This window comes from Balaenoptera musculus, chromosome 1, assembly GCF_009873245.2.
Source record: "Balaenoptera musculus isolate JJ_BM4_2016_0621 chromosome 1, mBalMus1.pri.v3, whole genome shotgun sequence".
NCBI classification, from domain to species: domain Eukaryota; kingdom Metazoa; phylum Chordata; class Mammalia; order Artiodactyla; family Balaenopteridae; genus Balaenoptera; species Balaenoptera musculus.
The window spans coordinates 134666572-134789302 of record NC_045785.1 but is presented as its reverse complement, the minus strand read 5'-3'; the positions used below and the strand labels follow the sequence as shown (position 1 = coordinate 134789302).

The 122731-nt window shown below is 39.3% G+C and overlaps 2 protein-coding genes across 4 annotated transcripts; one reads left to right on the top strand and one right to left on the bottom strand.

Annotated features, from left to right (window-relative positions):
• Nucleotides 1–3483: 3483 nt before the first annotated feature.
• Nucleotides 3484–20522, top strand: NPHS2 (NPHS2 stomatin family member, podocin). The gene is made up of 8 exons (XM_036841655.1): nucleotides 3484–3795; nucleotides 7676–7779; nucleotides 11277–11349; nucleotides 12958–13040; nucleotides 15733–15936; nucleotides 16947–17002; nucleotides 18345–18423; nucleotides 19593–20522. Exons 1-8 carry the CDS (start codon nucleotides 3522–3524, stop codon nucleotides 19869–19871), a joined length of 1152 nt encoding a protein of 383 aa, XP_036697550.1. The 5' UTR covers nucleotides 3484–3521; the 3' UTR covers nucleotides 19872–20522.
• Nucleotides 20523–27138: 6616 nt separating this feature from the next.
• On the bottom strand, nucleotides 27139–110095 carry AXDND1 (axonemal dynein light chain domain containing 1). 3 transcript variants are annotated; one of them, XM_036833073.1, is made up of 26 exons: nucleotides 110021–110095; nucleotides 109467–109661; nucleotides 107836–108008; nucleotides 107308–107411; nucleotides 104570–104690; nucleotides 103455–103540; nucleotides 101297–101353; nucleotides 99766–99868; nucleotides 98407–98528; nucleotides 83750–83890; nucleotides 82951–83055; nucleotides 79464–79584; nucleotides 75840–75941; nucleotides 74515–74678; nucleotides 72905–72980; nucleotides 70102–70336; nucleotides 68893–69094; nucleotides 67999–68092; nucleotides 62727–62926; nucleotides 61762–61858; nucleotides 46260–46370; nucleotides 38727–38843; nucleotides 37133–37237; nucleotides 31303–31385; nucleotides 30217–30437; nucleotides 27139–27583 (listed from the first exon to the last, which is right to left on the bottom strand). In XM_036833073.1, exons 2-26 carry the CDS (start codon nucleotides 109543–109545, stop codon nucleotides 27513–27515), a joined length of 3090 nt encoding a protein of 1029 aa, XP_036688968.1. In that variant the 5' UTR covers nucleotides 109546–109661; nucleotides 110021–110095; the 3' UTR covers nucleotides 27139–27512. The 3 variants fall into 3 exon arrangements, with proteins under 3 accessions (XP_036688968.1, XP_036688959.1, XP_036688976.1); XM_036833064.1 differs by having other exon boundaries at nucleotides 109882–110046; XM_036833081.1 differs by lacking the exon at nucleotides 75840–75941 and having other exon boundaries at nucleotides 109882–110046.
• Between the last annotated feature and the right edge of the window lie 12636 nt (nucleotides 110096–122731).

Sequence of the window (122731 nt, the reverse complement as noted above, 5' to 3'; positions counted from 1 at the left end):
GTGATTAGAATTTCATGTAGGCGTTTGATCTGATGGAAGGCCTAGTTCTTGAAGCCCATCTGAGGATCACCTGGCTACCTCTTAATATGGCTCAAACTGGGTCTCCTCTGACTCCACCCAAGTAGAATTACTTACCCCCTCCTCTGTGTCCTCCTGGTAACATGCAGATCTGTGGTTCTCAGCCCCGAGCAGTTTTGCCCCCATGGGACACCTGGCAATGTCTGGAGACACTTTTGGTCACTGCAGCTGTTGGGGAGGTGCTACTGGCATCTAGTAGTTGGTAGAGGCCAGGGATACTGCTAAAGATCTTACAATGTACAGGAAAGCCCCCTACAACAAAGAATTATCTGGTCCCAAATGTCAACAGTGCTGAAGTGGAGAGACCCTGCTATAGATCCTTCTGTCATAACATACACTTTAACACATCTATGTGTTTACATATCTGTTTCTTCCTGTTAGACTCTAAGTTCCTCAAGGGCATGTCTTACCTTTACATCCTCAGAGGTGAGCAGTGCTAAACGTATAGTAGGTGCTCACTATGTATCTGTGGAATGAATTAATGAGAGAGGAGTCAAGTCAGTCTTATCTGCACCTAACAAGTGGACAACTGCATCTCCAGGCAAAGAAGGCCAGAACATAAAACGCTTGAGAGCAGTATAATTAGGGGAAGTGGGTCTGACAGAGATGCCTGCAGTTATGACCAACTGCTCATCCTCTAAAGGTCAAAATCTCTTAAGTCTTCTATCCCCTCACCATCCTCCCCCCCGCCTTCATAACCCCATGTGGTCACCAAATTCTGCTGATATTCTACCTCAGAAATATTTCCTGAATCTAACCCATCCCCATTGCCAAAGTCAGCTCTCATCAGCGTCACTTTCCTAGACCACTGCTGTGCCCTCCTGGTTGGTTTCTCTGCCATCTGCAAGTTGAGAAAGTCAAATTTAACTCCCTGTAGTTTCTTCCAGCTTTAAAATGATAAGATTTGCAATTTCATCTAGTGATAATGAATTCCAGTTTTTCCATTACATAAGTCATATAAATCAATATTCACTCTTCATTATGGATATAAAATTTCAAACCACTAAATGAGAATAAGTATATTAATTTAGAAAGCCTTGAAATCTTTGTTTTAGACCTTTGTTTTAGAAACAAACTCATAGCCAGCAACTTTAATTGGTCCTCCCCCTCTCCTAGTAACTCCGTTCCCACAGATGTCAGCCTCGCAACAAACCCAAACAAGGACTAAAGCGTTAAGAGTTTAAAGATGTGTACATTAATATTTTCAGCAAAGGGATGACCAACACTTTCAATTAAAAAGGAATCTAAAAGAAAACAGCAACATCATTTTAAGAGTAGATGAGGCCAGCCAGCTAGAGACTCATGCTGCTGCCTCAGCACTCCCCAACTCCTCCACCTTCGCGAGATGCTGTGTTGACTTTTTTTTTTTGAATTTTTGAATTTTATTTTATTTATTTTTGTATACAGCAGGTTCTTATTAGTCATCAATTTTATACACATCAGTGTATACATGTCAATCCCAATCGCCCAATTCAGCGCACTACCATTGTGTTGACTTTTTTAACATGGAATGTTACACATTTTCTCAGATATTGTCATTGTCATTCATAATCCCAACAGACTTGTGTTATAAGCAAGTGCTTGTGTTACTGTTATAAATGGATATAGAAAATGAAGTAGTGATGATATAACAGCAAAGGAGACTGAGAACAAGTACCCAACATGGGCTCCAACACCAAGTATGGCTTTTTCTCATCAATTTTTTTCCTACAAGAAATCCCTCTATCTTATTGGGAGACAGGGTACAGCTTTGAGAATGTCATTTGGCCAACTATTTTGCCAATTCTTGGATCAAAAATTGAGGTACAATTTTAGTTTAAGAGTCTATAGCTAGGACTCTAGATCAAATTAATTCATAACAGAATCAAAGGCTGAGAAAAAAGAAATCAATAAATGCTACAGTTTCATGCTTTTCCAAATAGAGAAATCTTTTCAGGATGATTAAAAAAACTAATTATGTTAAATATCAACTATTAATTTTGAGTGAATACTAAATAATCATTGATATTTTCCCCCTGTGGGCCAAATGCAGCTTCAGAATTTTTTTCAGTGTAGTGTTCTGGGCAGGAACTATTAATTGAGTCAGGCACTTGAGAGGAAACATTTGTTCTCCCTATGTAGCCCACACAATAATCAGGTTTAGAGAGTAAAAAACAGATCTATTTAAGTTACTTTATTACTAATCTTTTAATTACTTTATTCCCAGTGGCCTAGCATGGCATATATGGAAGAAAGTAGTGGAATGGTTTTTCCAGAGCCAATTTGAGTTACTTCAGGTCCTCATTCTTTAATAAAACTTTTTGAGAGGAGAAAAAGCTATCACTATGTGAACTCAATAAATACTGAAAAATTTAAAGTAAGTGAACAATACAATAATGTGATCTGAGCTATCTGAGTAGAGTCATAAATCTCTAGTTTGAATGGTTGTCTAGACCAACCTAGCATTCAGTGAGAAATTATTAATAGAGAATAAAAAAGAAATAGATCTATTCAATGTTTCAATTTCCTCAGATGCAGGTGGGGCAGCTACCCCAGTTTGCTGCTGGATGGAGCATGGCCAGTGAACCTTAAAAAAGCAAAACTCCTGCCTTCATCAAAGAAGCATGGGAACAGGGCCTAGCCAAGGACAAAAGGGTTCCTTTCCTAACACAGAAGTTAAATCAGATCCCTTCCCTTCCGATTCTTCAAGAAGTAACATCATCAACAGGCTTAAGCATTAGTAAAAATAAATAATAAATTAGTAAAAATAAAGAAATATACATAAGAGAGAGAGAAGAGGTCTGGAGAGAGAGAGAGAGAGAGAGAGTTCTGGGAGAATTTTCCTCTCCTTCCCCCTTTAAAATGTAAATGTTCCCAGGAGTAGTCAGTCAACACCTTTACCAGTGAAAATCTCAGCAGAAAGAGTAGGGCCAGGATATAAAATAAATTCGGAGAAAGAGGAAAGGTAACCTTGGGAAGATCTTAGGGGGAAGAGGGAGTTGCTTGGGGAGAAGTTTCTAATTTTACCTTAAAGTTACCCTAACTGGACGACCTTTTCTTTCCCGTAAGCTCTCTAGTCTTAAGCGAGGACCACATACCCCATTCTATACGATATTTACAAACCATAAAGCAAAGTGCCATCACACCTTCAGCGGTTTGCGGGCCTCCGTAGTATTTCAGCTCAAATTTTCGTGTCTAGAAACACATTTTAAAACGCCATAAACTGGCACATGAGTTTTCACAAAAACTCACTGTTGAAGGTGGCACCAAGTCTCAGGGGTGGCGCGCCCTGTCCACAGCTTCCCTGAGAAACAGCTGTCGGGTTTCACCCCGAGCACAGCCCCGCCCGCCCACCGCCCAGGTCCCGCCCCCGCCCAAGGTCATTATAGTCCCTCCGGGACGCGCCCCGCATCCCTGCCAGCGACTTTGCAAGAACCGCGCTCCTGGATTCGGTCGCTCTGAGGATGGAGAAAAGGGCTCGGAGCTCCTCCAGAGAGGCCCACGGGAGAGGCAGCGGGTCCGCCCACAAAGAGAACAAGAGGGCGAAGGCCGAGAGGGGCGGCAGAGGCCGCGGGCGCCGGGACGCCGGGCCGGAGCAGCCGGCCCTCGGGCGGGCAGGGAGCCCGGGTGAGCCCCGAGCGCCTGCAGCCACCGTGGTGGACGTGGATGAGGTCCGGGGCTCTGGCGAGGAGGGCACCGAGGTGGTGGCGCTGCTGGAGAGCGAGCGGCCCGAGGAAGGTACAGCGGTCAGGTTGAGGCCCCGGGAGGGGGTGCGGCCTTTCCAAGTGGTCCCCAAGGGATGTCAATTAAGGTGCAATGAGGCACCGCACTGAGAACTTCCGAGGCCAGAGCAGCCTGCTGGACCTGCTCAGCTTCCCAGGAAATGAAAGACGCGAGATAGGACCCACCGACCCCTCAGTGGTGGAGACCAAAATGCATCAGAAGAAATACAAATAACATCAGCTAAATACCGCTGTTCTCAGGGGTCAGCCATGGACGGGAGGTGGGAGGGAGTGTGATCCAGGTTGGGGACCAATCAACATGGTTCAGGGCAACTATGTAGCTTATTCTTCTCTCCTCATCAGACTTACCTAAAAGTATTTTACACTTTGCAGTGATCATACTTTCTAAAAAGTAGAGGCAGCAGAGCCAAGTAGAGAAAAGCTAGATCTCAGTTTGAATCTCAGCCAACTATTTGATCATAGTCAGGGACTTAACCATGTATCAAATGGGGACAGCAATAGTACCCACCTCAGAGGGTAATTGTGAGGATAAAATGAGATAAGACACTCAAAGCACTTATCTTGCGCAAAGCCTGGAGGGAAAGAAAAAAAACATCCTTGCAAGCTAAAAGAGGCAAGTTAGACCAAAGGGAATCACAGGGAAAGGTGTCTCTTTGGCTTCTGCAGGTGAAGCAACTCTTAGGAACAAATTTATCTGCTTCCAATCCTTTCTATAATGAATGGAAGAAAAAACTCATTACACCTTAATTTCAGGGTGAGGGAGGTTTAAAGGAAGGTAAATAAGGAATAGTGTGTTATACTACTTTCTGCTATGAAATTTTAACATTCCCTGGCTATCAGCACTGCCCTATATGCTGTAGCACTGAAAGCTATGACTTGAGAAAGGTTCCAGCAATTGAGATGTAGTTTATGTTGACCATGTTAATGCTGTTTTGCCTAACTGATGCCCTTTCACGGGTCAGAAACTTCTGGTCATTAAAGGGTTATTGGATTCACTGCTACAGTAGTGCTGAGGTTAGAGGTCTGTAAGTATTGTGCTTCAGACCACATCGGTGGGGTAGGGAAGGAAGGGAGCCCCGTTTTTGGAGCTCCTACTATGTGCCAGGCACATGCTAGGTGTTTTACTGAGTATTATCATTCCCGTGGCACAGATGAGAAAAAGTGCTGAGAAATTAAGTAACTTGCCCAAGACCTACAGGTGGGAAGTAGAGAAGCCAGCATTCCAGAATAAAACAGTCTTATTGAAAAGCCCATCCTTGCAGGGTGCTGTCCCTGATTTCTGGTCATGGTTCCAGCACTGCCACCAACTAGCTGTGGCCTTGGGCTAGTAGCTTCACCTTGTGGGCCTCACTCAGTCTGTTCAGCTATAAAGTGACTAGAGCCTCAGGCCCCCCCAAGCAATGGATGAGCCCATTAAGGATGAGACACCCTTGCTGAGCCCTTGTCTGGGAGGTTTCTGTGGCTCCCAGAGGAAAGGGGAGCAGACACATCAACACCCCCTCTCCTCCTCACTAGTACCACACTCCCACAGCCAGGCTACCTAAGATTTGGGAGAAACTAAGAGAAGCTTCACTTTACTGAAATGCTGAGGGTTCTCAGACTGTCATATCTAAAGGCGCTTCCTGCTTTAACATGTAGTGTTTCACTATTCACTTACACTAAACAAATTGGATATTCAAGGAACTCATTCTAAGAGAATAATATTTTGTGAGTAAAGCTTCAAGTTAGATTTGGGTATACATATTAGTTTTCTGTTCACATCCCTAACTATGGTATGAAGGAATTTTGAGGACTTTCTTCACTTATATAAATTTTGTCAGTATGTGCATTTATTTATTTTTACTTACCATGGTTACCACTGGCAAATGAAATATACTTATAAACTAGTAAACATGGCAATAACACTGTTATTGCTCTTAGGGAAGAATATTGCAAAAACTAATACGATGTTGATAGATCCACCTTTCCCAAAACTGCATCTCCCAGAGTAGGTTGCATGAGAAATAAATTCCATAGAACATGAATTTGCTTGGAGAAGACATCGCCTGGTCAAATGTTTGGGAAATACTAGGTTAAGCAAAGCTAAGAATGTTTCTTTGCTGCAGGGATTCTCCTAGCTTCAATATGCCAGTGACTGTTGGGAAGCTCCAGGAGTGGGATACAGTACACAATATTTCCTAAACTTGTTTGCTCCAGGAACACTTGCTTTGTGGAGCACCCTGGAGGATTAGTGTTCCGTGGGACACCATTTGGGAACTGCCATACATTGGCATTTAGCACCGAGTTTGGTTTTGTGCTGGTGCAGCTTGTATATCTGCCCTCTTCAAGTAATCTGCACGTCAATTTGGTGATGACCTTTCCAGTTATTTTGCAAGCACGGAAATCAAATTTTCAGGCCTACTAATTAGTTATCCATTTCCTTCCCATCCCTTAAAAATAGACTTTTCACCATTTCTAATCTTTAGTCACCTTCTATTCCTCTATAAGATTTTTAAACTGACAAATAGTATCCCTTTGGCCAGTTTTCTAGTACCTGTGGATTAAAATTCTTGAGATTTCTATAACCATTACATTTAAATCATTTTCACTATCCACTTCTCCTTCCTTCCTACGTTCAACAAGTATTTATTGAGCACCTGTATGTGTCAGGCACTATTCCAGTCCTGGGACATGGTTTAAACAAGACAAGGCCCCAAGAAGCTTATGTTCTTGAGACTGAATTTTCCCTGATACCATTTCATTTATCACCCAAGCAACCTGGATGGCCTGTACTCCAGTTCCTTACCACTTTTTTATAGGCACAAATGGGCTAATATTACCCCATATAGGTGATTTTCAAAGACTGTCTAAAGATCCACACCTGAGGCCAAAGAAGGGGCTCTCATGGAGGAATTTCAGACATTGGGGCAAGTGGTAGATGGAGCTGTAATTTCAGGGAAGATGAACCTCTGGACACACGTGGTTTGAACCACTTCAAATAGAAGAAACTATGCAGAGAGGGACAAAGGGTCCTGTTTTTTTCTCAAAATTATACTTCTAGAGGATACTAAGGAAATATCATCTAAGTATGGCTGTGTGTGTGTGTGTGTGTGTGTGTATGCCTTTTTGGCACATGCATATAAGAGGAGCACAGCTTCTGTCCTCTAGTTGGAAATGGGTAGCTCAAAAGTAAAGCCAATCGTGTCTAACAAAGTTGACAGCAATCTGCTTTTCACACTGAAAAATAAAGACTTAAATGGAACCTTTGTAATGCTAAGAGCCTTTGGAACATAAATCTATTCTGCAGCAATTTCATTGATCATGTATTTTTAAGGTACCAATTTAAGAGGGGCTCAGATAGAAAAAGTACTTTTGTAGCAGTTACCGCTAGGTAAACACGAGTTTTAAATGACAACACCAGACATGTAAAAAAACACAGTTCGGTGCTTTTATGTTTATATGTCATTTCATTCTTATGCCAGAGATATGAGCTATTCCATGAGATAGTTATCATGAAATAGTTATGCAATAGCATTTCCTTGAATAGGTGAGGAAACTGAGAGGTTGTGTACCTCGCTTAAGGTCATTTGGACAGAAAATGGTGGAGCCAGAACCAGAACCCAGACCTTCTGCCCAGATTCTGTGCTTGTTCCAGTGTACCCTCCACTGCCTTTCCAGGAGCCCGCTCCGCCTTCCTTCTGCCCACGAAGCCCTTCACACAGACCACGCCCCAGGCTCTGGGAACTGACCACGCTGATATCCAGCTCATTCTACTATTTCCAGCAAAGTCTGCAAACTGCTCTGACCCTAATACCAAGGACTGGACTAGAGGTGCTAGTCAGTGAATATGGTGAAGTTCCAATATAATTATTCTTTTGCTTTTTTTTTTTTTTAAGGTACCAAGTCTTCCAGTTTAGGGGCTTGTGAGTGGCTTCTTGTCCTCACATCCCTGCTCTTCGTCATTGTGACCTTCCCTTTTTCTATCTGGTTCTGCATAAAGGTGAGATTCCATGAGGACCCAATAAGTAATTTCCTGGTGCCTCTCACTGACCACACCATGTCCGCTCTCATTTCTGTGTTTTGGTACATGCTGTCTGCTCTGCATGGAATGCGCTCACTCCCACTCACCTTCCAGGAGAGCTCTTACTCCTTTATACCTGCTCAGAGATAACTGTGAAGCCTTCCTTGACTCCTCCAGACTGTCATTCCCTTCCTTGTGCTCTCGTGTCATCCTACTTTCACATCAATTCTAGCAATTACCACATGTATAATATTTGTGGATACACAATCTCTGCCATTAGACTGAGAGCCCCTTCAGGACAGGAGCTATGTCTAGTTCATCTACACTCTATAACACAAAGACCAGCCCAGAAGAGGTCATGATGCCTACTCCTGACACGTCCAGGAAACTTCTCAGGCAGCTTCTATAGACCACAAATGATAATTATCTTGGGCCCACAGGTGGTTACACATGGCTGTCCCTGAAGTAAATGAAGACCTGTGTCAGTTTGGGAAGCACATAGCAAGATGGTATTAGAAGTGCAAGGGATTTATGGTGTGGCATTGTCTGTGAAAGATTAAGGGGAGAGAGAATAAGAGTAGGCAGGGAAAACCTTCAGAGGATGATGCAGATCTGACACCTGTGATATGAGAAGGGGAAGGAAGGATTGGACAGAGAGTGCCTCAGGCTGTGGGAAAACTCCAAGAATGTCTTGGCCAGACTGAAAGGGAACTCCAGAGCAAAGTTTGCCTCATAGATGAGTCTCACAATGGGCAGAAATGGCCAAGCCCTTGTATCGCTGCCATTCTTAGTCATTGGCCAGAGCTGTCAGGGAAGAGCATGTCCTTGGCTGGAACGCTACAGATGCTGCTGGGGCTGTGGCCGATTTCACTCCTCACGCAGGCTCTCCTTCCTCTTCTTCTTCTCCTTCGTCTTCGTGAAAGGGTGTTGGATTTTGTCAAATGCCTTTTCTTCCCCCATTGAGATGATTCCATGGTATTTGCCCTTTATTCTGTTAATATGGTGTATTACATTCATTGAATTTTGGATGTTAAATCAACTGTGTATCCCTAGAATAAGTCCCACTTGGTTATGATGTATAATCCTTTTTATATGTTACTGGAGTCAAGTTGCTCGTTGTTTGTTGAGGATTTTTGCATTTATATTCATGAGAGATACTGGTCTGTAGATTTCTTGTCTTGTGATATCACTGTCTTGTTTTGGTATCAGGGTAATACTGGTCTCAGAGAATGAGTTGGAAAGATTTCCCTCCTCTTCTATTATTTGGGAGAATTTGTGAAGAACTGGTATTAATTCCTCTTTAAATGTTTGGCAGAATTTACCAATGAAGCCATCTGGTCCTGGACTTCTCTTTGTGGGAAATTTTTAAACTACTAATTCAATCTTTTAATTCTGGGTGTTTTTCATTTTTCTTTTTCTTCTCGAGTCAGTTTTGATAGTTTATGACTCTGTAGGAATTTGTCCATTTCACCTGTTATCTAATTTGTTGGTATATAGTTGTTCATAGTATTTTCTTTTATAATCTTTTTTATTTCTGTAAGGACAGTAGTGATGTCTCTGTCATTCCTCTTTGACTCCTGATTTCAGCAATTTGAATCTCCTCTCTTTTCTCTTGGTCAGTCTCGCTAAGTATTTGTCAATTTTGTTGATCTTTTCAAAGAACCAACTTTTGGTTCAGTTGATTTTCTATGATGCTTTTCTATTTTCTATTGCATTTATTTCCACTCTAATCTTTATTTTCTTCTTCCTGCTTACTTTGGGTTTAGTTTGTGCTTCTATTTCCAGTATATTAAGGTAGAAAATTAGGGTATTATTTTGAGATATTTCTTCTCTTTTGTTATAGGCATTTACAGCTATAAATTTTCCTTTAAGCACTGCTTTAGTTGCATCCCATAGGTTCTGGTATCTTGAGGTTTTGTTTTCATTCATCTCAAAGTGTTTTGTTTTTTTTAATAAACTTTTTTTAATCATTGTGTTCTGAATTCACAGCATTTTTAAATTTATTTACTTTTTATTTTATTTATTTTTGGCTGCATTGGGTCTTCGTTGCTGCATGCGGGCTTTCTGTAGTTGCGGCGAGCGGGGACTACTCTTTGTTGTGGTGCACAGGCTTCTCACTGTGGTGGCTTCTCTTGTTGTGGAGCATGGGCTCTAGGCACGCAGGCTTCAATAGTTGTGGCTCGCGGGCTCTAGGGTGCAGGCTCAGTAGTTGTGGCACACAGGCTTAGTTGCTCCACGGCATGTGGGATCTTCCTGGACCAGGGCTCGAACCCATGTCCCCTGCATTGGCAGGCGGATTCTTAAGCACTGTGCCACCAGAGAAGTCCCTCAAAGTGTTTTCTAATTTCTTTTGTGATATCTTCTTTGACCTATCAGTTATTTTAGAGTGTGTGGTTTAATTTCCATATATATATGAATTTCCCAAATTTCCTTCTGTTATCGATTTCTAATTTCATTCCATTGTAATCAAAGAATATACTTAGTGTGGTTTCAATCCTTTTAAATTTATTGAGTTTTTTTTATGGCCCAGCATATGGTCTATCCTGGAGATGTTTCATGTGTGCTTGACATGGTCTGTAGTCTCTAGGACCTTAAACTGCTATTGTTGGGTGGAGTTATGCATAGCTATCTGTTAGGTTTAGTTTGTTTATAGTGTTGTTCAAGTCTTTTCTTTCCTTGTTGACCTTCTGTCTAGTTGTTTTATCCATGATTGAAAGTGGGATAGTAAAGTCTCCAACTTTTATTATTGAATTGTCTATATCTACCTTCAGTTCTTTTGGTTTTTGTTTTATATATGTTGGAACTCTATTTTTAGGTACATATATGTTTACCATTGTTATACTTTCCTAACGCATTGGCCATTTTATCATTACACAATGTCCCTCTTTATCACTAGTAACATTTTTGCGTGTTTTAAACTTCATTTTGTCTGATATCAGTATAGTCACTCCTACTCTCTTTTGGTTACTCTTTATGTGGTATATTTTTTTCTATCTTTTTACTTTCAACCTATTTGTATATTTAAATAGAAAGTGTATCTCCTACAGAGAACATATAGTTGACTACAGGCTCTTCCTGAAAGGTGATCTGAGCACCTGCATGGCTGCCGTAAGGTCTGTAAATAGCTAATGAGTGATACATGTAAAAAAGCTCATAATGCATCAATCACAGCAATATACAAGATTAAATATGCTGTGACTTCTTTGATTTGGTGGAAGCAATTATTTTTTAGATAACCATGACTCTCTAATCAAAATTCTGTCCACAGGCTCAAAAATTATTATACTTTTTCATTGGTTTCTGAAATTCTTCATTTACTAAGTGTATATTTTGGAAAGGTAAGTATTAACAGAAATTTTTTCTTGGTTCTCAAAGCAAAAGATTTCTGATACCTTGGATCACTCTCACACCAGGGTCTTTTGAAGACTTCATTTTAATTTCTTGGAGTGATTCAAAAGTATTAAATTTTCCTTTAGGTTATACAGGAGTATGAGAGAGTAATTATATTCCGACTGGGACATCTGCTTCCTGGAAGAGCCAAAGGCCCTGGTAAGAATGACCTTTTTTACCCCCCAGAGACTTGCCAATTTCTTCAATCCATGCATATTTGTAATACAGCCCTCAGATTACATGAAGTAACTTGATTCATGATATCTTCATTTTTCAATCTGTTACTTGTAACACAGGTTATTAAGAAATTCTTCAGAGAGCATTACTACCAGGTCACAGTGACCAAAAGAGAGAGTGGATGCAAAAAACTGAATGCCAGGGCCAGGCTGGCTGGAGTAGCAAGTAGGCTAGGACCTATGACCAGGCACTGGTTTGAGTAGAACATGTAAGTGGTCTGAGTCCTGTGAATTCTCAGAGCAAAACTGAGCTAGTTCAGGATCCAGGGAATCAGAACAAACCAGGCGAGATAGGCAAAGTTCAGCATCCAAGTAACAAATTGGCCTTCAGTTCATGAAATTTAAGAAACATAGATTAAGCACTTCCCGTGTTTCATTGTTTAACTACAAAGGATATGAAGATGGATGAATTAGACATGGTCTGTAGTCTCTAGGACCTTAAAGTCTTACAGAGTTTGTATCCAGAAGTCCAAGCTGATTATGGGGCACAGAAGTATCATTAGTCTGAAAAGTCTAATAGTTGGGGTTTGAAGAGCTAAGCCAGGAAGACATGAGAAGAAGCAAAGTCCCACTGTGCATAGATTGGAAAGGGTCCAAGTTCCAAGCCAGCTCTACAGAAACAGATAGAGAATAGAGACCAGACTAGGAGACACAAATCAGTTTGAAGATTCAGAACCAACAGATTGGTTCACACAAAAATAGAACCAGACCCTGTAGTTCCAGAACAGGGACTGCCTTGTTCTGGTTCTAGTTTTTGGCATCATTCTCAGTTGGGTCTGAGAAGGACTAGTAGCTGGGTGGCTCCTCGGAGAGATCATGGGCACTGTGAGGTACTGCTGATTCCAACAAAGCTTTGGCTCTTGTACAATCCTACAGTGTCCAATGGTCTCTCAGAAAATCTCAATAAATCAATCTAAAATATTGATTGCACATTGACCTTATACATTATATTGGGTGGGTGAGGACTAACTAGCCAACCAGAAGGCTGGTATCATGATGTTGCTATTCTGATTCCTTTGGGGCTCACATTTTAAGAAATACCACCTGGAGGTTGCTGGCTCTAAAGTTCGTACACACATGGATTCAAGAAATAGTTTTACAGAGCACCCAAAAGGCACTAAGTTAGGCACTCAGGCTAACAGGAATGCATAAGATGCTCTTGTTATAGAGCTTAAATCTAGTGAAGGAGACAGATGTGTAACCCAATATCTGAACAGGTCAGCACCATGACCAAGGTGACCATACAGCCCATTTTGCTGGGGATAATCCCTGTTTATGCCTGTTGTCCTGGTATAAGTCATAATAGTGCTCTCCTTTCACCCTCAAAAGTGTCTCAGCTTGAACAACAAATTATTTGGTATCCTTAGTAACAACAAACACACCATGGGTGGAGGCGGGATGGCCCAATGGTCTATGTGCAGTTGGAGGCTAAGAAAAGCAATGCAACATGCAACTTGACGCCAAAAGAATGAACCCCAAACGGCCTCCATGCTAGCCATTCATTTGTCTCTTCCCTGGCCCCCTCTTCTAGGCCTTTTCTTCTTTTTGCCCTGCCTGGATACGTACCACAAGGTTGACCTTCGCCTCCAAACCTTGGAGATACCCTTTCACGAGGTAAGCCAAGTGGTAGATTTTGCTTTCTTTCTACATTTTCCCTGGCCGAGCTACCACTTCTGGCCTAGAGGAAAATGACTATTTTTGCTCAAAAGTAGAAAAGAAAAAGAGATATGGGCTACATCAAAATTTAAAACTCCTTTACAACAAAGGACACAATCAACAGAATGAAAAGGCAACTTACAGAATGGGAAGAAAACTGCAAATACTATATCTGATAAGAGGTTAATATCCAGAATATATAAAATCTTATAACTCAACAACAAGAAAGCAAACAATCCAATTAAAAATGGACAAAGGCCTTTGTGATGGTTAATTTTATGTGTCAACCTGGCTAATCCATGGTACCCAAGTATTTGGTCAAATACATCTAGATGTTGCTGTTAAGGTATTTTTTTTAGAAAAGATTAATATTTAAATCAGATGACTTTGAATAAAGCAGATTGCCCTCCATATATGGTAGATAGTATATATACTTGACTTGAATAGACCTTTCAATACAGACTTGAATAGACATTTCTCCAAAGCAGATATACAAATGGCCAAAAAGCACATGAAAAGATGCTCCACATCACTAATCATCAGAGAAATGCAAATCAAAAACACAGTGAGATACCACCTCACATCTATCAGGATGGCTCTTATTAAGAAAAAAACAGAAAATAATAAGTGTTGGCAAAGATGTAGAGAAATTGGAACCCTTGTATACTGTAGGTGGGAATGTAAAATGGTGCAGCTACTGTAGAAAACAGTATGACAGTTCCTCAAAAAATTAAAAGAATTACCATATAATCCACCAATTCTACTTTTGGGTATAGATGCCAAAGAATTGAAAGCAGGGTACTGAAGAGACGTTTGTATACCTGTGTTCACAGCATCATTTTTTTTCACAATGGCCAAAAGGTGGAAGCAATCCACATGCCCATTGATGGCTGAATAGATAAACAAAATGTATATGCCGACAATGGAATAATAATCAGCCTTAAAAAGGAAAGAAATTGGGCTTCCCTGGTGGCGCAGTGGTTGAGAATCTGCCTGCCAATGCAGGGGACACGGGTTCGAGCCCTGGTCTGGGAAGATCCCACATGCCGCGGAGCAGCTGGGCCCTTGAGCCACAATTACTGAGCCTGCGCGTCTGGAGCCTGTGCTCCGCAACAAGAGAGGCCGCGATAGTGAGAGGCCCGCGCACCGCGATGAAGAGTGGCCCCCGCTTGCCGCAACTAGAGAAAGCCCTTGCACAGAAACGAAGACCCAACACAGCCATAAATAAATAAATAAATAAATAATTTTTTTAAAAAAGGAAAGAAATTCCGGCATATACTACAACATGGCTGAACCTTGAGAAAAGTATGCTAAGTGAAATAAGCCAGTCACAAAAAGACAAATACTGTATGATTCCATTTATATGAGGAACATAGAGTAGTGAAATTCAGAGCAACAGAAAGTGAATGATGGTTGCGGGGACTGCCGGGAGGAGAGAATGAGGAATTGTTCACCAGGTTTCAGTTTTGCAAGATGTAAAGAGTTCTGGACACTGGTTGCCCAACAATGTGAATGTACTTAACACTACTGAATTGTGCACTTAAAAATGGTTAAGATGGTGAATTTGATGTTTTGTGTATTTTACCACAATTAAAAGTTAAATGTAGAGATAACATCTAGACTTTCCTGTTACTGATTCAGATTTATAAGCCTTTCCTAAACTGTCTCCCACTTTCAGTCTGAGGTTCTTTCTCATTCTTTCTTTTGGTAAATGGAAATGTGAATAAAAATAACATACTTTTAAAAGGCTTATTTTATATAACAAAAAATAAAAAGGAGTAAAACTTATACCTAATCCTATCACCCATAGAGTTGATATTTTAGAATGTATCCTTTCAGACTTTTCTATATATGTGGTTGTAGTTTCAGACATATATATGTGTGTGCATTTGTTTGTATATATATATATATTTCACACCATACATACTATTTTGCAACATGTCTTTTTTCACTCAACAATCTATTGTTATTATCTTTTCATGTATTACCTATGTTTCTACCTCTTTGTTTTAAACAGACACACAGCATTTCATTGTGTGGATTTTACTCAACTAATTTACTCAACTAATTGAGTAATTGGAATTTACTCAACTAATTCCCTATTGTTGATATTATTTCTACTTTTTTTATTACAATAAGCAATACTGTGAATCACATCCTTGCAGCTAAACCCTTGAAATATATCCTTGTGATTAATGTCTAAAAATGGAAATGTTGTGCACATACATCTTTTAGGGCTTTTGATATGTATCACCAAACTGCCCTCTAAATGCACACTCAATACATTTGAGTGCTTGTTTCCCAGAACATGTTGCTCTTTTAGGAGATTTTTTTTGGCATCGGTTAAAAAAGACCTGATATACAATCAACTGAATGTTTTCATGTAAGAAAATTATTCCTGATTTTTTTTTTTACAAAAGGATTTACAACAGGATTCCTTTAAATTGTGAGTTCTTTAATGTATTTAATACAAACTCCATAATTTAAAAAAAAATGTCCATTTTGATTAAAGGGCGAGCCAACTACTCTTTCTTCTTACCATCATCTTACTCTGAGAAAATACCCTTTGAACATATTTAGCTCCTCTATCCTCATGTGGGAAAGGAACCCAAGAATCAGTGTTGTCATCCAAATTTTTTTTTCTGCCTAGGTTGTAACCAAAGACATGTTTGTAATGGAGATAGATGCCATCTGCTACTACCGAATGGAAAATGCCTCTCTTCTCCTAAGCAGTCTTGCTCATGTGTCCAAAGCGGTCCAATTCCTTGTGCAAACCACCATGAAGCGTCTCCTAGCACATCGATCCCTTACTGAAATTCTTCTAGAGAGGAAGAGCATTGCGCAAGATGTAAAGGTACTTAGATGAATTTAACACCAAGTATGCTGAAATATCCCTTTATCTTTTATTCCTTTCTTCATTGGCCATTTACTGAATCTTCCATGTGCCATGCATTCACTGTCAAAGGTACCGTCCTGTAAGGAGCTGACAGTTAAGAGGTTGCCAAACTGACCCTGAGCCAATCATAGTCACCGATCCGTGCTGATTAGTCAGTCATTGCCACAGTTTTTGTTCTCAAAACAAAGAGTGGCTTTAGACTCACTGTAAAGTGCCCACATAGCACAAGGTGGTGGGAGTCGGAGCTGGCAGGGGTGGTGGGGCTGGACAGGATGGGTTGGTGGGATACAGAGATGATAAGGAATGCATCTTGGGACCTTACAGTCTAGTTGGGGAAACAAGCAAAGTTAAATAATGATAAGTTCAAATAAGACTTTCAGATGAAAAGAGGTAAGATGTCACAGACCCTTATGTGATTAATTACCCAATCCATTCATTTCCTTGCCTTTTTCAGCTTCAGGTGGCCGCCTGCATTCTTCAGATCATGGCCCCTTCCTCCATCTTAAAAGCACAGCACTCCAACCTCTGCTTCCATCACCACACCACCTTCTCCCCTTCTGTAGCCAGATGTCCCTCCGCTTCCCTCTTATAAGGACACTTGCAGTTGCTTTTAGGGCCCACCAGCAAGATCCAGCATAAACTCCCCACTTTAAGAGCCTGGAACTTAATTGCATCTGCAAAGTCTCTTTTGGGGTAACACTCACAGGTTCCAGGGATTAGGGCATGGATGTCTTTAGGAGCCATTAGTCAGCCTACCACACCATCTTTAATTCCACAAATATTTGTTGAGTGGCACTGTGCAAGTTAAACAACTTTTGCAAGGCCCTATAATGTTAAAACAAAACAGGGAAGTACATAATGTCCTTTTAGAAGAAATGTGCTTTCTCAGTGCAACGGCCATCGGGGCATAGGGGTGCCCTCCTCCCACCTGGAGGTTCTTACTGACATCTCAACTCTTCCCTCCACAGGTTGCCTTGGATGCAGTGACCTGTATTTGGGGAATCAAAGTGGAGAGAACAGAAATGTGGGTAGGAAATTAACCAGGAAGAACAATATGATAAAGGGAGATATTTTGGTTTTATTTAAAAACTTCTATTTGAAAAATTATTTTCATTGAATGAGTACTGTAGCCATATTAGCATAAATTTGGAAGAAAGAAAAAAAATTATCTATTATCTCATAGCCATAACATAACCACTATAACATCTGGGCAAATTACTTTCATATTTCTATGGATTTAAACATTTTTTAAAGATAAAATTCACATAACATAAAACTCACCATTTTTAACCATTTTAAATTACAACTCAGTGGTTTTTCGTATATTCACAGAGTGATGCAACCACCACTACCATCTAATTTCAGAATATTTTTATCATCTCCAAAAGAAAGTCTGCATCCACTAAGCAGGAATTCTTCATTGCCTCCTCAACCCCTAGCCCCTGACAACCACTTATCTACTCTCTGTCTCTCCGGATTTGGCTATTCCAGGAATTTAATATAAATATTATACTCACACAATCCGTGGCCTTTTGAGTCTGGCTTCCTTCACTTACCTTAATGTTTTCAGCATCCAACCATGGTGTAGCATGAATCAGTACTTCATTCCTTTCTATGGTCGAATACTATTCTATTGTGCAGCTGGCTATACCACATTTTGTTTATCTACTCATCAGTTGATGGACATTTGGGTTGTTTCCACCTTGGAACCATTATGAATCATGCTGCAATGAACATTCATGTGCAAGTTTTTGTGTGAACATGTTTTCACTTCCCTTGGGTATATACCTAGGAGTGGAATTACTGGATCATATGGTAACTCCATATTTAACTTTCTGAGGAACTGCCAATTTTTCTATCTATGTATTTTTTTATAGTTACAATCAGGGGAAAAATACAATTTTGTATCTTTCATGCAATACATTAAGTATTGTTCTTATTTGGTCAGTTCTACCCTTTTCAAAATCAGTTCTCTTTTATAAACTTAGATGACTTCCCTCATTATTAATAGTACGGCTCTTCAAGGCTGTTCTTCATTATTGAAATTTAACAGCCGGGATTTAGATTAAACTTTAAGTGGGAAAATGTTCATAGTATATCAACACAAAATTTGTTTCACTTGTAAAGAGAAAACCATAACTCTACTGTAGCATCAGTGATAAGAAAAATCAGCATTTGAGGCACTGCCCTGAAGCTGCTCTTCCCTGCCCACTGTCTGCGCAGAGGTCTGGGGCCACACACGCTGCTAAATCAGAATTCGCTGTGCGTCATGAAATGACAGCAGAGAAGGTGGCAGGTCTGTATGAAAGCTCCGGCTGCTAAAAGCAGTGCTGCACACCTACCTACCCATGCCCTTTCTCTTTCAGTAAGGATGTGAGGCTGCCAGCCGGCCTGCAGCACTCGCTGGCGGTGGAAGCCGAAGCGCAAAGACAGGCCAAAGTGCGGGTGAGCCAGCCCTGAGCGGGCCGTCCTCCTGCACAGCTGCTCTTTGAGGATCACCAGAGAATCCAAAAGAAGGCCTCCTCATGGAGAACACTTCCCCTTTGCTCCTCACCTATTCGTCCAGGCGCTGGGGGGAGTCTGGCTTGTGCCCACACCACTCGATTAAAATTGCTCTCCTCAAGTGTGTTAGCAGCCTCCTAACTGACCAGTGCAAGGTCTCTTTTCCTGTTACTCCCTCTCTCTGAAGCTATTCGTAACAGTGACCTTCTCCTCCTTGAATCTTGCCTTCTCCCTCTCTCCCTAAAGGCATCTCCCTGCGCTCCATCCCTCTTCTCTAGCACTGGCATCTTTCCCTGGGTAATGTCAGTCACCTGTCACCTCTAGGTTAATGACACCCCGACCTGTATCCCGAGCTCTGCACAAGCTCTGGAGGGACAACCATGATCAGGGCCCAATTTCCTCAACGCCAGAGCTGAGAGAAGGCTGTGCTACTCATAGCCTCTACTCAGGCGTGCCAGGGAGAAGATGTGGCTGCCGGCAGCTCCTGAGGATTGAGGTGTGGGCAGGAAGGGTGTTGGGAAGAGAAAATGAGGACTGGAGGGGAGTTGGATTTACCTTAAGGAACAGAACGTAGGTAAAGAAAAACTCCTAACTATGTAAGAGGGTGGATAACTTTGGAGCTTTGGTGGAGGAGGAAGGCAGTCCTCTGGGCAGAGTTGCTTCTAGATCTCTGAGTCCAGTGCCCTTTGCCCACTTTAAGGTGACATTTGGCTGGTGAGCTTCATGCTTTCTCTTCTGAAATGCTAACCTGAGTTGGGAGTCATTCTTTCAGAATTCCATGTCTTTGCCTGGAATGCTGGCCAACCTTTCCTCTAAATGGCAAAATCCTACTACTCTTCCGAGGCCCACCAGACATAATAACTCCCCTAACACTTCCTCTATACTTGTCATGGCCCTTAAAAAATTCTACCCTAAATTACAATTAACAGTGTAATCTCTCTGCCTAGATCAAGATCCTTAAGAACAAAAGATAGTCTGCTGCCCTGAGCTTAGCAACACCTGTCACACAGTAGATACTAGTGCTTGTTTGTTGAGTCACACTAAGTAGGATTAAAACCTTCATGGAGCGAAGAAGAAAAATCACTTTGCTTTTCTTCACATCCCTTGTCTAGATGATCGCTGCGGAAGGGGAGAAGGCTGCGTCTGAGTCCCTGAGGATGGCAGCCGAGATTCTATCAGGCACTCCAGCTGCTGTTCAGCTTCGGTACCTCCACACCCTTCAATCCTTGTCCACAGAGAAACCTTCCACAGTGGTTTTACCTTTGCCATTTGACTTGCTAAATTTCCTGTCTTCTCCAAGCAGTAGAACTCAAGGAAGCATCCCTTTGCCAAATCCTTCCAAACCTGTTGAGCCACTGAACCCTAAAAAGAAAGACTCTCCCATGTTATAGGAGGAAACAAGGATAATGTGACTGCAAAGAGGGCTGCCATATAACTGCTACAGCCCTGAGCAAGGCCCTCTGTCCTCACTTCCTTTCCTTTGGTTGCCATGTGGAATGCCCTTGGAATGTATGAAGTCACAATGCAGCAACACACATGAGAAGACAGTGAAATCATGTAATGACAGAGAAGCCATATAACATGCTTAGGTGGATCATCTAATCAGAGTAATTATGGGAAAGAGCTTTAGCCAGCATTCTACTTTGGAAAGAATTTTGAGTCTATATGTGGCTAAATTTTGACTTCTGAAGATGTAGTTCAAATGTCCTTTTCGCTGTATGCCCTCTGGCCCCTTTGGCAAGGTCTTTGTTGCTCCCACAGCCCTTTCTACATGTTCCTATCATTATGCTTATCACACTCTGTTGTAATCTTGAGATGCAGGCTTCTCTCCAACTGTACCGTGAACTCCCCAGAGGCATGTCTTAATCATTCCCCTCCTCCACCACACTCAAGCTTGTGTGCTCCACCCCAGGTTATTTGCACCTAACTCTGAGAGTTGCACCACGCAAGTGACACTTCCGTGTTTCTGAGTGAATGAAAGAAAAAGAGATGTACTTGGGCTGGATATAAAATTTACACCTAATTAAAGAACTTAGAAGGAATTATTTTTATAGAGACTCTTTTTTTAAATAGAGAAATAAAAGGACAAAAACATTTATCTGGTACATGTGGCTTAAAATCTGAGGAAGCATCACTATAAATATGGGGCTGATGTATTTTCAGGGTTGGCCCATACCCATCCCAGTGTACTGGTTATTGGCGTTAAGGTGGCATCAAGGGCTGCTGGTCACTCTTCACCCCCACATGGATGGTTCCTGAGTTCAGGTTGGCAAATGTTGGCAAGAGCAATGAAGGAGGAGGTAGGGCCATGCTGGTTCAGGCATAACCAGAGGCAGGAACAGAATAAGTGAATGCCAGGGTAGTAATGCAACAATGGCCTTTATGACCCTTAATAATTCCTTATAGCAAGGTTCTTTTTGTCAAAGGCAGATTTGCCTATATATCTGAGGAGTATCTGTGGTATCACCCATTGGTTGGTCTCCTCTGATGTCTGTCTCTAGTCAACATTTAAATTGCTCACTACCTTGCAGAGGCACCTTCCAGATCTGCTTGAGTAATCTATGGTATCTTTAGGTACTTCCCAGCTGTTAAGGTAGGAGGGCTTAATGGGAAAGAATAATGGGGATAAGCTGCTATGAAACTGTGTGCTAGGTGAAAGGGTATACTGAATAGTCAAAGGCAAATTCTTCAGAGACCAGTTAGGTGAGCTGATAGTGTTGTCCACAGGGTCCTAGCAGCAGAAGTCTTCTCTTGAGACCCAGGTATTCCAACTGGTTACTGATCTTGAAATGATAGGTAGAGGACAAGCTGAACAGTATAATCCAAATCTAGGATACATACTAGGGATACATACAGTTTTTCGCTGGAAATTTACTTTAACATTAACAGAGTGGCAGTGTCTGAGTCCGTTCAGGCTGCTATAACAGAATTCCATAGACTGGGTGGTTGATAAACCACAGAAATTTATTTCTTACAGTTCTGGAGCCTGGAAAGTATAAGATCAAGATGCCAGCAGATTTGGCATATTGTGAGGGCTCATTTCCTGGCTCATAGCCAGCCGTCTTCTCACTATATCCTCACATGGCGTAAGGGGGAAGAGAGTTCTTGGGGGTCTCTTTTATAAAGGCCCTAGTCCCATTCACGAGGGCTCCACCATCATGACCTAATCACCTACCAAACACTAATACCATCACCTCCTAATACCATCACACTGAAGGTTAGGATTTCAACATATGAATTTGGGGGGTGCGGTGGGGGGAGGACACAAACATCCAGTCTATTGCAGGCTGTAAGCTGATAAAAGAGATAACATGTTCTAAGTTGGTATTGGAGTACACCACAACCAAACAACATGGTTGTAAGAGTGGAACAAGTCTATGACAATGGTATTCTAGGGCACTTGGGGATTGACAGTGACTCTGGTCTAGACCTGCATTTATTGCGCAGGCATGTGATTTAAGGGCTGGTGTACTGCAGGTTGTTGGACTCCAAATCACCAGAAAGAGGTCGTCCTTTTTTACAGAACTAGAACAAATAATCCTAAAATTTACATGGAACCACAAAAGACCCAGAATTGCCAAAGCAACCCTGAGAAAAAAGAACAACGCTGGTGGCATAACCCTCCCAGACTTCAGACTATACTATCAAGCTCCAGTAATCAAAACAGTGTGGCACTGACACAAAAACAGACACACAGATCAATGGAACAGGATAGAAAGCCCAGAAATAAACCCATGCACCTATGGTCAATTAACCTTCAACAAGAGAGGCAAGAATATACAATGGAGAAAAGACAGTCTCTTCAACAAGCGGTGTTGGGAAAGCTGGACAGCTACATGTAAATCAATGAAATTAGAACACTCCCTCACACCACACCACATACAAAAATAAACTCAAAATGGTTGAAAGACCTAAATGTAAGACATGACACCATAAAACTCCTAGAAAAGAACATAGGCAAAAAATTATTTGACATAAATCATAGCAATATTTTCTTAGATCAGTCTCCCAAGGCAAAAGAAATAAAAGCAAAAATAAACAAATGGGACCTAATCGAATTTAAAAGCTTTTGCACAGCAAATGAAACCATCAACAAAATGAAGAGACAACCTATGGAATGGGAGAAAATATCTGCAAATGATGAGACCAACAAGGGGTTAATAACCAAAACATTGAAACAGCTCATACAACTCAAAAAAACAGAGAGGGTCATCCTAAGGGGGCTTAGCAGGCCTTCCTTAGAACTTCAAGGGCAACCCCAGCTCACCAGTGTATCAGGGTAATGCTGGAGCTCTGCAGTTTGGACTCCCCTATATCTGGGAGGCCTAGCAGGTCATTCTGCCAATGCCTCTGTGTTCCATATTCTTGGGGATCATGTCTGGATGATAGAGTAAGTATGTTCCTCCTCATTAGATTGCTCCTGGCTGCTACAGTGTTCTTTGGCAGAGTCTATCAGGACTGTGCAGGTTCTGATGTCCTCTAGAATTTTGGCTTGTGTGTCAATGCCATTGCTGGGTATTTGAGCTGAGCAATAAGTAGAGAATGTAGAAGTCAAATCCCTTCAAAGAGGGTTCATCACCTGCGCTTCTAGCTTTTCCTGAGCTTGGAGAGGAAAAGTAGCACTGTAACTGAGAGCTTGGACGCTGCTGTCAGATATACCAGATTTGATCCAGACTCTGTAACTTACTAGATGTTTAACCTTGGACATGCAACTTCTCCTGACATAAATGGGGATAAAAGTAGAACCCACCTCACAGAGTTGCTGTGACTAAATGCGATAATACATGTGAAGTGCTTAGCACAGTGCTTACATGAGATAAATGCTCAATAAATCATGACTACTACTATATTTCTGGTTTTAGCCCAGTAGCTCTAAATGACAGTAATTGGGCTCATCCAAATGGGAGCCTGGCCTCGTATACAGCTTGTTGTCCCCATGCTTCAAAGGTAGCCCCAGTGGCTAGGAGCTCTTGTCCCCAGGGTGGTTGTTCTGGATAGAACCAGCTTAAGAAGTTGTATATGAGGTCTCCTGTATTAGAATCCTCCCCACAACATTTCAAGCATTTGTTTCAAAGGTGTAGAGCTCTTTAGCATGATAGTAAAGCAAAATCTAGACAGAAAAGAGGAGTTTCTTCTCTTGATGAGCAATAGTTCCGGCCAGAAATCAGATACACTCTTCTTTCTTACCTGGGTTTGACTATTTGGGTGGCCAGAGTGGAAAATGGGAATGGATTACCAGCTGTACCTTGTGAACTTCAGGATCTGCTGGACATCTGGGATGGAAATATCTTGTCTGCCAAAAAGCAGTTTGCCCTGGTGAGACAGATGATGGGAACTGTTAATCTTATCTTCAGACTTTCAAAATTGTTTCTCACAGCTGGCCTAGAGATAGCCTGAAGTATGCCTCTGTCAGATCAGGGGCTCATGGAACCCAACCCCTGCAAGTACAAGAGGAAGCCCTCCAAACAAGAGCCACTGTAATCCAGAAAGGCATGCAGGAGCCCTTTCATCAGCCATTCCAGAACAACAGGAACACTGCCCAGGCCAAATGACACTGCTGTGTACTGGGATTGTCTAAGGAGCGTCTGGAAGGCTGCCTTCACTGGTCTTGCTCTCAGATGCACCATCTAAGAAGTCCTGCTTCCTGAAAAGCTGCACGTGGCAGAGCTCATCTTTGAGGTCAGGGGGATTGGTGGACTTGCTCAACAGTCCTGAATAGGAGATTGTCTTGAGGCTGTGGCAGACCTGGCTGGAATGAAGTCTCCATTCTCCTGAGGCAGAGGTAGAAGTCCTGATGAATTCTAGACACTGCTTCCCATCAATATGGCTACAGAGGACCTCAGCCTCAGGCACAGATAGCAAGCACTTCTGTTTTGGAGGTATGCAGGCCCTAGGCAACAGGGCTACAGCAGTTAAGACTCCTAATTTTAGAGCAGCTCCTCTGCTTCCTGTGGGAAAATGCTTGCTGGTAGGTGGCACACTTACTTGAAATTCCAGAAGTGGGCAAATAGTGTTCTAGAGATTTGGGGCCTACAAGCAGAATTCTCAGCAGTCTTTGAAAGTGAAATGCAAAATGTAGGTTCCCCAGGCAATATCAGAGTCACTGATCTCCAGCTAGGAAAGGCCAAGAACAAGAGGAAAGCCCAGTCAATGTGTGCCAGAAAGCACCTGACAAGTGACCTGACCACAGTCAAGTCAGTAGGACCATAGCATAGGACCAGAACTCTTGGGAGAGAATCACACAGTGCCCACATGCATGGCGTTGGTCTGGGTGTGTGATGAAGAACCAGGCCTGTCGGATTGGGGACTTGCTCCAAGTCCTAGGATTCCTATGACACTACCACCTCGGCTTCCCAGGGACGTGGACCACATCACCACTGAGACTGGGGACTGGGACCCAGTGGAGGGTGATGAGGCACCTCCAGTCAGCACAGCTGTCTGGACATCTGAACACAGAGTGGCTGGTCTCCTTTAACACAAGCACAACAGCCTCACCTGGCAGCCCCACTGACAGAGAAGTGTAGCAAGAGCTCCTCTCTCCACTCTGCTCAGGAGACCACCTCAGGGTGATCTTGAGAAGGTGTGGCAGGACTCAAGGACTATCTAAAACTTCCCACACATCAGCTACTTGGGAAAGTGGAGCTGCCCATGATAACTTTCAGGGAGCAGCAGTGCAGAGGCCTTCTCTGTAGCATAATTTTTTTTTTTTTTTAACCACCTAACATTCATTATGCCTTCCTACCAGCATCCTGATTCTCTCTGGGCATTTCCTTTCCCCATACTGTGTTCTGTCTTGGTGGAACAGCAGAGCAAGGTGTCCTTGCTTCCCTTTAAGGAAGCTAAAGAGATCCCTGAAGTCTTCTCACCATCCCTGGTACATCCATGGGGTGGTCTGTGACTACGAGGTAGCCTTTCTCCTCATGGGACTTGAAGAATAATGTAAGGATGGAAGAAATGACTGGCGTTCATTTGGTGGTAGCAACTGGGTGAGATGGTGAAGCAATTCTTGCTTCTGAAATCTAAAACTACCTCATCCTATCTGTTCTTAGCCTGGTTCTTTAAGACTTTCCTTCAGTCTCCTGAGCTCCCCAACATGCTTTCAATAAATTATCCTTTCGCTTGTGGTTTGTAAGAATGGCTTTTTGTGGCTCATAACCAAACCACCCCAACTAGGTCTATGGTACCAAACATCTCATTCTAATCGTAGTGGCACCAGGCATAACTCTGACCTTTAAGACAGCCTTCCACCCGATGGAGTGGACACATTCTGAGGGGCAAGACTCTCATATTCAGGGATGGGGGCTGCTGATTTGTATGGAAATGACGACTCATTCCTACAAAGTAGGAAATTAATTTTTTAAAAAGTAGGCTGAAGTCCCACTAAAAAGCCCCAAATTTGCTAGAATCATTCAAGAATCTCTTCGGGAAAGTGAAAAGGGTAGGGCTGGCTCTGCCCCAGCCAAGTGGTAACTGGAAGCATGAGCCAGTAGCCTGAGCTGTGGCTTTCAGTTGGGCCATGAGCCCAGTCAACTGTCTGAAGAATTTCATGTTTTCTTTCCCCAGAATTAAGAAGTCATCCAGTAGGCTTAGATTGACCTCAAACACTTTTGAGACCCACCTCACAAACACTTTGATATGTGTGGGCAAAGGCAGGCCTGACCAGTGGTTGGGCTTAAATAGGGCTGAGGACTCTGGAGTCAGAGGGTTTCTGAGGTTTAAGGAGCAGGCAAAGGCCTACAATTCCAGGAGATAAATCCAAAGGAACACCAAATATGCGGAGCCAAAGCAGGTGCAGAAATCTCGGAGGTGTTTGGAGCCAGGGAGAGATAGAGCAAATGCAAGTGAGCCAGGAGCAGTGAAGTAGGAGGGGCCCCTGCTGAGCGACTGCCCAGACGTCCATTTGTCATTTGCAACATATTTTTGCAGCTTGGTCCATCTCTAAGCCTAGATGCATCCAGGGTCACGAACAGAGCAGATAAATGAGGCAATGAAAGTTAAAAATGGAGATTCTGGGTGAATCTTCAGCAACACTAGACCCTGTGAAGGAAGCCATCTGAGCAAATGGCCTGGTGGCCCATCGCCATTGTCAAACAATCCAAACACAGGTCCACCAAGCTGGGGGCTCTGGCACCAATCAGCTCTGTGACCCTGGGGAGTCTTATACCCATTTGGGGCCTCTATTTCATTCTGAGAAATGGGGATAACAGTGTCTCCTCCACCTACTTTGCAGGGTTATTGTGAAGACCAGATAAATCTTAAGAATGCCTGAAATAAGAAATCTGAAAACGCTACAGAAACCTAAGAGCATTATCAGGATCCTCTCTCTCTTTTTTTTTTAGTTTATTTATTTTATCTATTTATTTTTGGCTGCATTAGGTCTTCGTTGCTGCACATGGGCTTTCTCTAGTTGCGGCAAGAGGGGGCTACTCTCTTCATTGCGGAGCACGGGCTCTAGGCACGTGGGCTTCAGTAATTGTAGAACGCGGGCTCAGTAGTTGTGCCTCGCCGGTTCTAGAGCATAGGCTCAGTACTTGTGGCGCACAGGCCCAGTTGCTCCGTGGCATGTGGGATCTTCCCCGACCAGACCTCGAACCCATGTCTCCGGCATTGGACAGGCGGGCTCCTAACCACTGTGCCAACAGGGAAGCCCAGGATCCTCTCTTTAAATTGAAAAAATAATGCTTTTTATTTGCCACTCTTCTCTGCAGAGTTCAAAGTCCTCAAAAAGCATTATTTTCTTGACAGAAACTGACACTTTTCATAGACTTCTGCTGGGAAATCGATTGAAGAGGCTAGAAAACCTTTGCACAGCCTATTTTTAATCTTGGAAATAAGCTAATACACCGATTCCTTACAGCCATCACTGTGACTTTTAAAGAGAAGATGTCCCTGAGTTGTCTGTCATGGCTTTTCTGGTAGCTGTTGCAAAGGGAGTCCCTTCAATCAAGCCACAGTGTCAGCTCAAAAGTGCAGAAATATCTGGGGTGGGTACAGTGACAGAAGCCATGGTGAAGCCTAGTGTCCTATGGTTGCTATTTGGACTTCATCCTGTAAGTGGTTTTAGTCCGAGTTCTGGATTTAGAACCCTCCTTGCGCTGTACCTCTGAAAAGAGAAAAACAATTATTGTAGTAACAATATATTTACTAAGGACTTTTAACTTTACAAAGTATTTTTTAAATTCTGTTCTGCATGAGTAAACCCCAAGCTACAAACTATTTGCCCAAAACTTGACTCTACATTGGTTATTGGGATTGAGAATGCATTTTCTCAAAGTTTCAGTGTAGTCAGTTAGTGGGTCCTGGAAAAGAGTAGTATGTGGTCAAGGAGAGAAGAGAAAGAAGAAGAATATTTCTTCCTTCCAGTACATACCCCAAGCTTGGTGGGAAAAAAAATTCAAATAGCGCTAGTATCCAGAATCCTCCCAAATCCATCACTGTACCCCTTTTCTATCTCCTGGTCCCTCCCTCCAGTCTCCCGTGCACAGACCCTACACAATGCCCACCCTTGGGATGGGCGCAGGAGGACTTCTGCTGTCAAGCCTCTCTCCCTGGCTGCTCCATGACACCAAGGTTCTCAACTGGAATCCTTCCAACTGGCTGCTGCCACCTTCATCCCACATTTGACGGTCACCTTGTTCACACCCTGTCTTGTCCCCATTCCTAATCATAAGCCTCACTTTGATCAGAGACTAAGCCATATTCATCTTTGTAAACTCCCCTCTCGATTCCTTTCTTCATTAATAACTCAGAACACAGTGATTTGCTAATTGTTAAAAATGACATAAAACAAAAATAAATGTCTTCCTACTCTATCCAAATCTTCTCTTTACTCAGCATTCACAAGGCTCCTACCTTTGCCATATGATTTTCCATTCCTTCACTGCACAACCATCAAGAGAGAAGTGATCTCCCTGCACTAACTCATATAAATATGACTCAGTATATGCTATATGCATGTCAGATTGCTCCAGGGGTGTCTGCATTTTTTAAAGGAGCTGCCTGCTAATTCTAGAAATGTCTAACTTGTGGGTTTTTCAGAGAAATGTTCAGGTCACCACATGGCATGGGGACTGCCTTGCTTAGCCGCCAGTTCCCCTAAGATTTGCAAGGTTTCTCATCCTCTACTTTTAAGCCCCTGGCAATGACTTTGATGAGGGTGTGGAGGAGGGGGAAGAGTGGCAATAACCTAACCTTGTGTAGGTTATTGTTTGCAGGTTGGGGCCTAACTGTATATCATTATCCTCTACCTAAAATTATTAAAACCTTTTAATTCTGGATTTAAACTAATCCCCAAGACTTTTATGGAAATGGACAAAACTAAAGTCACTCATTCCATGTTAAGGTAACCGCTCCAGTTTAACACATAGACTTTTTGTGTGGTTTGCATACAGTATTTACTTTTCTGTAATCTGGAAGAAGTCTAGTTTCCAGATTATCAGGATAAAATTACACCACAATAGGAGAAGATACAATTTTTTTTTAATTCATGAAAACTCCTTCACATATATTCAGACCTAAAGCTAAAGGATTTTCACACCTGTAGTGATTAACATTTTACCAGTTCAGAGTTAACAGAAGGGGAGAAAATGGGCTCACACTCCTCCTCCAACACTGATATGATGTACCATAGCTGGGCCAGAGACTGTGAGGGATTGGCTAACTTACTGCTTTTGCTGGGGGCGGGGCATAGGTAGAGACAGGGGTGACAGAGAAAACAGAAAGTAGATATCTGCCCAGTACTATCCCTGGCACCAGGACTTGTCCTAGGAACCTGACGCAGGTTGAAGATGAAAGCAAAAATCAAAAAATAGCCTCCAGTATTGAGGATATTAAGAACTGTTTGAGGGCAGATTATAGATTAATTACAGATAAGAAAATGAAGAGTTAAATTCCTTTTCCTATAGAATAAAGAAGATTATTTTCATCATAAACAATCCACTAAGTACTAAAAACTAAAGACAAAATTCCCCGTAAACCTCCATCAACCAGAGACAATGTATATCAATGTTTGGGCATATTTTGTTCTGGTCTTTTTTCTAGCTTTAAAATACTGTGTCATATCCTGTTTCCTGCATTTGATATCTTAACATAAGAATTTCTCATGTCATTACAAATTCCTTGTAAATACCATTTTAATGGTTGTATAATATTCAGGTATTTTAACGTAGCATAATTTATTTAATCTTTCTTCCATGATTGGAAAGGTAGGTTGTTTTCATTTTTTCTTCTTAGATACAATGATACACTGAACATCTTTGTGCATTAATTTTTGTTTCTGTATTTAGGATTATTTCCTTAGACTAGATTCTCAAGAGTGAAATTATTAAGTCAAAGTATATGTGTATTTTTAAGGCATATTGATACATACACTCAAATTATTTTCTGAAAGAGCTATATCTGTCTGTCCACCCACAAGTATTATTTGTAAAACTAATTACTTTGCCCCCTCTGGCCAGCATTGTATTCTTTGCTTTTAAAAAGCTTTGCCAGTTTTATAAGTAAAAATTGTATCTCATGTTAGTTTATTAGTTACCATTGTAGTCATTTGGTGTTCCTTCTTGTGACTTGTCTGAACAAGATAATTATATAATTATATGTGTGCGCATTCCTCGGAGAAGTACGAACTAGTAGATCACCACTAAAGATACTGATACTCTTCTAAAATATTTATGACCCAATCAAATTTTTGCTCGTAAATACAACCTAAATAAAGCAAAATGAGAAAGCAATCCTCACCTTTCTTTGGAGATTTTGAGGCTCTTTCTATTGGCCTGATTTCTTCTTCTCTTTCTCCTTCATTTTCTTCTTCTTCTCCTTCAGATTCCTTCTCTTTATACTTCATCAGTATTTCCTCTAGTTCTTTCTCCAGTTCTTTATTTCTTATAAGGGTATAATGAAGTTTTTCATTCGCATCATCAAACTTCTCCTCTGCTTGTCTGGCTCTGCTTTCAACCTCTCTGATGTGGACAAAATCCAGAGAAACACAATAAAATGGAAAGGTTTGGAAAAGTGTCTTTCATATCTAGAAACTCATTATCCAAAAAAGGCAGTGGGATTAGAAGAACATATCTGAACAGTACAAATAAGGGAAGCAGCAGCATCAATGTTTAGCCAAGAATTGGGGGCCTAGGAGCTACTCTGGATGGTAATGTCAGAGTGCAGTCATGGTGTGATTTAAGAATATAATATATTTATCATTTCTCAGTGAAATCTGACTTTTGGGTATTTGGAATTCTCCATCAATAGCCAAGGAACCCCTTTTCAGTGGTTAATCTTGGCTTCTCTTTATTGATGCGATCCAACAAACAAATAAAATAGTGTCCCTTCTTTTCCAGCACCTTTAAAACCAGATCTTACGATCAAGAAAACCGGTTTGAAGTGTGTTTCTTAATTACTAGGGCACATGTTATATGTCTATATTCTCTTCTCATAGCATTCTTGGCTATTTAACTCTGTTGTCATTCCTACTATTTGGGTTATGTAACCTTCTTTCCTGCACACAATAGCTTCTCCCAGTTCCATTTATTTCTCAAGTTCATCTCTTAGAAACATACTGAGTTGGATCCCTCCTAACACTCTACTCCCACCCCAGATATACACATACACACTTGACTTCCTCCATCTTCACTGTGGCTGAGGACAGATGTTCCTCCTGGAGCAGTGTAGTTCACTGCCTCTAGCAGAAGATTTGAAGATACCCATCCCACTTGTAAGGAAAAAGGAAGCAGGAGAACCAAATGTAAGCCAAGAAACGTGCATTTCTCAGCTAACCTCCTGGTCAGCAATCTTTGTCTTCTTACCATTGTGGTGTCTCATACTTACATTAACTTCTCCTGCATGCGTTCAATTATAGCCATTACTTCAAGATACTTTGGGGCCAATGTACCTTCATTAGCTGATTCTCTCTGACAAAGAAAGTATGTACTATGAATGAACTGAGAGTCCCAAAGATAAATAGCCTCTTTCTTCAGTATGTTCTGGACCAAGCCTTCTTTTTCTACTATTCATGTTTATATAGCAGATGATTAAGCACACTCTTAATACCAAAGAAGAATAGGGATTTCCTGTGGCCAAATACAATACCAGCTTGCAAATTATTCACACTCTGGTGGACATAAATTTGATTAGAGTTGTAAAGAAGAAGCAGGGGGAACAATATCAACAAAAAGAAGCAGGGAAAGAAGAAAAGGTTTAAAAAATAAAGAGAAGGGTAAACATGTTTCTTTAATTAAGTTAAAGATCAAGGAAATTAACTGTATTTATCTTATTAATAATTTACGTCATTAAGCACATAACAAATTGCAAATTGCAAAATTCAATAAGGTCTTTCAGTTCCTTAGGGAACTTCATAAATATCAAGGCAGAGAAAATATGAAAAAAACAAAACAAAACCTCTTTTACTTATTTTGACTCTATATTCCAGAAAACAAAATAAGAGGAAGATAAAAGAGAAAATTTAGAAGACAAAAACTATAAGCATATTTTAAAATGAATATTATGAGACATTTTCCTAGAACTGTGTACTTTTAAAAATCTCATTTGTTCATGTTTCCCAAACAGAGGCAAGTAAAAGTTAAACCCCACCTTACAGATGGAAAGGGAGATCTAAGAGGATAGGCAGCCTGCCATAATCACACAGTGATCTAGCGGGTTAAAGCAAAACCCTCATCTAGGCCTCTCCATCCTCAAACACACATTCCATTGCACTATGCTCGCTTTTTCTAAAAGCAAACCAGCGAAAAGAAACTGTATCAAACATTGTCACTTTTACTCTAGCTCTTTTACTCTCTTCTTATTTTCCCAGTCACACATTTTCCTCTTTTTGTTTTGTTTCCCCTTTGGGCAGTTTGTTTGGGAAGTAAATGCTGTCTTTGTCCAGCCTGGACCAGCAACCTGTGATGTGGCTGTGCCTATACAACACATGCTACTAACTTATTTGTTCTTTGAATCCAAAAGAAAGGCTTTCAGAGCAGAGGCATCTGGAAATGCAATTCCACACATGATTTATATAGCTGCATGAAACAGTTTTAATTGTAGGTGGAAACCAAAGTAAACCAGGACTGTACTCTGCCGTGTACATTTGAGCCTTCCGACTCTATTAATTCAACAGACAGATATTTAGTTACAATATGCGAGGAAAACATCCCTCTGTTTTAACAGCAGCAAGTATAGATTAATATTTTGTGGTCCATTTCAAACCCTTCAGCAGGAAATTCCCATGGTCCAAAATGCTGGACGTTGGGCTTCTAGAATTATGGCCTCCCCTATGTACGCCAGGTGACAACCTTCCCTGCATCACCCATGTACTGACACAGATGTCTCAAGGCTTATCACAGATACTGCCTTGGGCCCTCTTCTCATATTTTGAAGCTTCCTCTGGCTTTTATGCTCTTTTACCAGCTGTATAATAGAGACAAACGTGGGCCGCACGGCTCTTGGAAGCAATCGCATTAGACCTTTCTTGTTCGTGCCAACCTGCTGTAGCTTTGAGCTAGTCTCTCTCTCTGACTCCAATTACGCCTTTGGCTTTTTTGGCTTGGTCTTCCTGAGGTTTGACTCTACTAATGGACTTTAGATTGGACTAATATCTCTGGCTTGAGACTATCTCAGGGAGGATCTGGCTCTAGACCCAGTTCCTTGGAATCCAACACTCAGTACTGAACTCCTAGCCAGCCACAGTGCCCCTGTCACCTTTGGACATATTTTCTGGAACCAATTCCAAGGACTCTTCCCTGTTGCTGTTATAAGATGGGTAACTTAGTTACTGCTCTTAATACCTATGCCTGGGGTACATGGTATTGTGGGAGGAAAACACAGGCTTCTAAGGGCCTCCTTCAGCTTGGTGAAAAAATACTGCTGACCCCCCAAGTCTGGCCCCTACTCTACCTTTCAAAGGAGTTCATAGGTGATCCAGCAAAATCTCCCATTTTCCTCATACTTACAACTCTTTACAGACAGCCAGGACCTATGGTTTGAAGATAGGCCTAAAAGAGATGGTTTCTAACATCTTGCTTGTTAAAGTAGCTGAGCTGTAGGCAACCCAACTCATGCAGCCAGGCGGCAGTGCTTAGGGTCCACTGTAGCTCTGAGCACTTTGGGTAGCCTCAGGGAGAACCTGCTGAATTTAGTCATCCCATATCTCCACCATTCGGTTGCAATGTTAGAGCTCAGGCTGCTTCTCCTCCAGGGACAACTTTGGCATGAGTCCAGTTCAGAGAGGGCCACAAGGGGTGCCCTGCAACAGGATCTCAGACCTGATTAAACTGGGCTGCACCTGAAGGCAGAGCGGCCTTTCCCCAGGATGAGCAGAGGCAGAGTCAATGCTGCTTACTGGGGTCACTTGATTCACCAGTGAATCAGGCAAGTGCCAAGTTGGGTACTGCCTGAAACAGGCACAGCAGGCCAAGCTTTGTACATGGTTCCTGCTTTGAGTATGGTCTTCAGGAATTCCCACAAAGTCCTAATTTCCAGCTAATTGAGGAGAGTTTTGAATAATTGATAGTTCACCCCTTCTCCTCCTAGTTATGGTGGACACTAGGGCATCAGGTAACGATATGAATGAGGCCCTGGTTTAGCAGGCCAAGCAATTAGCCTGTCCAAGCTGGTGGTGACTTACCACCACTACTCCTGTTATCACTCATATCTCAACCCCCAGAAAATCCTGTGCTGGAGTCATTTGAAGGAGGAGAATTCTCCGTGCTCAGGTCCCTAGCCTCCCAGTGGTCTGGAGCTACTTCTCACTGGAAACCCAGAACCCAGCTATCTCTTGGCACTCTCCTGCTCTATAACTCAGCTCCCAGAGACAAGACAAGTTATACCTGCAAACCACAAGGTTTCTGCTTCCCTATCCCTACCTTCCTTTTCTCTTTCCTTCCCCAGTGTCAATCAAACGTACTGCCTCTTGGGAGTTGTGTTTTCAGACCAGAAAGAGAGAGTGCCACTGCCCAATAGGACTGGTGCCTTGGATCTGTATCCTTGCTAAATGGTTGCTTATATAAGTTCTTAGGGCCAGAGCCTAAGTGTCTGTCAAAAAATAAATAAATAATTTTTTTTAAATAAAGGAAAAACAAACAAGCAAACAAAAGCAAAAGAAAATTTTACAGTGAAACTTCTGAAACTTTAAACTGCCCTCAGGGAGCCCCAGTGTCTTTGTGAATGGAAGGAGCACAGAGCCAAGGCCCTTCCTGCCCCATAGAGCCTGCACTGCAGTCCAAATCAAGACAGCACTTTCCCCAGCTCCACTTCCTGCCCCGAATCTATGACCTCACAAGCCAGGTCAAGGACTCTTCATTCTCTGGGTACCAACATCTCCAAAGATCAACCTTGTCTTCACTTGCCTAGCACAGTTAGGGCCCCTCTGTTTGAGTACCTCGTGATCCCTTTCTACCTGTCCAGTGGTCCAGCCACCATCCCATAAGATGAATGTGATTCTTCTTTACCTCCAGGGATTTGCAAGTACATCTGGATGGCATCTTAGTCTACTCCCCAGGCCTTATGGTCAATGAGAACCTGGACAGTTTGGTCTTCAGTGATCTATAGTAGAACATTAGCAACTTTTCAAAGCCTAGAGATAGACTTTCTGGGCCCCATCGTCCTCAGGTGAGCTAGCCACATAGCACCACACTGTACCAGATGGAATTCTGGCATCCTGGAGCAGGAGCCCCGCACCACCAAAGACAAGCACCACACCCTCCGTTTTGCCCCAGGCTACAGGTTCCTATTTTCCCGTCAGCTTCCTGACTCACTCTGGACCTGACCCTGATGCCTTGCCAGGATAGCATAGCAGGGTTTTCACCTCAGGGGAGCAAATCTGGGGCAGGAGGGCTTTGCGTGGGACTGCTGGGGGTTCTCAAATAGTATAGTGCTACCCTTTACCTGCCTTTTTTAAATATGTCTCATGACATTGCATTTGCATTGCTTACCCTTACATCTTTGCCTCACAGTCTTAACGACTGACATATTAACATATAATTTTAGAAACTTGTTGAAAAGGCATTACTTTGGGAGAATGTGATCGCAGCCTTCCCCAATCCCCATGTACCACTCTAACTCCAATTTTGCCAGCTCCTGCCTGACTCTCCACATGGTATCTCCCAGTTCTTCCTCCCAGAGTTGGAGCCTATTTCCTACAACCTCCCTGGACACACATCCTTGCAATCTGCCTCTACTTTGGACCACGCTGCCACTTTAGTGATCTAGCTGCCATCCACCAGGACCCTCACCACAGCTCCTCACCCCTACATGCACCAGTGCCTATTCAGATGCGCCAGACTCCTAGCAATGAAATGGTTCTTAACTTTGGGGTTTAGAAATTTGATGATGTCTATGGATTTCCGGCACATACCCTGCTTCCCCAAGAAAATGCACAGTATGAAAACACATACAAAATGGTGCATACCATTTCAGGGGATTAGTGGGATGAAGCCCACTCAGAGACTCCTAAAGTCATGGCATCCTGTACAGAGAGATACCAATCTAGAGCTGACTTAAGTGTGAATGGTCTCAGAACATTTGTGAAGGAATTTAAAATCTGCTTTCCTACTGAGTTTCCATAGCTACTGTCTAAAGGTTTCCAATTTCCCAATAATTCTTTTTTTTTTTTTAATTTATTTAATTTATTTAATTTATTTATTTTTGGCTGCGTTGGGTCTTTGTTGCTGTGCATGGGCTTTCTCTAGTTGCGGTCAGTGGGGGCCACTCTCTGTTGCGGTGCGCGGGCCTCTCACTGCGGTGGCCTCCCCTGTTGCAGAGCACGGGCTCTAGGCGCATGGGCTTCAGTAGTTGTGGCTCGCAGGCTCTAGAGCGCAGGCTCAGTAGTTGTGGCACACAGGCCCAGCTGTTCCGCGGCATGTGGGATCCTCCCGGACCAGGGCTCGAACCCGTGTCCCCTGCATTGGCAGGCAGACTCCTAACCACTGTGCCACCAGGGAAGCCCCCCAATAATTCTTGTGGTATGTTCTTATCACAGTTATCAATAGAGTCTGCTGAATGAATATATTTAAAACTTGGTCAAATGTTGACCAAGACATTGTTAAGTTAAGGAAAGGGATGAAATGCTGATTTTAAAATGAGGTTTAGGACTTCCCTGGTGGCACAGTGGTTAAGAATCCGCCTGCCAATGCAGGGGACACGGGTTCGAGCCCTGTGAGAAGATCCCACATGCCGCGGAGCAACTAAGCCCGAGCGTCACAGCTACTGAGCCTGCGCTCTAGAGCCCACGAGCCACAACTACTGAAGCCCGTGCGCTTAGAGCCTGTGCTCTGCAACAAGAGAAGCCACCGCAATGAGAAGCCCACGCACCGCAAGGGAAGAGTAGGCCCTGCTCACCGCAACTAGAGAAAGTCTGCGAGCAGCAACGAAGACCCAACACAGCCAAAAATAAAATAAATAATTAATTAATTTAAAAAATTAAGTAAAATAAAATGAGGTTTAAAGAAGAGAATGAAAAGTTTTTATAAAGCTAAGGTGAACAAACGAGTTTTTCCAAGGATGATGATGCTGGGAGAAAAAAATATCTGGAAAATATGTTACTTAGGAGTTCTCTTGGAAAAGCTAAAAGTTATGTTAGATCCATATCATTTTTACAAATGTTAAATTTCCTAGTTTTTTTCCCTCTAGTTTTGAATTTCCTAGTTGAGTTTCAGCTACATACCCAAGAAGACGATGCATCTGTTCCAAACAGAGGTTGGGAATGGACATTTTCGTCTACTCCAATGACTCGAATGAGTTTTTCCTTCTCTGTAGATGTTGAAGGTTTCTAGGGCACGGAAATACCACGGACGTGTTAGTGAGCTGGTGTGTGACACAGTGGCATGGCAAGCTGTCTGGCACCATGTCTGAAGCTTTAGTTTTCCATTTGCTTTAATCATTCAACAAGCATTTTTGAAGACTTACAGGAAACACTGTGGGAGAAATTAGTGGGGATGGGGAAGTGGGGACAAGGGGAGATAATTGTGAGAAAAACAAAGAGGATTTCTTCCGGACCTCAGGAACTCACAGAACAGTGGGAGAGATAAGCGATAAAATAATTATGGTCTACATGATTACTTTTAGCATAGAGGTGCGTACCAAGAGCTATGTGCACCCAGAAAAGGGCCCTGCATTCTGTCTAGACACTCAGGGATTTTTTTACAGAGAAAATGATATTTGAAAGCTGAAGAGGAGTTTGTAAAATAGAGAAAAAAGGGCCTGAACTAAGGCCACAGAAGAAGGGAAGGAGGGGATTTAAAAGGTATGACAGATTTAGTGGCCAAAAAATAATATTTTCCATTTATTTTGCCTTTTATATGCCAAGCACTGTACCAGAAGTAAAACAGAAAATGCTGGTGAAAAGAGGCTTTGGTGTTATATAATATTTTTGTTCTGTTGTACTGCATGTAGAGTGCGTAGAGGATCTATGTCACAGCCTGGGGTCATGCCAACATTTAAACTATTCACAAAAGAAACACCCCAGGGAAGTAAGTTAAGACAAAATGGAGAGTGATCATGAGTTCTGAAAGCTAAAGACAATAGTAGTCCACCCAGGAATTAGCGAGGGCTCTTATGCCAGACTAAACTAGGTTTGAATGCTGGTTCTGCCATTTATAGCTATATGATTTTCAGTAAGTCAGTCAACCTTTCTGAGCTTCAGTTTTCTTATCTGTAAAATGGGGGCAATAATATTTACCTTGAGGTTGTGTTGTATAGATAAGAGTTAACATGTGCAAAGCATATAGGTCATGGTAGGCACACAATTATCGGTAGTTACCATTGTATTTTCATTACTATTATTATTACAGATGCCCCAAGAAGGGTTGTTTTTACTACTAATGCCACAGCAGGGGTGGAGACAGGATAAGGAGCAGAGAGGTGTGGATGGCCTGGGGGGAGTGAGAAAAGGCAGCTCAGAATGGGAGCTGAAGAAGTGGAGACAAGGAGTTTAAACAACTATTTGAAAAATATGGCAATGAAGGGATAAAGAAACAGCATCAGGGTGAGAGGTAGACTGTGTAGTTAACAGTAGTATAGGTGAATGAGGCTAGTGAGAAATGGCTGAATTTAGAAAGGAAGAGGAACACACTATCCTTGGAAAATAAAGAGATAAGTGTATCTGCAGGTATGATTAAACCTATATGAGGAAAGGAAAGAAGTTGAAGAGTTCACTCCAGATGATCTATTTCTATTTTCAATGGTGTATATATATATATATTCATTATATATTCATCCTTTAAAAATATAAAGGAAAAGGAAAAAAATACTAATCTTACCTCTTCTGCTTTCTCTTCTTCCTTTTTCTCCTCAAGTTTCTTATCCTCCATATTTCCTTCTTCATCCTCTTTAAGAAGCTTGTCTGCTTCAGGCGTAGTTAATTCTTTTACAGTGTCCTATGAGACAAAACAATATTATATTATAGCTTAATGGATATAAATATTTTAGAATACTAGCAATATTTCCATTCAAAAGTATTTAATGAGCATTAATTTTGCAACTGGGAACTGTGCTAGTGATAAGGATACAAAGGTTAATAATAATCCCTGCCCTTAAGCAGCTTACAATTCAGTGGACAAGAAAATGCTATGGCTACATATAGTCACAGAGTAGGAGCACTTAATCCACATCTGGTATTGGGCAGGGGTGAAAGAGAGGGTTAATCAGGAAGGTCTCCTGGAGGACATAATGTCTGAGTTTCTTCTTGAAGGATGAATGAGGAGAAAAAAGATGGCACAAGGGAGTTCCAGGCAGAGAATGTTATTTGCACATGATTGGCTCTGAGAACAAAAGTAGTTCAAGAGGACAGAAACTTAGAGGCAGATGGACAGGGGCACAATCACAGAGGAAGGGCTAGAATATTATGCCAGAGAGATTGGATTTTATCCTGAAGGCAATGAGGTACCTATAAATCGATTGACCTGTTTTGCATTTTAAAACAACCACTCTAGCAACAGGAGAGTAGATTTAAAGAGGAGGAAGGAAGGGAAGGCGGGGTGATTAATTGATTGAATGGATACAGGATGGTTAGGGAAAGGAAGCATCTTGAATGTCACCTGGTATATACATTATATACCACTACATAGGCCACTGCATAGATGATAATGCCATTCACAGAGATAGTGAACAAAATTGGATAAGCAGGTTTGGGAACATAGATGAATTCAGATTAGGCTGTGTGAGTTTGAGGCACCACTAAGCTAGCCAAGTGGAAATAAGTAAATAGCTGAATTTGTGGATCTGAAGTTTAGATTGGAGGGATTTTGGCTAAAGGTAAAGATTTAACAGTTATCTACATTTAGTTAAAGCCAAGAAAATAAATTATATCGCCAAAGGAGAACTTGTGAAATGACTAGAGGACGAGGACTTAGGACAGGAACCTAGTCACATAAAGGGTCAGGGAAGAAAGAGGAGCCTGCAAAAGAGGGTAAAAGTTGCCTCAGAAGTGTGAGAGGGCCACCAGGAAAGCCAAAAGGGAAGAGAGAAGGAGTAAACAGTGTTGAATATCTCAACGGAGTCTGCACAAATATTGACTGAAGACTGTCCTACAGAGGTTTATTGCAGCGATGCTCATAAAACAAAGCTAGATATAAGCTCAGTGCCCACAATAGGAAAATGCGCTTAAAAATTATGGTATAAACCATACAACATTTTATAGCAATTTAAAATTATGCTGTAGAAATTATGTACATGGTATAGAAAAATATTCACAATATATTAGGATATTTTTCCAAAGTGAAAATACCTTTTTTTCCTGATAACACACTACTGATGTAAAATATTTGAAAGCTACAGAGAAATTAATAATCTGAACCCTCAGAGGTAACAACTTCTATCACTTTGCTGACTATTCTTCTAGTCTGCTTTATACACATATAAACATGTTCATACAAATGAAATAATAATATATGTTATGTTCCCTAATCTGCTTTTCTCAATAACATATCATGGGTGATTCTTATTTCACTACATAATCATCTATCTGTACAGAATCCTATTATTTGAATGTACCATAATTTATGAAACCAATTCCCTATTGATCAATATTTATATTGTTTCTGATATTTTGCAATTATAAATAATGTTGTAATTAATATTCTTATACAGATATATGTTAGAATTATCAGATAGACTACATAGTTATATTTACACTTTTAAAGAAATAAGGGATCGAAACTGTGAAAGATTACAAAAATAATCAGACTTGAAAAGGAACCAAACAGAACTTCAACAATTAAATTTAAAACTCAACAGAAGATATTTAAAAAAGGCTCTTCACGGTTGGGGCATGAGGTCTAAAAAGCGGAAGAGAGAAAGTGCACGCCCCATTCCCGTTAAGGATCGCCTAGCGTCTTCACTGTCCCTACGTGGCTCAGCGTGAACCCCGCCCTTTCCGCTTGGTGGCTTGGAGGGCAACGGAGAGGGAGCGTAATTTCGTGGGCGCAACTCTGCGTCACACACCCTCGGCAGAAGTTATGCCCGCAGCCGATGGGCACAGGATCCTTGAAGTAATCCAGGCAGATGGCACACACCGCTTCCTCCTGAAGTGTCTGCAAAGCGTTGGGAGCAGCGGCATAGCCAGCCATCTTAACGCGCTGCCGGTTGGTATGGATGCGTCAGCTCACAGCTGAGAAGCGGGGGACACACCTGCAGGCCTGCCTCCAAGCTACGCTGGTGATCCAAAGCTGTCCCCAACCCTGCTCTGCCTACTCGGGCCCTCAGAGAAGCCTTGCTCCCCTCTCTCAGACTCTCCCCAGCTTTAAGTGCGAAAGCCCCAGGCCCGAACTCACAGCTGCCCTCGGAAGGCAGTGGGGGCGGAACCAGGCTGCGGCCCCCACTTCCCTTCGAGACTCAGCGTGCAAACTCAGCTCTCTCCACGTTTCTCGCCTCCCTCCCGGTTTGCCTGACCCGGCAGCGTCCACCTCAGAAGCCGGCGCTCCTCACCCCGCCCTCCCGGTTTGCCTGACCCGGCGGCGTCCACCTCAGGCGTCCACCTCAGAAGCCGGCGCTCCTCACCCCGCCCTCCCAGTTTGCCTGACCCGGCGGCGTCCACCTCAGGCGTCCACCTCAGAAGCCGGCACTCCTCACCCCGCCAGAGGTGACCGAAAATGACGTAAGCGCGTTAACCCACACTCGAGAGGGGGCACACTGGGCGGACGGAGGGCCACCTCTCCATGGTTTCCCCCGGCGACGCGCCCCCCCGGAAACCCCTGCAGCCCATCCAGCCGCCTCAGACAGGAAAGACGGCCTGGTCACAATGGGTAGAGGCGGCGAGAGAATCAGTTTAAGCCACTGAGCACTCTAATCAGCCAGACGCAGAGGGTCCAACAGCCGCTCAGGAAAGCCCGTCCCCAGATGCACCCAAAAGGGTGGGGACTGCAGCGGCCGACCTCTGGTGCTCTCGTGCACTTCCGGCCCCTCTACCCAGAGGCCTTTGTGGTAGGGAGGATTCTATCTTCTCTGCTGCAGCGCTCGAGGGTGTGGTCTGTAGCAACCTGGTGGGATCGAGCTCGCTGTGCAGTTGGGTGGCGGTGAGATCAAAGAATCTCGCGGGAAGACTTGGGTGCTTCCAACTTTCCTCAGACCAATTCACCCCTTTCTTGCTGCCTGCCCTCAGCAGGCACCAACTTCGCCTGTGGATCTTTTTACCTCCATCTATAATCCTTCCATTCACCATCCACGCATGCATCCACCCACCCAAATAACCATTCATTTTTCATCCATCCCTCTATCTCTCCATCCATCCATCATATGCATGCATCACCCATCCATCCATTTATCCATCCACTTTCATCTATCCACATTATAGGAACAAAAAAATGAGTAAGGCATGATTGTTCCTTCAAGGAGTATAGCGTTATAGGCGAGTGGTCGTCCTTCACCAAAGGTTCACAAGGTTTATTTTTTTCTATTTTTAACTTGACCCTCAGTAAGAAGTACATTGCACATATTGATCCAGTACAGACTTGCACGTATATGACAGAAACAAAATTGGGGGAAATTGTCCTTTTCCTTAGGGCGTTCAAGTCACTCTGATATGTTCTGTTTTACTTCAGTAAGATGCTGTTCAACACCCATTGGAGTGACTGCACCCCTCAATAATTGGTCACCTTGGTTTGAGGAACTCCACCTGCCCTAATGGAAACTTCAACGAGCCCTGGATCCCTTCCTTTCCCTCTCTGGGCCCAAGCTTGGACTCTAAGTCCCACAGAGCAAGAATGGTAAACGTGCTATTCAACATTGTACACATAGCTCCTCTGTCATAGTGCTGAACATATAGCGAGTACTCCCTACATATCTGCTGAGTAAATAAATGAAACCCAACAAATTAAAAAAAAACAACAACAAAACAAAACAAAAAAACTCAACAGAAAGCTTTAATAGCAGATTAAACTCAGATGAAGAGCAAATTAGTAAATTGGAAAGCAAGTCAGAAGAAATCATCCAGGATGCAATGCAGAGAGACAAGGAGATAGAAAATATGAAAGAAGGTTAAAAGACATGGGGGACAGATTCCAATATATATCCATTCAAAGTTCCAGAAAGAAAGGAGAGAGCAAATATAGTAGAGATAATAATTGAAGAGATGATGACTGAAAATTTTCCAAATCTAATGAAAATTACCCAGCCAAAGAGTCAGAAAACCAAGAGAATCCCAAGCAAACTTTGAAAGGAAAAGAAAATCTTCACCCACATGTATCAGAGTGAAACTACAAAATGCCAAAGACAAAAAGAATATCTTAAAAGTAGTCAGAGAGAAGACATGGATTAACTTCAAAAGAACTGACAGCTGGATTTTCAATTGTCAATTTGGTAACAATAAAATCCAGAAAACAGTGGAAATAGTATCATAATATGTGCTGAGAGAAAAATCATCCTAGAATTGTATACCCAGCAAAAAAAAATTTAAGAATGAGGGTGAAATAAAGATATTTTCAGACAAACAAAAATTGAGTTTGCCTCCAACAGATCCTCACTCATGAAAATTCTAAAGGCTAAGGCAGAATGAAAGAGGAGAAGAATTATTCAATGCAATTAGATAAGAAAAAGCAATTAAAGGCATAATAATTGAAAGAAAGAGGTAAAACTGTCTCTATTTGTAGGTGATTTGATTGAATATCTGGAGAACCCAAAAGAATCTATTGAAAAACTACTGAAACAATAAAATAATTTAGTAGAGTCACCATACATAAAATTAAAATACAGGAATCAGTAATATATACACAGTTACCAATTAGAAGATATAATGGAAAAGAAGATCTCATTTAAAATACCAAAAAATAAAATAAAATACTCAGGCCTACCTTATAAGCAACGTGCAAAATGAGCAAACTATAAAACAGTACTGAAAGGCATAAAAGTAGACTTCCTATATCTCAAATTCTTCATAGAACAACTCAACAGCATAAATATGTCTGTTCTAAGTTAATATATAAATTTAATATCATCCCAGTTTTTAAGAATCATATATTTTCTAGAGGTAGATTATATAGAATAAGTAAGCAAGAATGGCCATAAAACACCTGAAAGGGCTTCCCTGGTGGCGCAGTGGTTGAGAATCTGCCTGCCAATGCAGGGGACACGGGTTCGAGCCCTGGTCTGGGAAGATCCCACGTGCCGCGGAGCGACTAAGCCCGTGAGCCACAATTGCTGAGCCTGCGCGTCTGGAGCCTGTGCTCCGCAACGGGAGAGGCCACGATAGTGAGAGGCCCGCGCACCGCGATGAAGAGTGGCCCCCACTTGCCGCAACTAGAGAAAGCCCTCACACAGAAACGAAGACCCAACACAGCCATAAATAAATAAATAAATAAATAAATAAAATTAAAAAAAAAAAAAAAGGCAACATATATTAAAAAAAAAAAAAAAACAAAAAACACCTGAAAAAGATCAGCGAGGAAGGGCTGGCCCTACCAGATCTAAAAAAAGCCTCAATAATTAAAAGATTGTGGTGATGACTTGTGAATAGACAGATTAATATAAAATAACAGAAAACCCAGAAATAGACTTAGGTTGAATATAGCTATTTTCAAATATTAGAAATACTGTAACAGAATAGATGGAAATACTATAATGGGGGAGACAAATCAGCCCTTTCATATCAACCCAAAAGACTGAACTAGGACCAGTAGGTAGAAAAAAAGCTACAGGGAAACATGTATCATTTAGTTCAATAAAAGAATAATGTTCTAATTGTCACTGCTCACCAAAAACGAAGGGACTAACTCTGAAAGATCTCCATCACTTCAGATACTCAAACATAGGCATAATGATCAAGCATAGGTGTTATACTAAGATTGACGCATCAGATGGTTGGCTGAATTCAACCACCTTTAAAATCCTTTTTGTTCTTAAGTCTCTGTGATTCTGTATAGGTCTTGAATTTTTTCCTAGATGTGATGTGCAGCCAAGATCATGTCTATGGTACTTCACTAAGTTTCTAAAACTGTACTGTAATTAAGATGTATAATGTTGTTGAGATCATTCAGTGGTTAATTCAAAATAATTCTGACCAAGACATGGGCAGCAAAGAAAAATGAGAATTTGTTAAAGGTGTATAATTTAGAAAGGTGGTGTTTCTTCGGTGTTTAAATGTAAAATAAGGGAGTTCCCTGGTGGTCTAGTGGTTAGGATACGGACCTTTCACTGCTGTGGCCCAGGTTCAATCCCTGGTCGGGGAACTCTCACAAGCCATGCAGTGTGGCCAAAATTAAAAAATATATTTTTTAAAAATAAATAAATAAATAAATGTAAAATAAAAGTGCTGCAAGTGTGTAGATAGAACCTTCCTTCTTAGACCCAAAAGCATTGACATACATGCCATCAGATCATACCTGTATAGTTTATGGCTCTGATAGCAACAGGAGCTTCTTCAGACTTTGCTGGAGGTGAACTTCCTCAAAGAGACTGAAGTAAAAATAAAGATTTGTGACTCCCATTAAGTACATGATATTCATTGACTTGGGATCCTCAGTAAACAGGTGGTTAAAACTACAGGATTAACATAGTAATATGGAGAGTGTAGAATGAGGAGGGAAAACAAGCCAAGGACAGAATATCAACACTTAAGAGGCAGGCAGAGGTTGAAGACTAAAAGAAGGAGTGTGAAAAGAAATGAAGTAGGAGAAAGACGGAATTTTGGTCTTGCAAGGAGAGATTACCAAAAAAGTGAATGGTTAACAGGATCAAATGCTACAGAGAAGTCAGGTTAAATATGGGATTGGAGATACTTAGATCTGGCAATAAGGTCATTAGGGACCTTATAGTAGTTTTAGAGTTTTAAGAAAAGTGACTGTGATAGGAAGGAGGGAAAGAAGTAGTAAAGAAAGAGACAAAATCAAGGGGCGTATTTTTTCAGATGGGAGAGAGACCATGTTTATAGAGAGGAAGGCATTAAAGATACAAAAGAAAGAAGAAAATGTGCATGGGATTAAGTACACAAAGGAAGAAATAACCTTGGATGGGAAGACTGAGACTTCAGTGGGAAGGGAGGAGGGAGGGTGCGTGCAGAAGCAGAGAAGTCTGAGGCTATGACTCAGGAAGTGGCAGGTAACTCCCCTCTGAAAGCCATCCTTTCCTCCATAAAGTAGGAGGCAAATCACCCTCCAAGAAAGTGAGGAGAGACGTTTGGGTGATGATTCTCTCCTTTAGAAGGGAAAAGAGTTGCCAATGCTCTTGGTCACAACCAAAATTCTCTTCTGATAGAGTAAATGAATGAGGATTCAAAACATTGACTGGAAAAAGTCGCAGTACCCTTATCTATTGAAATACTGAAAGAGCATGAATAATGACCAGTGCTAACACATGGCAAATACCTCTTCTCCAAGTAGGTGCCATTTTTCTTCACGTGTCAGTAACTTTATTTTCCTGCCTCTGAGGCCAGAAAGGAGGTGAGAGCATGTGGTGATCCACTCATAACATTCTCTCTGAAAAGAGATAAAAGATAACCACTAAGCAGAAAAAATCATATTACACCAACTCATTTATTCACTCACTCCTACTGAGGAACTGCTAAGAACAATTCCTCTAAATATAACTCCATTCAATTAACTTTGTATCAGTTCAGTTCAAAGATTTGTGCAGAAGTGATTTTCTATTAATATAGACCTAAATCATATCATCTCTTATTGACAGGGTTTGGGATCTGGGTTGAAATGGGACAAGTAGTGAAGTGCTATAAAACTAGATGCAGAAAGATTCTTGGATTTACTAAGGCCTAATGGTTTGTCTCAATAAATATTATGCAACTGACCAGGGTCAACTATAATTGTATAACAATAACAACAGCAAACACTTACATTGCACTTAATTATATGCCAGACTCTGTTCTAAGTATTGTGCATTATCAACTCATTTGATCCTCATTATGAGACTATTACTATCCTCATTTTTTAAGATGAGGAAACTGAGGAACAGAGCAGTTAAATATCTCGCTCAAGGTCACATATACTACATTTATGCACTGTGCTTCAATTCTAATCCAGGTGGCCAGGGCTCTTAACCACTACAAAAATATTATTTCCCCTGCCCCCAATAAAGTGAATGAATAAAGAGTTGAAGCACTTTTTTGGAAAAGGTGCTCACCCCTTATCTATTGAGATAACAGGATTTCACGATAGCAGGTCTCATCCCTGAAAAGAGAATAGAAAAACTACATTTACTTTACCAAGATCTTCTAACAGCTAAGACCTGGTTTCAATGTTTAAAAAATGTATTATTCCTTATTAGTGAGAAAAAGCAGAGGGAACTAGGAAACATTATTTCCTCTGGGGAAGGTGATCTGTTCACTCACACCCACTTTAGGTCCTTAAAATAACCCATAAAAAGCAGTAATACGTCTCACATTTTCCCCATGATTAGACTTATTTTTAATTGTGGAATTACTGTGAAATGTCAGAGCCAAAAAATAAAAAAAATCAAATCCAAACCCTTGTGTTATGGATAAGGAATGGAAGCCTCTATAGGTAAAATAAGTTTACCACAGCTCTGTTAATGTCACTGATAAGTTTAAATTCTGCATTCAAAGGGTTAGGTTGATGTCTTACTGCATATCAGAAAAGAGGGTCAAACAAGGGAGATGAAAGTATTAGGTTCTAGTCCTAAGTTCACCTAATTGGTTGTGACTTCTTGAGTAAACTCTTTATAGTCTTCATCTATTAAAAACAAATGAGGTTGTTGGTTTACTCTAGATGACCCCTATGCACTGGGGAGCTGGTAAAAACATTCACTGGCAGTGGGGGGGGGGATTCCCTAATTTGTAGCATTTGTTGATTTCCATAGTATATACTCCCACTATGGCAATTTCAATGGTATTCATTAATTCAGTATGTTATCACTGAATGTGGAGTTGGGAAGAGGTCTGCACGGTCAGCTCTTGTAAGCCAGCATGAGCCTGCATCATACCACTGCTCCTAAAGATCCTTCCAACTACAAAATTTGATGCATATTTTAACTTTATCGTATCTAGAACAAAAGCATTTGTTAATTTTGAAAACAGTAATTACATTTAAAAAACTTAGCTCTTCAGAGTTAACTTACCATCCATGAGAAATAATTAAACTATTCTCAGCTGTATTTGCATTCTATGAAGCAGATCCTAGTCATTTTCTTATAAACTTCTGAGACATTGAAAATACTACCATAGGACTTCTGATGGGGAAAATATCAGTGGGAGCCTTTTGATAAAAGTTTCATGGTAATCTATAGAGTCAAGCAAGTTTTTCATAGAGGTAAACAAGTTTTCCTTCAAAACCTCCAACATCACCTTTGACCAGCTATAGACGAGGACAGCTTGGTTGCCAATCAATATACGTGGATCTCCTTCCATCAGTACTCTAATTCTGATAATGTCTGATTCAGGGCTGTGTTAATAAATGCTTCCGGTGTGAAGTAAAAAGACTAAAATTCATGTCTGGGGTGAAGGAGGATTTAAGAAGGGATGGTCCTAAATGTTAAGCCTATTGTAGTGGATCAAAAACAGGAGAACAAAAGGCTACAGGGATAGTCTTTTATAAGTGATGAGACTACGGTGGTAATGTAGCTATCAAGAATCCATCAGGACTTCTTTGGTGGTCCTGCAGGTAAGACTCCAAGCTCCCAATGCAGGGGGCCTGGGTCCAATCCCTGGTCGGGGAACCAGATCCCACATGCATGCCGCAACTAAGAGTTCACATGCCACAACTAAGAAGTCCGCATGCTGCAACTGAGAAAAGATACCACATGCTGCAACTAAAGATACCGCATGCCACAACTAAGACCCGGTGCAGCCAAGATAGATAGATAGATAGATAAATAAATAAACAAACAAATACGTTTTTTAAAAACTGTCTAAAAATGGTCCATATCAAAAAAAAAAAAAAAGAATCCATCATCTCCAGGTCCCCCCAAAAGGTCAGGAAAGCTGAGATCCCTGAATTTACCTGCTGCAACACTGAAAGAGGCAACTCCCCAGCACCACTCTTCAAAGTCATACTCCTGCTGGAGGGCCAAATCCTGAAACTGGCAGTAGTATCTTGGGCAACATAAAGGAGGTTACTGTAGCCCAAGGTGGATGGCAGGGTCTTGATAGATTACACAGGGCAGAGACGGGAAAGAATGGCATGGAGTGAGTCAATTGCAGCCAAAAGTCAGTTTGGAGGGCACCAGATAGAAGTCTTTTCATTTCCATCACGGTAGGTATTTCTTTGGCATTGAGAAGGGATTTTTCCTTCCCACGTGTTCTCAGCACTATCAGGTGCTGGTCAATGTGTGTCTTTTACCAGTCTTGGCCTGATGAAGTTATCTCAGAAACCCTTCCAGGTAGTCTGCTGTTTGCTCAGATTATGACCAAACTTCAGGGCATCAGTGACTCTAAATCTAGACACCTGGCACATTATAGATGATCAACCTAAAGCACTTGAAAAAAGACATCTATCCAGCTTATTGGGGACTAAGTTTCTTCTAGGTTTTCAGCAGCTGGTTCGGCTGCAGCAGACCCAGTGTACTCTCACTGGATGCCAGGACTATTTGACATAGTGCTTCTAAACCTCAAATGAAAACAAGCAATCCTCATTCCCAAGTGAAGCAGCTGGTATGCACTGAGATCAACTTCTTTCAGAAATAGGCACAGGGGTAAGGATTCCAAGAACTGAGTCCTCTTGGAAAACGATCTCCAGCATTTAACTGTAGCACAGCTGTGTGAGGTCAGATTGAATATGCCAGAATCAGGTGGGAGCTAAATAGGGTCATTAGTTACTGGACTGCCTTGATAGTCTTAGGGAACTAGATAATCCCCAGGACTTCATGAGGAAGTAATTTATCTAGGTGGTTATTATGGAAGAGTGGAGTAAGAACCATCAGTAAGAGTGATCAAGCTCCAAAGGATGCTTACTCAAAACGTCTTCCACTCCAGAGCCCGGTCCAGCATCATGCAACTCTCATTTATCAGAAAGGAGCCCAAGAAATGTTAGGTTGTGGGAAACCATCACTAATGTCATTCAAATATCAGTCCAGTATGTTCACAAGATGTTCTTCTTCAGGTGCTGGAATGTAGCTGGGTGTGACACAAGCCACACAGCATGTGGGATACAGATAAGGCCATACAAGTCCCAGAGTCTGATGTCATAAGGATTCACATACCACACAGGTTGTTCAGGAAACCAGGGGAAGACAGTAGTCAGGATGGGGATGACTTTGAAATGAAGATAGCCCTAATGAAAGCGGAACTAACCATTAATTTTTTTTTAAAATAAAGAGTACTGAGGCACTCCCAGGGCAGATGTGTGGCCTGCTGAGCCATAAAATAGTTTGATGTACCCTTGAAAGGCCTCAGGCTCAGGCTTAAAGAGAGGACATATTCATTTGGTAGGAAAAAAGGCCTGAGAATGGGACCAATTAGAGTGTTACTTCTGGTGCAAGAGCAGATCCTCAGCCTCCTCTGATAACACTTCCCTAGTTTATTAATCTGAAATTGCTAGCAAAGGGTTAGTAAATGGGAAACAGCTTAATAGAAGACCTAATTAGCCTGGTGGGAAGTGTAGGTTTCTCAGAGATGGTCAGGTCATGGACCTCCGGTCAGGGCCTGTGGTGGAACAGGCAATGAATGGCCCACTGCAAAAAGCTCTCACAAAATCTCCTAATATGGATGGCTTCTTTTTTTTTTTTTGGCCATGCCCGCAGCTTATAGGATCTTAGTTTCCTGACCAGGGATATAAACTGGGGCCCCAGTGGTAAGAACACTGAGTCCTAACCACTGGACTGCCAGGGAATTCCCTGGATGGCTTTATATATGTCCCCAAGATCCCCTTAGGAAGCGTCCCTCACAATAATGTCCCCCCATGTTGCTATAGCTTTAACTTTAATGGGGAGATACACCTCAAAGCACCCTGAATCCTCATTCTAAAACTGTCCTTATCTGAAAACATGGTCTCACCACATAGATCTATCCCCATTCAAGTAAATGAGGACTAAGGTGTATTATGGAACAGGCCAGTGAGTCCCCATTACCATCTATGGCAGATCCAGTCTACCAAAACCAGGATATCCACCACATCTGGGGTGGGTAGCAGCAGGCCTGAGAAGATGTGAGCACATTTCCAGATGCATAGTAAGGGCTACAAGCTCCAATAGACTGTTCACTTCAGAGGCACAGCAGTCTGCTATAAACAATACCTCTGAGGTCTTCCCAGAAACAAAACTAAAACTGAGACATTTCAGTTCCTGGATAAGAAGTGAAATATACCTAAAAGAACACATTTTCACATAGTAAAATATTCTTACTCCTCTGACATGTACCCTAGTTATTCATAGTGTTTTATTATTTTAATTTTCTACTGAATGGAATTGCTATTTTAAAATTTGGATTCAGCATCTATAGTTATGAAGTTGATTTCTCTTCTATTTACTGGGGCTAAAAAAACTTTGCCAGCTATATGAAATAAACAGGGAAAACTTTCAGTCATTACCTATATTCTTAAACTGCTTATATAGCATGGGGATTACCTGCTCCTTGAAAGTCTGAACTCACTTATTTATGGAGTCCAGGCAAAATTTTGAGGTATTATGTCTGTTTTTTACAAAGGCATCAATTTCTTCTCTGAAAATTGGCCAGTTTTTTCCTTCTAAAGTTAATGTTACTTTATATTTTCCTAGAAAAGTCTCCATCTCCTAGATACTTTAAAATTTATTAGTAAGATATTACACTTAAAAATTTTTTATAATCCACTTTTTAAAAATGGTGAGATCTATTACATATACAGAAGAATATAAAATACATATGTAGAATTTAATGATAACAGTCATTTAAATATCATACAGGCCAAAGAATAGAAAATTGCCTGCATTCTATATACCAGTCCTGATACACCATAATATATTTATCCATTCCACTGTTTATGGGCAGGTCTCAAAATCATAAGCTCAGCTATACCTTATGAAACTAGAAAAAGAAGAGCAAATTAAACGCAAAGTAAGTAGAAAAAAAGGAAATAATAATGAGCAGAGTGGAAATCAAGGAAACAGAAAACTAGAGAAAAATTAGTGAAACAAAAAGCTGGGTTGTTGGGCTTCTCTGGTGGTGCAGTGGTTAAGAATCCACCTGCCAATGCAGGCGACACTGGTTTGAGCCCTGGTCCGGGAAGATCCAACATGCCGCGGAGCAACTAAGTCCATGCACCACGAGTACTGAGCCTGCGATCTAGAGCCCACAAGCCACAACTACTGAGCCCACGTGCCACAACTACTGAAGCCCGTGCACCTAGAGCCCCTGCTCCACAACAAGAGAAGCCACCACAATGAGAAGCCTGCGCACCACAACGAAGAGTAGCCCCCGCTCACTGCAACTAAAGAAAGCCCACGTGCAGCAATGAAGATGCAATGAAGCCAAAAAAAAAAAAAGCTGGGTTGTTGAAATCAAGAAAATTGATAAATCTTTTTATAGACTGATGAGGACAAAAATAGAAAAGACACAAGTATTCAATAACAGGAACAAAAGAGTGGACATCCTATAATTATTAAAAGGATAATGGGAGAATATTGTGAGCAACTCTATGTCAATAAATTAGACAAATTAGATGAAATTACAAATTCCTTACAAGACCATAGTTAATGAGGTCACTCAAGAACAGATAATAGAACTACAATCCTGCAGCCTGTGGAACAAAAACCACATTCACAGAAAGATAGACAAGATGAAAAGGCAGAGGGTTATGTACCAGATGAAGGAACAAGATAAAACCCAAGAAAAACAACTAAATGAAATGGAGATAGGCAATCTTCCAGAAAAAGAATTCAGAATAATGATAGTGAAGATGATCCAGGACCTCGGAAAAAGAATGGAGGCAAAGATCGAGAAGATGCAAGAAATGTTTAACAAAGATTTAGAAGAATTAAAGAACAAACAAACAGAGATGAACAATACAATAACTGAAATGAAAAATACACTAGAAGCAATCATTAGCAGAATAACTGAGGCAGAAAAATGGATAAGTGACCTGGAAGACAGAATGGTGGAATTCACTGATGTGGAACAGAATAAAGAAAAAAGAATGAAAAGAAATGAAGACAGCCTAAGAGGCCTCTGGGACAATATTAAATGCAACAACATTTGTATTATAGGGGTCCCAGAAGGAGAAGAGAGAGAGAAAGGACCCGAGAAAATACTTGAAGAGATTATAGTCGAAAACGTCCCTAACATGGGAAAGGAAATAGTCACCCAAGTCCAGGAAGCACAGAGGGTCCCATACAGGATAAACCCAAGGAGAAACACACCAAGACACATAGTAATCAAATTGGCAAAAATTAAAGACAAAGAAAAATTATTGAAAGCAGTAAGGGAAAAATGACAAATAACATACAAGGGAACTCCCATAAGGTTAAAAGCTGATTTCTCAGCAGAAACTCTACAAGCCAGAAGGGAGTGGCATGATATACTTAAAGTGATGAAAGGGAAGAACCTACAACCAAGATTACTCTACACAGCAAGGATCTCATTCAGATTCGATGGAGAAATCAAAAGCTTTACAGACAAGCAAAAGCTACGAGAATTCAGCACCACCAAACCAGCTCTACAACAAATGCTAAAGGAACTTCTCTAAGTGGGAAACACAAGAGAAGAAAAGAACCTACAAAAACAAACCCAAAACAATTAAGAAAATGGTAATAGGGACACACATATTGATAATTACCTTGAACGTGAATGGATTAAATGCTCCAACCAAAAGACACAGGCTTGCTGAATGGATACAAAAACAAGACCCATATATATGCTGTCTACAAGAGACCCACTTCAGACCTAGGGATACATACAGACTGAGGGGAGGGGATGGAAAAAGATATTCCATGCAAATGGAAATCAAAAGAAAGCTGGAGTAGCAATACTCGTATCAGATAAAATAGACTTTAAAATAAAGACTGTTACAAGAGACAAGGAAGGACACTATATAATGATCAAGGGATCAATCCAAGAAGAAGATATAACAATTATAAATATATATGCACCCAACATAGGAGCACCTCAATACATAAGGCAACTGCTAAGAGCTGTAAAAGAGGAAATCGACAGTAACACAATAATAGTGGGGCACTTTAACACCTCACTTACACCAATGGACAGATCATCCAAACAGAAAATTAATAAGGAAACACAAGCTTTAAATGACACAATAGACCAGATAGATTTAATTGATATTTATAGGACATTCCAGCCAAAAACAGCAGATTACACTTTCTTCTCAAGTGCGCATAGAACATTCTCCAGGATAGATCACATCTTGGGTCACAAATCAAGCCTCAGTAAATTTAAGAAAATTGAAATCATATCTAGCATCTTTTCTGACCAAAACACTAAGAGATTAGAAATCAATTACAGGGAAAAAAACGTAAAAAACACAAACACATGGAGGCTAAACAATATGTTACTAAATAACCAAGAGATCACTGAAGAAATCAAAGAGGAAATCAAAAAATACCTAGAGACAAATGACAATGAAAACACGACAATCCAATACCTTTGGGATGCAGCAAAAGCAGTGCTAAGAGGGAAGTTTATAGCTATACAAGCCTACCTCAAGAAACAAGAAAAATCTCAAATAAACAATCTAATGTTACACCTAAAGGAACTAGAGAAAGAAGAACAAACAAAACCCAAAGTTAGCAGAAGGAAAGAAATCATAAAGATCAGAGCAGAAATAAATGAAATAGAAACAAAGAAAACAATAGCAAAGATCAATAAAACTAAAAGCTGGTTCTTTGAGAAGATAAACAAAATTGATAAACCATTAGCCAGACTCATCAAGAAAAAGAGGGAGAGGACTCAAATCAATAAAATTAGAAATGAAAAATGAGAAGTTACAACAGACACCGCAGAAATACAAAGCATCCTAAGAGACTACTACAAGCAACTCTATGCCAATAAAATGGACAACCTGGAAGAAATGGACAAATTCTTAGAAAGGTATAACCTTGAAGACTGAACCAGGAAGAAACAGAAACTATGAACAGACCAATCACAAGTAATGAAATTGAAACTGTGATTAAAAATCTCCCAACAGGGTTTCCCTGGTGGTGCAGTGGTTGAGAATCTGCCTGCCAATGCAGGGGACACGGGTTCAAGCCCTGGTCTGGGAAGATCCCACATGCCGTGGAGCAGCTAGGCCCGTGAGCCACAACTACTGAGCCTGCGCATCTGGAGCCTGTGCTCCACAACGAGAGGCCGCGACAGTGAGAGGCCCGCGCACCACGATGAAGAGTGGCCCCCGCTCGCCGCAACTACAGAAAGCCCTCGCACAGAAACGAAGACCCAACACAGCCAAAAATAAATAAATAATAAATAAATTTATTAAAAAAAAAAAATCTCCCCACAAACAAAATCCAGGACCAGATGGCTTCACAGGTGAATTCTATCAAACATTCAGAGAAGAGCTAACACCCATCCTTCTCAAACTTTTCCAAAAAATTGCAGAGGAAGGAACACTCCCAAACTCATTCTACGAGGCCACCACCATCCTGATACCAAAACCAGACAAAGATGCTACAAAAATAGAAAATTACAGACCAATATCACTGATGAATATAGATGCAAAAATCCTCAACAAAATACTAGCAAACAGAATCCAACAACACATTAAAAGGATCATACACCATGATCAAGTGGGATTTAACCCAGAGATGCAAGGATTCTTCAATATACACAAATCAATCAATGTGATACACCATATTAACAAATTGAAGAATAAAAACCACATGATCATCTCAATAGATGCAGAAAAAGCTTTTGACAAAATTCAACACCCATTTATGATAAAAACTCTCCAGAAAGTGGGCAGAGAGGGAACCTACTTCAACATAATAAAGGCCATATATGATAAACCCACAGCAAACATCATTCTCAATGGTGAAAAACTGAAAGCTTTTCCTCTAAGATGAGGAACAAGACAAGGATGTCCACTCTCACCACTATTATTGAACATAGTTTTGGAAGTCCTAGCCATAGCAATCAGAGAAGAAAAAGAAATAAAAGGAATACAAATTGGAAAAGAAGAAGTAAAACTGTCACTGTTTGCAGATGACATGATACTATACATAGAGAATCCTAAAGATGCCACCAGAAAACTACTAGGGCTAATCAATGAATTTGGTAAAGTTGTAGGATACAAAATTAATGCACAGAAATCTCTTGCATTCCTATACACTAATGATGAAAAATCTGAAAGAGAAGTTAAGGAAACACTCCCATTTACCACTGCAACAAAAAGAATAAAACACCTAGGAATAAACCTACCTAGGGAGACAAAAGACCTGTATGCAGAAAACTATAAGACACTGATGAAAGAAAGTAAGATGATACCAATAGATGGAGAGATATACCATGTTCTTGGATTGGAAGAATCAATATTGTGAAAATGACTATATTACCCAAAGCAATCTACAGATTCAATGCAATCCCTATCAAATTACCAATGGCATTTTAAACAGAACTAGAACAAAAAATCTTAAACTTTGTATGGAGACACAAAAGACCCCGAATAGACAAAGCAGTCTTGAGAAAGAAAAACGGAGCTGGAGGAGTCAGGCTCCCAGAGTTCAGACTATACTACAAAGCTACAGTAATCAAGACAGTATGGTAGTGGCACAAAAACAGAAATATAGATCAATCGAACAGGATAGAAAGCCCAGAGATAAACCCATGCACCTATGGTCAACTAATCTATGACAAAGGACGCAAGGATATACAATGGAGAAAAGACAGTCTCTTCAATAAGTGGTGCTGGGAAAACTGGACAGCTTCATGTAAAAGAATGAAATTAGAACACTTCTTAACACCGTACACAAAAATAAACTCAAAATGGATTAGAGACCTAAATGTAAGACCAGGCACTATAAAACTCTTAGAGGAAAACATAGGAAGAACACTCTTTGACATAAATCACAGCAAGATCTTTTTTGATCCACCTCCTAGAGTAATGGAAATAAAAACAAAAATAAACAAATGGGACCTAATGAAACTTAAAAGCTTTTGCACAGCAAAGGAAACCATAAACACGACGAAAAGACAGCCCTCAGAATGGGAAAAAATATTTACAAATGAATCATCGGACAAAGGATTAATCTCAGAAATATATAAACAGCTCATGCAGCTCAATATTAAAAAAACAACCCAATCCAAAAATGGGCAGAAGACCTAAATAGACATTTCTCCAAAGAAAACATACAGATGGCCAAGAAGCACATGAAAAGCTGCTCAACATCACTAATTATTAGAAAAATGCAAATCAAAACTACAATGAGGTATCACCTCACACCAGTTAGAATGGTCATCATCAGAAAATCTACAAACAACAAATGCTGGAGAGGGTGTGGAGAAAAGGGAACCCTCTTGCACTGTTGCTTGGAATGTAAATTGATACAGCCACTATGGAGAACAATATGGAAGTTCCTTAAAGAACTAAAATTAGAATTACCATATGACCCAGCAATCCCACTACTGGGCATATACCCAGAGAAAACCGTAATTCAAAAAGACACATGCACCCGAATGTTCATTGCAGCACTATTTACAATAGCCAGGTCATGGAAGCAACCTAAATGCCCATCGACAGACAAATGGATAAAGAAGTTGTGGTACATATATACAATGGAATACTACTCAGCCATAAAAAGGAATGAAATTGAGTCATTTGTTGAGACGTGGATGGATGTAGAGACTGTCATACAGAGTGAAGTAAGTCAGAAAGAGAAAAACAAATATTGTATATTAATGCATGTATGTGGAACCTAGAAAAATGGTACAGATGAACCGGTTTGCAGGGCAGAAATTGAGACACAGATGTAGAGAACAAACGTATGGACACCAAGGGGGGAAAACCACAGTGGGGTGGGGATGGTGGTGTGCTGAATTGGGCGACTGGGATTGACATGTATACACTGATACACTGATGTGTATAAAATTGATGACTAATAACAACCTGCAGTATAAAAAAACAAAGAAACAAAAAAAAACAACTAATATTAAACTTTCTTTGGGTATTTGTATGGAAATATGTTAATATAAATGTTTCAGACATTACATGAAATTTCTTAAAATCTTATATGTTCTGGTATAACGTTATAAGTCATAATTCTAGTTATTAGTTTAAAATGTATATCTCAGAAATAACTAAATTTCCTTGTCAATTGCATTATTATGAACTTTCATCAAATCTTTAACCGTGGTCATTTTTAAGTCTTTTGTCATTTACAGACAGTTCTGGGTGTACTCTGATGCTTTTGCAAAAAATGTTCCTATAAAAGGGTTTCATCTTCAAGGAATTCATGGAAAAGACTCTGACAAGTACAGGTTTCTGGTAACTGACTATACTGCTGAACTGAATGAATCAGCATTTTCAGAACTCTAATGGAAAACTGATGAATTCATAAAAGTGCTAACAAAAGATCAAGATGAAAAAAAAATTAATTACATGGGACTGAGTGAACTGATGAGGATGATTATAATTTTTGTGACTTTCTGTTTGAATAAAAAAAAAATCCCACAAGGACTCAGAGGTAAAAAATATGCAAATCAATTTTCACTGCAAAGTAAAGGAGCTGTTACAGTGGAGGATTACTGGACTGAATGTCAATGTTATGACATAGTATGAGTGTGTTTCGTGTTTGGTAATTGCAATCATTGTTGCTTTTGTTGTGGTCATCCAGTTACAATGCTTGGTGTCAGCTTCTTTATCTCTTGTAAAAATAAAATACAGTGTGTGTGTGTGAGTTGTGAAAAAAAAAAAAAAGGAAGCTTTAAAGAAAAAAAAAAGTCAATGATACAACCTTCATTGCAGCACTATTTACAACAGCCAAGACATGGAAGCAACCTAAATGTTCATCAACACAGGAATGGAAAAAGAAGATGTGGTACATATGTACAATGGACTATTACTCGGCCATAGAAAAGAATAAAATAATGCCATTTGCAGGAACATGGATGGACCTAGAGAGTATTATACTAAGTGAAGTAAGTCAGACAGAGAAAGACAAATATCATATGATATCACTCATTGTAGAATCTGATTTTTAAAAAATGATACAGGGCTTCCCTGGTGGCGCAGTGGTTGGGAGTCTGCCTGCTAATGCAGGGGACACGGGTTCGAGCCCTGGTCTGGGAAGATCCCACATGCCGCGGAGCAACTGGGCCCGTGAGCCACGACTGCTGAGCCTGCGTGTCTGGAGCCTGTGCTCCGCAACAAGAGAGGCCGCGATGGTGAGAGGCCCGCGCACCGCGATGAGGAGTGGCCCCCGCTCGCCGCAACTGGAGAAGGCCCTCGCACAGAGGCTAGGACCCAACACAGCCAAAAAGAAAGGAAAATTAAAAAAAAAAAATGATACAAATGAACTTATTTATAAAACAGAAACAGTCTTACAGATATCGAAAACAAACTTATGGTTACCAAAGGGGAAATTTGGGGGGAAGGATAAATCAGGAGCTTGGGATGAACATACACAAACTACTTTATACCAGATAGATAACCAACAAGGACATGCTATATAGCACTGGGAACTCTACTCAATATTCTGTGATAACCTATAAGAAAAAAGAATCTAAAAAAGAATGAATACATGTATATGTATAACTGAATCACTTTGCTGTACACCTGAAACTCAGACAACATTGTAAATCAACTATACTCCAATAAAATTAAAATGTTTTAAAAATCAATGATAATTCTGTGTTAGCAAAGAATAATCAGAAATTGAAATTACAGAAGAATATAATTTGTAACAGTACCAAAATATGAAATACATAGGGACAAATCTTACAAAAGATATGTAAGACCTGTACACTGAAACTACAAAATTTTGTTGAAAGAAATAAAGAAGGACTTAAGTAAATGAAGAAATATACCATGTTCGCAGACCCAAAGACTCAATGCTGTTAAGATGTCAATTCTCCACAAATTGATCAATAGATAAAATGTAATCATAATAAAAATCCCAATAGGCTTTTTTTGAAAAATTGATAAGCTAATTCTAAAAACTTTAAATATGGAAAGCAAAGGACCTAGAATAGCCTGGTCAAACTTGAAAAAGAAAAAATTTGGAGGATTTACATTACCTAATCTCAAAACTTATTTTAAAACTACAGTAATCAAGACAGTTTGATAATGGTGACAATGTTGACACAAAGATCAACAGAACATAATAGAATGTCCAGAATAATATGCACATGTACACGGTCAATAGATTTTCAACAAAGATGAAAAGACATCTTAATAGAGAAAGGATAGTCTTTTCAACAAATGGTGCTAAAACAATTGGATATCCAAATGCCAAAAACTGAACTTCAACCTATACCTGGTACCAGATAAGAAAAAAACTGGGTCACTCAAAATGGGTCACAGATCTGAATATACAAAACCTAAAACTGTAATACTTCTAGGAGAAAATCTTCATGATGTTACTATACAAAATTTTTCTTAGATACAACATCAAAAGCAAGACCCATAAAAGAAAAAAAATGATAGATTGAACTTCATCACAGTTAAGAAGTTCCCCTCTTTGAAAGACGTTGAGAAGAAAAGGCAAGTCACAGACTGAGAGAAAATATTTCTAAATCACATATCTGATAAAGGACTTGTATCAAGAATATATAAAGAACTCTTAAATTCAATAATAAGACAACAAGCAAACCAATAATAAATGGCCAAAGATTTGAGCAGACATTTCACCTTTTTTTCCATAAATAGTTAATTTTATTTCACTTGTAATAGTTTAAATATCTCAATTATCCACTACCCAAATTATAAAACAATTGCATTTTTTTAGCATTTTTCCCAGTTTTTATTGAGATATTATTGATGTATAACATTGCATAAGTTAAAGATGTACAGCATAATGATTTGATATATGTACATATTGCAAAATGATTACCACAACAAATTCAGTTAACATCCATTACCTCACATAGTTACAATTTTTTTTCTTGTGATGAGAACTTTTAAGATCTACCCTCTTAGCAACTTTCAAATATAACTTTCACCACAGGAGATGTAATGACAAATAAGCCCATGAAAAGATGTTTAACATCATTGATCATGAAGGAAATGCAAATTAAAACCACAATGGCATACCACTACCCACTTATTGGAATGTCTAAAATTGAAATCACTGACCATATCAAGTGTTGATGAGGATGTGAAGCAACTGGAACTCTCACACACTGCTGGCAGGAATGTAAAATGGTTGAACCACTTTGGAAGACAGTTTGAGTTTCTTAAGAAGCTAAACATACATGCCATATGACTTAGCCATTCCATTTCTAGACACTTATTTAAGACAAATGAAAGCAATGCATATGTACAAGGATAAGCATTGAAGCTTTGCTTGTAATAATAAAAAATGGAAACAATTCAAACATTCATCAACAGAGAATGGTTGATAAATAAACTGTGTATATCTGTAGAATGAAATACTGCTCAGCACTAAAAAGCATGAACTTTTGATAAAAGCAACAATATGTGTGATTCTCAAAATAATTATGCTTAGTCAAAGAAGTCAAATAAAGTATACATTCCATATGATTCCATTTATAAAATGAAAACTAATCTTTGGTGTTAGAAAGTGGATCAGACATTGTCTCGGGACAGGAGGAGGCTGCAAGGAGAGATTAAAAAGGGGTACAAGGAAACTTTGAGTTTGTTGGATATGTGCCTTTTTTAATCATAGTGATTTTACAGGTGTATGTACATTTTAGAAATTATCAAATTGCACATTTAAATACATGCAGTTTGTTGTAAATCAATTAAACCTAAAAAGTCTACTTAAAACAACAAAACAGAAGTAAGGGGAATACAGAGTTATTACCTTCATCTTATCCAGTTCATTAAGTTCCTTAGTAGGATTTTTTTCTAAGTGACCTGCTTTACTTGGAGCCATAGCTGTTACCATCTCTTTGCAACAACTGGAAAAAAAAAAAAGAGCACACATACAGAGCATCACCTTTTTATTGTTGGTTCCTCTCCTAAGTCCAGATACAGTAGAAGTTTACCATAATAAAGCTACTGACTGACCAGAGAATAATTTGTTTCTTGCTCAGTTTCTCACTCTTGTCCTCTTCCTCCCCTCCCTTCCCATCACTCTTGACTACTGGTAACACTGAATGGAAATGAAGGGGAAACTGGCTAGATTGTAAAAGCTACTTCCCGAATTTGAAGTAATCATAGTGACAGTATGCTTCCTAGTTAATGAATTACAATTTTTATAGACATCTTCATTTGACAGGAATCTTCTAGCTTTTCAGATATAAGGCTTTTTTTTAACTTTTTTGTTTTTTTAACAGATGTTTTGGTTGGTGTTTAGTGATATATATAAAAGTATACCTTCAGCTTTGCATGGAATTACACAGGCAAATTATACCTACTCCCCCACAGTAGGTGCAAAAATGCAAGATGCAACTTATTTATGCAAGTAAGTGATTTGTTTTGTTTTGTTTTTTTACTAATTCTCACTCCCACATACATATACACTTCCCATCCTGCCTATGCTAACATTGTTTACAAAGGAATTCTAAAGCCATTAAGAAAACACCAAAATCTCATATTCCAACATGGCAGTGTTGAAGCTAGTTTAAAAACCGAACTAGCATTTCTTTCAAGGTTTTAAAACAGTCTTTTATTGCTGCTACTTAACTACCCTCCTTTCCTCTGCTTTTTTTTTCCTTAATTTTTATTAGAGTATAGTTGATTTACAATGTTGCATTAGTTTCTCCTCTGTTTTATGTCGCATTTAATCTTCAAAAGGGAAGTAATAAAATAACCAGAGAGTTTCACCTGCTCAAATAGATGGAATATTGGGACAACTTTTTTGCCAGGGCAATCGCATCTAGCTCCAACTTGGCAATTCCTAAGTCACGTTTTTCAGCATTTTCCTCCTCCAACTTTATGAGAGTATCTGGATCAGGAAAGTCAGGTACCATTAAAATCAGCAAATTTACCATCCATTGAATCATGGGTATATGCAATTCATCCATCTGTTTAAAAAAATGATTATAATACAAATGACCCACTTAAAATAAATCAAACAGTAAAAACCATATAAAAACAGAACTGATCATACCTGTGTCCAATTTTCAACAATACTATTATTCTTAATGAAATCATCACTACTCAACTACTGTAACCTTACTTTCTTTTGCTCACTATACTACATTAAACTACCCTCTTCTTTAGCTTGGTCAAGCATATTAACCAGTTAAGGCCACAGTTAAGTTCCCACCAGTGTGCACCAAGGCATTCCAGGGCTTCACAGTGAGCTCTCAAGGATGCCATGGGATTTAAAATTCTTGAGGGAGATAATAATGATATGTGACACCTGTCAGACATAGCATGAATTTGACATGATTCACAGTTTCAACCTTAGATACACTATATCACTTTTGATGACACCATATCTTTGAAAGCTGGTTTTATTGGTGGTTGTATGATTAAAAACAATTACTGTGTGAAAATCAAGGTGGGACAGGAAGTGAGGATGGCAACGTCCAATCTGATTTCAAGGTTAGAGAGGTTTTACAGTACAAAAGTATATACATTCCATTAGTAAGTAACTTTGATTAAATGAGAATAAAATAAAAGGATTTTTTAAGTGGAGGTGGGGAGATGAGTGAAATAGGTGAGGAAGATTAAGAAGTAAAAACTTCCAGTCATGAAATAAATAAGTCATGGGGATGTAATGTGTAGCATAGAGAATATAGTCAATAATATTGTAATACTTTGTATGGTGAGAAATGGTAACTGAATTTATCATGGTGATCATTTTGTAATGTATAAAAATATCGAATCACTATGTTGTACACCTGAAACTAATATTTTAAGTCAATATACCTCAATTAAAGATTAATTAATTAATAAAAGGGGTTTTTCTTTCAATGAAGTTAAACTGAGACACATTAAATTTTACAAAATATCTTTGGGCAAACAACAATTCCAATCAGGCAGTACCAAACCCCAAAAATGGTTAGAGGCACTCTGTAGGTGGGAGCTAGGACAGAGATTTCTACAGAGAAGACACTAAGCAAAGCAAAGCAATTATTTAATTGGCTGTAATTTCAATGTTTGCCTTATTTAGGAAAATTTAGTTATCTGGCTGTTATGAGAGTTGTTCTTGAGTTTCATTTTTTCATATTCGAGAAGATCTAGTGGACTGTTTAGAATTAGCTGTTCTTGAGTTTCGTTTTCTTGGATTCGAGCGCATCGACTCTGGCTTTGGTGCATCGACTCTGGCTTTGGTTTGTTTACACAGGCTACTAAAAGCACTAAAGCTACAGTCCAATGGTCTCCTTGTTTAACTATTTTAACATGTATTATAATATTTTTCCAAAAGTTATACTAATATTTAGGACATAAATATTTAGTAAGCTGTTTGAACCTACCTATGTAATAATAAATTGGACTGTGTGGTAATTTTTTGGCTTAGGAGTGTGAAAATACTGGGGTACCCTTAGGCACAGAGAACAGAGAAAGTTTGGGAACCTTCGCAAATGGCGTTTGCTGAGGCTGGGTCCCAGAAATAAGATGCAAAAAACTTTATGAAATGCAAACGTCAACCATTCTCTTCAATGCCCTATGTAGTCTAGTCCCTTTCTCTGGTGAGTTCCTAAGTGTTCTTCTTGGCTTAAATATAATCTACTTTGAGAAGACTTTTTAACTTTCACTGGACTTAATTTGCTCCTTATCCTATGTTGTTATAGTACTTTGTACATATCTCTATTATAATTGTTGGCATATCTGTCACCTCATTTAGTCTGTGAGTCTTTTTAAGGCATGGACCATCATTTTATCCCTCAATACTACACACAGTACTTAGCAGGGAGTAAGTGCTTAATAAATGTTTGTTAAATTAATGAATAAAAATGAAGCTTGGTCGTCTATCCTTGTACTAAAACCCAAACTTCCTGCCTCAAAAGAAAAGGCCATAAACGACCTAAAGCAATCTTTTTTTTTTTTTAAATAAATTTATTTTATTTTATTTATTTATTTTTGGCTGTGTTGGGTCTTCATTGCTGTGCACGGGCTTTCTCCAGTTGTGGCAAGCGGGGGCTACTCTTCGCTACGTTGCGCGGGCTTCTCATTGCGGTGGCTTCTCTTGTTGTGGAGCACGGGCTCTAGGCGTGCAAGTTTCAGTAGGTGTGGCATGCGGGCTCAGTAGTTGTGGCTCATGGGCTTAGTTGCTCTGTGGCATGTGGGATCTCCTCAGCCCAGGGATCGAACTCATGTCCCCTGCATTGGCAGGAGGATTCTTAACCACTGTGCCACCAGGGAAGTCCCTAAAGTAATTTTGATTAGTGTATTTTTACACCTGAATTAACACGTCAGGAAAAGGGCAACTCTTCCTGAGAAAGAGTTTAAAAAACTACGACCTTCTTTTCACAAGCCAAAGATATTTTCCCCACTAAGCCCCTGCTGCTACTCAATTACATTAATTCTTCTTAGATAATTAATTAATTCTCTAAACTGTTCTTTCATATACCAATGGCCTGGATGATACTGTCATTGAAATAACTCATTTTCGCTTACATAAAATATTAATAAATCCTTAAACCACCCCTGTGAAATAAACACAAATATGTGTTATCTTCATTTCATAGTTATATTAGAGAGATTAACTGGTAGAATCAAGGTCATGCAATAGGTCATAGGGGAATTTAAAATTAGAATCAAAATAAACACAGAATATCTTTTACTTTCACTAAGATATGGAATCATTCTCTTTAATTAGATGGAGAGTGAAAATGATAATTTTTATAATAAACCAGAGATTTACTGTGATTCTGATATAAAATTCTTAAGAGAAATTTTAAGATGAAGTGTTTTTTTATAAAACGGCTTGTTTCAAATTTACTAATCTTTTCAGGGATGGCAAGTGGCAACATAGCCATCTCCTAGCTGATATAAAAAAAAAAATCACACTTAATTTGTTCCTTCAAAATATAATTGATGTTTAACAATGAGTAAAAGAAATTTACATTATGGAGCAGTCATTTTGAAAATGGAGAGTTGGAAGGATTTCCATCTTGGCATGATTTTTTGCTGAAAATGATACATAGCTCACTTTTTAAAACTCTCAAATTTATATACTTGAAAATCTGGAAATATGTTTCTAATTCTTTTAAAATCTTACAAATAAAGTGTATCAATTGGTTGGGGATCTTTTGTAAAAAAGAAATGCTACATTGCCTAATGTTTATAAGAACAACTGATTGACATTATGGTAGATGGAAAATTTTACTGATCAATTTTTAAAAAATCTTTACATAACTGACTGATGGAATTGAAAAATGAGCATTATTTAATAAATACTGCCAATAATGCGCTTCTTCAATTTGCATTGTTCTTTTGTGAGCTATTATTTCAGCAATGACAGTCCTTAAAAACAAGTAACGAAGTAAACTGAACTTTAGGAGCAGACCTTCAAATGGCTTTATCACTAAGTATTAACCTGTGATTGTAAAAAAATTATGAAGCCTGTTCAATCACATCAGTTTTTTTAAAACCATTACTAAAAATTATTTTTAAATATTATTCATTTCATCTCTTTTGACTATTTGTTTATATTTTATAATGTACCAAAAAGGTTAACAGAGAAATTCTCATAAGTTAGAAATAGTAAGTTAGAAATGACTTCTTCAAAGATTTTTTGCTGATAGAGATACATGATAAAAAATATTTGAAGATCACTGTTTTAGACTGCCAAGCAGCACAGATTAGATGGAGTAAAGGTATAAAGAAAAAAACAAAACAAAACCAAAAAATCTGAAAGAAAATGGATCAGAAAGGAAAATGAATGGTGGGTTAAAAAAAGATAAACTTTTCCATTTTTAAATACTTATACCAGTTAATATAGATACACACAGTTCCTCAGTTCCTCGAGGAATGTATAATCTTGCAAGTTTTCTAGGCAGCTTAACTATATTATAATGCTGTAGTGTTAAAATAGAGAAGTATATAAAATATAAAAATGAGAAGTATATAAAGGTACTTTCTAAATAATCCTATATTATAAAAATTGAATTCCACAATTTTAAAAATTGAGAATATGATTCCCCAGAGATAACCCCCAATGGTAAACTGAGTATCCAATGGTAAACTTACCGAAGAAGGGGTTAATGCAGCAACACCATAAAACATCAACAATGCTGGAATGTTCTTCCTTACTTCATTCAAGAAATATTTATTGAGTTCCACTATGTGACAGGCACTCTCCTACCCTTTTTCTTCTTAATTTTGTTTGTGTTCTAAGTCATAGAAATTTCTCCCAAGCCTGGGGATCCCCTGGATCCATACTTCCAGTCTTAACATATTTGCTCCTCAACTCTTGATGTCTCTATGTTCACAACATGCTCATAGACTGTGATATAATGCTTCATAAGTAGTATTCCCATACAACATGCTGATCTCTGCCTTTCAAATTCCCAATTTAAGCAATATTAAAATTAATTAAATTCATTTTATCAATTTTGTAAGGTCAAATTGCATATTAAGTTGACTTATAATAAGAGATTCCTGTATAAATTTAGATTATAATTAAGACTAGGAAGTGGCAGTAAATGTAAAAAACTAAGACATCCTTTGGAAATTATTATTTCATGTTGTGCTAGTTAAGAATTCCACAGGTTTAGTTCTTCAGAACTGCAGGACAATTCCCTATTTCTTCTACTAACTGTAGACCAATAGTACTGCAGCATCTTGTCTTTCTTCTTAGAAACATGTTTCTGTCATCCCTTCAGCCAGTCAAGGGCACCAACATAAATTCTTAAAATGATTAATGCTACTGAGGGAAAATTTTTTCGGTATACTGAGTAAAGAGTAAAGATATTAATTAGATCACAAAAACTTTTGATCATCTCTGAAACTTCATTCCAAAGGCAGGAACATACCACATTTAAGAATCCACTGAAAATCATTTCAGTAATTATAGTATATAAGTTCCCATTTTGCCCTCCCAACCTCCTGCTTCAATTGGATAGGCATAACTTGGTTTTTCCTTGAAGAAAACTCCCAGCCAAGGCAAAAAATAATCTAACAAATTCCTACAAGTACATACTTGGCGCTGAAGTTCCATGTTACCATTGTTAATCTCATTGCCTGTCTTCAAAAGCCATTGTTGAATCATGTTAAATATACGTGCTTGGAGTACCCTGAAGGAAAAAGCAAGTAAAATAAAGATAAGTGACTTACTTAAGAGTATGAAAGTAACTATCGGATAAAAGAAAGGGTTTTATTTGGCTGGGCCTAGTAAACTTCAGTGTGGACAACTGTTTGAGAACTCAGAGAAAGGTGAATCAAATCCTTGAATTATCTGGTAGAATGGCTACTCACTGACAGCCTTCCTAACCTCACGTAGGTTAGGTGTAATGCACTCTGGACAATGTAGACCTTACTTTCAGTGTTAGACCTCTACTGTAAAAACTTACACTCACTCCCTTTACATTTACTTCTAGACCACTGAGGCCACAAAGTGAGAAGAATGAGTTTTAAAACCCTCTCAAGAGATCAACTTCCAACATGACAGTGGGAGGAGAAAAGGTGACCCACTCTACAGTGAAATTAGTGAAAATTACTAAAACAAAACAAAAACCATTGAAAGCTTCTGGAAATGGTTCTAAGGACAAACAGCAACTGAAGGAACTTATATTCAAGACAATTTATGAAGATTCAGTAGGAAAGGCAAGAGTCTATGGTATTTGAACCAAAACTACTCCTGCTCTTCCCCTTCTCAGCTTAGTGAGGCAGAAACTCCATCCTAGACTGCTGTAGTTAAGAAGCCAGGACTCCCTCACCCTCCAGCTCCCAGTCAGATGGCTTTCTTACTTGGAGGAAGAGGAGGCAAAGGTTTTTTATCTGACCCCAAATACCCATTGCTGAGGCAAAGTACTGAGAAAATGCAGTTGAGAAGTGGGGATTCCCTTCTACCCAGCAGAGACCTATGGGAACTTACGAGCCAGAATCCACATCTATGTACTGTGGAACAGTACCAATAATGTTTAACGATACATCCAACTGAGATTTCATTTCATTAATTTTTTCATTAAGTCCCTCCCATTCTTCAAGAAGCAGTTCAGGAGACTCCAGGAGGTTTTCCAACTTGAAAAAACAGAATTCAAGAGAACTAACCAAATCTGGAAGAATTTTAGAGATACCTGGAAAAGTGAGAAAAGCATTAACTTTTAGAAGTATTTGTAAGTCTACTATTTCAATAATAAATTATGAAATACTAATGGGCAGGTGCATATCTTTTTTCATTTTCTTATTATCCTACAGCTTGCCTAGCAGAGAATCTTGCAAAGAGTAGTTCCTAAATAAATATTTAGTGAATAAAAACTACGTAATCAGCGCTTTTCTGACTGATGGACTATTTCGCTGATGACAGTTTTTACACTGTCTTCTCTTCTCAGCTGAGAATGAAATGCATTAAACCCAGAAACCATGAACTGCAGTTTCTGTTAAAGGTATTAATTCACTGAGTTATCCTGTTAAGAAGACAATGATGAAAAACAGTTTCTTCATGATTATAAGATAGTTAATAACAGAAACTAGAACGGTTATAGTTCTTGAGTCATTTTTTAGGTTACTGTTCAGGTTTACATGAAGTTTATCGTTTTGGTCTGAATAAGTATCAAGTTCGGATTCTAATTTTTGACTGATTCACTGTGAGATCATGGCAAAATACCCTCTCTATAATTTTGTCTAAACTCATTTGCAAAATAAGATATGAAAATGCTCCCATCTCAGAGATATATAAAGAGAAATAATTTAAAAACAAACTTTTTCTTGTCCTTGATGAAAATATTCCCACTGCCTTCATCAGTAAACTTTAATCTTTTAGGAGTATTCAAAATGATTTGTTAATTTCACTCTCATTCATCATTTTGACTTCCTCTTTTATTTTAAACCATTTACCATCTGGTTGCATATGTCTGTGAATATACTAAAAATCATCAAATTGTATACTTTAAATAGATGAATTGTACAGTATATGACTTATATCTCAATAAAGTGATGCTCCATGCTTTATATTCCTTGATTTTTAAAACTATATGTATTATTTTGTTTTTAAATATTAATTGTATTGAAAATAATTACTATTAAAATGCTTTATATTGTCAAGCCATCTAATTATCATTATCATTGTTTTTCTTTTCCATACCATTATCCCCATTTATTCTTATTTCAAATTCTTTGTAGAGTCTTCCTGTACTTTTCACAATTTCCTCCATGTGCTTCTGCTCTGGTGGTATCTTTCCCTCCATACTTTTATGGCGACTAAATATCCCAAGCCCAATATCTGCCCAGCTTTCCTGTAAATGTTTAATAATCTTGAGAGAAGCATATTTTGACACTAGAAGATCCCCAGAAAACTTGTCTTTGTCTTCAGTCAACATCTAGAGAGTGAAAGGGGGATGAGGAAGTTAGCACATTGTTCACTGATTTCATCAAAGTCTACTCAGGTGACTCCTAAATATTTTGGAATTACATATCTTATTATTATTTGTCATACCATTTCTTCATATGACATATATTTTATTTTCAAAGTTAAAGTGAATTTTAATTAATTTTGATACTCTGTAAGATAACCCATAGTTTACCAGGGATGAAAATAATTATATTATATCCTATATAGGTAAAAAAATTAGTGATAGGCAGTTAAGTCTCAGAGAGCTGAGCATTTTTAATTACTATTTGCTTTGGTAAGGATGTAATATTTCTGTTTACATGATCCCCACTAAACTGGGAAAGTTCGTAGAATGTATAGGTTTTCATTTATCTGTTTAACCCCAAGTCCAAGTGCTATATCTGACATATCAATAAATATTTGTGGAAAAAATAAAGTGCAACCTATATATAAAGCTTGCCATTGGGGCTTCCCTGGTGGCGCAGTGGTTGAGAATCTGCCTGCCAGTGCAGGGGACACGGGTTCGAGCCCTGGTCTGGGAAGATCCCACATGCCACGGAGCGGCTGGGCCCGTGAGCCACAATTACTGAGCCTGCGCGTCTGGAGCCTGTGCCCCGCAACGGGAGGGGCCGTGATGGTGAGAGGCCCGTGCACCGCGATGAAGAGTGGCCCCCGCTTGCCACAACTAGAGAAAGCCCTCGCAGAGAAACGAAGACCCAACACAGCCAAAAATAAATAAATAAACAAAGTAAACAATGCCTTTAAAAAAAAAAAGCTTGCCATTATTTGGGACTCAGATAATGGAAACAAATCACCCACACTTATCAGTAATCAGTATAGGGAAGCACTGTAGCAGAGCAATTAAGGGTAAGAATTTTGGAATTGGAGAGACATGGACTCAAATTCTGACTCAGCCATTTACCATTTACAGAAAACTAAGGCAAGTTACTTAACATTTCTAACCTTCAATTTCCACATCTGTGAGATGGGGATTATAAAACCTGCATCATGTGGATGCTATGAAGAATAAGTAAAGCAACATGTGGAAAGCACCTTCAGCCTGACAAGTTAATGAATGAGAATTATTATTATTCCTACTAAAAAAAGAAGCATGATTTTTTTCAATTTTATCTATGCAATGTCAAACAGATAAACAGTAAAAAAAAAAAAAAAAGTCACTAAACTAGCTATGTTGTATATATGACAACAAACATCTTCAATTCTTAGAATATTCTGCTCAAATCATTCCAAAACAAAAGAAAATGGTTTCCTGGGATCTGGATGAGATTTCGTTAGGTCATGAGTTTGATGTTCACATTGGAGGATTTCAATATCATATATTTTTCCTTGTCAGACTACTATAACATGATAGTAATTCGATTAATGAAACCTATTTTCAAAGTTTGAACCCTTTTAAAAAGATGTTATTAATAAACAAAGTGTGATATATACATACAATGGAATATGATTTGACCTTAAGAAGGAAGGAAATTCCGATATATGCCGTAACATGGATGAACCTTATGGATATTATGCTGAAGGGAATAAGTCAGTCACAAAAGGACTAATTCTATATGATTTCATTCATATGAGGTGCCTAGAGTATCCACATTTATAAAGACAGAAAGTAGAATGGTGGTTGCCAGGGGCTGGGAGGAGGAGGAAATGGGGAGTTATTGTTTGTTTAATGGGTAGAGTTTCAGTTCAGGAAGATAAAAAAGTTCTGGACATGAATGGTGGTGATGGTTGCACAGCAATGTGAATGTACTTAATGCCACTGAACTGTACACTTAAAAATGATTAAAATGGTAAATTTTATGTTATGTATATTTTACCACAATTTAAAAAAAGATGTTATTAATTTTAAAAGTCCAATTTGTCCTTAAGAAAAAAGCCAGGTAGGGACTTCCCTGGTGGCAAGGAATCCGCCTGCCAATGCAGGGGTCACGGGTTCCATCCCTGGTCCGGGAAGATCCCACATGCCACGGAGCAACTAAGCCCATGAGCCACAACTACTGAGCCTGTGCTCTAGAGCCCGCGAGCCACAACTACTTAAGCCCTTGTGCCTAGAGCCCGTGCTCCACAACAAGAGAAGCCACCGCAATGAGAAGCCCGTGCACCGCAACGAAGAGTAACCCCCGCTTGCCGCAACTAGAGAAAGCCTGCATGCAGCAACGAAGACCCAAAGCAGCCAAAAATAAAATAAATAAATAAATCTATTTATTTTAAAAAAAGAAAGAAAAAAGCCAGGTACATGAGAGGCACAGATGTTACTTATGTCTGACAATTAGATGAGAGAATCAGAACTACCCTAACTGCCACCCAAGTATCTTTTCCCAATTTTTTTCTGGCAGCCTAACTTTGACTCGAAAATCTAAAATAGAACTGAAAATAGAATCTTTAAGAGTATTTTTAAAAGCCCCTGTAGTCTTGATGCTTTCCTAGTAAAACCTAGTATGGCATTTTTAAAGGATGAGGTGTGACTCAGTTGTAGGTGAAGAGTAACAAGTTTACAAACAGCATTTTGATTACCCAGCTGTTTACTAGAAAGTCTTACCTTTCGCCACTGCTTGAAGTCTGGAACAACTGATTCAAATCTATTTTCTTTACTAGGGGATAAAATGTCTTTTCCACTGAAAGAAGGAAAAAGAGCAAGAGCATGGTCTCATAACAAGATATAAACAAAGAAAATCATGAATCCACACATTTATAACAATTAATAATATGTTTCTCCCTGATGATTTTCCCAAATGCCTTTCAGGTTCAGCCTCTCCCTCATAGGCATTTGTTTTTAAATTTACAAATATAAATATAAATTTAGACCCTAATCAGACCTGAGTAAGCAAGTAAGCAAGGGTCAGAGGCCATGACAGTATTAAAAGAGTGGTCTCTGGGTCCTCAGCACCCAAAATTAGGTCATGATAAGAATGATTCCTGTGGAACACAGCAGCCAAAACAATATATAAATAGAAAGGAAGCCTAAAGAACAATTAAAACTCAACATTTAGGTCAGGAGCCCCAACTTCTGTTAAGAGTTTCCTTTAATATCTTTTGAAGCCTCACAAGGAGAAAGCTCTTGGTGAAGAAGTTCCTGAGGAGAAAGGGAGAAGGGAACCACTGCCACCTGTGCTCCTCTCCCAACTGAGCGTCAACACACAGTAGAAGCCGGCAATGGCAGCAGCAACCAGCTCGGATATGTACCAGCTTCAGCTTCCACAACTTCCAAATCTACTCACTGGGAAACCTCTTAGAGCAGGTTTAGATCCAGGCAGTTTGGGTTTAGATCCCAGCCTCCAGGATCTAATGCCTGATGATCTCAGCTGGAGCGGATGTAATAATAATAGAAATAAAGTGCACAATAAATGTAATGCTCTTGAATCATCCCGAAATCATCCCTCCCAACCAGTCTGTGGAAAAACTGTCTTCCACGAAACCGGTCCCTGGTGCCAAAAAGGCTGGGGACAGCTGTCTTAGAGGATATGAAAAGCTGAAACCGCTCTTCTCAATTTGAAATGGAAATGGTACCTAAATGTGCTTCCTCAACAGACGAAGCATCTTAAAGTTTAAAAAACAAAAAAAAACCTTTAGAAATCACTGAGTCCAGCCTGCATTCAAAGTATGGATTCCCACTAACCTTGGCTGTGATGTAGTCATCCAGTCTCCAATTAACTACTTTGTTAATTAACAAAGGAAGGCAGCTTCTTCCATTGTCAAATTTCTCTAATTGTTACAAGATATGATATCCAATCAGAATCAACCTCCTTATAACTGCCAGTCATTGATTCCACTTCTCAGCACATGCACTATGCTACAGAATTTGCAGATGGATCCAGATATTCAAGTTTGCCAAGAGTAATGACACAAGTTGACTTGATTTTAAAAAGAGAGTAAAGAGAAGAAAAGAAAAAGAGTTGGACTTAAGTGGAAGCAGCAGCAGTTGGGTACAGGGATCAAGATGATCAGAGATGATTAGCACTAGAAACTGCAAGACCATTCAAGCTCCTAGCAGGATTGTGCCCATGTAAGGGCAGCTGGTTACCTAACCAAAATCAATGGTAGAGTAATTACAAGGTAAAAGAGAAACAAGATAAAAAGAGAGGAAGAACTGGACTGAGTTATCAAACATGATGTCACATAATCAGAAAAACAAGATTCTTGGAGACCCACGTATTATTTCTGAAGAACTGCTGCCATTTGACAAGGCCATCCTTAACACTTTGCAATTTTTCTCTTGTAGACTCTTCATTTTGTTCCACTTCCTGTTTAAATTTATTCACTAAATTTCTCCATTTCTCCGTCAACTTCTGCAACAGTGCAAGGTCTGCAGTGTCCTAGATAAATGCATGGAATTAAACCATTGATTCATTTATTCATGTAACAAATATTTATTAGCATACACCAGGCCATTATTAATATTGCAATACTAGAGTCATATGTAGAAAATGGATCCAAAAATTGAAAAGATATTCCTCTTTCAAAATATCAGTGACACTATTACACAGTCCCTTTGGTGGTGAATTTTTCCACAATAAAAAAAGCATTAGGAACAAGATTTTTTCCTTTGCAACATGAACCCAGTTTCCTCATAGGATTTGGCAGGCAGTGCAGTACATTGGAAAGAACAGGAATTTCAAAGCCAAACAGAACCAAATGTAAATCTTAGCCATTGACTGGCTGTATAATCTTGGGGGATATTATTTAACTTGAGATTAAATTTTCTTATCTATAAAATAAAGACCCTAATATATATCTTACAGGACTGTTATAAGAATTAAACGAAATGACTAGTGTGAATGGTTTGGCTCTAGAAACATACTAAATGCCACCTCCTTTCTTTTCAACCTAGTGTGCTCACTGAATTTTCCCATAATATTGTACAGAATGCATCAATAATGCAATTATTTCAATGAACACAGTTACACTTTTGTTTAAGCACTATAACTCTATAAGTAACATGTGCAGTGTTATTAACTTAGACAAATTGCTTAAATTGCTCTAATTATTATAGAAGACAAATGTAAAGAAGGGCCTTTATTCACTTTTCCTTAGATTTTTCATTTTGCTCCCAATAAAGCACAAATATAAAACTATATTTAAAATTTAATCTATAAATTAGGGACTTCCCTGGTGGCGCAGTGGTTAAGAATCCACCTGTCAATTCAGGGGACACGGGTTCAGGGGGGAAGATCCCACATGCCACAGAGCAACTAAGCCCGTGTGCCACAACTACTGAGCCTGTGCTCCAGAGCCCATGCTCCACAACAAGAGAAGCCACCGCAGTGAGACGCCCATGCACGGCAAAGAAGAGTAGCCCCTGCTGGCCGCAGCTAGAGAAAGCCCATGCGCAGCAACGAAGACCCAACACAGCCAAAAATAAATTAATTTATTAATTAAATTTTAAAAACATCTATAAATTAACAAAGGCTTCTTGTAGCCTCAACCCTCAACAGTTGGAGTCGCTTTTTCCATGACTTAAGTGAATTGAGCTTTACCTTAGTTGACAGCAGTATGATGAAATGCTTAGTATATTTATTCCAGCCTTTTTCATTGAGGTAAAGTCTTTTAGCCAACATGACGTTATTTCTTTCAATTATCTATTTTTAGAAAGTACTAAAATTAGGAACCTAAAACATTAACAAACCATTGTAATTTTTTAAACCCAAACCAATTTCACATATCAATTTTTCATTGAATCATTAATTCAATCACAATTTCTTATTTAAATCATGAACTAACTTGAATCATAAATTCGTTTTCTGAAACTACTGAACTGGAACCAAATTGAACATAGTATATAGCAGAGGTTCTCAATTTTTATCTCAAAACCCCTTTATACTCTTAAAAATTATTGAGAACTCCAAAGAGCTTTTGTTTATATGGATTATATCTATTTTTATTTATTGCACTGGAAAACTGAAATTATTTAAAATATGTATTTGTTAATTCACTTAAACATTAATAAGCCCATTATATATTTAACATAGTTTTTCTGAAAAATAACTATATTTTCTAAAACAAAAAAAATTAGTGAAAAGAATACGTAGTTTCACATCTTTACAAATCTCTTTAATGTTTGCTTTAATAGAATAGAGCTGGATTTTCATTTGTTTTTGAATTCAATCTGTTGCAATATCCCATACCATGTAGCTTCAAGAAAAATCCACTGTACATTCATATCTGAATGAGAATGAAAAAAGCAGATGATAACTCAGTGTTACAATGACACTAGTTTTCACCTCATGAAGGGTTTTATGGACCTTCAAGGGGGTCCATGGACCATACTTTGAGAACCACTGATATACTGAATCAATTATATAGTCATTCAGTGAATGACTGACTGTTCAAGACACTGTGCGTATATCGGTGAACAAAGTCCTTATTTTCAGGGAGTTGACATTATAGCTGTTATTTCCTATTAGGGATGATCCAACACAAAGCCCCATTAATTCAAGGTATTCTTCTACAGAAATCTCTTACCACTGGTCAGTTAGTTCTCTACCGTTTAAATACTTCTAGAGTGAGGGAACTCACTTGTCATCTTTTTTTCTCCTACTGAACATGCTAGCTCCCAGATTTGTTTCTTTTTTCTTTTAAACTGAGGTATAGTTGATGTACAATATTATATAAGTTTCAGGTGTAAAACATAGTGACAGACAATTTTTAAAGGTTATATTCCATTTATAGTTATTATAAAATATTGGCTATATTCTCTGTGCTGTACAATGCATCCTTGTAGCTTATTTATTTTATACATAGTAGTTCGTACCTCAATCCCCTACCCTATCTTGCCCCTCCCCCTTTCCCTCTCCCCACTGGTAACTACTAGTTTGTTCTCTGAATCTGTGAGTCTGTTTCTTTTCCAGGTTTGTTTCTTATATTACATATTTACTTTCACAATTGTTTTCTCCGACATGTCAGTGTCCCTTTTAAAGTTCTGCATCAGAATGGAACATCTGTGTCGTAGATGAGGTCTGACTATTAAAGAGGAAAATGGGATAAAAATTTGAATCTGTTGAGGGTCATAATTTATTGTTAATATTATAATTCTCAGATGTGAAATTAGGCAACCAACCAGCAAACATTTTAGAAAAATAGAACACTGTATTGTGGGACATTACTACTTTCCTAAAGCATCACTATAATTGTCCACAGGCTGCTATATTTCAAGTCAGTTGTCATCTTGGGTACCAAGGTAATAGAACCAAAGTGAGTTATCAAGTGATCGTAATACAGTTACATTATGTAAAAAAATAAGAACCACTTTCCCTAGTTTATTAGTGTATAATTAAAGTTGAAAGTTTTAACATGTTCACAAACAACAGAAATAGAATTCTGGCTCATACTCATAGGTTCTGGTGGAAAAAGAGCCCTTAATTGGACAATAGCCAGCTATCCAATAGAGAAAAAACAAAAGAAAACAATGTAACTTTTCCTTTTCAAGGCCCATAATAGAATAGCTGCATTATTCATCAATTAAATATACATCTTCATTTTTTAAAATTTTGTCTACATGGAAACAACCTAAATGTCCATCAGCAGATGAATGGATAAAGATGTGGTACACACAAACACAAAATGGAATATTACTCAGCCATTAAAAAGAACAAATTAATGCCATTTGCAGCAACATAGATGGACCTAGAGACCATGTGAAGTAAGTCAGACAGAGAAAGACAAATATCATATGATATCTCTTACATGTGGAACCTAAAAAAAAAGTACAAATGAACCTATTTACAAAAGAGAAATAGAGTCAAAGATGTAGAAAACAAACATGGTTACCAAGGGGGAAAGAGGGGTTGGGAAGGATAAATTGGGGGATTGGGATTGACATATACACACTACTAAATATAAAACAGATAATGAATAAGAACCTACTGCTGAATAGCGCAGGGAACTCTACTCAGTACTCTGTAATGACCTACATGGGAACAGAATCTAAAAAAGAGTGGATATATGTATATATATAACTGATTCACTTTGCTGTACAGCAGAAACTAATACAACATTGTAAATCAACTATACGCCAATAAAAAATTAATTAAAAAAATAAAAAATTTTAAAAAAAATTTAAAAAGATATATATATATACACACACACAATGAAATATTACTCAGCCATTAAAAAGAATGAAATAATGCCATTTGCAGCAACATGGATGGACCTAGAGATTATCATACTAAGTGAAGTAAGTCAGAAACAAAGACAAATACCATGATATCACTTACATATGGAATCTAAAATATGACACAAATGAACATATCTACAAAACAAAAACGGACTCACAGATATAGAGAACAGACTTGTGGTTGCCAAAGGTAAGGGGGATCGGGGAGGGAATGATTGGGAGTTTGGGATTAGCAGATGCTAGCTATTATATATAGGACAAATAAACAACAAGGTCCTACTGTATAGCACAGGGAACTATATTCAATATCCTCTGATAAACCACAATGGAAAATATGAAAAACAATGTATATATATGTATAACTGAGTCACTTTGCTGTACAGCAGAAATTAAACACAACATTATATATCAACTGTACTTCAATAAAAATTAAAAAATAAAATAAAATTTTGGGGACTTCCCTGGTGGTGCAGTGGTCAAGAATCCGCCTGCCAATGGAGGAGACATGGGTTAAAGCCCTGGTCCGGGAAGATCCCACATGCCGCGGAGCAATTAAGCCCATGTGCCACAACTACTGAGCCTACGCTCTAAAGCCTGCAGGCCACAACTACTGAAGCCTGCGCACCCTAGAGCCCATGTACCGCAACTACTGAAGCCCATGCACTCTAGGGCCCGCATGCTGCAACTACTGAGCCCACGTGCTGCAACTACTGAAGCCCGCGCATCTAGAGCCCATGCTCCGCAACAAGAGAAGCCACCAAAATGAAAAGCCTGCACACTGCAACAAAGAGTAGCCCCCACTCACCGCAACTAGAGAAAGCCCACATGCAGCAACGAAGACCCAACGCAGCCAAAAAAAAAAAAAGTAAAAAAGAAATTAAAAATTAAAATAAAAATAAATAAATAAAAATTTTGTCTAGATTATTGAAAACTGTAAAATGAAACTTTATCTAGCCAAAAAATAAGTTACAATTTCAGACGAACCAACCTTTACGGACAATTCATATGTGGCTGAGTTCCAGATATCTCTTTCTGCCATTAACTGTTTAATATCACTCTCCATCCTTCCTCTTTGTAATGTATATAAGTCATGATATTCTTCTACAATTCTAAAAGAAAAATTTAAAAACAGCAATATAAATACATATTTTAAAAAATAACTTTGTTCTAAAGTAGGCAATTTGTTCCTCTAAAACTCATCACAAGGTAATTATGGTATAACTTCTGGATACATTAGTAACACTAATATACAGTGAAATAGAAGAAAAAATACTCACATTTCATGAATAAATCTTACAAAGGTCCTAAAGTAAAAAATTCAATATATTCTTCCCTGCTCTAAACACTTTTCATCACATTCTTCTTTATTCACTAGAATTTTCACACCATGGTACTCCAGTGGTATAACAACACTATATCTAATGAAAAATTCTGAATACAAGTAGTAGTAATATAGCTGTTTTCATTTATTTTTTTCTCACAGAATTTAGGATTCTTTATTAAGAAGATACAAAGGCACAAAGCCCAATAATTGTGAGCTACATTTTAAAATTATATATAATTAGTATAAGATTTAAAGAAATTCTCTACCAATCAACCAAAAGCTTAAGTATAATTAAGTACATTTTTCTTAAATCTTTTTTCTTCTTGTTTACCAGAACATACCTTTTCCTTCTAACTTACACTGAAGCTTCTTTTAGAATTAAGAGCCCTTCTGAGATTAAATACAAACACAGAAGTTGTAAAGTGATTGGCAGCCTTTCACAAACCTTTTGAAACACTTCCTCCTAAGGAATATTAACTTTTCTGTAAGAATAAAAGGCCAGTGACACAAAATTCTTCTAATTTTGTTGAAAGCCATTAACCGCCAACATCAGTTCCTAAAGCCTCCTTCTATTTGGAGGCTTCCACGTGTTCAAACTGAGAAAAAATTAATCACTGTAGGTGGCACACAGATGAATATATATATAAAAATTCAACAAGCAATAACCTTAAGAATTATGCACTTTACTATCTAAAAGACCTCAATTTTAAAAAGGGAATTAATGACCCTTATTTATCTTTTTTTAAAAATATCTTTATTGGAGTATAATTGCTTTACAATGTTGTGTTAGTTTCTGCTGTACAACAAAGTAAATCAGCTATATGTATACATATATCCCCATATCCCCTCCCTCTTGAGCCTCCCTCCCACCCTCCCTATCCCACCCCTCTAGGTTGTCACAAAGCATCAAGCTGATCTCCCCGTGCTACGCAGCAGCTCCCAAAAGCCACCCATTTTACATTTGGTAGTGTATATATGAATCACCCTTATTTATAACAGCCAAAGAAAAAATTCAGAAACAATCTGAATGTTCAACAACAAGGGACTGGCCAAATAAAATATATAATGCAGCTCTATGATTAAAATACTCTGTAGCTAATTAAAGATCATGTTCTTAGGACTTCCCTGGTGGTGCAGTGGTTAAGAATCTGCCTGCCAATGCAGGGGACATGGGTTCAAGCCCTGGTCCGGGAAGATCCCACATGCTGTGGAGCAACTAAGCCCATGAGCCACAACTACTGAGCCTACACTCTAGAGCCCACGTGCCACAACTACTGAAGCCCACACTCCTAGAGCCGTGCTCCGCAACAAGAAAAGCCACCGCAATGAGAAGCCTGTGCACCTCAACGAAGAGTAGCCCCGGCTCACCGCAACTAGAGAAAGCCCATGCATAGCAATGAAGACCCAACGCAGCCAAAAATAATTAATTAATTAATTAATTAATAATTTAAAAAATAAAAAATAAAGATCATGTTCTTAATACTCTGGTACATAGGAAAAATTTTTGTGTACAACATAAAACAAGAAAACCCAAATGATAATAGTACATATTCAGTTTATATCATTTTTATAAAAAATATATAGAAAAAAGAAAAATATATTGAAATATTAATAGTAGTTAACTGTAATTGTGAATGTTTTTAATTTTCTTATTTATGTTTCTGTAGTTTCCAAATTTTCAACAAAATAGTCATTATAAGAAAAAAATATTATCTACAATATCTAATCACACACACAAAAAATGAACCATCATACTTCAGAACCATCAATGTTTAAAGAAAATGAGATTTTTTTTCTGTCTTTTCTTCCCCTTCTCTCTGATTTTAGAAGATGTTTTGTTCTGATAATCGACATTAGCACAAAAGAAAATTCTAATTTATTTATTTTTTAAAGATTTATTTATTTTTTATTTTTAAATTTTATTTTATTTTTAGCTGCATCGGGTCTCAGTTGCAGCACACAGGATCTTCATTGTCGCGTGTGGGATCTTCATTGAGGCATGCGGGATCTTTGCTGTGGCATTCAGGATCTAGTTCCCTGACCGGGGATTGAACTCAGGTCCCCTGCATTGGTAGAGCAGAGTCTTAACCAGTGGACCACCAGGGAAGTCCCGAAATTGTGATTTTTAAAAATTTATTTTCGCTTGTCTGTGTTTTCTAATTTTCTAAGGCACATGTACTGCTTCTATGATAATAATATTTTAAATCAACTAAATAAAAAATTAAAATGCAATCAAATATATCTTTTGATACATACCCAAGAGCTTCCTAGTAATCAGAACTCTAACAGAAAACGAAATAGAACATGAAAATGAAATAGAATAGAGGTTAGCAAACTACAGCCTGTGGGTCAAACCTGGCCCACCACTTGTTTTTATATAGCACATGAGCTAAGAATTTTACTTTTTTTATTTTTTATATATTTGATATACTTTTTATATTTTTTAATGGTTACAAAACAATAGGAGAATAATATTCTGTAACACATGGAAATATTATAAATTCAGATTTCAGTGTCAATAAATAAATTTTATTGGAACACAATCATGTTCTGGTATTGTCCTTGGCTGCTTTTGCACTACAGTGGCACACATTACAAAGGAAGAGTTGATTGAGTAGTTGCATCAGAAACCATAGCTCACCATCTGGCCCTTTACAGAAAAAGTCTGCTAACCCCTGAAATAGAATAAAAACATTAGGACCACAGTAGAGTCACTAAAATCTAAAAAAGAACTAGACTCACACTACTAACTAGGAAAATGCAAACAAAAACCAGGTACATTTCATATCTATCAGACTGATAAAAGATATGAGGCAAAAGGGAAATCTCATACACTGATTAGAGGATATACTGGTACAACTACTTTGTGGAGCATCTGGTAACATCCAGCAAGACAAGGCTATGCATATCCTATGACTCAGTAATTCCACTTCTAGGTTTACCCCCCTGGAAAATTCTCACACAAGGAAGACACAAGATGTGTATTACAACAGTGTGTGGAAGAGTTAATATATACAATGAACTCTAACATATATTAACTCCTTCAAGCACTGTTGTAATTCAAAAAACTTCAAATGCTTCTAAAAATTTTTATTTCTTGAAATAAGGTGTGAAGCAAGTATGACATAATGGCTAACATTCGGTAACTCACCTGGCATTCTTTTCAGCGTCTAAAAGAGCTTGTGCCAAAGCTCTGTGGGCCTTCTCTGCTTCCTTTGTTAATTTCATATCATGTGCCCGAACCAAACACAGCTCCCTGAAATAAAGCAAGGAAATTTTGTATTCATAGTTGAAGATTTTGAAAATGTTTCTACCTAGGAAATCAGATTTATACTCAGGAATCTTCTCAGTTATCATGTGTACATCTCTTCCTAGTTTTTCTACCTTATAAACCAAATCAAGAAATCTAGTGTTCATTCAGGTGGACTCTTACCAGGTTTGGAAATGGTATCAGACTGGCTAGAAAAGGCAGAAAGAAGATGGGGAGGATTCTTTAGAATGGAGTGAAGGCAGATGCTGGCAGGCAAGGCCTTAAGGCTGCTCTATCCTACCCTCTGACATGCCTATCCTATCCTCTTCATTCTTGCCACTAATCATCTTGCCACAAGGTTGGTTGATCACTAAATGTGATTGCTATTATATATAATGTTTATTCTCTTTGGGATTTGAACCTTAACATCCATAATCACGGCACTGCTCTGTAAACCAAACTAAGATAAGCATCTCTATTTTGGAAGGAAGAACAAGAGTCTTTTCCCTATCAAACATACAACAGAGCCCTAGTTTTGTGTTAACCTGTGTAACCCGTTTCTACAGTTATATTCAGGTCTTTCTGTTCTCTTGCAAAACACGAAAAGAGAATCAGAGAGTCCTCACCTTTAATCATTCTACTTTCTCTGAGTATTTTTTACTCTCTTTAGAGACAGGGCTTTGATAAGCACAGTTTTTACCTGGTCAGTTCCTCAATAACATTCTTAAAATTGTACAGTTCTTCTAAAATGCGCTGGTCCATCACTCGCTGAGTTACCATGTCTTTGTAGAAGTCAGTCATATGCCAGGCAATTTGGTCAAGCATTTGTACATACCGCTCTCTGTATGAGAAAGAAGGAAAACAAGACATCATGCAGAAGAAAAGGAAAAACGAGCCAGAAAATATGTGAGAGAGAAAGTAATGTTAGGGAAAGAAATAGTGAACAGATACTCACAAAAGATATGTGGGGAGAAAAAGACAGAAAAAGAAAAGGATCTAGGCTGTGAATTCCTACCATGCTCGTGAACGAATGAGCATTCCAAGTGAATGAACTGTGGAGAATTTTAATCAGAGTTATAATTATTTGGAATATAATGTCTGAGACGTAAAACAAAATAAGGACTTTTTAATTTCTTCTTCTAAATTATAAACTCTATCAGGATAAAAACTATGTCTTACATATTTACACATTTACAACATCTAACAGAGTGCCTTGAATATATTAGAATTTTTCTAAATAGTTTTTTTGTAAATAGTTGAATTCATGAATAAAACCACTTTCTCAAACTGACCAAAATGTAAAAAGACACCAACTGTTTAAAAATAAACAAAGACAAAGAAGTCTTTAAGTACTAAGAAGTAATTTCTCTTGCTTCTGAATAAAACCAAACAAAATATTTGGAAATGATCACAGATGATAAATTATAAATACCGTAACTGAGCAGTCTTCATTTATTTTAAAAGTGATCTAGGTATTGTATTCTAAGCCTGAGACCCTAGAATTTTAATATCTTTGAGTTGAAATAATCATTTAGCTTGATCTCTCACCCACTGACAAAAAGAATTATCCAGCCCTTGCTTAAACACTTAAAGTGACAGGGAGTTTATCAGCTCAATGTGCAGCTCATACATTGGGACGTATCAATTTTTAAAACACCTTCTTTAGGACCTTCCCTCATGGCAATATAGGGACAAAATATTCTGAAGGGCCTTCCCATTACAACACAACTATATCCATGATAAAGCATACTTCTTGAAGGATTACTGGGCTCACAGAAAGAAATAGAAGTCTCTAGGGATGAAAAAACAACAACAAACTAAATACGGTAAGCTAACAATGGAGTGGGAGGTGGTAACCAGTATTCACTAGGAAAACCCAAGGTCAGAGGTGGCCCAGTAAAAATACCAACATTGGGTCCCAGAGACTAAGCCTTGGGCTTTCTTCAAAGTGGGCAACCTGGGAGTAGGACTATTGGATGAAGCCAAGATTCCAGAAAAGAAAAAATACAAATCATCTCTTCAGGAAGCATCCATGATTTATACCCTGAGGATTTCATGATTAAGATTAGCCAAATATTAGTCACATAAGCAAAGACTGGAAAATACTGATGTAAATAAACCATCATGAATGAGACGCAGAAGAAACAACACACAGTAGATTTAGATACCAATGGTCTTCATATATTAGAATTATCAGATTTAGAATACAAAACTATGCATGAAATGTCTGAGAAATAAAAGATGGAATTTAAACATGAATAAGCAACAAAAAACTTATCAAATATGGTGAGACAGATATGGACACAAACCAACAGAACTCTCAGGGGAAAAACGTAATTATCAAACTGCAAAACTCAATAGATGAGTTACAGCAGAATAGACGTAGCTAAAGAGGGTATTAATGTCCTGGAAAAAATACCCAGAATGCAGCACAGAGACAAGGAGGTGGAAATTATGAAATAGAGATAAAGAGACAAAGAGCATAGAATGAGAAGATCTAATATGTCTAATCAGAGTTCCAGAAAGAGAAAACAGAGAGAATAGAGAATTCATCAAAGAGATCATCACTGATACTTCTCCAAAACTTATGAAGGACATTAATTTATACATAGGATCGTGGTACAGATATAGGTACAAGAAATAAAAAAAGAAATCCAGAGGAACCAAATACATTCTCCTTCCTAAAATAACAACGACAACAACAAAAAAAGACACAGTATGTGAAACAATTTTTGAGACACTGGGTATCAAGCAATGAAAGAAAGTGATTACTGAGACACCAGAAATAAATAAGGTAAGCACTATGATTGCTCCAACTTGCTGGCCTGAGAGAGTTTTCAGGCCATGCAATAAGGAGATGGAACCCATGAGGACCCCACTGGACTCCCTAATTTAAGGAGACAGAGCTAAGAGTCTAGAGAGATGAAAGTGGCTAGAGTTCAGAGGACAAGCTACCAGGTAGAAAAGAGCTGCACAGAGAGACCTCTGGAGGTCTACAGAGGGACCCCCTCAAGTATTCGGCTAAGTAATGATCAGGGCATAAATGTAAAGAAACTATCTGAGACCAGGGAAAGAACCATCTGAAAGGATCAAAGGTAAGAGTGCCTGGCACTCACACATGGCTCAAAATCATGCCTGTTCCGCCTAGCCAAACTGGAAAAATTCATGATTCATGGGGAAGAGGATAAAATACAAAGAAAAGTCTAGTCTCAGTATTCAGGAATAATTAGCCCTAAATTGAGCACTGTTCTGGTCCTGCCTAAAGGTCCCAAAAGGTCAAACTGTTTTCAAGTAACAGTTGTGTCCCAGAATAAAGCTCAAGAATATTTTTAAGAGTACAAAAATACATAGCATCTAATAACGTAAAATTCACAATGTCTGCCATTCAATCAAAATTATCAAGCATGCAAAGAAGTAGGAAAACACAACCATGAGGTGAAAAATCAATCAATCAAAACTGACCCAGAAATGGCATAAATGTTAGAATTAACAGAAAAGAACATTAAAAGTTATCATAACTATATTCCATATGTTCAAAAAGTTAAGGAGACATGGATAGTAGTTTTTAAAAGACCCTAATTGAGCTTCTAGAAATGAAAACTACAGCATCTCAGATGAAAATATCACTGGGTGGGATTAAAAGCAGATTAGATACTGCAGAAGAAAAGATTAGTGAACTTGAAGATACAGAAATAGAAGCTATCCAAAATGAACAGAAAAAGAGAAAAAAATAATTTAAAGATTTCACAACATCAGTGACTTGTGGGATAATTTCATTATTAGTGGCCTAAGATATATATAAATAGACTCCCCTGAAGAGGGGGAGGGCAGAAAAAATACTTGAAGAAAAATGAGCCAAAAAATTTCCATATTTCATGAAAAATATAAATTCACAGATCCAAAAAGCTCAATGAATACCAAGCATAAGAAACATGAAGAAAACTACACCAAGACACATCATAGTCAAATTGTTCCAAAGCAATGATATGGTGCCCAGAATTTAATGAATTCCACAAAATAATGGTCAGGAAATTTTTCATCAGATTAAAATTCAAGTGAGAGTAAAGAAACCAGTCTGGAAAGACCACATAACATATTACCTCAACTGTATGATGGTCTAGAAAAAAGGATAGAGACAGTAAAAAGATCGGTGGTTACTGAAGGTTCAGGGTGAGTGGGGATGGGAAGGGAGGAGGGATAAATAGGTGATGCGCAAGGGTTTTTAGGACCGTGAACTATTCTGTATGATACTGAAATGTTGTGATACCAACTGATACCATATTTTGAAATCAACATGGACAAATTACTGTGCTTTCCATGTGTAGTATATTTCACTAAGAAAACTTGAAAGAACTGGGGATATTTAGCCTAAGTAACAGAATGCATAAGAGGAAAGACAAAATGGCTGTTTTCAAATATTTAAAGAGCTATAAGGTGAAAGAAAGAATGGACTACTTTTGAAGATTTTCAGAGTACAAAATTAGGATTAGCAGGTAGAAGTTATAGGAAGGTAGATTACACTTATATAAAGAAGGTGTTTAAATTTTTTCTTATGTGAAATTTGATACACAAAGTAATATGGGCAATGTAAATGAGGAATCACAATGATGAGATGACTACTGACGAACACTTCGTAATTTTTATTGAGATATAATTTACATGCCATAAAATTCACCCTTTAAAAGTGTATGATAGGGCTTCCCTGGTGGCGCAGTGGTTGGGAATCTGCCTGCCAATGCAGGGGACACGGGTTCGAGCCCTGGTCTGGGAAGATCCCACATGCCGCGGAGCAACTAAGCCCGTGAGCCACAACTACTGAGCCTGCACGTCTGGAGCCTGTGCTCTGCAACAGGAGAGGCCGCGACAGTGAGAGGCCCGCGCACCGCGATGAAGAGTGGCCCCCGCTCGCCGCAACTGGAGAAAGTCCTCGCACAGAAACGAAGACCCAACACAGCCAAAAATAAATAAATAAATTTATTTTTTAAAAAGTGTATGATAATGTGTTTAGTACATTCACAAAGTTGTGAAACCCTCAACCTATCTAATTCTGGAGTATTTTCATCATCCTCAAACACCTCTTAACGGTACCCGTTAGCAGTCACTCTCCATTCCTCTTTCTCTCATTTCCTGGCAACTACTAATCTACTTTCTGTCTAGATTTGCCTCTTCTGGACATTTCATATAAATTGAGTCATACAATATGTGATCTTTTGTGACTAGCCTCTTTCACATAGCATAATGTTTTCAAGGTTCATCCATGGTAAATCATGTATCAGTACTTCATTCCTTTCTATGGTTGAAAAATATGCATTTGTCAAAACCCATAGAACTGTATAACAAAAGACTAAACCTTAATGTAAACTATGAACCTTAGTCAATAATATTGATATATTGGTTCATTAATTATAACAAATATACTACATTAACACAAGATGTTAATAATGAGAGAAACTGTATACAGAGGAGGGAGGGGTATATGGAAACTCTCTGTATTATCTGTTCAATTCTTCTGTAGATCTAAAACTATTTTTTAAATAAATTTATTTATTTTATTTATTTATTTTTGGCTGCATTGGGTGTTTGTTGCTGCACGCGGGCTTTCTCTAGTTGAAACGAGCAGGGGCTACTCTTGGTTGCGGTGTGTGGGCTCCTCGTTATGGTGGCTTCTCTTGTTGAGGAGCACGGGCTCTAGGTGCACAGGCTTCAGTAGTTGTGGCGCATGGGCTTAGTTGCTCCACAGCATGTGGGATCTTCCCGGACCAGGGCTCCAACCCGTGTCCCCTGCATTGGCAGGCGGATTCTTAACCACTGCACCACCAGGGAAGTCCTAAAAATTTTTTTTTTTAAACTTTTTATTTTTTAAAAGAAAGTAAGGTGAGCACATTTTTAAAAAAATGAATAGGCAAGTAACAAGCTGGGAGAAAATATTAAGTATAGTCAATCCTTGAACACTGCAGGGGTTGGGGCGCCCACTCCTCTGCAGTTGAAAATCTGTGAACAGTCATCCCTTGGTATCTGTGGGGGATTGGTTCCAGGACCCACTGTGGACACCAAAATGCAACGATGCTCAAGTCCCATAGTTAGCCCTCTGTATCTAAGGTTTGAAATCCACAGATTCAATCAACCATGGATCATGTAGTACTGTATTTATTAGAAGAAAAAAAAATCCATGCTTAAGTAGGCCCATGCAGTTTAAACTCACGTTGTTCAAGGGTCAGCTGTATGTATATTTTTAAATACATTAAAATATATGTAAATATAAAATAAAATTATATATATAACAAAAGACTAGTTTCGGAGATGTATAAAGAACTCTTAAAGCTCAATAATAAAAAGACAAACAACCTGATTTAAAACTAGGCAAAAGATTTTAACAGACATTTCACAAAAAGAATATATGGTCAATAAGCTCATGACAAAGTGTTCAACATCAAGAGTTGGCAGGGAGGGACTTCCCTGATGGTCCAGTGGTAAATAATCTGCCTTGCAATGCAGGGGACGTGGGTTCGATCCCTGGTCAGGGAACTAACATGCCATATGCCACGGGGCAACTAAGCCTGTGTGCTACAACTACTGAGCTTGCATGCCTCAACTAGAGAGACTGCATGCCACAAATTACAGAGCCCATGCGTTCTGGAACCCGCGCACCACAACTACAGAGCCCACCTGCCCTGGACCTGCACACCACAACTAAAGAAGAGAAAAAAAAAAACCCACATGTCACAACTAGAGAGAAGCCCACACATCACAACAAAGAGCCCATGCACCGCAACAAAAGATCCACATGCCTCAACAAAAAAGATCCCACGTGCTGCAACTAAGACCTGACACAGGGCTTCCCTGGTGGCGCAGTGGTTGAGAATCTGCCTGCTAATGCAGGGGACACGGGTTCGAGCCCTGGTCTGGGAAGATCCCACATGCCGCGGAGCAACTAAGCCCGTGAGCCACAACTACTGAGCCTGCGCGTCTGGAGCCTGTGCTCCGCAACAAGAGAGGCCGCGACAGTGAGAGGCCCGCGCACCGCGATGAAGAGTGGCCCCCGCTTGCCGCAACTAGAGAAAGCCCTCGCACAGAAACGAAGACCCAACACAGCCAAAAATAAATATAAAAATAAATAAATAAATTAAAAAAGATTAAAAAAAAAAAAAAAAAAAAAAAAAAAAAAAAAAAGACCTGACACAGCCAAAAATAAATAAATAAATAAATCTTAAAAGAAAAAAAAAAGATTTGGCAGGGAAATGTAGGTTAAAAGCATAATAACATACTATTATACATCCACCATAATGTCCAAAATTAAAAAGAACTACATAACTAAATGTTGGCAAAAATATGGAGCAACCAGAACTCTCACACACTGTTAGCAGGAGTATATAATGGTACAAACACTTTAGGGAAAAGTATGATATGATTATCCCCCCTTTTTTTTCATATATATATATATTTCTAATAGATCTTTATTGGAGTATAACTGCTTCACAATACTGTGTTAGTTTTTGTTGCACAACAAAGTGAATCAGCCATATGCATACACACGTCCCTATATCCCCCGCTTCTTGAGCCTCCCTCCCATCCTCCCTATCCTACCCCTCTAGGTCATCACAAAGCACTGAGTCGATCTCCCTGTGCTGTGCTGCTGCTTCCCACCAGTCAACTATTTTACATTTGGTAGTGTATATATATCGATGCTACTCTCACTTCATCCCAGCTTCACCCTCCCACCCCATGTCCTCAAGTCCATTCTCTATGTCTACCTCTTTATTCCTGCCCTGCAACTAGGTTCATCAGTACTTTTTTTTTTTTGAGATTCCATATATATGTGTTAGCGTACAGTATTTGTTTTTCACTTACTGACTTACTTCACTCTGTGCAAGAGACTCTAGGTCCATCCACCTCACTACAAATAACTCAATTTCATTTCTTTTTATGGCTGAGTAATATTCCACTATATATGTGCCACAACTTCTTTATCCATTCATCTGTTGATAGACATTTCAGTTGGTTCCATGTCCTGGCTATTGTAAATAGTGCTGCAATGAACGTCGTGGTACATGTCTCTTTTTGAATTATGGTTTTCTCAGGGTATATGCCCAACTAGTGGGATTACTGGGTCATATGGTAGTTCTATTTTTAGTTTTTTAAGGAACCTCCATACTGTTTTCCATAGTGGTTGTATCAATTCACATTCCTACCAACAGTGCAGGAGGGTTCCCTTTTCACCACACCCTTTCCAGCATTTATTATTTCTAGATTTTTTGATAATGGTCATTCTGACTGGTACGAGGTGATACCTCATTGTAGTTTTGATTTGCCTTTCTCTAATAATTAGTGATGTTGAGCATCTTTTCATGTGCCTCTTGGCCATCTGTATGTCTTCCTTGGTTAAATGTCTATTTAGATCTTCCGTCCATTTTTTAACTGGATTGTTTGTTTTTTTGATATTGAGCTCCATGAGCTATTTGTATATTTTGGAGATTAATCCTTTGTCTGTTGTTTCATTTGCAAATATTTTCTCCCATTCTGAGGGTCATCTTTTTGTTTGGTTATGGTTTCCTTTGCTGTGCAAAAGCTTTTAAGTTTAATTAAGTGCCATTTGTTTTTGTTTTTATTTCCATTACTCTAGGAGGTGGGTCAAAAAAGATCTTGCTGTGGTTTATGTCAAAGAGCGTTTTTCCTATGTCTTCCTCTAAGAGTTTTACACTGTCTGGTCTTACATTTAAGTCTTTAATCCATTTGGAGTTTATTTTTGTGTATGGTGTCAGGTAGTGTTCTAATTTCATTCTTTTACATGTAGCTGTCCAGTTTTCCCAGCACCACTTATTGAAGAGGCTATCTTTTCTCCATTGTAAGTTCTTGCCTCCTTTGTCGTAAATTAGGTGCCCATATGTGTGTGGGTTTATTTCTGGGCATTCTATCCTGTACCATTGATCTATATTTCTGTTTTTGTGCCAGTACCACACTGTCTTGATTACTGTAGCGTTGTGGTACAGTTTGAAATCAGGGAGCTTGATTCCTCCAAATCTGTTTTTCTTTCCCAAGATTGCCTTGGCTATTTGGGGTCTTTTGTGTTTCTATACAAATTGTAAGAGATTTTTGTTCTAACTCTGTGAAGAATGCCATTGGTAGTTTGACAGGGACTGCACTGAATCTGTAGATTGCTTTGGGTAGTACAGTCATTTTCACAATATTGATTCTTCCAATCCAAGAACATGGTATATTTCTCCAACTGTTTATGTCATCTTTGATTTCTTTCATCGGAGTTTTATAGTTTTCTGAGTACAAGTGTTTCTCCACCTTAGGTAGGTTTATTCCTAGGTACTTTATTCTTTTCGTTGCAATGGTAAACGGGAGTGTTTCCTTAATTATTCTTTCTGATTTTTTGTTGTCGGTGTATAGGAAAGCCAGAGATTTCCATGCATTAATTTTGTATCCTGCAACTTTACCAAATTCATTGATTAGTTCTAGTAGTTTTCTGGTGCCATCTTTAGGATTTTCTATGTATAGTATCATATCATCGGCAAAGAGTGACAGTTTTACTTCTTCTTTTCCAATTTGTATTCCTTTTATTTCTTTTTCTTCTCTGATTGCTGTGGCTAGGACTTCCAGAACTATGTTGAATAAGAGTGGCAAGAGTGGTCATCCTTGTCTTGTTCCTGATCTTAGTGGACATGCTTTCAGTTTTTCACCATTGAGTATGATGCTTGTTGTGGGTTTCTCATATATGGCCTTTATTATGTTGAGGTAGGTTCCCTCTATGCCCATTTTCTGGAGAATTTTTATCATAAATGGGTGTTGAATTTTGTCAAAAGCTTTTTCTGCATCTATTGAGATGATCATATGGTTTTTATTCCTTAATTTGTTAATGTGGTGTATCACATTGATTGATTTGCATATATTAAAGAATCCTTGCATCCCTGGGATAAATCCTACTTGATCATGGTGTATGATCCTTTTAATATGCTGTTGGATTCTGTTTGCTAGTATTTTTTTTTATAGATTTGTTTTCGTTTGGGGTATAGAATAATTGAGTTCTATTTATTTATTTATTTATGGCTGTGTTGGGTCTTCGTTTCTGTGCGAGGCCTTTCTCTAGTTGTGGCAAGCGGGGGCCACTCTTCATCGCAGTGCACGGGCCTCTCACTATTGCGGCCTCTCTTGTTGCGGAGCACAGGCTCCAGACGTGCAGGCTCAGCAATTGTGGCTCACGGGCCCAGTTGCTCCGCGGCATGTGGGATCTTCCCAGACCAGGGCTCGAACCCGTGTCCCCTGTATTGGCAGGCAGATTCTCAACTACTGCACCACCAGGGAAGCCCTGTTTGCTAGTATTTTGTTCAGGATTTTTGCATCTGTTCATCAGTGATATTGGTCTATAATTTTCTTTTTTTGTGGTATCTTTGTCTGGTTTTGGTATCAGGGTGATGGTGGCTTCGTAGAATGAATTTGGGAGTGTTTCTCCCTCTGCAATTTTTTGGAAGAGTTTGAGAAGGATCGGTGTCAGCTCTTCTCTAAATGTTTGATAGAATTCACCTGTGAAGCCAACTGGTCCTGGATTTTTGTTTGTTGGAATATTTTAAATTATGGTTTCATTACTTGTGATAGGTCTGTTTATATTTTCTAATTCTTCCTGGTTCAGTCTTGGAAAATTGTACCTTTCCAAGAATTTGTCCATTTCTTCGTGGTTGTCCATTTTATTGGCATACACTTATTTGGAGTAGTCTCTTATAATCCTTTATTTCTGCAGTGTCAGTTGTGATTTCTCCTTTTTCATTTCTAATATTATTGCTTTGCGTCCTCTCCCTTTTTTTCTTGATGAGTCTGGCTAAGGGTTTATCAATTTTGTTTATCTTCTCAAAGGACCAGCTTTTAGTTTTATTGCTCTTTGCTATTGTTTTCTTCGTTTCTATTTTATTTATTTCTGCTCTGATCTTTATGATTCCTTTCCTTCTACTGACTTTGGGTTTTCTTTGTTCTTCTTTCTCTAGTTGTTTTAAGGGTAGGGTTAGATTGTTTACTTGAGATTTTTCTTGTTTCTTGAGGTGAGATTGATTCTTCCCTCTTAGAACTGCTTCTTCTGCATCCCATAGGTTTTGGGTCGTCGTGTTTTTGTTGTCATTTGTTTCTATGTATTTTTTAATTTCTTCTTTGATTTCTTCAGTGATCTCTTGGTTATTTAGTAGCGCACTGTTTAGCCTCCATGTATTTGTGTTTTTTACAGTTTCTTTCCTGTAATTGATTTCCAATCTCATAGTGCTGTGGTTAGAAAAGATGCTTGATACGATTTCAGTCTTCTTAAATTTTCCAAGGCTTGATTTGTGTCCCAAGATGTGATCTATTCTGGAGAATGTTTCATGTGCACTTGAGAAGAAAGTGTACTCTGCACTTTTGGGTGGAATGTTCTATAAATATCAATTAAATCTATCTGGTCTATTGTATCATTTAAAGCTTGTGTTTCCTTATTTATTTTCTGCTTGGATGATCTGTCCATTGGTGTAAGTGGGGTGTTAAAGTCCCCTACTATTATTGTGTTACTGTCGATTCCTCCTTTCATGGTTGTTAGCATTTGCCTTATGTATTGAGGTGCTCCTATGTTGGGTGCATAAACATTGATAATTGTTATATCTTCTTCTTGGATTGATCCTTTGATCATTGTGTAGTGTCCCTCCTTGTCTCTTGTAACAGTCTTTATTTTAAAGTCTATTTTATCTGATACGAGTATTGCTACTCCAGCTTTCTTTTGATTTCCATTTGCATGGAATATCTTTTTCCATCCCTTCACTTTCAGTCTGTATGTGTCCCTAGGTCTGAAGTGGGTCTCTTGTAGACAGCATATATATGGCTCTTATTTTTGCATTTATTCAGCCAGTCTGTGTCTTTTGGTTGGGGCATTTAATCCATTTACATTCAAGGTTATTACCAATATGTATGTTCCCATTACCATTTTCTTAATTGTTTTCGGTTTGTTTTTGTGGGTCTTTTTCTTCTCTTGTGTTTCCTGCCTAGAGAAGTTTCTTTAGCATTTGTTTTAAAGCTGGTTTGGTGGTGCTGAATTCTCTTAGCTTTTGCTTGTCTGAAAAGCTTTTGACTTCTCCAGCAAATCTGAATGAGATCCTTGCTGGGTAGAGTAATCTTGGTTGTAGGTTTTTCTCTTTCATCACTTTAAGTATATCCTGACACCCCCTTCTGGCCTGCAGAGTTTCCGCTGAAAAATCAGCTGATAACCTTATGGGGATTCCTTTGTATGTTATTTTTTGTTTTTCCCTTGCTGCTTTTAATATTTTTTCTTTGAATTTAATTTTTGTTAGTTTGATTAATATGTGTCTTGGTGTTTTTTTCCTAGGGTTTATCCTGTATGGGACTCTCTGTGCTTCCTGGACCTGGGTGACTATTTCCTTTCCCATGTTAGGGAAGTTTTCGACTATAATCTCTTCAAATATTTTCTCAGACACTTTCTTTTTCTCTTCTTCTGGGACCCCTATAACTTGAATGCTGGTGCGTTTAGTGTTGTCCCAGAGGTCTCTCAGATTGTCTTCAATTCTTTTCATTCTTTTTTCTTTATTCTGCTCCTCGGTAGTTATTTCTACCATTTTGTCTTCCAGCTCACTTATCCGTTCTTCTGCCTCAGTTATCCTGTTATTGATTCCTTCTAGTGTATTTTTCATTTCAGTTATTGTGTTGTTCATCCTTGTTTGTTCTTTAGTTCTTCTAGTTCTTTGTTAAACATCTCTTGTATTTTCTCAATCCATGCTTCCATTCTATTTCCGAGATTCTGGATCATCTTTACTATCATTACTCTGAATTCTTTTTCAGGTATATTGCCTATTTCCTCTTCATTTATTTGGTCTTCTAGGTTTTTAACTTGCTCCTTCATCTGTAACATATTTTTTTGCCATCACATTTTTTTTTTTTTTTTATGAGTGGGATTGTGTTCCTGTCTTACTGGTTGTATGGCTTGAGGCTTCCAACACTGGAGTTTGTAGGCTATTGGGTAGAGCTGCGTCTTGGTGCTGAGATGAGGAACTCCATGAGACCTGACTCTGATGAATATTCCCTGGGGTCTGAGGTTCTCTGTTAGTCCAGTGGTTCAGACTTGGAGCTCCCACCGCAGGAGCTTCAGCCCAACTTCTGGCTCATGAACCAAGATCCCGCAAGCCGCATGGGGTAGCAAAACAAACCAAAAACTAACAATAACAAAGTAAAAAATAAAATTAGACCAGGAAACTAACAGATATGTTAGAAAGAATATAACAATTAAAATATAGGTGAATCAACAACCAGAAGGTACATCAGTACCACAATAGTAAAAAAGGGGAGGAGGGATAGTAAATAGTAAAAAAAAGGAAGGCCTTGGCTGTGGAGGGCAGGGCCTAAGCAAGGGTGAGCTTTGGGCGGTGGGCGGGGCCAATGCTCAGGACCCACAGGGCTGGAAAAGGCCCTGGGGGTTGTCGGGGGTGGGGCTTAGGCTCAAAGAACAGACGGGGCCCAGGCGTGCCCCCCACCCCTGGTCTCAGAGGGCAGGGGACCTCACCTGGGAGCCCAGCAGGCTTCCTGGGCTTGAGTGGGTGGGGCAAACGCCCTCCTCTCCTCTCCTGCTCCTCCAGTCTGGGAGGTCCCCTCCCGCCTGCCTCTCCTGATCTCCCCTGCCTCAGGGTCACTGATCCTGTCTGGTCTCCACTTCTCCTCCCCCCTCAGTCCCCCCATGTCCTACCAGTTCACTTTGGGGTTCCTCCCGTCTCCTTGGGTATCAGAGTCCTCCACCAGCAGCAGGCACCCTAGTTGTGGGGAGATGCTAACTCCACATCTTCCCACACCGCCATCTTGACTTCACCCCTTGATAATTTCTTATAAGAATAAACTTAAATCAGGACTTCCCTGGCGGTACAATGGTAAAGACTCTGTGCTTCCACTGCAGGGGGCACAGGTCCGATCCCTGGTTGGGGAATTAAGATCCCGCATGCAATGAGGCATGGCCAATAAATAGATAAACTTAAACTTACTTTATGATGTTTTGTACAACATGGGGAATATAGCCAATATTTTTTAATAAGTGTAAATGGAAAGTAATCTTTAAAATTTGTATAAAAATAAACAATTTTTGAAAAAATTAAAAAAAACAAACTTATGAAGTAGCAATCCCGTTCCTACATATTTACCCAAGAAATGAAAGCATATGTTCACAGAAAGATTCTTACAAGAATGTTCACAGTAGCTTTATTCGTAATAGCCCCAAACTGGAAACAGTGCCCATCAATAGGAAAACAGATAAACTGCTTTTTGTTCCATTCATACAATGGAATACCACTCAGCAATAAAAAAGAACAAACAGCCCATATATGCACAATGTGGATGAATTTCAAAAGCATGCTCTGTGAAAGAAGCCTTACATAAAAGAGTATATACTGTATGATCCCATTTGTATGAAGTTCCTAAATAGGCAAAACTAATCTAAGATTCAAAGAAGTCAGAACTTCTGGAGAAGCAGGGGTGGGCATTTCCAGGGAAAGAGCATTAAGGAACTTTGTGAGGTGACCATAATACCCTATATCTTGATAAGGGTTTGGGTTATTTAAGTGTATGTATCTGTCAAAAGTCAACAAATGCAGACAAGATTTGTTCACTTTATTATATGTAAATTTTACTTAAAACGGAAAAAAAGGCAAATAAATAATGAACTCTGATTAATGATGTACATGCTGAAGTATTTGAAGGAAATACACTGATGTCTGCATTTTACTTTGAAGTACATGAAGTTGGTGGATAAATAGAAGCATGGCTAGATGGACAGACAAGCAATAAAGTGAGAACAGTATAATGTTAATGGCAGAATCTAGATATATGTGTGCTCACAGCAAAATTCTTTCAATTTTTATGTGGGTATTTGGAAATTCCCTTAATAAAATATTGGAAAAAATAAAAATAACAATAACTGAAAAATGTCAGATGGCTACATCCAAAGATATTTATAGTGTCAACCAAAAATAATTACTGCAGTAGCCCTATTTCTGTGTAATCTGAGTCTTATTCAGCTTATAACCAATCTGTCAGTTATTCTTCCCTCTATAAAAAATGGTTATTATGAACCTCTGTTTCATATGAAACCCTCCTTCTACAGTAACAGGCCTAAGAGACACTTCACTCCCAATCATAAAAGAATATGGTGTCAAACATCCAAACAGAAATCACCTTAAGGAAGTTCTCAATCAATATATTTTTACTATAGAAAATATAATAGAAATGCACTTAGGTCCCTTATTATCAATAGAGTAGAGAAGTTACTTCTGTGATTTTCTTAAAAGCAGATATAAATATAATTCTAATATAAAATTCAGGAGGAAACTGGAGTACTCCAATAACAGCTCTAACCTGATTTTGGATAGTAGTTCTCCTCTATCTGCACAGTCCACACTGACTTGTCGAATAAGTTCATGAAATACTGTATTATAAATGGTCTGTTCCTTCTTTAATATATGAAGTAGTTTGTGCATCTGGCAAAAGATAAGTAAGATAATCAGTATTTATCACAGTCTTGCCAGGAAAAAACATCTTAGGAGGTAAGCACTCAATGTGAATAAGTTTTAGAAATACCTTAATTAATTTGTTCACTTACATTTTCCTTTATAAACATATATAAAAAATGATACATTTAAAAAAAATCTATGTCTAATCATGCACGTCTTTATATGATGCACTGAGAAAGTCACAATATCATCACTATGTTATACCTGCCAAAAATACAAAACCTGAATTGAATAAGTACACATCATATTGAGATATTGAGGTCAAGAAAAACAAAGAACAGTTTCAGGTTACAGCTGTCTAAAGGAACATGACAACTAAAAGCACTGTGTGATCCTGGGATCCCAAAATGGAGGGGAAAATAGCTATAAAAGCCATTACAGGGACAATTAATAAAATTTGAAACTTGAATATGAACTATATTAGATAATACTATCATATCAATGTTAAATTTCCTGATTTTGATAACTATATTATGGATATATAAGAGATTGTCCTTATTTATAGGAAATATACCCTAAAACGTTTGGTGATAAAGAGGCATGAGGTTGCCAGCTTACTCTAAAATGGTTCAGAAAAAAACCATACACATAGAGATACATAGAGAGGGAAAGAGAATGATAAAGCAAATAGGCCACAGTGTAAACAATTAGCAAACCTGGGTAAAGGTTACATAGGAGTGCCTTATATTGAACTTGTCTATAAGTTTCAAATTCTATAAAAATAAAAATTTATAAAACAAAAGAGAAATAGCCCCATAAAGAAAAAAAATCTGTAACTATGTAAGACTGAAAGAGCTCTTTCATTAGGTGCAAAATAAAAATTATAAGTGATAAGAAAGCATGGTTTAATTGGCAGTGTTTTTAGTGGTACATAAAATAATAAGGGTCTTATAATCAGTGGTGCCTTATATTCAATTAAATACAATAATAATGACTAAAAATTAATTATACAATGTTTACCACATGCCAAGCACTGTCTTAAGCAATCTACATTCATTATGTCATTTAATCTCTACAACAACCCTATGAGGTAAATAATATTATTATCTGTAATTTACAGATGAGGAAATCAAGATACAAATACACTAAATGACCTGCCCAAGGTCATCAGCTAATAAACGGCAGGGTCAGGAGTCCAATCCAGGCATTCTACCTCCAGAGTGCATGCTCTTAACCACTGGTTTACATTGATCTTTGCAATTACCTTGGTTGGCCCTGTATATGCCTGATTTTCCACACCAGCCCTCTCTAGCATAGTATCCATCACATCATTCAGCTGGACCACTTCTACTCTTTTATTAGGTTTCCTAAAAGATTAAGATGGTAGACATATATAATTAGTGTTACAATAGGTCATGCTCAGATGGCAAAAGGAACATAATATGTATAAAGAAAATGTACATACTATGGAATATTAATGGTATTTTAAAGCGTTATACCTATATGTACAATACTAATCTAGTGGGATATCAATAATACAGTAAAACAAAATACAAAAACAAAACAAAAACCAACAAAAATGCAAATAGTCTGATCCTCTTTTTCATAAAAGAAAATAATGTTCCACCTCCCAAAAACTCTATACCCCTACTGTGTAAGATTGTAAGAACACAGAAAAATGTGGAGTAATAAACACCAAGCTGCTAAGATCCACTACTTCACAATACAAAAGAAAAGAGACAAGGGATAGATAAGAAAAAAAGCCTATAGCAAAATGGAGAAACACTAATGGATAAATTTAGAATATAAAAGTATTTTATATATGATCCAGCAATCCCACTTCAAATCAGGATCTCGAAGAGAGGGATTGCCCCGGCAGTCCAGTGGTTAAGAATCCATGCTTCCACTGCAGGGGGCACAGGTTTGATCCCTGGTTAGGGGACTATGATACTGCATGCCACATGGTGTGGCCAGAAAAAAAAAAAAAAAAGGATCTTGAAGAGATATTAACACTCCCATGTTCATTGACGCAGTATTCACAATAGCCAAGATGTGGAAACAACCTAAATGTCCATCGATTAATGGATAAAGAAAATGTGGTGTGTGTGTGTATACATATATATATATGTATACACACACACACACACATACATACACACACACTGGAATATCGTTCAGCCTTAAAAAAAGAAGGAAATTCTGCAATATGCAACAACATGAATGTCCCTAGAGGACATTATGCTAAGTGAAATAAGCCAGTCACAGAAAAACAAATACTGTGTGAATCCACTTACATGGGGTATCTAAAATAGTCAAACTCATAGAATCAGAAAGTGGAATGGTGGTTTGCAGGGGCTGAGGGGAGAAGGAAATGGAAAGTTGCTAATCAATGGGCATAATATTTCAGTTATGCAAGGTTCTACAGTTCTGCTGTAAAACACTGTGCCTATAATTACAGTATTGTATTGCACACTTACAATTTTATTAAGACGGTAGATCTCATGTTAAGTATTCTTACCACAATAAAATAAAATGTAAAAACAAACCAAAAAAAACCATTTAAAATGGTTAAAAAAAAGTGTTTTTAGCACTTTGATATTATTATAAATATGTAAAAAATCAATATGCAGTTGGACAAATGAAAACACTGCTTAAATGATAGAATTGTAGGCAATTATTGTCTCGGCTTTCTGCAGTAATTTTAATATTTTTGTGTAATAAAGTACCAATAAAAAGGAAAATATGTGTATATAGTTATTCTTTCTTAGAAACACTCTTAAAAATAAACTACTTACATGGATGGGAAGAGCAATAGTCTATTTTCACTATCTGTGAGGAGAGTAGTATATTTGCTGAAATAATTAAGACAGGTAAATATTATTGTAAGAAAACTGTCTGGCCTATTTATCACATAACAGCACATGAAAAACTTAAGACCTCACAGAACTGAGAAGCTTGGAGACAATCAGAAAGGTCCATCGTTTTACACACAAGAGGATACTTGAATAGCCTTAGACATCTACAGACACAGATATAACGATACTTATCATATTTTTAAAAGTTTTAAGTAAAAGAGCTTTAATCACGTACCTCAATGTATCACAATACAAAAATTTCTTTGATTCATTTAAAAAAATGACATTTCAAAGGTGGAAGAATGTTTTAAGAACACTAAAGTCAACAAAGTTAAGTGACTAAACAGGTTATAAAACTAATAAGCAGAGATGAAACTAGAACCCAATTTTCCTGATGCCCTGCATGTATATCTGTCCTCTGGAAGTACTTGCTTATACCTAAATGGATATCACAATGAGAACCTCATGGTAATTCTTCAAATTCATTATTATTTATATATCTTTTTTCTTCCCCTAGTTAAAAAACATCTCCTTTGGTTCTGCCCCCTACTGGAACACAGTTCGTTAATAAGGTCCACTTTCAGAGTTTAGATTAGTGAAAAATATCCAGAGAATATAAAGACTCAAAATAAAGTTTCAAAAATGAGTATGTGAGCGGGACTAGAAGCAATGACACCCCAGGAGCAATGAGTACACCTAGCACCCAGATCTTGGTTTCTAAGAACCCTTCTCCACTAAAAGGAAAACAGTACTCCGTGGAGAAGTGACTCATAGCTCACTCCAAAGCTGGAGTTGGGAAATACAAGATGAACCTGAAAATCTCATTGAGCCAGAAAATAAGAGAACATTCAAAGAATGATGGGGACATGCCTAAAGAACACAAGAGCCAGCTCAAAGGATCTGGCATTAGCAAAATCAGGAAAAATCTGAACATCAACGATAGCAAAGAATTATAAGTCAGTGAAAAAAACAAATCTATGAGTCTATATTGTAAAACGGCAACTAATATATACAAGAATGACAGAGCTAAAAAAGTCATCAAAAAGATCTATAAGTAGTGGGTTACAAGGAAATACACACTAAAGTATTTGGTGGCAAAGGGTCATGAGGGCCTCCAACTTACTCTTGAATAGTTTAAGTGTGTGTGTGTGTATTAAAGCAAATGAGGCAAAATGTAAACACTCAGTGAGTCAGGATAGAGGGTATACAGGAGTTCCCTGTCCCATTTTTGTAACTTCTTTATAATTTTGAAATTATATAAGAATTAAAAGTTACCCCCAAAATGAGTTCCATTTAGTTCCCTTTGGCAAAATATTGTTCTAAAACCCACCATCATAAGGAAATGACGTTTAACATATGTACTGGATAAGGTAAAAAGAGTGACAGCTTCTGGATATTTTACTATAAAACCTAGTCCAAAGTTCTAGTTTTTTAAACTATGAAACATTCAAGTGTTGTTTCAGAAAATAAAAGCAAGATCCCATTTTCAATCCCATTAGCAGGAATCAAAGAAAACTTGAAATGACTAGTCTGAAGTCTGGAGCTAAGCCCTAGAGTGTGCATTATGAGATTCCAACTTAGAGGGCTACTTTCCTTTGGCATTGCTCAAAACCATTCCCAAAGAGGTATAGCAAGCATTCAGAACAAAGATCTTTTTTTTTTAATTCAAAATTAAACAGTAGGAAAAGACAGAGAACAATTTAATCTAAACTAAAATCTCAAACTCTTTTTTTAAATTGAAATATAATTGATCTACAATATTATGTTAGTTTTAGGTGTACAGCAAAATGATTCAGTTATATTTTTTTTTCAGATTTTTTTCCATTATAGATTATTACAAGATATTCAATATCCTGTAATAGCACAGTTCCCTGTGCTATACAGTAAATTCTTGTTGCTCCAAACTTTTTTAAGTAAGACTGTTTTCATTAGTTTTTGATACCTTTCTTAAATTGTATTAGGATGGTAAGCCAGATGTTTACTCATTTCACTGTAGATATTGCCTGGGAACATGAGTGAACTGCTCAGGTTCCTCTATGTCTGGGAAGTAGGAAACAGTTCAACTTGTCAGATATTCAGTATATACCACAGTACTCACTCATCATAACACTCCAAACCTGAAACTCCTGTATTTGACACAATATGAAATTCTTCAGGAATCAAAGTATCTGATAGTTTCTTTGGCTTAAAAAGAAAGAAAGAACAACAAGAATAAAAACAAGCAGATGAAAAAAATTGAGTTTCACAAATCCTAATTCCTATACCAAACAGATAATATTTATTACGAGTTTTTGATTAAAGAAATAACAATATTAGTAATATGGGTCATGGCAAGGAGTAATAAACTTTTAGCAGAGCATAAATTTAAAAATTAGCCATGGGGCTTCCCTGGTGGCTCAGTGGTTAAGAATCCGCCTGCCAATGCAGGGGACACGGGTTCGACCCCTAGTCCAGGAAGATCCCACATGCCGTGGAGCAACTAAGCCCGTGCACCACAACTACTGAGCCTGCGCTCTAGAGCCCACAAGCCACAAATACTGAGCCCATGTGCCACAACTACTGAAGCCCACGCACCTAGAGTCCATGCTCCGCGACAAGAGAAGCTACCACAATAAGAAGCCATGCACCGCAACAAAGAGTGGCCCCCGCTCACCGCAACTAGAGAAAGCCCGCGCACAGCAATGAAGACCCAACACAGCCAAAAATAAATAAATAAATGTTAAAATAAATAAATAAATAAAATAAAAAATTAGCCATGAACTAAAGAACAATCTTGGTTTTAGTATTAATTACACAAAAATCTATCAACTTTAAAATTCAATAGGAATTTAAAATTCACCTTAGCAACAAGCCAAAAGTAAGAATTCTACAATTCTTTTTTCTGCCTTTTTTTAAACTGAAGTATAGTTGATTTACAATGTTGTGTTACTTTCAAGAATTCTACAACTTTAAGCTGTTGGTTTCTTTTTTTAAAAAATCTAGTCTCCTACACTGTATTATCTAGATTAAATAACTGTAGCTTGGAAAATGGCTTAAAATAAGATATGTTTGATCATCTCCCACTAAATGCCCTTTTCTAGAAATAATTAGAAAGTGCTATGAAAACATAAACAATGCAGGCTGTTATAGTATGACATGGCTTTATATTTTGCGGAAATTTTTTTTTTAAGTAGAGAGAGGGAGAGGAAATTATTTGTCAAATACTTTATTTACCTTATGAGGCACAAGGACACCATCACGTGGTTGTAATGAACGGTCTATTTGTGGGGGACAAACTGTGCTCTCCCTTGTCTCTCCTTTAACATATTTAACATCGTACAGAAAAGAAATATCCCTGAAAGATAAGAAAAATATATTTACAAAATAAATTTTGTCTGGCTACTGGATAAGAGTGGGTAAAGTCCACACACATCCTTCTAGTGGATAAAAAGGAACACAAAACTGGTCTCCTTACCTCATACTTTACTAAGAAGGCTGAGGCATTAGGGTTCCCCGCCCCCCCCCGCACTCTTCCTCTTCTCCATCTCAAATTTCTCATTCGCCTTTCCTTCAGCCTCATGTTAAGATGTATTCTCTTCCCCAGGATTATTTCCTCCACTTAAGTCCTTCATTTCATCTTTGCCCACATCCTTGGGGACCTCATTCCATCAATCCTAATTTCTGTGTATTTCCTTCTCTCTTGGAACATTCCCCCTGGTCTATAACTCAAGTCTTCTCCCCTTCTAAAAATCTTCCCTTGACCATGCATTGTTGTCAAGTTACCTTGATCTATCTATCTCTCACTTTCTGCTAAACATCAGACTTCTTAAAATTTCCCTGCAATCGGATTTCATTCCCATTTCTCTTCTGAAATCATTCTCCAGAAAGCTGAGGATGACTTTCTACAGCTAAGTCATCAGTTCTCATCTTCCACTATTTTCCTGGAATATTTTCCAGGGTTGATCACCTCTCTTCTTAAAAACACTCTCCTCTCCTCTATCCTCTGTATGACTGGACTCTCCTGGTTCTTTCATCTTACCTACTCCTTCTTGAACATCTCCGTGACCTCCTGCCTACCAAATGGAAATGCTCACAACGTCCTGTCCTCATCCCTCTGTGCTCTCCCTACACTTTCTCCCTTGGCAATGTTATCAAATCTCACCTTATCATATTTGTTACCTCTAGATATGACTGAATAATTCTCCTTCATTCTCGCTTTTCACCCTTCTATATTCACTAATTCTGTCAGTTAGCACCACCACTCAACTCATCAAAAATCTCAGCATCCATAATTGATTCCGTCCCATCCTTTGTCCTCAATATCTATCACTAACACTTATTAACTTTACAGTCACCCTCCTCTTGTCTCTTGCCAATGCCAAATCAAGGTAACTTTTGCCATGTAAGGTATGTATCCACAGGTTCCAAGGACCGCAGTGAGGACATTTCAGGGAGGTCATTATCCTGTCTATCACACTACAGATCTTCACATTTTAAAAAATTCCAACTCAGATGTCATTTGACATTAAAACTTTAATGTCAGTTTATTGCTGCATTCAGATATAGCTAATTATTTTTTAAAGTACTTCAAACATCTCATAACTACTAATTATTATATAGTAATAATTATAGCCATGGTCTGATGGCATAAAGTACCAATATTTATGACACCAAAGCCCCAGGACACAGAAGTGAATAGCCTAAATTTCTGCCACTTTTTCTAGCACTGAGACATAGCTGAGTAATAACACCTTATATTTACATAGCAGTGTATAGTTTTACAAGTGCTCTTGCATTATCTCATTTGTGCTTTCTATATCCCTGGAAGGTACACAAAATGGAGCAAGTCTATTATTCCCTTTTTACAAGTGAGAAAATGGAACTCAGAAAGACTAAATAACCTACCCAAGTATTAGTAACTGTAAACTTACTATTAAGTGATATTTCAGTAAGGAGCATGGAGGGAGTAAATTTTTTTTTGGAGGGAGTAAATTGATAAATGAACCATACACAGAAAATTAGCAGATTACAATCTTCACAGGGAAAATGTTGACATTTTGGATATTTTTAGGAATGATATAAAAACAACAAATATAATTTGCTGACTTGATCTAAAACAGTGTAAAGGTTAAGGGTTCGCTTTGAGGAAAAGCAGGGATTAAGCACTTGTTTTTCAAGGTTTTGCAGGTCATGAAGCTATTTTACCTAGCTCTTCTCAGATGTGCAAATAAAAGAGGCCCTAAAGGCATTCTGCCTGATATTGTCCCTTCTACTAGGGTACAACAAAGAATAGGAGAGTAAGGGGGCAAGTACATGAAGGCATGCAAAAGCAAATTTAAAACAAGTGAAAAGTCAACAGAGCCAGCACCTATTGCCATCCTGTTAATAATCATACACAAAAAGGTAGACCCATGTCCTCTTCAGATTGTATTCTGGTTCATTAAAGATACTTCAAGCGGGCTTCCCTGGTGGCACAGCGGTTAAGAATCTGCTTGTCAAAGCAGGGGACACTGGTTCAAGCCCTGGTCTGGGAAGATCCCACATGCCGCAGAGCAACTAAGCCCGTGCACCACAACTACCGAGCCTGCGCTCTAGAACCCACAAGGCACAACTACTGAGCCCGTGTGCCACAGCTACTGAAGCCCGTGCACCTAGAGCCCGCAGCAAGAGTAGACACCGCAATGAGAAGCCCGCGCACCACAACGAAGAGTAGCCCCCGCTCGCCACAACTAGAGAAAGCCCGCGCACAGCAACGAAGACCCAATGCAGCCAAAAATAAATAAATAAATTTATTTCAAGAAAAGAGATACTTCAAGCTTTGAAATCTTGATTCTATGATTTTATTCTCTGATTTAAAATCGATGATTCTATGATTTTACAATTTTTCTGATTCTGCTCCTCCCAAGGAAATCATACAAAATGAGATAATGACTCTATTCATCTGCATCTACCCAACTATCTTCCTTCTTTACCTTCCAGCTCCTGTTAGGGAAACAGGATGGTCAATCAGATATTTGAACTTATTTCTTCGAATAGGGTTATGCCAGACGTGGTCTACAGGGCGTGGAAGAGTACCCTGGGAAAAAGAAAAACATGACTACACAGCAGAGGGTGCTCTAGTCAAGTGAAATCTATTCTTAATCATTTTTGAGTATTTACATTAAAGGCATTTGAATATTCTATGGAAAAAGAGAGCAGAATTCTTATTTAATACCAAGGAGAAAGACTGAAACTAGGACAATTCAATAGTGAAAGAAAAATATCAAGGCTAAGAGTAGTAATGATCATTTAGGTAAATCACATAAAAACAGGTTAATGGAAATACTCAAGTATTTCCTTGAAAATATTCATGCAAAAGATTTTAGTTTTCAATCTAGGAAATTAATTTTAAAATATTCTTAAGACAATCTGGAATATATAACATATGCTAAATAAATACTTAATGAACTGGATGCCAAAAGATAAATGTTCCCAAGTACTTTATATATGTATATACACACCTTTGGGGTTTTAATTTTCTTAGGAGGCAGTAAGTTTTCAGGACAAGGACCAGCATTAGCTGCATAGGTCAGAGAAAGTAGAACTTCCTGAGGGATGAACTCATTCTGAAGGGAAGTAGGAAGGGGTTTTGATGGATCCACCAGACTTTTTTTCTCCCTTAGCTTAGGAAGTCCTAAGAAAATAATGGGAAAGAAAAGTTTACTGTAGTTTTTTTGAGATTTAATTAGAGATTCCCAGGCTACCTCATCAATCCCATATATATGTTGCTAACAGAGAGAAACATTGCTTCCGGTTGCCAAGAATAGCAGCAATATTTAAAACACTGAAAATCAACTAGTCAAGAAAAAGAAACTCAGATTGTCTGCCCTACTCACACTTACATCAGACATGAGTTCAAAAACTCAGGTACAAAGATGAACCTCCATTATTCCAAATTCAAAGTTGAAAATTAAACTCACTTCACTTGATCAACTAACCAAGATAGCATGAAGATGATGGGAATGTCTATTTTCCCTTTGATGTGAAAATGACAAAAGAAATGTCCTCTCCTCAAAACTGTCAAATTATTTAGTAATTTTTTCCATATAAGTTCAAAGGTGAAAATTAAACTGGAATATTTATAGAGTGAAAGGGATCTGAGTTGGATTTAAATGTAGAATTGGGATCCTTAGAAATGAAGAGAGTGGAATAATCTGAGCAAATTAGTGGAGTAAGACTCAGTACAAAGAGTGTTCTACTCAGCTTGACTAGGGCAGAGGAGTTATAAAGGTAGGGGAGTAGGCCTAATATAGGAAAAGGTCTCCTATGCAGTCAGCAAGGAGGGTTGGGTTGTCACTCTTCTTAAAGAACTCTCAACTAATCTATGCCCCTCACATAGAATGGTTTATGTTAATTTCTGTAAGGATGTATCATGCTTTGATCACCATCAAAACCTCCAAAGTTCACATTACCAAATGTCTATCTCTTGAAAGTTTGGGATGGAGTCAGAATATCAGAGGAGATAAGGAAAAAAAAAAAGATAGGTGGGACTTCAGCAGAATCTCCCCTAAAAACAAGATGTAGGTGAGTTGGAGGAAGCTTTAACATAATGAGGGGTAGGCATGAGTCTAGCAGATTCTTTGTTTTTTTTTTTTGGCACGCAGGATCTTAGTTCCCAGACCAGGGATCGAACCGGAGCCCCCTGAAATGGAAGCGCGGAGTCAACCACTGGACCGCCAGGGAAGTCACTAGCAGATTCTTATTCCAGTACAGATCTGCATTTACCTATATATGAATGAAAATCTTATACAAATAATTACTTTCATTCAGAAGAATTACTAAAACCTGATACAAATTGGTTCGTTACCAAATACCCAAAAAAGGTACTGTTTCATACAACCACTAGTATTTAAAATACGTTGAATTTAGAACAATATAAAACTCATTAGCATTTGAAAAAACTTACAAACACAGTCCTTACGCAGAGTAGTGAAAAACACTATAAAAGGAATGGCTTTTGATTTTATTGAAACAAGTGTATTGGAAAAACGAAACTAATTAAAGTATCCTGAAATCTCAGATTAAGGAAAATAGTGAACGTATTGTGATTTCTGACTATGGCCGTGATTATTTATGCCTTGAAGAACTTTACCTGTCTCTTCCTTGGATGCAGAGATTTTCAAATTTTTGTCCTCAGGTGTTGACGTTGAGGGCGTTTTCGGGAGCGACATAGTAAGCAATGCCTCCTATCACTCTCTAGTAATTTGAAATTACTAATTACTCCAGAAAGCTAACCTAGAAACAAATCAGCGGCATTACTGGGATTTGGCAGGGCTGCCACATTGACCTGCAGGAAAGAGAGAGAGAGAAAAGAAAGAGAGAAAGAGAGAGAGAGAGAGACCCGTTAACTGTTTATGTTAAAATTGGAGTTTACAATTCATCTAGCATGGCTTTTCTTTGGGGAGACTTCTGGGCTCTAAAGTCCTCTGATGCGACTAAGAAGCCTGGAGTCTGGGCCCAGGTCGGGAAGTACACGCTCGGCCCACCCCTCCGGCCACCGGCATCACCTGAAGGCGCCCCTCGCTCGACGTCCCGGCCTCCCCACAGGCAGCGCCTGGCGCACGCACCCCACCGACTCGCGGTCGGGCAGAGTTCGAACCGTTTCTGCATCACAAGTGATGGGAAACCGACACTTGCAGCCCGTACCGGTAAACTGTGCTTCCCGCCAGACATCTTGTAGCCGCACCTTTTCCCAGACGCCTGCGTGTCGTCATAGAAACCCAGGACCCCAAGCCTTAGCAACCCTCAATGGCGGCTGCCTTCGGCGGTGCCGGCGGAGGACAGAGGCGGCTAGGAAAGAGTCTCTCGGGGATCCAATGTGTTTTAAATCTCAACATAGATTCAACAGCAATGAAGAATAAAAATGTTTAATAGGGCCGTTCTCACGGAGTCAGAAAGTGTCTGGATCCCGGCGCTTCCGCGGCAGGCCGGCGCCAGTGCGCAGGCGCTAGCGGTTCCTGTGGTCGCTCTACCCCTGTCCCGGGAAGACTTCTGAGGCTTGTGACCAAAGGCGGGGTAGGACTTCAGCAAGAGTTTCTCGCATCACTCTCTCCCACTTTTTTTTGTTTCCTCTGTTTTTCTAAAAGCCACGTTCAGGGGGAAATTGGGTAAACAAAAACTCTGTGTTCCTATCAGTTGAGGCATTATTGCAGAAGCTGCTCCTGTCCTTGGCATTTCCATCGAGTCTTCCTTGGATAATTAAGCACCGCCCCCGCCCCCCTTCCCATCCTACTCTTCCCTTTCCGTGCAGGGGGAAGGCATTCCTAGGTCCAGACTTCTTTTGGCTGGAGGCAGGTAAGGAGACTGCACTTCAGGCAGAGCCAACCCAAGTCAAATAGTTGGGTCTTACTGCTTAAAAACCTGTTCTCAGGAGGTAATGGGATAAACACATTAGAACGGAGGAGCTGAGAACCCGCCTCTTACCACCACCAGGATTGTTAGCCAACCAAACTTGGGTCTGCTCGCCCAAAGCATAGCCTGGTTGTGATGAAGGAAAGTAGTTTATTACAAGGTGTGATGAAGGAAAATACAGAGTTTATTGCAAGGTGCTAAGCAAGGAGAATAGGCTCAAAAGACCTGAACTCCCCAGTGGCTTTCAGGGAAGGGTTTTTAAAGGCAGGGTGAGGGAGAGAGTCACAGGTGCCTGATCAGCTTGTGGACATTTTTCCGATTGATTTCTGGTTGGTGGGGAGGTAACCAGGTGGTATTTCGGGAGGCAACATCATCAGCCTTATGGTTCCAAACGGTCTGGGGTCTATGTGCTTTTGTTAACATGCAGTCAACTTCTTCCATCTGGTGGGGGAGTTAGTATATGTAAAAAACTCAGGGATATGGCTCAGAACATTATCTATAGCCCTTGAGTAGGAACTAAGGGTCCTTGAGTTTTGCTTTACAGCTAAACTATTATTTTACTTGACTGTTTTCCTTTCTTTCTGCATTTTCTCACTTCTCTGAATTTGCTCTTTGGAACTTGGGGAAGGCCTAGGAGGCTGAAGCTTTTCTGCAAACAAGAGGCAGGGGATGGAGGTGTGGGGCGGTGTCTTTCCCCCGAAGGGCTTCACAGGGTCCTGCTGCTTGGTTTCAGGATCATTTTGTATTAGGATGGAACCTTAATGCCAAGTAATGCTGGTGGATTCCCAGCATCTAGATGCCTCTAGTCTGAAAAATAAATTTCAGGAGGGAAGAAAACTTCTCTTGTTCAGTCATCATATTCCTTAGTACCAAGCATAGTGCCTGGCACAAACGCCTTCAATACATGATGTTTGAAAATCAGCTGGACAGTTCTAGTGCTTCTGTGTTTATACGCTTAAGTCTCTGGGTTTTGGGAGACTCATAATAACTCAAAGAAATATGAGCAAAGTGTTGAAAACAAAAACAATACAATCTCTATGCCCCTTTTAATTCTTCTAAACACCTTGGGTATCTAAACATTTTAGCCTTTAGCCCTATCTCCCATCATCCTAGGTTATTTTCTAGATTTTCCAAGAATTAAAATACACATGGCACACACATATTTCACCTTAAGGACTGGCAGCCATCAAAACAGGTGAGGGGCAGAAGCAATGCACAAGCAGGTGGAAGGTAATTTTCCTCCAAAGTTTGTCTTCCTCCCTCTTCACTGGTGTCCTGACTCTACATTAGAGTTTGGAACCATAACCAGGATACTGAACTTCAGAGGTCCCCAAACTCCAGCATCAGTTTATACATGGTTTATCAAGCTTTTAGGTATTAGAGGAACAGAGTAATTCATCTTTCACATTCTTAAGTTTTAAAAAAATCTAAAGTAGGGCATTGATAAGATGGGGATAAATGAACAGATTCAAGAGATACATAGAAAGTAAAATCTATAGGATTTGGGAAGTGATTGGCTCTATGGTGTGAAGAAAAAGACATCAAATGTTACTTCTCATTTTCTATCCTCTACAATGGTGTGGTGATTATACATACCAGTTCCTGACCAAAGGTCTGGGTTAAAGTTGTAGAAGTATATGAAATATAAGTACAAGAAAAGATAACATAAGAATATTACAATAAGACCATAACTATTGAAGGATACAATTGCTACTCTTGGGAAACTCCTCTCATCATTGTGAATTATACACAATGATGAACGCTGAAATGTTAAGATAAAGTATTACTGAGGTCTTTGATGGAAAATACCATAGCAAAATGCAAGCAGATAATAATTTTCCTAAATAGAAAATTTCAAGACATAGTAAAAGTGACACAGTTAGAAACAGGGCTAACTGTGCTTCTTGATGTTGGCTGACTTCTCTGGCAGCTTTATACCCACTCAGCAGTAGGGTCTTCCAGGGTGTCAAGTGGACAAAACAGTATCTCGGAAGACAGCCAGTCAGTGAAATCACCAAACATACCCTGAACTAGGACCAAACAAACACAGTGTGTGCTTATGCACCAATCTTTTTACCAACTCATTTCCTAAGTGTGAACAAGGGTGATACACACATCCATGGGTGCTTAAATATAGCACGTAAAGCTCCCTGAAGTCTGAGTGGGAAGTAGGCCAGTATCTGTATTTAACATAACAGAAAAATGAAGGTATCAATCACAAATGTTTAAAAGGAGACACTGAGAAAGAAACCTGGACACTGCTCAGCAAACACTTCCCAGGGGAAGAGTAGTATGGAAGAGTATTGCTTCCATAAAACAATGGCATCTGTAAAACTGAAATGATGCTTCAGTCTGTCTTAGTTTTTATGTCATGCAGTTCACCCAAGTACCCTCCTTCGGATTTCACCTTATAATAGAGAGACCATTAATGCGGGGCGGTTAGACCAGCGTTAGAGGTTCCTGCTCAGCCATTGGTCGGCGCCACAGGGGGCCCCATTCAGCCATTGGTCGATGCCGCAGTGGGCCCCTCCCCCAAGCGAGCCAGCGTCGATGGGCGACCCTTAGAGGGGCTGGCAGAGTGGTGGTCGTCAGGTGGAGAGTAAGAGGCAGATCCCAGCCTTCTCCCTGGGGCCCTCCAGCTCACCCAGCTTCGGGCTCCAGAGGCCTCACCAGGACCGCCCACTGGCCGGGCCCAGGCCCTGAGGCGGAAGTGAACCTCTCCCCCATCCCTGCCTCTGCAACCTAATGGCAGCGGCCGTCTGCATGGGACACAGCCTGGGGCACGTGGCCCCCACCGTTTGGGCAGCCTGAGGAGCCTGAGGGCCGGCTGGGTCCTGGGCGCCTGGCTCCCTCAGTGATGGCAGCTGGGCAGTGTCTGGGGACCTGGCCCTGAGGGAGTCACCAACTGAGATCCGCCTCTTCAGCCAGGCCTGGGCACTGGCGGGAGGACCCAGACTGGGTGCTGGACGAACGCTCTGGGGCACGGTAACCGCCCACCCTCCCCGCGCCCTACCTCGCAGGGACTCCCTTCTCTTAGCCAGGCCTGGACCTCGGAGGGCGAAAGTTGAGCCTTGGAACCTTGCCCTTTCCTGTCAGAACAAAGGATAACGTTTATTTGTTATGTCCCTGTAAACCTGTCCCTGTTATGTCCCACGATGTTACAGGAACATCGTGACCTGACCATGACCGGACCTCAAGAACAAATGATCTGACACCAAGAAGTTTGCAACAACTAACCACACCCCTCCCTCACCTTTCCTATAAAAGGGCTTTGCTGAAAGATTTCAGGGAGTTTGGGGTTTTTTTAAAGGCATGAGCCACCCATCTCCCTGCATGGCCCTGCAATAATCCTTTCTCTGTCCCAAACTCCAGCGTTTTGGTGGTGTTCGGCCTCACTGTGCGTCGGGCACACAGAGTTGCGTTCCGGTAACAACATGGCTGTGGCTTGAGGAAGAAATAGGCTTTTCGTCTGGTTCACAAGCCTATCTTCAGTGCGCATCACATGGTGTTGATGCCATCTAGGCAAAAAAATTCATCTTTCTCATTGTACAGTAAGCTGGGCTTCCGCAAGAGTAAATTCAGTGACCATGGCCAACCTGAGTATGCCACCCCATGAGCAATTTCTCATGCTACATTTACAAACTGGTGTTCCAGTTCTGTAAGTCAGATTCATGAATGCAGTTAACTTGGGTCCAAACACAAGCTGAGCCTGAAAGGACAAGACCCTAAACTTTAGTAAATTCATCAAGGAAAATTGCCACACTGTGGATTCACCCCCAGTGGCAAAGAATAGTCACTTGGTCCAAGAATCAGGGGCACATCTAATTTCTGAAGGGACTTCCCCCTTCCCACTCCTCTGGCACTGCAGAGGCAGGTGGGTAGAGCCAGACCATGGAGGCTAACTCAGTACTTCTTGGCTGTTACTATGATATATGCTTCAATGTATAGAATGTTATGATGTCAAATCCTACTCATAGTAGTTTCCTATTATAAGGAGATTCTTTGGAGGGAAGGGAAGTAACCTATCTTGCTTCAAAATTAGTTTCCCCAAGTCTTGTTTGAAAAGGCACACTTCCCAGTCAACAGATTTTCTCTTTTCATTAGAAACCTAAATCCATTTCTACCCACTGGGGAGCGGGGTGGGCAGTACACTTTTAGAAATACCCATTCACAAGTTTTAAAAGGCTGACAGGAAAAGAAGTCAAGCAACAAATAATGACCACAGAAAGAGAGGAGGCTGAAGAACCAGTGTCACTGCTTTTCTTGATGCAAATACAGAATCACAACTGGGCCCCATTATTTCTTTGTAATCTGTAACATGGCTCCCTCCATTATCCTGAAAAAGAAAATTCTAACAACATTGTAAATCAACTATACTCCAATAAAAATTGTTGGCTATATTCAGCATATAAAGCTGTGTGATATTAAGGTGAAAACCATTTATGAACATGAAATACATAGTTAATATAGGGTTAATATCAAACTTGAGTTACTTTTAAAACGAGACATAGTTTTTTTCCAAATTTATCACATTCTTCACATATGCAATTATTTTGCCCTTTTGTATGTATTCTTTTTAAAGTTTAAAAAATATTAATGCTAATACAATGTGTGCTAAACAAAGTGATAATACCAGTGATTAGACAAAGATATAGGGGGTGGGGGAGGAGGAATAGTAATTCAGGAAAAGAGTAAACAAGAACGAATTAGAAAAAACATCGTTAATTACAGAATAACCCTTATAACAACTTCAGATTCCCGGGACTTTTCTGCAGCTCTTAAAACACTATGGGTTTAGGGCTTCCCTGGTGGCGCAGTGGTTAAGAATCCGCCTGCCAATTCAGGGGACATGGGTTCAAACCCTGGTCCGGGAAGATGCCACATGCCGCGGAGCAACTAAGCCCGTGCGCCACAACTACCGAGCCTGTGCTCTAGAGCCCTTGAGCCACAACTACTGAGCCTGTGCGCCTAGAGCCTGTGCTGCATAACAAGAGAAGCCACCGCAATGAGAAGCCCGTGCATCGTAACGAAGAGTAGCCCCCGCTCGCCGCAACTAGAGAAAGACCGCGTGCAGCAACCAAGACCCAAGGCAGTCAAAAATAAATAAATAAAATAAATAAATTTATTAAAAAAAAAAAAAAAGGTTTAGCCAAGGCTCCAAAAAAAAACGAAAACACTATGGGTTTAATGCACATGCTGGAAAGGTACTAACACAGGAAGGAAGCTGCCTTACTGGCCCCAATGGCAGAGCCTTGACTAGGGCTTCAGCTCTCTTCCCACCCAAGTGGCAGGTTTGCACATGGGAATTCAAATTGTACCCCTAAGAGAAGAGAAATATACCTACCATCTCATTAACACAAACTAAAGAACACCACAAAGCATGGTGAAGTATCTGCTAGCATAAAGGGTAGCACTCTGTTGGGAAGGGCATATTGACAGCAGAAATGTGAATGTAATAATGCAGAAGGAAGAAAGCATTTAGAAAAAGAGCACAGAGACAGTTTTAGATTTTTTTAAAAACTGCATAACTTCTGAAATTAAGCCTTTATTTTTCTCAAATCCAAATTAGCTATTTAAAAGTCTTTATACTTTACAAGAAAAAAAGGAAACTTTATTAAGAATTTAGCAGATTATATAGATTGTACTGCTTTCCTACTAACCTAAAGCTTATGAATTTTATCAGTATCTACTGATTTTCACACTGGACATTAAATTCAGGGTGGGGAAGAGCACGGGTGGACCAAGTAAGGACTCCTCTCCACTTCAACCACAGTAGCTGTATTCTATCTCCTTTATAAACTGGGTTCCAACACTCTGTGACCTGATAAGAGACTTTAGTGATGTTAGAAACTAATCAAAAACTTACATAAGCTTCACTAACAATATTCATTTTGTTCCTCAAAACATTTACGTCCCAGTTCCCTCCATTTCTGAGCCATAATCATAAAGCCTAGAGATAAAATATGTGAAAGAATGTCCAAGACAGGTCTTTCTTTGATAGTAAATATATATATACACACACACATATATAACTATTATATAAACCACATAAGTTACATGAAATTTTGCATCAGCAAGCAAGTCATTGAACTATCTTCCATTAAGAAATTCATTCTGCCTTCCAAGACTAGAAGCATCCTTACACTGGCAGAAGTAAGGCCTCATTAGTCTCCTTCCTCTCCATAATTTCTAAAGCTTAAGTATAAAGTATACACACTAGTTCTAAACACTTGATTTAATACTTAGGTAAAAGCAGAAATGCATTTCTTTTCAGAAGCTTGCAACCCTACCCTAATGCTAAACAGATAAATCTGAAAGTATCAATAATTTTGGAGAGCTGGAAACAAGAATGCTTTTAGCAATCCTGTTAAATTCTTACCAATTCTATTATGTGAGAGCCTGTATCTATCAAGGTGCAAAGCCAATTCACCATCAGCCTGAGAGTCTATTTAAAAGTATATATTCTTGGGAGTGTGCAGCATTTGAAACACCCACCCCCCCAATCCCAGGTCTTTCTTTAAGGATTCCAATGAAATAATAGTAAGGATTTAGGTTTGGAATTTACAGAGAGTAAGAAAATAACGAGGCCCTATTTCTGCCTGGGCTGGTGGTTTGCAGCAACCGAATGAGGTAGTTATTAATCCCCATTTTACAGATGAGGAAAACTGTGGCTCTGATAAATTAAGCAACTTTGGGTGCCACTGCTAGTAAGTATGGGGCTATCTTAATCACAAGTCTGTGCATGGACTTTTTTCACCATACCAGTGGTTTTCAAACTAGTTATTTGGGGGTAGGAGGAAATGGATATAGCCAAACAAGGGCTCCAGCCCTGCATCCCTGTCTCAACCAGAAACAGCTATATTTTATCTGTTTTACACGCTGGGCTTAAGCCTAACAATTTTTTTTAAAGGTTTCAAAACTAACATGTATAAATTACTATACTACACCAGGCCACCTGCTTACTACAGCTATGTTAGTTCATCTTCGTTATTTTCCTCCAAAGAAAACAATGAACTTTACTCAAAATTACTTATGACCGCACAAAACAAAAATATGTTTGCATAAAAGACTTTAACAATTCATAACATATCTTTTTAGGCTATGTAGACCACATGACCAACTTCTAAAAAATAAAATGTTCTGTTAGGTTTCCTATAAAGACTTCAGGATTCAATTTTTCAGGTAAGTATAATTTTTAAACTATGATGAAAATTTCCTATACTAAATTAATTACTTCTACAACATAATCTGTGTATGCAAATATAGAATACTTACACACTGTACTTTCTTAACCTGCAAATATCACCCACTTTCACCCTGTAACTATTGAAAACAGAAAAAAACATTTCCACTACTCCTTTTCCTTCCAAATGTTGTGGTTACCGAGAGGGGTAAAAGCAGCCTCAATTTTCTAATTAAGCTCTAACATGAGGAAGCAACTTCACCTAGGCAATTGCAGTAATTAATCCACCAAAAACAAACAAAAAACTCCTCCATTTTTCCTCACTACCCAGAATTGAGAATAAGAGCTTCTAACAAATTTATGACAAAGTTAGAGATCTTAGTTGTTCTTTTATATAACACACCCAAAGTAATGATTACTATCATTAATACTTTATAGGAAACAAATTTTAAACTCATTACTTTTCTTTTTTTTTAATTAATTAATTTATTATTGGGTCTTTGTTGCTGTGCGCGGGCTTTCTCTAGTTGCAGCAAGCGGGGGCTACTCTTGGTTGCGGTGCGTGGGCTTCTCACTGTGGTGGCCTCTCTTGTTGTGGAGCACAGGCTCTAAGCGTGCAGGCTTCAGTAGTTGTGGCATGTGGGCTTCGGTAGTTGTGGCACGTGGACTCAGTAGTTGTGGCTCTGGGCTTTAGAGCGCAGGCTCAGTAGTTGTGGCGCATGGGCTTAGTTGCTCCGCGGCACGTGGGATCTTCCTGGACCAGGGCTTGAACCCGTGTCCCCTGCATTGGCAGGCAGAGTCTTAACCACTGCGCCACGAGGGAAGTCCTGGAATACCCTTTTAAAAAGAATCTTCTTTGAGGTACACTTTTGTCTGTTGAGGTTGGATTTGCCTAAACTCAACTGGACCAAAGGTATGGGAAACTTAGCTGAGAACTTGTGGTACAAATTAAGTTGTGACTATTAAGAAACTCTACTTACCTTCTTGTGAGATTCAAACTAACTTTTTGAAAACAATTAGAAAAAGATTTCTCAAAACTTTCTGGATAGCAGTAGGGCTGCTAGAATACCAAGATAGTTTCTCAAGTGGGCTGCTTCTCAAATTTTGGGTAGTTCATAAGTCTCCCTTCTTTGGGTTGAACCTACATGGTCTTCAAAAACCCTTCCAGAGGAAGATGGCGGAAGAGTAAGACGCGGAGATCACCTTCCTCCCCACAGATACATCAGAAATACATCTACACGTGTAACTGCTCCTACAGAACACCCACTGAACGCTGGCAGAAGACCTCAGACCTCCCAAAAGGCAAGAAACTCCCCATGTACCTGGGTAGCGCAAAAGAAAAAAGAAAAAACAGAAACAAAAGAATAGGGATGGGACCTGCACCAGTGGGTGGGAGCTGTGAAGGAGGAAAGGTTTCCACACACTAGGAAGCCCCTTCTTGGGCGGAGAGAGCGGGTGGTGGAGGGGGGAAGCTTCGGAGCCACGGAGGAGAGCGCAGCAACAGGGGTGCGGAGGGCAAAGTGGAGAGATTCCCGCACAGAGGATCGGTGCTGACCAGCACTCACCAGCCCGAGAGGCTTGTCTGCTCACCCGCCCGGGCGGGCGGGGGCTGGGAGCTGAGGCTCAGGTTTCGGTTGGATAGCAGGTAGAGGACTGGGGTTGGCGGAGCGAACACAGCCTGAAGGGGTTAGTGCACCACGGCTAGCCCGGAGGGAGTCCGGGAAAAAGTCTGGACCCACAGAAGAGGCAAGAGACTTTTTCTTCTCTGTTTCCTTGTGCGCGAGAAGAGGGGATTAACAGCACTGCTTAAAGGAGCTCCAATAAATAAAAATTTAAAAAAAAAAAAAGGAGCTGCAGAGACGGGTGCGAGCCGCGGCTAACAGCGTGGACCCCAGAGACGGGCATGAGACGCTAAGGCTTGCTGCTGCCGCCACCAAAAAAAGCCTGTGTGCGAGCACAGGTCACTCTCCACACCGCCCCTCCCAGGAGCCTGTGCAGCCCACCACTGCCAGGGTACCGTGATCCCGGGACAAGTTCCCCGGGAGAACGCACGGCGCGCCTCAGGCTGCTGCAACGTCACCACGGCCTCTGCCGCCGCAGGCTCACCCCACATCCGTACCCCTCGCTCTCCCGGCCTGAGTGAGCCAGAGGCCCCGAATCAGCTGCTCCTTTAACCCCATCCTGTCTGAACGAAGAACAGACGCCCTCAGATGACCTACACCCAGAGGCGGGGCCAAATGCAAAGCTGAACCCCGGGAGCTGTGCGAACAAAGAAGAGAAAGGGAAATCCTGCCCAGCAGCCTCAGGAGCAGCGGATTAAATCTCCACAATCAAATTGATGTACCCTGCATCTGTGGAATACCTGAACAGACAACGAATCATCCCAAATTTAGGAGGTGGACTTTGGTAGCAAGATATATTATTTTTTCCACTTTTCCTCTTTTTGTGAGTGTGTATGTGTATGCTTCTGTGTGAGATTTTGTCTGTAGAGCTTTGCTTTCACCATTTGTCCTAGGGTTTTGTCCGTCTGTCTTTTTTTGTTTTTTTTTTTTTACTTAAAAAAAATTTTTTTAACAATTTTTTATTTTAATAACTTTATTTTATCTTTATTTTATTCTTTTTTTTAATGATAGTTTTTTTTAAAAGATTTTTATTTATTTTTTTATTGATTGATTGATTGATTGCTATGTTGGGTCTTCGTTTCTGTGCTAGGGCTTTCTCTAGTTGCGGCAAGCGGGGGCCACTCTTCATCGCGGTGCGCGGGCCTCTCACTATCATGGCCTCTCCTGTTGCGGAGCACAGGCTCCAGATGCGCAGGCTCAGTAATTGTGGCCCATGGGCCCAGTTGCTCCACAGCATGTGGGATCCTCCCAGACCAGGGCTCGAACCCGTGTCCCCTGCATCAGCAGGCAGATTCTCAACCACTGCGCCACCAGGGAAGTCCCCTCTTTCTTTCTTTCTATTTTTTCTCCCTTTTATTCTGAGCTGTGTGGATGAAAGGCTCTTGGTGCTCCAGCCAGGCATCAGGGCTGTGCCTCTGAGGTGGGAGAGCCAACTTCAGGACACTGGTCCACAGGAAACCTCCCAGCTCCACGTAATATCAAATGGCAAAAATCTCCCAGAGATCTCCATCTCAACACCAAGACCCAGCTTCACTCAACGACCAGCAAGCTACAGTGCTGGACACCCTATGCCAAACTAGCAAGACAGGAACACAACCCCACCCATTAGCAGAGAGGCTGCCTAAAATCATAATAAGGTCACAGACACCCCAAAACACACAACTGGACGTGGTCCTGCCCACAATAAAGACATGATCCAGCCTCATCCACCAGAACACAGGCACCAGTCCCCTCCACCAGGGAGCCTACCCAGCCCACTGAACCAACCAAAACTGATAAACCATTAGCCAGACTCATCAAGAAAAAAAGGGAGAAGACTCAAATCAATAGAATTAGAAATGAAAAAGGAGAAGTAACAACTGACACTGCAGAAATACAAACGATCATGAGAGATTACTACAAGCAACTCTATGCCAATAAAATGGACAACCCGGAAGAAATGGACAAATTCTTAGAAATGCACAACCTGCTGAGACTGAACCAGGAAGAAATAGAAAATATGAACAGACCAATCACAAGCACTGAAATTGAAACTGTGATTAAAAATCTTCCAACAGGGACTTCCCTGGTGGCGCAGTGGTTGGGGGTCCACCTGCCAATGCAGGGGACGCGGGTTCATGCCCTGGTCTGGGGGGATCCCACATGCCGCGGAGCAACTGGGCCCATGGGCCACAGCAACTGAGCCTATGCTCTAGAGCCTGCACACCACAACTACTGAGCCCGTGTGCCACAGCTGCTGAGGCTCGTGTGCCTGGAGCCTGTGCTCCACAGGGGAGGCCACCGCAGTGAGAAGCCCGTGTACTGCAACGAAGAGTGGCCCCCGCTCGCCGCAACTAGAGAAAGCCCGCGCGCAGCAGCGAAGACGCAACGCAGCCAAAAATAAATAAAATTAAATCTTTAAAAAAAAAAAAAAAAAAAAAAATCTTCCAACAAACAAAAGCCCAGGACCAGATGGCTTCACAGGTGAATTCTATCAAACATTTAGAGAAGAGCTAACACCTATCCTTCTCAAACTCTTCCAAAATATAGCAGAGGGAGGAACACTGCCAAACTCATTCTATGAGGCCACCATCACCCTGATACCAAAACCAGACAAAGATGTCACAAAGAAAGAAAACTAGAGGCCAATATCACTGATGAACATAGATGCAAAAATCCTCAACAAAATACTAGCAAACAGAATCCAACAGCACATTAAAAGGATCATACACCACGATCAAGTGGGGTTTATTCCAGGAATGCAAGGATTCTTCAATATATGCAAATCAATCAGTGTGATATACCATATTAACAAATTGAAGGAGAAAAACCATATGATCATCTCAGTAGATGCAAAGAAAGCTTTCAACAAAACTCAACACCCATTTATGATAAAAACCCTGCAGAAAGTAGGCATAGAGGGAACTTTCCTCAACATAATAAAGGCCATATATGACAAACCCACAGCCAACATCATCCTCAATGGTGAAAAACTGAAAACATTTCCACTCAGATCAGGAACAAAACAAGGTTGCCCACTCTCACCACTATTATTCAACATAGTTTTGGAATTTTTAGCCACAGCAATCAGAGAAGAAAAAGAAATAAAAGGAATCCAAATCGGAAAAGAAGAAGTAAAGCTGTCACTGTTTGCAGATGACATGATACTCTACATAGAGAATCCTAAAGATGCTACCAGAAAACTACTAGAGCTAATCAATG

Coding starts and splice junctions, on each gene's coding strand:
- NPHS2 (XM_036841655.1), top strand. CDS start 3,522: ATGGAGAAAAGGGCTCGGAGCTCCTCCAGAGAGGCCCACGGGAGAGGC. Junction 3,796..7,675: donor GAGCGAGCGGCCCGAGGAAG/GTACAGCGGTCA, acceptor TTTTTTTTTAAG/GTACCAAGTCTTCCAGTTTA. Junction 11,350..12,957: donor TGGAAGAGCCAAAGGCCCTG/GTAAGAATGACC, acceptor CCCCTCTTCTAG/GCCTTTTCTTCTTTTTGCCC.
- AXDND1 (XM_036833073.1), bottom strand. CDS start 109,545: ATGTCGCTCCCGAAAACGCCCTCAACGTCAACACCTGAGGACAAAAAT. Junction 83,891..98,406: donor GAACTACTATCCAAAATCAG/GTTAGAGCTGTT, acceptor TTTCTCATACAG/AGAGCGGTATGTACAAATGC. Junction 31,386..37,132: donor CAGATGCATCGTCTTCTTGG/GTATGTAGCTGA, acceptor TTTCTTTGTCAG/AGAGAATCAGCTAATGAAGG.